At 53.3% G+C, this 122,411-nt stretch overlaps 4 protein-coding genes across 7 annotated transcripts; 2 read left to right on the forward strand and 2 right to left on the reverse strand.

Moving 5' to 3' along the window:
- Nucleotides 1-5,029: 5,029 nt before the first annotated feature.
- DLX3 (distal-less homeobox 3) lies at nucleotides 5,030-10,399 on the reverse strand. Its single transcript, XM_055337013.1, has 3 exons — nucleotides 9,844-10,399; nucleotides 8,450-8,640; nucleotides 5,030-6,903 (listed from the first exon to the last, which is right to left on the reverse strand). The coding sequence occupies exons 1-3, from the start codon at nucleotides 10,166-10,168 to the stop codon at nucleotides 6,556-6,558; spliced, it is 864 nt and encodes a 287-aa protein (XP_055192988.1). The 5' UTR covers nucleotides 10,169-10,399; the 3' UTR covers nucleotides 5,030-6,555.
- Nucleotides 10,400-52,275: 41,876 nt separating this feature from the next.
- ITGA3 (integrin subunit alpha 3) lies at nucleotides 52,276-82,332 on the forward strand. 2 transcript variants are annotated; one of them, XM_055323258.1, is made up of 26 exons: nucleotides 52,276-52,890; nucleotides 60,376-60,503; nucleotides 60,828-60,907; nucleotides 63,085-63,370; nucleotides 64,911-64,997; nucleotides 65,319-65,526; nucleotides 66,002-66,198; nucleotides 67,849-67,937; nucleotides 68,065-68,201; nucleotides 68,354-68,440; nucleotides 69,475-69,542; nucleotides 69,615-69,751; nucleotides 70,364-70,513; nucleotides 70,619-70,716; nucleotides 71,042-71,189; nucleotides 71,395-71,463; nucleotides 72,315-72,394; nucleotides 72,505-72,582; nucleotides 73,310-73,412; nucleotides 73,557-73,739; nucleotides 73,924-74,046; nucleotides 74,594-74,707; nucleotides 75,695-75,793; nucleotides 79,611-79,736; nucleotides 80,094-80,237; nucleotides 80,959-82,332. In XM_055323258.1, the coding sequence occupies exons 1-25, from the start codon at nucleotides 52,685-52,687 to the stop codon at nucleotides 80,202-80,204; spliced, it is 3,192 nt and encodes a 1,063-aa protein (XP_055179233.1). In that variant the 5' UTR covers nucleotides 52,276-52,684; the 3' UTR covers nucleotides 80,205-80,237; nucleotides 80,959-82,332. The 2 variants fall into 2 exon arrangements, with proteins under 2 accessions (XP_055179233.1, XP_055179236.1); XM_055323261.1 differs by having other exon boundaries at nucleotides 63,121-63,370.
- Nucleotides 82,333-86,928: 4,596 nt separating this feature from the next.
- On the forward strand, nucleotides 86,929-102,718 carry PDK2 (pyruvate dehydrogenase kinase 2). Of its 2 annotated transcripts, none has more exons than XM_055338092.1 (11): nucleotides 86,929-87,173; nucleotides 89,059-89,200; nucleotides 96,130-96,201; nucleotides 96,575-96,759; nucleotides 97,273-97,362; nucleotides 97,551-97,628; nucleotides 99,927-100,006; nucleotides 100,091-100,189; nucleotides 100,321-100,428; nucleotides 100,994-101,107; nucleotides 101,669-102,718. In XM_055338092.1, the coding sequence occupies exons 1-11, from the start codon at nucleotides 87,056-87,058 to the stop codon at nucleotides 101,807-101,809; spliced, it is 1,227 nt and encodes a 408-aa protein (XP_055194067.1). In that variant the 5' UTR covers nucleotides 86,929-87,055; the 3' UTR covers nucleotides 101,810-102,718. The 2 variants fall into 2 exon arrangements, with proteins under 2 accessions (XP_055194067.1, XP_055194072.1); XM_055338097.1 differs by having other exon boundaries at nucleotides 99,930-100,006.
- A 259-nt stretch (nucleotides 102,719-102,977) lies between these two features.
- On the reverse strand, nucleotides 102,978-119,106 carry SAMD14 (sterile alpha motif domain containing 14). Of its 2 annotated transcripts, XM_055319830.1 has the most exons (10): nucleotides 118,594-119,106; nucleotides 115,316-115,370; nucleotides 109,048-109,214; nucleotides 108,264-108,552; nucleotides 107,483-107,570; nucleotides 107,310-107,384; nucleotides 107,044-107,203; nucleotides 105,798-105,917; nucleotides 105,558-105,713; nucleotides 102,978-104,711 (listed from the first exon to the last, which is right to left on the reverse strand). In XM_055319830.1, the coding sequence occupies exons 2-10, from the start codon at nucleotides 115,356-115,358 to the stop codon at nucleotides 104,556-104,558; spliced, it is 1,254 nt and encodes a 417-aa protein (XP_055175805.1). In that variant the 5' UTR covers nucleotides 115,359-115,370; nucleotides 118,594-119,106; the 3' UTR covers nucleotides 102,978-104,555. The 2 variants fall into 2 exon arrangements, with proteins under 2 accessions (XP_055175805.1, XP_055175814.1); XM_055319839.1 differs by lacking the exons at nucleotides 115,316-115,370; nucleotides 118,594-119,106 and having other exon boundaries at nucleotides 109,053-109,189.
- Between the last annotated feature and the right edge of the window lie 3,305 nt (nucleotides 119,107-122,411).

Genomic DNA, 122,411 nt, shown 5'->3' on the forward strand with positions numbered 1-122,411 from the left:
CCAATTTTACACATCCCCCCTACCCTCAGCAGAAGCCTCCAAAATCACTAGGCCTGTGGACTACACCAATCGCAGACCCTGGGAGGGGGGTGTTCAGATCATTAGGTCTGACCCACTCATCATCCAGAAAACATTCTCGGATCTGCAGTCTGGAGGCCAGGGTTCCAGAGCCCACTTGGTAGTGCCTGCCCAGCTGTGGACGGCTACTAGGCAGAGGAGCCCCCACAGGCACTCATAGCACTGTCCCTCATTTACTGGGTGACCTTGGGCAAGTCACGTCATCTCTCTCCGGGGCTGCTTCCCAACAATTATAGATGAGATGATGCGCAGGGAGGGCGCAATCCCTGTTAGCTCCTGTGGTAGCTCAGGAACAGCGATTGGGTATTGGGCTTTCTTCTCCTGGTCTCATTGAACCCCCAAGAGCCGAAAGACAGGGACAGTTATCATTCCCCCCTCAGAGGGGCTCAGCCTCATCTGATGGGAGCAGGAACCAAAGCCAAGAGGGTTTGTGTGAGAGACCCAAGTGCTCTATCACCTCTTTTATTCAGTGCTCACTTAACATCCTGCTCCTGCAGCCTGTGCTGGGCATCGGAGCGGGGAGCATGTCCTGGTGAGCATGCCCAGGACCCTGCCCTCACCCCCTGTACCCCCATGTCAGATCCTTTCAAGGTGCTGTGAGCTGGGGACAAGGCAGTGAAAACGGGGATGCGGGGAGAGGCACGGATGCCTCCACAGAACTGGGGACTGGGATCTGGAAAGTCACCCTGCTGGTCATGACCACACAGCCTGCCTATTGAGAGACAAAGGAGAAAGAGGGGGCTGCCTGGGAGCTGGACTTCAGAGAAGGTGGGCCCAAGGAGCTGACTCCAGGGCTTCTGTGGGAAGGGGCTGGGCCTCTTCTTCCAAGAACTGCAGGCTGGCCTTCTGGACTCTCTGGCCCCAGCCATCTCCACCGGCTCCCACCTGCCCCCTCTGCCCCCAGCCACCGCCCCCTACCTCACCAGGTTCCCCCAATCAGCACTGCCTCCCCTTCCCTGGGGCTGCCGGGGAAACTCATCTCCAAGCACTTTCTGGCTGCTAAGTCTCTCAGTCTCAGGCTGCTGGGTGGCTGGTAAACAGCTTATTAAGGTGATTAACGCTGCAATTAAAGCTGGAAAAACAGAGGCCAGGGTGCTGGCTGCAGGCGCCCCCTTCCCCTCCCCCTGGGTTCTCCTCCCCTCTCTCTTCTCCCCTCTGCCTCCTCTCCCCTCCCCTCCTCTTCCATGCCCTCCCGGCTTGGTTGATGCAACTCCTGCAGCCTCCCTTAGCCAACCAGAGCCCTCACCTAGGGGCTGGGTCCTATCTCGGAGCATGGAACCCCTTGCCCATGGAGGTGTGGGGCCTCTCCTGGACTGAAGAGTAAGTGGTGGTGATGGTGTGTTGCTGAGGCAAATGGTGTATGCAGGCTGAATGGAGGTGAGAGCTCTAGGATCCTCTAGATCTGTCCAGGCCCCATAAGGGAAGGGCCTCGGGACAGGGAAGGGCAGGGGCTGTGTCCTCCCAGAAGGGGGGCAGGGAGCTTCCTTTGCCTGAGTTCCTGAGTTCATAGTGTCAGGGCAGCTGGCAGCACATTGAAGGGGCTGGAAACTGCCAGACTCTGCCCTTCTCTGAGCCTGGCATCCGGCATCCGGAGAAGGACTTAGGGTCCTTCTGGATCCATGCTGCCCTTCCTCCAGCAGCCCTCTAGGCAGCCTGGAGCTCTCCCATGAGCCTCCTTCCTCTCCAACCTGAGTCCTGGAAGGGGAATTATTCCATAGGTGATGCTCCAGGGAGAGTGTTCCCAGGCCCCGCTCTGCCTTCTTGCTGACATCCTTCTTTCAAGGCATAATTCAAACGCTACCTCTTCCAGGCGCCTTCCCGGGACTCCTTCCCACCCGCTGCCCCTGCCCTTTCCCTGACAGCCCCTCCAGTCTTCCATACTGTGTCGGGTCTGCCTGGCTGGGGACCTCTCTGGGACTGGCCCCGCTTCTGGCCCGGAGCACCTAGGACAGGTGTGTGCCTCCCTTCCTCAGGCTTTGGGCATCAGTTGTGCTGGCTCCTGGAACTGCTTGGCATGGAGCGGATGCTCAATGATTACTGACTGATTTACTCTTTTGGGGAGCACACTGACTCCTCTTCGAGATGGCTGGATCTAGGGCAGCCAGCAGCTTGAGTTTGAATTGGGGGTATGGAAGGGCAGGAGAGGGCAGGAAGCAAGGTGAGGAGTCAGTGCCTTCTCCCCTGCCACGATGGTCACCATCATCACAATCAGCACCATCATCACCATCATTACCATCGTCAACAGCAAGTCTGATGAACTGAGCAGTACTCACCCTGTGCTGGGTACCTAGTTAAGCATTTTACTCACATTATCCTATTTAATCCTCTCAACAACCCTATAAGGCAGGTGGCATTATCCCCACATTACGGATGGGGAAACTGAGGCTTAGAAGTTTAAAGTGACTTGTCCAAGATCACCCAGCCCTTGAAGTGGTGGAGGCAGGCTTCAGTCCAGGTCAGCTGACTCCAGTGCACACATTCCTGAAGGCAGCATTAAGCTTTTCCTAGGACCAGCCCCTCTCCCTCCTTGTCTCCTCCAGGGAAGAGCCTGGGGAGGAGGGCTGGCGGGCTGGGGTGGGTGGAGTGGCAGCGGCTGGGCTCCAGCTCTCTGACGCTCTGCCCTGGGGCTCCTTAGTAATCTGAGCGGCAGGAAAGCCCATTAAGAGCACCCATTCTCCAGACAGAGCTGGGTGCAAATCCCAGCATGGCCACATATTAGTTATGTGAGCTTGACAGAGACTGAACCTCACTGAGCCTCAATTTCCCCATCTGAAGAATGGGTCCTATATCACCCACCTCCCCGCCCACTGAGGGTCCCGTGCCAAATGCCTGACCCAAAGCAGGACTGTAGCGAACATCAGCTGTTTGGAGAGTAGTGACCAGCAACCCCCTGCAAGGCAGACTGGGGTGCCCTAGCCTCCCTCTCTTCCCCAAAGCTTGTCAGGAGACAAGGGGTGTAGTCAAGAAGCACCTGGCAGGAGATGGGCTCAGCAGCCCCACCCTGGCACCCTGCCAGGTGCCCCCCCACAAGCCTTTTCTTTGCATCCCTGGCCCAGGGCTGGTGGGGAGGGCAAGCTTCGAGGCCTGGAGGTGAGGAGAGGAGGAAGGGGAGGTCAGGGGTGGGGCTGACCCTTGCGGGAGGTCACCCGGGCAGTTAATCCAGCCTGACAGAGCAGGGATGAGCTGGGAGGAATTAGGGAGCTTACAACATCCTTTCATCCCGCAGCAGCCCGCCCGCCAGCCTGCCTGCCCAGCCTCCTCCTTCCTTCCTCTCTCTTTCTGCCCTTTTTTTCCCTCTCCCTCCCTTTGCTGGCAGCCCAGCCCTAATAAAATGCAGTGTCTCCAGCAAGTCTGCCCGGCTGCCGCCTCGCTGCTCCTGCCTGCACGCAGCCCTCAAACCAAACTGCTCAGCACAGCCCCGCCTGGCAGCTGCCACTTAACCCTTGCCAGCCCGCCCGGAGTCCGTGGGCGGGAGGCCCTCCTCCCTTCCGCCTCCCTCAGGCCCAGGGGGAGGGAAGGCTGGCCTCCTGAGAGGGAGAGGGGTGCAGTGGGGCTTGGCAGGTGGTGGTGGGGGCTCCCCACCGTTCTAGAACCCAGCCCGGAGAACCCCTGGGCCAGGTGCCCTGGAGGGCTGTCTACTGAGGTCCTCGGGGAGACCCAGAGACCTTTCCTTCTGACTTCTCACTTTGTATTCTGCTTGATGCCTCCTAACAGCTCCAGAGGCCAACAGGGCGAGGCTTGTTGTCCCCATTTGATGGATGAGGAAACTGAGGGCCTCACAGGGAGGTTTCGGGCTGAGCCAGGTGACCTGGGCTGCTGGGTGGTGTTGCTCTCAATCCAAGACTTTTTTCCAATATGAGAAGTTGCCTCTGTCTCCTGTATGTATGTGTGTGTGCACAAACCTGTGTGTAACTCTGGGGTGACTTGGGGGATGCGTGTTTGGGCACCTGTGTGTTGGGGGGCCCTGTCTCTCAGAGTGTCACGGCTTTGTACATTTGTGTGACGCTAAGGAGTCTCAGGTGTGTGTTCGTGTCTGTGTATCTGTCTACAGATGATGGCATGTTTGCTCCAAGCCGGAGTCCACAGAGGTGTGAGGAGGAAGAGATGTCACCATGTGTCTTGGTACATGTGTACAAGAGAGAGGGGTAGCTCCCCAGCACATGCACGCATTCACACTGTCCCCACCTGTGACAACATATGTCACTCACACGCCTCCCTCCACTCTACCACAGTCGGCTCCCCGGCTCAGTCCTGGAGTTGAGCAGCTAGAAGGGGAGGGTGGGAGCAGTGCTGGCCCAGGAGGTCGGTGGCAGTAGCAAGAAGGCTCTGAGTCAGGGCCTGAGCCTGAGAAGGTAAACACAGAACCTTCATCTGTTTGCTTCCATCATCCTGCTTGGATCCCTGGCCTGGGCTGGGGTCCCTGCCAGCTGTGGGAGCAGTGGTGTTCCCCCTGCCTGAGGCCCCACCCTTACCCCAAGCTGGAACAGACCAGAGAGTGAGGGACCGGGGAGTGCCTGGGCGTGGAGGCAGGGGGTTTACACGCGTGTGCAAGCATGTCTGCGTGTGAGCCCAAGATCAAAGAGCAGCCCTGAGGTGACCTGGCGGCGGCGGCGGTGGCGGCGCGGCGGCAGCAGTGGCGGAAGGCAGCTGGCTGGCAGGCAACGCCAAGCTGCCAAGCAGAGTGGAGTCAGGGAGGCCACAGCTGGGAGCCTCCCACCCACCCAGACCTGCCCGAGTTGGGGGCAGCCTCAGGGTCAGGAGCACCTGCCACCAGGGGCCAGGCCCAGCCCGGCCCTTGAGCCCAGAGTCCCAGCAGTGGATCCTCAGGGCTCTGAGTCCCCTGGGAGCCCCTGGAGGCTCCAAGGCCTCTCTGTATCCAACACCTTCCCCAACTCCCAGGCCCTCCCCAAGAGCTGTCTGCCTCCAGCCTCCAGTTCAAAGAGCTCAGTGGTTAGTTTCTTCTTTTTTATTAACGTTATATATAAAGATGGGTCCAGTAAGAAAGCAGAAATGAGAAGCCTGGGAGGGAGTGGGAGTTGGCTTCGTTCCTGCCCCCCCCCCCCCCCCCGGGGTGGGACTCTGAGATCCACCAGGTCTCTCTTTGCTCCTGCACTCCCATCCAACCCAAATCCAGCCGGAGCCCACACCCCTGTTTCTCTCTGCTCACAACGCACAGGCAGGTACGTCCAGGAGGAAAGGACCACATAAATAGGAAACCACAGTAGGGAGGAGGCTGCTTCTCTCTGTTGCTCTTAAAAAAAAAAATACATACTATATATATATATATATATAGCTAGTCTTCCACCTCCCCCTTTTCTTCAATGTTTGACCACATCAGGGTGGAGGAAGGTTAGCTCCAGGGGGGATGTCTGGGCCAAGGAGGGGCGGTGCTACTAGCCCTCCAGACAGCCACCCCCTCACCCCTAAAGGCACGGGAGCTGTCATCCTCCCCTCTCTGCCCCATGCACCTCACCCACCGTTCTCCATCTGTGGGAGCAATCTGTTTCCAAAGTCACCGGAAACGGGATGTTTGGGGGTTTGTCTTGCCTGGCATGTTTCCTTGGAGACTTGGGGTTTGGCGCCCAAACTGCCATCTTTCTGGAGGAGAGGAAGAGGTGAGTGGGGGTGGCAGAGCAGAGGCGCCCACGCAGGGGAGATTGGTCCTATCGGTTAACAATGCCCATTGTTTTCCTAGTTTTCAACAGCTTTTAAAACCAAAGTTGTGCAAAGTCCTGTACACGGAAGAAATGGGTCCTTAGGAAAGGCACCTGAGACCCACCGCCCCTCTCCCGACAGAGAGGGAGAGAGAAGAGAGATGGCTCCTTGAGTTCTTCCCTCTAAAGCCACAGATATTAAAAGATTCCCTCACTTGGGGGGGGTTCTTTGGTTTAACCCTCAAATCTGAAATGAGGGCTAGAAGCACGGGCTGGGGTCTGGTTGACATCCCCACCCTGAGTCCTGGTCATGAGGTCCAATGTCTTTTTGGCAGAGGGGATGCTCAGGACGTGGGGAGCCACAAGTGGCTTAGGAGGGACCAAGCCTAGCAGGTGCCGGGATCCACGGTGCCCGGGGGCCCCAGCCCAGGCCTGACCTGCAAATGCTCTGCAGTTTCCTTGGTCCCCAAAGTCTCCAGTCTGCAGAATGAGCACTAAATTTTAGAAGCTGGAAGGTGATGGGCCACTGAAAGCCAATCCAGGCTCCTGGAGCAGAAGGGGAGCGGCTGTCCCAGCTGGAGTGCCCCAACATTTCGAGGGGAACCCCAGTCTCTAGGCAGGGGTAGGGAGGTTCAGGGGACATCCTTGGTCCATGCAAATTTCATCTGGAAGCTCTTGGGTCCCTGGAGAAAGGGGCAAGGGAAGGGGGAAAGGGGGTGCCCTTTCCCCTGTGCTCCTCGATGATTCCTGAGTGTCGGCTAGGACGGAGGCACCTTCTGCCTGGTCCCGGGTCCTTCGTGGGAGGTTCAGGCCAGGTGGGTGCTCAGTACACAGCGCCAGGGTTGGGCGGGGGCCCAGGGGAGGCGTGATGCAGGGCAGCCGGCTGAGGCGGCTGCTGCTGTAAGTGGGGTCCACTCAGATTCTGTGCATGGTACCAGGAGTTGGTGGGGTCGTCCAGATAGCTTGGGGAGGCACTGTATGGGAGCGGTGGGGGCAGCTGACTTCGGGCAGGGGCCGGAGTGGAGTGGGAGGAGGTGTCCCAGAGGGCAGGTGACGGCGGTGAGTTGCAGGCCATGGAATCACTATTATTGGGGCTATGCTCCAGGGGCACCTCCCCATTCTTGTAGAGCTTCTTGAATTTGGAGCGGCGGTTCTGGAACCAAATTTTCACCTGCATGGGAGGGGGGGGAGGGGGAGCTAGTTAGCCTCTCAGGATGCTCCGTGAAAACCCCAAGGGGACCCAGCCAAGAGATGGCAAGTCCAGCACCCCATGTTACACACAAGATCCAGGCAAAACCCAGGTGTCCTGACTCCCAGGCCAGCATCTTTTTTCTATCTGGGATAAAATGCAGTTAGGAACATTCTACTGCCTGGGTCTACATTCCGCTCTGCCACGTACTAAGTTGTGACCTTGGGCAAGCTACTTAACCTCTCTGATTCTTGCCTTCCCCATCTGCAAAATGGGGATGTTGACAGCCCTTACTTGATGGGGTCATCACAAGGCTCAAATAAGTTGGGACAGATAAAGAGCTCAGGACCGCCTGGTATGTAGTAAGCACTCAATAAAAGGCAGCCCAGGTGGGGGATGGGCAGTTTGTGGCATTTTGGTCACATTAGAAACCCATAAGCAGAGGTGCACAGATACACAGAGACAAACACACACCCACATAAGCATCTCCATGTGCAGGAATGTACCCACTCACAGCTTCACACTCAGACACCAGATTATAAAGATACACACATGCACCCAGATAAATGCCCCACGAACGGGGGCACCCATGTTCACACACTAGGGCATGGAGACTGCGCTCTGGGGCTGGCTATTGGGGGTGACCTGGGGACTTAGGAGCAGGTGAGCCATGATTCCCCAAATTTCCCTTGGGGTATCTCCCCCCCCCCTGCTCCTCCCCACCCGATGACTGGTACAAACAATGAATCAGCTCCTCACTGGGTGACCCAGATTCCCAGCGGACTGGGCCCCACGCAGCAACCCAGGCCAGCCTGTCAACACCTGCAGGGAGCCAGGCATCCACCAGCCACTCCGCCCCTGAGCAGTGACAGGCTGCTGGGGGCTTTAGGAACAGGCTGGGGGGCAGAAAGGGGAGCTCATCTTTGAGTTCCTATCCCCCTTTGGTGGAAAATCGCCCTTCCTGGCTTGGCGCAGAGGACCAGGTGAACCATTTGGGTGCTGAGCATGAATGCAGTGTTTTGATAGAAGCATACATTTTTGTACATGCGCTCACCAGTGTGCACAGCTGTGAACACAATGACCCTTGAAAGGTCATACTTCTTATGCCACCATTCCCACAGGTACACACACCCATTAGCAAGTGTGCAAATATACATGCATATACACGTGTATATACATTTCTACACGCACATGCGTGGCCTGGGGTGGGGGAAGACATGATGTGGACTCCTCTGAAGTGAGAGACAAACACACTGAGAAGCGTGCGAGCTAGGGTGTCTGGAGTAAGGGGAGGATACCTCTCCTTGCGGCAGACAGACACAGTTGCACAGGTTCACAAATACGCACGCCTGTACACGTTTGAATGCAGAAACTTCCGACAGCAGTTGAGACTTGGCATGGGGGAGGGGTGGCCTCCCATCCACAGGCAAGGGTTTCAAGGGCCTGCAGGGCATTTCAGAGGCCAGCCAGTCCGGCGGCGCCTGGGGAGCCCCCGGGTCCCGCGCGGCCCCCCCTCCCCCGCACTGACCTGCGTCTGCGTGAGGCCCAGCTGCGCGGCCAGCTCGGCGCGCTCCGGCAGCGCCAGGTACTGGGCCTTCTGGAAGCGGCGCTGCAGGGCGGCCAGCTGATAGCTGGAGTAGATGGTGCGCGGCTTTCGAACCTTCTTGGGCTTCCCGTTCACCATGCGCACCTCGGCTTCCGGCTCCTCCTTCACGGATACTGCGGGCAACGCACCGGGTTGGGGGGCGGCTGAGCCTGGACCTGCGGCCCCTGCGCCCTCCCGGGCCCCCGCCCCCGACCCGCGCCGGGCTGCCTGGCTGTGCGCTCCACCGCCCTCGCCCCGGCCGGTCTGCCGCGGCTACGGAGCCGGAGCCGCAGCCGGAGCTCGGGACCGGCCCCGGCCGCGGCGGCCGCCCACGACGCACGCCCCCCAGCCCGCAGCTCCGCGCCCCGCTCCCCCAGAGCGCCGTCCCCGGCGCCGGCCACCCGGGCGAGGCCGGCCGCGGCTGCGCTCCGACGCCTCCCCGGCTCCTCGCCCCCCTGCTGGCCACCCCCTGCTTGCCCCGCCAGGCCCGCGATCACTTCTCTCGCCCTTTCTCCGTCCGTCCGTCCTTCCTGCCTGCCTTTTTCTGGTTTTTAAACTTTTCATTTTGGAATAGTCTTAGATTCTCAGAGGAGTTTCAAGCCCAGTACAGACTCCCTTTTCCTTCCTTTTTTTCCCTTCTTGGCCTTTCTTCTGTTCCTTTCTCTCACTTGGTCTCTCCACGTTTCTCTTTTGGTCTTTCTCCATCTTTCTTTCTTTCTTTCTTTCTTTCTTTCTTTCTTTCTTTCTTTCTTTCTTTCTTTCTTTCCTTCCTTCCTTCCTTCCTTCCTTCCTTCCTTCCTTCCTTCCTTCCTTCCTTCCTTCTTTCTTTCTTTCTTTCTTTCTTTCTTTCTTTCTTTCTTTCTTTCTTTCTTTCTTTCTCTTTCCTTTCTCTCTTTCTTTTTTCACTTTTCCACTTCTCAGTCTCTGCTTCTCAGTGTGTGTGTGTGTGTGTGTCCCTCAGTAGGTCCCCCTCACCATACCCCTCCTCTCCGCCCATATCCAGAGTGTCCCTGGAGCTTCCAGTTCCCCGCTGCCGAACCCCAAGCCCTCGGAAACCCGATGGAGAAGCTGACGTGCTGCGAAAGCACCTCGATTCGCAGGTCCTCTGACACCCCACCCTCCTCTCCTTCCTCCCCTAGCCGGCCCCATCCTCACCGGCCCCATCCTCACCGAGACCCACGCACACAGCCTCGGGACTGGAAGGTCCTCTGTCCCCTCGGGGGTCATCTAGCCCACCTTGTCTAACTTTAGACAGCAGCCCGCCCTCCGACGCTTGCCTAGATTTGAGCTTCAATCCCTCGCCTTTCTCTCCCCAGGGGAACCCTCCCAGCCCTCACCTGGGTCCTGGGCGGGCAGCGGCTGCTCCCGGTACGCCCCGTATTGCCGGTAGGAGGCTCCATAGGTATATTCCGACTTGGGCGAGTAAGCGCCCGCGCCCGCAAGCCCGTTGAGATTGAACTGGTGGTGGTAGGTGTAAGGGTTCACGGTCTGGCCGTAGGGCTGGCCCGAGTAGTAGTCGTGCTGGGGAGCGCTGTAGTAACCCAGGTCGGTGACAGAGGACTCGGGCAGGGTGGGCGAGTCCTTGGAGCCCGCATGGCAGCTCAGCGAGCTGGAGATATCGGTGAGGATGCTGCTGAGCTTGCGATCGAAGGAGCCACTCATCCTGGCGAGCGCCGCGCGTCGCGGGGCTGGCCTGGGCCGCCGAACCGAAGCGGGCAGGAGCGCGGAGGCGGCGCGGGAGACCAGGCGGGGGTGTGTGTCCGGAGGCCGGGGGGAGGGCCCGCAGGGTCTCGGGGGAGGGGAGGCCAAGGGCGCCTAGACCATTGCTGGCCTCGCGGCGGTCGCTGCGCGCCTCTCGTCGCGTCCCAAGCCACAGTCAAATGCTGCCAGCTCCGCCCGGCCAGCCGGTTATAGACTCAATAGTGGAGTCGCGGAGGGAGGCTCCAGCGCTCTGATTGGCTGCAAGTCTTGCCTTCGAGGCAAAACATGCTCTTGCGCTCTTTGGTTCTCTCTTTCTCTCCGCTCGCTCCCCCATTCTTTGTTGTTACCCAAAACACACACACACACACACACACACACACACACACACACACACACACACACCTTGTTCCTTCTACGGCCCCTGTCCCCAGTCCAGATAACTCCCCAGTGTCTCTGAAGGAAGGAGTGGGGGGAGGGTGTCTCTGCCAGGGGGGGGGGGGCCCAGGATTTGTCAGTCTGTCTGTCTCCCTGGCTGCGGCTGGGAGGTGGGCTCAGGTGCGATGGGGAAGCAGGGGAATTTGCCCATTGGGTGTTTGTGGAGGGAGGTGGTCCAAGGTGGTGTATGTGTGTACGCTATGCAAATGACAGGCAGACTAATGTGCCCAGAGTGGGAAGGACTCAGGGCTCGCGAAAATACTTTAATTTCTTTTACAATCGAAAGAGAAGGGAAAGACATTTTAGGCTGAAGGAAATGTTTGACTATATGATATTGATATATTTACAGCAATGCAGTCATAAAATGTAATCTTGAATGTCTTTACAGAGAAATGGGCCCATCACGAAAAAGTGCCTTGGGACTGTGTAAGTCATAATGGGATGGAGAAGGTCCTGTTGGAGAGACAGGGAGGGGGCTAACTGGGGTGGGGGGCAGGTTGTGTGGATTTAGGGGCTTAGGCAGAAGGCAGAGGTGGGTAACCTGTCCCGTGATGCAGTTTCAGAGATTGCCCAGGCTTGCTGGAGGAAGCAGGGGACCTGGGGTCCCCATGGGGCTGGGTAGGACACAGCCTGGCTCTCTGTGTGCCTCAGAAGTTTGGGGGGCAGATTCTGTGCACTGGGGACAACACTAGGGAAGGCAGGCATTTTTAGAGATCAGGTATATGGGACAGGTGTACTCGGGGTGTGTGGTGTAAGAGTTTCACGTATTCCACAGTATACAGAGATGCACAAGAGTGCTGGAGTGTGTGTGTGTGCGCGCACGCGCGCGTGCATGTGGGGTGGGGAGGGAGTAGAAGCAGTATGAGTGGATGCCCATGGGAGGGGGTGTCTGCGCTTGAATGTGCGGTTGTATGCAGATGTGTATGGATCTCTTAGCGCCTTTCCAGTCTCCAGCAGCTGAGAACCATGATGCTCCATTGAGTCCTGTGCCTCCGAGAAGGCCCTGGAGAGGCTCCCCTTCCCACGCTGGCAGCTCCTAAGTCCTATCTGGCCTGCAAAGCCATCCAAGTTGTCCCCGACGCCCACGGCATTTCTCCATCCCACCCCCAATTCTGCTCTCCGCCTTTCTTCGGGGGGAGGGGGAGCTTCTCCGAATCTCAGTCCCTGGCCGCGCCTGGCCTTCACACAGGGCGGCCCCAATCAATGCGGCTGTCCCCTTCCACGGCCCCGCGGCGGGGCTAACGCGACCCAGGACACGCAGTGCCAGCGCGCCACCCTGTGGTCGGTTCTGGGCACTACAGTCCCCCCAAGTCCCGCCGAGCCTGGGGGAGGGGTTTCGTTGGGAGACGCCTCCGCCAGGCAGACCAGTGTGCGGGGGCGGGGGGCTCTGTGCCCCTTTGCAAAGTCAGACTCCGCGGGCAGGCTGCCAGGGGCTCCCGGGGCTTCGGGGGGCGCACATGGCGGAGGCAGAGGGCCCCGGTCCCCGCCGAGGGGCAGGAGGCCCGCAGGTCTGAGCCGCTCCGGGGAGGCCGCGGCGTGGGAAAGGTGGGGGCGGGGGCCGGGCGAGGGGAGCGCTATCTGTCTGTCTATCTCCGCGTCCCCCCAGCGCCTATCGCGCGCCGCTCCGAGCCCGTGGCGGGGCGAGTTGCCACCCGCTCTGGATGCCCTCTGTTCTGTTGCCAAAAGGGCGCCTAGAAAGCCCGAGGCGCTGGGGGCAGCGAGGGCACTGGCCCGGCCGGCTCCCCTCCCAGGATAGGAGCGGGGGAGGCAGGCAGGACCTGTTTTGGAGACCCCAGCTCCCCACAGAAAAGGGACGGCGTGTGGCAAGCCCCTTCTCAGGGGCTCATTCATTCATTCATTCATTCACAACCGAGGCAAGGAGGCCCAGGTGATCCAGAGATGGCAGGAGCCAGCCAGTCTACCTTCCTCGTGAGGTCCTCACAGAAGCCTCGGTCCTTTATCTCCTTGCCCCCACCCCGACTCCTGAGTTCAGTGAGTGAGCACTGGACTGGGAGTCCAGAATCCTGGAATCCTGAAAGAGTGGTGGTGCTGGTGGGATGATATTAGCATAGTTTCTGAGTTCCATTCTGCTCTGAAAGTCTGAAAGAAAAGGACAAAACTGCGCGCTAAAGACTTAAGTTAGTGATTCAACAATTGTTGGGTAAAGTGAGATTAGCATCTGGTCCTCCATTGCACCGTGTGCTCCAAGACACCAGGGACTGCTTCTGGCAGTTCACTACTACCTTCCAGATACCTAGAGCAGGTCCTGACACACAAAACCTCAGTGCTCAATAGATGTTTGTTGAATGAATAACTGAGATTCTCTAGTACTGGAGAGAGACTGAATCATCTTGGCTAAGGGTGCTTGCAGAGTTAGAAAAAGGGGAGGCATGGAACAGGCACTGGCATCAAGCTACCTCACTCCAGGGTAGGAGCACTAGGACCTTCCCAGATAGGGCCATGTGTGGCCTCAGAGAGGCCTGTCAGGCCAGCACAACTGGAGCCACCAGCCCTTGGACAGGCACTTGCAAGCTCAGGGTGGCAAGGTTGCTGGAGGATGTAGTGGGATCAGTGCCACCTACTGACCCTCATCTGGGCCAACAAGATGAGCAGGTGTCAGCCAGGCCAGAGTCCTGCCCCTGTGGAAGGATGATGCAGGCAGGGCAGTCTGTTAGGGGCCTCTGGGAGGCTGGTGGAGGGAGGAGTAGTGCTGGCTGATGCCCAAGTCAGAGTCCAGTGTCCTTCTCCCTGGGCATGAGAAAAGGTACTGTTGAAGCAAGCTGTTTCCTGAAGCCCAAGCGTCATGCTCTCTGGGCATGGCCACAGCACCTGGGTTCACAGAGTGCCCGCTCCAAGGGGGGGAACTTAGCTGGCCAGCCCTGTTCTCTCCTTTGCCTGGGGAGCTGACGCCATCTAGTGGCCAATGTTAGGAGGCCAGAGTCCAGCTCCCCTGGGGAGACCCTGGAAGTGAGCTCCACGCAAAGCTCCTGCCATCACCCTCAGAAGGAATATTCTCTTCACCGATTTTAGGAGCCCTATCAGCACGAAATATTCCCTTTTCATCATCACCTTGCCTTATCCTGCAGCTGCCACCTCTCCCTCCTCCCACTCATCCTTGTACAGCCCTTAGGTTTCTCATTTGTAAATTTAAAGAAAAAAAAAGGATTATTATTTGTGTGGTTCGGTCAGTTAAACGTCCAACTCTTGATTTTTGCTCAGGTCATGGTCCTTGGGTGGTGGGATTGAACCCCATGTTGGGCTCCTTACTCAGTGGGGAGTCTGTTTACCCCTCTTCCTCTCCTTCTGCCCCTTCCCCTGCTCCTGCACACTCTCTCTCAAATAAACAAATCTTTTTTTAAAAAAAGCAGATTGCTAGATGGCCTCTGAGGTCCCTTCAAACTCTGATTCTAAATTCTTTGATTCTTGTCACTCAAAGGAGAACTTTCCTCTACCTTCTCACCAAATCCTTTGGAGATACACTACAGACCTCTAACACTTGGCAAACTTGATGTCTTCTGGAGTCATTCATCCATCCAATAAATTCCTCCTGAGCCTCTACTATACTTGCTACTGGGGATGGAATGATGAACAAGACAGATACAATGCCCCCTCCATGGAGCCCAAGGTCCAGCAGGGGAAGTGGACACATAAGCAGCCAGTTTTACTACCATGTGACATGTACTAGGACAGATGTAGCACACACTGCTGCGACATAGAGGCAGGAAGATATCTGAACTCACACCTGAAGGATGTGTGAGACTCAGCCAGGAAAAGCAGGGATAAGAAGAAGGAGGGAGTTCTGGAAAAAGTCTTTGCAAAGGCTCCTGGGACCACCTGGGGCATAGCATTGGGGGAGGGTTGGTTAAAGGTAAAGCTGGACTGGAGCCAGAGACCCAGAACACAGAACCCTTAGAACCCCAGAGCAGAAGAATGGGCTTTATCTAGCGGCAACAGAGAACCACTGCAAGATTTTAATCAGGGGAGAGACGTGGTAGGGTTTTGGTTCTAGAAGGGTTCCTCTGGCTGCTGTGTGGGGATGAATCAGAAGGAACAAGATTAGAGGCTGGGGGAACAGCCAGGAGGCCACTGAAGAAGTCCAAGCAAGAGGGTAATTGGGTCCAGGGTAAGGAGGAGGCAGTGAGGGTGGAGAGAAGCAGATGGGTTTGGGAGACAGTGAGGAGGTGGAGCACTAGTGCTTGGGAGTGGACTGGATGTGAGTGACCAGGAGAGGGGACAGTGGGGAATAGCCCCCACACTTCTGACTTGGGCAACTGAGTGGAAAGTTGGGACCATTCTCTGAGATAAAGAGAGAGAGAGAGAGAGAATACCAAGGAGAGGGGCTGCTTGATGAAGAAGAGGATGCTTCCTTTTTTGTTTTGGTTTTTTATTTTTTAAGATTTTATTTATTCATGAGAGAGAGAGAAAGAGAGAGAGAGAGAGAGAGAGAGAGAGAGAGAGAGAGAGGCAGAGACACAGGCAGAGGGAGAAGCAGGCTCCATGCAGGAAGCCCAATGTGGGACTCGATTCCTGGTCTCCAGGATCACGTCCTGGGCCAAAGGCAGGTGCTAAACCACTGCGCCACCCAGGGATCCCCCTTGTTTTGCCTTTTTAAACTTTTCTGCAGAAAAGTGCACAAATCAGGGCATTTGGGTGACTCAGTCTATTAAGCATCTGCCTTTGGCTCAGGTCATAGGATCGAGCCCCGTTTTGGGCTCCCTGCTCAGTGGGGAATCTGCTTCTCCCTCTCCCTCTGCCCTTCCTTCCCACTTGTGCTCATTCTTTCTCTCAAATAAATAAAATCTTTTTTAAAAAATGTACACATATCAGGATGCCTGAGTGGCTCAGGGGTTGGACATCTGCCTTAGGCTCAGGGCGCGATCCTGGAGTCCTGGGATCAAGTTCCACATCGGGCTCCCTGCACGGAGTCTGCTTCTCCCTCTGCCTGTGTCTCTGCCTCTCTCATGAATAAATAAAATCTTTAAAAATAAATAAATAAAATAAAAAATATTTTTAAAAAGTGCACATATCATAAACAACGGATTTATGCATACCAAATACAGCCCTGTAACTAGTACCCAGGGTGAGAAGCAACAGTTCCAGCACTCAGAAGCCCTCGCATGCTCCCTTCCAGTGACTACTCTCCAAGAGTAAAGCCACAGCTTCTAGTACTAGAGGTCAGTTTTGCATATTTTTGACTTTTAAACAAATGGAGGTACACAGTATATATTCTTTTATGTCTGACTTATTTTGTTCAATATTATGTTTGTGTGGATTTGGTATTATTGGATGTATTTATACATCATTTATTTTCATAATTGTATGCAGGTTTGTATCACATGAATATACCACCATCTATTTATCTGTTCTACTGTTGATGGGCATTTGGGTAGTTTCCAGTTTGGGGTTATCATGAGTATTGCTATACGCATTCTTGTATATGTCTTTTGGTGCACATATGTGTGTGCTGCTATTGGGTACCTAGGAGTGGACTCGTGGGCCATAGGATGTATGTTTGGCTTTAGAAGACACTACCAGGGCCCCTGTGTGGCTCAGTTGGTTGGGTGTCCAACTCTTGATTTCAGCTCGGGTCATGATCTCAGGGTTCAAGGTTGAGCCCCACCTCGGGCTTTGTGCTCAGTGTGGAGTCTGCTTGAGATTCTTTCTCTCCCTCTCCTCTGTCCTTCCCCTGACTTGCTCTCTCTCTCTCTCTCTCTCTCGTTCTCTCTTTCTCAAATAAATGAATAAATAAATAAGCAGAGAGAGAGAGAGAGAGAGAGGGAGGGAGGGAGAGGGAGAGGGAGAAAGAGAGACAGAGAGAGAGAGACAGAGAGAGAGAAGCAGACTGATGCTGGGCTCCATCCCTGGAGATCATGACCTGAGCCAAAGACAGATGCTTAACCCACTGAACTACCAGGCACTCCATAAATAAAATCTAAAAGGAGGAGGAGGAGGAGGAGGAGGAGGAGAAACTGCCAAATCATTCTTCCAAGTGGTTAGGCGCTTAGCTCAGTTCTGACCATGTTGAGTTTGAACATCTTTGCTGGAGCTGTCCAGCAGGCAGTTAGCTCCATGGGTCTGAAAAATCAATAAAGAGGTTGGGATTGGAGATGCAAATAGGGGATTGGGGGCATCTTGTGGTAAGTGAAGCGACAGGCATGGATGAGATGGTTCTGGAAGGAAGGGAGAGAAGAAAGCCAAGGAGGGTTCTAGGACAGCACCTGTGAGAGAGTGGCCAGATTGGTGTGCAAGGCAGTGCAGAGGGAAGTTGCCCTGAGTGTATGTGTATGTGGGAGCAGGGAGTGGTGTTGAGAGAGTGTTTCGAGGAGGCAGGTATGGTCAACAACAAGGTCAAATCCTGCTGTGGATGTGCAGTTCAGGCAGGATAAGACCTAAGATGTGCCCTTTGGATGACATTTCAAGGGGGCAATCAGTGATATCAGGAAGAATGGGTTCAATGGAGGGGAAGCAGGAAGGCTGTTTATAGCTGTTTGAGGGGTGAGTAGGAGGGGAGGAAGTGGAGGGAACAAGTGCAGGCAACTCTGTCGTAAAGCTTGGCTATGAAAGGCAGGAGGGAGTGGAAAGTGCGGTAGCTGGAGGGTATTTGGCATATTGGGAAGGGTGTGCGTGTGTGTGTGTGTGTGTGTGTGTGTTTTAAATGGAAGCAAGCTTGTTTAGATGTCAATTATAGCAGCCAGTAGAGAGCGGTTAATCAAGAGATCCATCCCTGAGTAGGTGGGAGGGGAAGGGTCTGGAGCCCCACCCAAGGGGTTAGCCTCACAACAGATTCTCCCTCCCATTGAGTCAAGAGGGAAGATGCAATGATAAGGGCTGGCTTTCATGGAACACTCAGTGTGACAGGCACTGTTCAAAACAGTCTACACCAGAGTTCATTTACTGCTCCACCACTCTCTGAAGAGGGCACTCCCTTTCCACCTTTCAACAGAGGGGGAAACTAAGTAAGTGGCACATTCAAGACTTGAACCCAGGGAGTCTGACTTTTAACCTCTATGGGGTGGAGCTACACTTGCAGGTTTGGAGTCAGAATAAATTTTGAAAAAATTCTTTTTTTAAGTAATCTCTACACCTGATATGGGGCTCAAACTCACAACTCTGAGATCAAGAGTTAGATGCTCTACCCACTGAGCCAGTCAGGTGCTCCTCCAAAGCTAATTTGATAGCATTTGGTACAGGACACAAGGGTGTTTGCTATGTCATTCTCTGTGCTTTTCTGGATATTTGAAACATTTCAGAGTAAAGATAATGGTTCAAGATATTTTGGGATTTCTGTATGGGTGTGTATGCAAGGTAATTGTGAAGTTAACAGCTGAGGAGAGGGGAAGTGGTGGGACCAGAGGCTTAAAGGTCCAGAAAGGTGAGCAAGTCTGAAGTGTAGCTTTCGCCATGAGGACCAGGAAAAGGACTGATCAGGGACAAGAACTTTGGGTTGTCAGAGCTCTCTCTGTGGTGGGAGACTCTGAGGTTGTAGTGACCCAGAGTGCATGATGGGGGCCATCCTAGGGGGTACGCTGCTCTCCAGTGGGACTGTAGTTGGCTGTGAGCAGACAGGTGGGCTGACCAGCATGGAGGTTTGTTGGACAGGCAAGGGTGAAGCATACATTAGAAAAATGGTTGCCCAAGTGGTTTCTAGGGGAGTTGAGCAAAGAAGGAAGTGAAGAGTGGGGTGGTGGGTAGGGAAGTGGGAGAAAGGTCCTGGTTAGAGGTCCCCACGTGAGCAGAGGGAGGCAGTAAGGGCATCATGGAGGGAGCACTCTTGGGTGCTCTCAGATAGCAGGAGACTGGAGTATGTTCAAACTGCAGAAAACAAAAGAAGAGAAAATCTTGGATGAAGCCAGAGGGGAAAATACAACCTTATTTATAAAAGAACAAATATGTGAATTATTGGAGCACCTGGCTGGCTTAGTCTGTAGAGCATGCAACTCTTGAGATCATGAGTTCAAGCCCTATGTTGGTGTTGAGCTTACTTAAAAAAATAAATGAGATAAAAAATAAAATTAAAAAATCTATTTATATACAAATTATGTTGGATGTGTCAGAAACCATGTGAGCAAGAAGAGAGTAGATTGACATCTTTAATGTTGAAAGAAAAAAAACCCATAGAATTCTGTATTGAGGGGCACCTGGTTGGCTCCGTTGAATCAGTGTCTACCTTTGGCTCAGGTCATGATCGCAGGGCCCTGGGCTCAAGTCCTGTGTTGGGCTCCCTGCTCAGCAGGGAGTCTGCTTCTCCCTCTCCCTCTGCTCCTCCCCTCACTTGTGCTTTCTTGCTCACATGCTCACTCTCTCAAATAAATAAATACAATTTAAAAAAAGAATTTGTATCTAGTGAAAATATCCTTCAAAAGTGAGGATAAATATTTTCTCAGTCAAACAAAAGCTGAGGGAATTTGTTGCCAGTAGATCTGCTTTGGAAGAAGTGTTAAAAGAAGTTCTTCAGAAAGAAGGAAAAGGGTAAAAGCAAAAAACTCAGTTCTGTGTAAAGAAACGAAGAGGATTAGGGGAGGAACAAATGAAGATAAAATAAAATATTTTATTTTTCTTATTCTTTATCTAAGAGAAACATGTTTGTATAATAAAAGCAATAATGTATTGGGTAATTATACCTTATGGATAAGTGAAATGAATTACTGCAAAGTTATAAGGGATAAAAGGGAGAAATACAGAATATTCTGTTATAAGGTACCTATACTGGCCATGAAGCAGAATAGTATCATTTGAAAATGGACCTAGATCAGGTTAAGTGTATATCATAAACTCTAGGGCAACAACTAAAAAGATTTTTAAAATAAGTATAGTGGGTATTTTAAAAAGCAGATAAAATGGAATAATATAGAATGCTCAACTAAAGCCAGAAAAGGAAAAGAGGGGACAGATTTCAAAAAGAAGGAAACAGAGGACAAGTGCAATAAATAGAAAACAGCCACCAATATAGTAGATATTAATCCAACTCTATCAATAATCATTTAAATGTGAATGATATAAGTACATCCATGAAAAGATAGATTGACAGGGTGGATAAACTAAACAAAACAAAACCCAACTATGTGTTGTCTATAAGAAACTTTCCTTAAATATAAAGATACAATTGATTAAACATAAAGGAATCAAGAAAGATATACATACTAAGACTAATCAAAAAAGGCTGGAGTAGTTACATTAGTTTCAGACAAAGCAAACTTCAGAAGGAAGAAAATAACCAGGGATAAAAAGGGGCATTATATGATGATAAAGGGATTAATTTTCCAAGAAGACATAACAATCTTTGATGTATATGCACCTAACAGGAGTGTCAAAATATATGAGGCAAAAAAAATTGAACTACAAGGAGAAAAAGACAAATTGCTATTATAGTTGGAGACTTCAACACACCTTTAGTGATTGAGTCTGAATTACCAATTGGGTTGAAGGAGGCCAAAGTGGTTGGAGAGTGAGCAAGAGTGCTAGAAGATGAAGACAGGGAGGTGATGTGACAGGGATGGAGGGATTATATATTATAGGACCTCACAGATGTTATAAGGACTTTGAATTTTACTGTAAGTGAAATGCGGTGCCACTGCAGAATTGTGAGCTGAGGAGTGACATAGTCTGACTTTTTTTTTGTAAGATTTTGTTTATTTGAGAGGCAGAGAGCACAAGCAAGGGGAGGCAGAGAGAGAAGGACATGCAGACTCCCTGCTGAGCAGGGAGCTCAATACAATGTGGGGCTCCATCCCAGGACCCTGGGATCATCACCTGAGCCAAAGACAGATACTTAATCACTAAGTCACCCAGGAATCCCCTGACTTTTTTTGTTTTTAATTTGAATGTGTCTCAGTGTGGATCTTTTCAAATTTTTCCTACTCTGAATATGTTGAGATTCTTGGATGTGTAGATTTATGTCTTTCATCAAATTTGGGCCATTTTTGGCCATCTTTTCTTTAAAAAAAAAAAGATCTTATTTGTTTGAGAGAGAGTGAGAGAGATCACAAAGGGAGAGGAAGTTGAGGAAGCAGACTCATTAAGGAGGGAGCCCAGGGGATCCCTGGGTGGCGCAGTGGTTTGGCGCCTGCCTTTGGCCCAGGGCGCGATCCTGGAGACCCGGGATTGAATCCCACATCGGGCTTCCGGTGCATGGAGCCCGCTTCTCCCTCTGCCTGTGTCTCTGCCTCTCTCTCTCTCTCTGTGACTATCATAAATAAATAAAAATTAAAAAAAAAAAAAGGAGGGAGCCCAATGTGGGGCTCAGTCCCAGGACCCTGAGACCATGACCTGAGGCAAAGGCAGACACTTAACTGACTGAGCCACCTGGGTGCTGTGGCAATTGTTTTCTTCAAATATTCTTTCTGTCCCCCTTCTCCATCTAGGCCTTCCATAATGCATATGCTGGTATACCTGATGGTGTCCCACAGTTCTCTTAGGGTCTGCACTTTTTTTTTCATCTTTTTTTCTTTCTGTCCATCAGGCTGAATGATTTCAATGGACTTTCTTTCCATCATTGACTCTTCTCTTTGTTCAAATCTACTGCTGAATCCCTCTAGGGAATTTTTCATTTCAGATATTGTACTTTTAAGTTCCAGAATTTCTACTTAGTTTCATTTTATAATTTCTATCTCTTCATTGATATTCTCCATTAATTCAGACATTGTTCTTTCAGTTTCCTTTCATTATTTGTTCATGCTTTTCTTTAGCTCTTTGGGCATATTTTATTTTATTTGGGGGGGCATATTTTGGAAATAGTAAAGTCTTTGTCTAGTAAGTCCAAATCTTTGTTTATGTTTTTGTTTTTTAGTAAGTCCAATGCCTATGCTTTCTTTCTGTTAGTTTCTTTTCCTGTGAATGGGCTATATTTTCTGTTTCTTTTTAGGCCTTGTCATTTTGTTGTTAAAACTAGGTATTTTGAATTTTGTAATGTGGTACCTTTGGAAATCAGATTTTTCTTTCTATCTAGGATTTGTTGTTGTCATTTGCTATGGGAAACAGTCCTCCATTTGGTGACTTTATCAAAGGACTACATTTTTGCAAGGACTATATTCCTTGTCGTGTGTGCTCAGTGAAGCTTCTGTGCTGATATTTTAGCAAATACCATTCAGTCTATAAACTTTTTTTTTTGAGATTTTATTTATTTATTCATGAGAGACACAAAGAGATACACAGAGAGAGGCAGAGACACAGGCAGAGGGAGAAGCAAGCTCCATATAGGAAGCCCAATGTGGGACTTGACCCAGGGACTCCAGGATCACACCCTGAGCTGAAGGCAGGCACTTAACCACTGAGCCACCCAGGCATCCCGAGTCTATAAACTTCTTACCAAAAAATAGAAAATATGTCACCTGTGAAATGTCCTGCACATCCTGTGCACAATGCTGCTAAAAGGGGGAATAATGTACTTACTTACAATACTGAGGCTTTCATAGCAAACATTTTTAGTCATGCTTCAGTTTCTTCAAAATGTGCAGAAGTGCTTACTGAGATCACTGACCTTATACACATGGAAAGAGATTCTCCTAAGACATCTGCCTACAAGGTGACTATCAGTATTGCTATCCATGGCAGAGATGTTAGCATGTTGATCTGTAAAGTCATTTTTAAAGGGTAAAAGAAGAAGAATCCCCTTCTCTAATTTGGAAGCATATGAAAGATAAAAAGAAAGAAAGAAGGGGGGCCCCAGGGGCTCAGTGGGTTAAGTGCTGACTTCAGTTCAGATCATGATCTCAGGGTCCCAGGATCAGGCCTGTGGTAGGTGCCATGCTCAGTGGGGTGTCCACTTCTCCCTTTCCCTCTGCCTCTTCCCCTGCTCTCTCTCATATAAATAAATAAAATCTTTTAAAAAATAAAGAAAGGGAGCATCCCCGGTGGCCCAGTGGTTTAGCACCACCTTCAGCCTGGGGTGTAATCCTGGAGACCCGGGATTGAGTCCCATATCAGGCTCCCTGCATGGTGCCTGCTTCTCCCTCTGCCGGTGTCTCTGCCTCTCTCTCTCTCTCTCTCTCTCTCTCTCTCTCTGTCATGAATAAATAAATAAAATCTTAAAAAAATAAATAAAAATGAAGAAAGTTATCACAGTAAAATGGAAATATATGTGCTATTTCTCCAAAACTGTTTGATGATCTTTGGAGCCTACGGAAGGATGAACTGACTGCATTTGAGTTGTTCAATATCATGTGTAGGTTGTGACAAAAACTTATACAGGAAAAAAAAAGATTCATATTTAGGAAAAAAGACTGCTTCAGAACTAAAAAAAAAAAAAAAAAGGAGGTTACCACAAAAAGGCAGCCAGGTTAAATAAGACATTGTTAATTTTAAATTAAATTTAATTTTTAAAAAGATTTTATTTATTTATGCATGAGAGACATGCAGAGGTAGAGACAGAGAGGCAGAGGGAGAAGCAGACTTCCTGTGTGGACTCCAATGTGAGATTCGATTCCAGGACCCCGGGATCACAACCTGAGACTCGATTCCAGGACCCCGGGATCACAACCTGAGCCAAAGGCAGATGATCAACCATTGAGCCACCCAGGTGTCCTTCTTAATTTTTAAAATAAGAACTGTAACTTATACTTATTTGAAATCTGCATTAGTCTGGGTTCTCCAGAGAACAGAACCAACATGATATCTATCTATCTATCTATCTATCTATCTATCACCTGTCTTTTTTTTTAAGATTTTATTTATTTATTCAGAGAGAGAGAGAGAGAGGCAGAGACACAGGCAGAGGGAGAAGCAGGCATCATACAGAGATCCTGACATGGGACTTGATCCAGAGTCTCCAGGATCATGCCCTGGGCTGCAGGCGGCGCTAAACCGCTGTGCCACCAGGGCTGCCCTCACCTATCTATCTATCATCTATCATCTGACTGTTTTAGGGAATTGGCTTATGTGGTTATAGAGGTTGGAATCTCAAGATCTGCAGTTAGCGTGCTGAAGACAGACCCATGAGAGCTGATAGTATAGTTCTAGCCTGAGTTCTAAGACCTGAGTTCTAAGACCTGAGTTCCAAGGCCTGAGTTCCAATGCCTGATGATATGTTTCAGTGTGAAGGCAGGCAAAGACTGAAAACGTGAAAACACCAGAAGATACGGTGTTTTCTCCCTTACTCAGCCTGTTATTCTACGTAGGACTTCAAGAGATTGTATGCGGGGGCGGGATGTGTGTGTGTGTGTGTGTGTGTGTGTGTGTGTGTGTGTGTGTGGAGTCTCCCCACCTCCCGTCTCCCACAAACTACCACAATGGTGAAGGTAATCTGCTTTACTCAGTCTATTGATTCAAATGTTAATCTCATTCGGAAACACTCTCATGGACACACTAGAATGATCTTTATTTTTTTTAATTTTCTTTATTTATTCATGAGAGGCGCAGAGAGAGACAGAGACACAGGCAGAGGGAGAAGCAGGCTCCATGCAGGGAGTCTGACGGGGGACTCCATCCAGGGTCTCCAGGATCACGCCCTGGGCTGAAGGCGGCGCTAAACCGCTGACCCACCTGGGCTGCCCTAGAATGATGTTTAACTGAACACCTGGGTACTCCATGACCTAATTTAGCTGACATAAAACTGATCATCACAGAATCCAACTTGGATTTCACAAGCCAGATCACCTCTCTGTGTTTTCTTTTTAAGATTTATTTATTTATTTGAGAGAGTGAGCGAGATAGAGCATGCATTTGAGCTCACAAGAAGAAGGCAGGGACAGAGGGAAAGAATCTCAAGCAGACTTCCTACTGAGCATGGAGCCCCATGCAGGGCTTGATCTCAAGACCCTGAGATCATGACCTGAACCCAAATCAAGAGTCAGATGATTAACTCACTGAGCCACCCAGGTGCCCCCAGATCACCACTGTGTTTTAAAACCATTTTCCCCAAGAAAGAAGTCAACTTTTTGATGACATTCGAGTATTTAAAAATGATGTTTTAGACATGGCTAGTCTATACGATAAATTCATAGACACAAAGGACCAATTTGATAAGCAACTGGTCTACTAAAACAAGTCCATAGATACAAAGTAGATGGACATTTTTGAGGAGCTGTAATGGATTCCCACAAATCTACAAACCTGCTCTACAAGTTAGTAAAATCCTAAGTATTCCAAGCTCACATGTTTTTGTCAAGGGCAGAGTTAGTTGGACGTTACCACACTGGACAGACACAAAGAATCAGTATGATGTGGGCTTGATCAGTGCAGAGCTGTGGATCCTGGTAGATTTTACATTTGACTGTGTGAAGTTCCAGCACTACATAAGGGAGATGGAGGCTGTCCTAAATAAAGGCTGCAGGCAGTTCAGAGAAGTATTATTAAAATAAAACACTGAGAGTCACATTACCCTACTATGTCATGGGTCAGATAAAAATATTTCATTGTATTATTATTATTATTATTATTATTACTAAATCTAAGCAATATCTGCTTAATTTTTCCTGTTATATATATTTTTTAAGATTTTATTTATACATTTGAGAGAGAGAGAGCACGTGCATGATCAGGGGGAGAGGAAGAGGAAGGAGAAGCAGACTCCACAATGAGCCAGGAGCTTGATGTGGGGCTTGATCCCAAGACCCCTAGATCATGACCTGAGCCAAAGGCAAACACTTAACCTATCTGGTCCACCCAGACGCCCCTGTCCTATTATATTTATGATCCCCCTTTTTAAAATCTTACAACATGGGCAACCTAGGTGGCTCAGCGGTTTAACGCTGCCTTCAGCCCAGGGCCTGATCCTGGAGACCTGGGATCGAGTCCCACGTCAGGCTCCCTGCATGGAGCCTGCTTCTCCCTCTGCCTGTGTCTGTGCCTCTGTGTGTGTGTGTGCGTGCGTGCGTGTGTGTGTGTGTCTCATGAATAAATAAATAAAATCTTTAAAAAAAATTAAATCTTACAACATGTGTTGTAAGAATACACAACTGGGGTGCCTGTCTGGCTCAGCTGGAAGGGTGTGCAACTCTTGATCTTGAGGTCATGAGTTGGAGCCCTACTCTGGGCATAGAGATTACTTAAATAAATAAATGAATAAACTTAAAAAATTAAAATTACTTATTATTTTTAAAAACATTTTAATTTATTTATTAGAGAGAGAGAGCATACACATGTGAGTGGGGGAGGGTGGCAGAGGCAGAGGGGGAAGCAGACTTCCTGCTGAGCAGGGAGCCCGATGTGGAGCTCAATCCCAGGATCCTGAGATCATGACCTGAGTGATGGCAGATGCCTAACCACTGAGCCACCCAGGCATGCCCTAAAAAAATTTTTTTTTAAAGAATAAGGTCATATATATAGTCCACAGAATTTAAATGTTCAGCAGAGTTCTAAAGAGTTCAAATAAATTTTCCTACATCAGACAAAAAGAGGTGTCCTAAAAATATTGTTATATTTTTCTCACAGTTATTATTTATGTATTTATTTTTAAATAATTTTATTTTTTCATGACAGACACAGAGAGAGAGGCAGAGACACAGGCAGGGAGAGAAGCAGGCTCCATGCAGGGAGCCCAGTGTGGGACTCAATCCCAGGACCCCAGGATCACGCCCTGGGCCGAAGGCAGATGCTCAACCACTGAGCCACCCAGGTGTCCCTCTCACAGATATTTAACTGGTCCTATTATCATTCAGCACTGATTGTCTTTTTTAACTAGTCCTATTGTTTTATCTAAATAACAGCATTTATGGAGCAGAAAAGAAAATAACAAGGGAATAACATAATTTCAAATAAATATTTTCATACTTTTATGTTAAAGTCATAAAACATGCCATAGATGATATATTATCAAGGTTTCTTTTCTTTTTTTTTTTTTTCTTCTGGTATGATGGCTGTGTCCCTCTAAAAAGATTGGCCCTCTGAAAAGCTAGTCACCGTGGCTGAGGGACTTCACTGCCTTCTGGAAGCCCAGAGCTTCACAGAGCTCAAAGGATGTCACCAGGTCTCCCTGTCTCGCCATCGGCTTTCCCTAACAATCCTCGCCAGGAAAGCGCTTCTGCAGACACAGTCTGGGGTTGAGTCTCAGTGGCTGCCCTTAGCTCACAGGCCTGTCCCTGAACCACTTACTGTGTCCAAAGGAAGTGGTGGAGCCTGGGTTATCAGCTCTCCCCAGAGAGGGAGGGAGGCTGGAGGGAGCCAGCTGCCTCCAAGACAACAGGAGGGAGAAGTGGGAAAGGGAAACCCGGGCCTCTTCCCAGAAGAGGGGATAGATGCTGTGCAGGCGAAAGCAACCTTAGCCATCCATTACTCTGTCAGTGGCCAGCAGAGTGCTTTCTGCGAAGTTGTTTTGGGCCAGCTCCCCGGGGCCAAACAAACATGCATCCATTTTATCACTTACCGTATATTGTACTGAGATGGTCTGTCGCTGTGTCTCTCTTACTGATTGGACAGTGAGTTTCTCGGGACAGGAGCCACGTCTGATTCCTGCTCTGTCCCCTGCACCTTGTACTCAGCCAAGCACATAACGGATGCCCTGGGATCCTCAGTTCATTGTTCCTTGCACAACCTCTTCTGCTCCTATGGCTTCCAACGACAGCTCCCGTGCAGGTCTTCCCTTTGAGTCTGGAGCCAAGTATCCTACTGTCCCCTGGATGCTCTGACTTGGATGTCACCCACAGGCCACTCAAACTATGTTGGTAATTGAGTCTCCCATCTTCATCCCTAAACACTACACATTCTCCTCCTCCCTTGCTCCCTTTCTCAGTGCCCATCAGTCACTTAGTTTACTTTGCTCTCATCTGCCCTAATCAGTCTACTCCCAAGTGGTTTTTGATCCTGCCTCCCAGACAACTCTTGATGCTTGATGTTCCCTTTCTCCTCATCCCACTGCCCGGCATCAGCACCCCTTCCCTGATGGTACAGTAGGCATCCTGCACCAGGCTTCCCTCAGCCTGTCCCTCGGTACTTCTCATCACTTGGCACCTTCGCCTTCCAGCCACACTGGCAGCACCTGCAGGCTCTGACCTGCTGCTCTGTGCAGGCTCCACGGCCCCAGCCCTGCCAAGGGCCTTTCTTGGTGTCTGCCCTCCTTCTTCAGATGGCTAACTCCTTCTTGTCCTGGGAGACCAGCTTATCTTCAAGGAGAAGCCCTCTATGAGGACTCAGTGCCCAGCTGAGAACCCTGTGCTTTGCTTTTCCCTGCCTATCACCCTATCACCCTCATTCATCCAATCCTTTTTCTTTCTTTCTTTCTTTCTTTCTTTCTTTCTTTCTTTCTTTCTTTCTTTCTTTCTTTCTTTTTCTTCCTTTCTTTCTCTCTCTTTCTTTTTTTTCCTTTTTAAAGATTTTATTTATTTATTCATGAGAGACACACAGATACGGGCAGAGACATAGGCAGAGGGAGAAGCAGGCTCCATGCAGGGAGCCCGATGTGGGACTCGATCCTGGGACTCCGGGATCACACCCTGAACAGAAAGCAGATGTTCAACCACTGAGCCACTCAAGGGGTCCCCGTTCAGTCCTCTTTTCAGGGGCATATTTCTGTGGCCACTGTTGTACTTGACAGCAATTTGAGTTCCTGTGGTAAAGCCTCTGGTTCGACAGGTGGTCTCTTTACATATTGGCTTCTCCCTGTAGACTGTGAGTACCAAGGGAGCAGGTGCCATGTACCTTATCTCTGTGACTCTAGCCAGACTTTGTCCCGGTACTGCCAAACAGTAGGTGCTTATCAATTGTTCAATGAGTGAATCAGCAGAGCAGCTACCACAGAGGCTGACAAACTTTGGAAATGGAGAGTATTTTAGCCTTTGTAGGCAGTGTGTTCTCCATTACAACAAAAAAGCAGCTCCACACAATACGCAAATAACACTGTATTTGCAAAATCAGGTGGCCCTTCCTCACCAATCCGGGTGAAGGGAGGGGAGCCCTCTGATTCTTTCTCTGCCTTGAGGACAAGAAGGAAACAGGGAAAACATGGTCAGACCATAGATAGGATTTTCTAAGGAGCAAAGGTTAGGGAGGAATCTCGTTCCTTGGAGGTTTCGTATGTATGTATGTATGTATGTATGTATTTTAAAGATTTTATTTATTCAATTGAGAGAGACATAGTGAGAGAGGGTGTGAGCAGTGGGGAGAGGGAGAAGCAGGCTCCTCACTGAGCAGGGAGCCAGCAGGAAGCCAACACGGACCTCAATCCCAGAACCCTGGGATCATGACCTGAGCTGAAGGCAGACGCCTAACCGATTGAGTCACCCAGGAGCTCCTCCCTGGAGATTTAAAAAATTAGAGAAAACTGCCCCAGTGTGCTGAAAAACAAAGTGGTGTGGCCTGGAGGCAGGAGGAGGTGCGAGGAAGTTGTTATAATCCAGGGTTCTGTGCTTGGCCGGAGGCGCGGCGCCCCATCACAGGCTGCAGTTAGCGCAACCGCCGCCAGGTGGCAGGCCTGCCCATTTCTCAACGCTGCGGACTCTGGCCGCTGGGAACTCCAGCCGAGGCCAGATAGGTTTATCCAGCCATCATTTATTCATTCATTTGTATTTGTATTCCCCAAGCACTTTGGGCTCCTCAAATGTGCCAGCAGGCATTGTGCTAAGTGTGGGGAGGAAGCGAGTGGCCAAGACTAAGTCTGTGTTTTAGGCATCTGGCCTACCTCCTCCCTACCCAGCAGTGGGACAAATGCCCAGAGGACGGTCGATGGTGGTGGTTAGGTGTCTGTGGGGCAGACCTGCTGCCTGGGTCTGTTCCCACTGAAGCCTCGTGGCGTGGTGCCCCTTGCCCTCCGTTCTCATTCAGCGAGAGTCAATGGGCAGCGGGCCCTGAGCAAGGTTTGGATTGCCTCCCGCCCCAACCTCAGGTCACCCACAGTGGGTCTCAGGTGCAGCCACACACTGGTCCCTGGGGCTGAGGCTTTCTCCATCTCTGTTCCTCTTCCAACGAGGCCCAACCTCAAACCACCATTTCCTCCCCTCCTCCGTTCCTCGTCCTCCTTTCCTTTGCTCTGTTCTGGCAGCTTTTCTCAGAAATGTCCATCCAGAGAGCAGGAAGTGGGCAGGCCCAAGTTCTGGGGGTATTGGGGTCGCTGTGCCTGGCTGGCTTCCTCAACTTTTGCTCTTACTCCCCCGCGCCGCACTCCCCCATCCCCTGGGTTCCCAGTGCCAGTGTTCACCACCAGTGCCCATGTGCTATGTGCTGGAAGCATCCCTTTCTTGGCTATTTACTCCATCTCCCTGGGGTATAGTATCAGGAAGGCAGGGACCCCTTGTTCACTGTCAAAGCTCCAGGACCTGCACAATACCTGACACGTGCCGGTTTCAACCAATGTGGGCTGAGTCACCTGGCGGAGGTATGTGAATGCAGCTTTGCAAAAGTGTTGAGGTCTTCTGAGGGAGCCCCATGGATCCACAGAAAGGCAGGGTGGGCTGGGGTCAGCTGGAGGCTGAGTATGCACCTGAGAGTAACTGCCCTGAATTGAATCGGAGGACCCCCTGCACCTGCTTCAGGAACGTGAGGCTTCTCCTTCTGCACTGGGACTCCAGACCCAGCAGGGATGGGGGAGCACCTACTGGAGTTACTTTTTGAACAGGGACCCCAGATGGCTTCCTCAGCCATCATCCATGGAGCCCCATCCTCTGGAAGAGTGCCAGCCACTGCCCTGTCTTATTTCCTTCTCTCCCCTCCTCCTGCCCCAGCTTCCCTGGCGACTGGGAACCCCCTCCCTCAGCCCAGGCCCCGTGCCTTCTGACTCACTGAGCAGCTCAGCTGGAAAGCATCTGGCCATGCCCATGGCCCTGGCATCTGGCCTATTGTCCCTGCATGAGAGCCACCCTTTCTTCAGACCTTCCACAAAGTGCCTCCAGTAGGATTATGTCCATTGAAAACTTCCCTACCCTGTCCCCAAGAAGAAAATCCCCTCTGATAAGTGGGGGTGGCAAAGCACCCCACACCCAGTACCCTGTGCCAGGTGGAGTGGGAGTCCCAATCTTATCAGCTCATCACATTCCAAACATTCCTTGTGGGCGGGGGGGGGGGGGGGGGGGGGGGGGGGGGGGGGGGGGGGGGGGGGGGGGGGGGGCAGAAGAGGAGAATGCTGCTGCTTGACTCCAATATGCCAGATCCCCCCTATGCTCCTGTGTCGTGTCCCCCACCCCCCCCCCCCCCCCCCCCCGGGCTCAGGTGCCTCTTAGCCCCTTGCACCTTGGTCTCTGTGTCTAGCTCTCCATCTTCTGGTCTGTTCTGTTCTTCCTTTCCCTTCATTTTCTCTTCCCTGTCATCTCAGGAATTTGCAGCAGAAAGCAGGGAGACCAGGCTGGGGTTCTCTGCAGGGCCTTTGTTCCTGTTCTAGGCAATCAAGAACTCAGGGTTTGATCTGGCCCCAGCTCAGCACCACTTCCCTGTGGGTCTTGGGTCCAGGACTTGCCCTCTCTGACCATGGGCTCATCCTACCCCTTGAGTGGTTCTGGGATCTGAGTCTTTGATCTCTAAGGCCTTTTCAGAATGATAGTTCAGGTCTGTCCTGGAGAGAGTTCCCCAAAGCGTCCTCCCAAACCGCACAGGACCAGAAGCGAAGGTTAGCTCCTCCACCTGCATCCCACCTCCACCCAACCCAGGTCCCCTCCCTCTCTTTCTGCCTCTCAGCTTCTTTATACAGCATCCATGGGTATGGGTCCAGTACTCAGACAAAGTTATTCTATTCCCAAAACCACTTACACACACATCCTCTACCTTCTAGACACCTCACAACTTCTGACCAGAGTGGTGGTTAAAGCGGGGGCTGGAATCCAGCAACTGAGTTCCAATTCTGGGTCTGCCACCAACTTACTGTGTGATCTGAGGTTAGTCACTACCCTACTCTGGACTTTGGTTACCTGAGAAATGATGAGAGTAGACTGGTCATCTCATGTTCCACAGCCAAAGGGAAACCCCCAGAGACCTAGACTAGACTGAAGTTTAGGTAGAGGACATGAAGGGGAGTCATCATGGAGATGTCACCCTTTTGGAGACAGCTTCTTCTTCTTCTTCTTCTTCTTCTTCTTCTTCTTCTTTTAGATTATTTATTTATTTAATTCATGAGAGACACAGAGAAAGGCAGAGACAGGCAGAGGGAGAAGCAGGCTCCCTGCAGGGAGCCTGATGCGGGACTCGATCCCAGGACGCTGGGATCACACCCTGAGCCAAAGGCAGACGATCAACCACTGAGCCACCCAGGTGCCCTGGCTCCCTTTTTTTTTAAATTGTTTTTTGTTTTAAAGATTTTATTTATTTATTCATGAGACACACACACACACACACACACACACAGAGAGAGAGAGACAAAGACACAGGCAGAGGGAGAAGCAGGCTCCATGCAGGGAGCCTGGCGTAGGACTCGATGCCGGGTCTCCAGGATCACACCTGGGCTGAAGGCAGCGCTAAACTGCTGAGCCACCTGGGGTACCCCTTTTTGTTTTTTGAGTGTGGAGCAAGCTACTCCCAGGGGCTCCCCTCCCGCACAGTGTTCCCTACCCCAAGCCCTTAGACCATTCACTTATCTGAAAGTGTCCAAAAGAGCAGTACTATGAAGAATATCGCCAAATATGCACAGCCAAAATCAAGCATAATGGTGAAATATTGAAAGCTTTTCCTTTTCTTTTTAAGATTTTATTTATTTATTCATGAAAGACACACACACCCAGAGAGGCAGAGACACAGGCAGAGGGAGAAGCAGACTCCTTGAGGGGAGCCCCATTTGGGACTCCATCCTGGGACTCCAGGACCACACCCTGAGCCGAACTGAGCCACCCAGGCACCCCTGAATGCTTTTCTACTGAGATTGGAAACCAAACAAGGATCTCACTATCCCCACTTCTGTCCAGCAGTATGCTTAGAAATCCCAGACAGGACTTCTATCAAGAGAAAGAAGTTATGAGAATTGTAAAGGAAAAAATAAAACTGCCAATATTTATTTTTAATTTTTTTAAAATTTTATTTATTTATTCATGAAAGACACAGGGAGAGAGAGGCTCCATACAGGGAGGCTGACATGGGACTCGATCCCGGGTCTCCAAGATCCGGCCCTAGGCTGAAGGTGGCGCTAAACCGCTGAGCCACCAAGGCTGCCCAAAACTGCCAATATTTACATGACATAATAGCACACAGAGAAAATTAAAAAAGCATACAAACCGATAGAATAAATAAGTGAATTTAGCAAGGTCACTGGACACAAGTTCAGTATAATCAAATGTTTTTCAATATACTACCCAGTGCACAATCTGAGAAAAGAATTCAAAAGGCAACATCATTTATACATCATAAAAATCAAAATTTTATTGAGAAATAAATCTAATCAGAAAAGTAAAATATCACTCAATACACAGAAAGCCATAAAACATCACTGAGAAATACTATAAAATATCTACATTAACAGAGGGGTATACCGTGTTCATGGATTGGAAGACTCAATATTGTAAAAGTATTAATTCTCCACAAATTAATCTAGCAGAAATCCCAATAAGACCCTAGCAGAAATGTGTGTTTGTACCAAAAAGTTGATTCTAAAATTTATAGAGTAATGCAAAAGAACAAGAATAGCCAAGACATTCTTTTTTTAGAGAGGGGTGGGGAAGGGGCAGAGGGAAATAAAGAATCTTAAGCAGGATGCCCAGTGGCAGTGTGGAGCCTGACATGGGGCTCAATCTCACAACCCTGAGATCATGACCTGAGCCAGAATCAAGAGTTGGATGCTGGGATCCCTGGGTGGCGCAGCAGTTTAGCGCCTGCCTTTGGCCCAGGGTGCGATCCTGGAGACCCGGGATCAAATCCCACGTCGGGCTCCCAGTGCATGGAGCCTGCTTCTCCCTCTGCCTGTGTCTCTGCCTCTCTCTCTGTGTGTGTGACTATCATAAATAAATAAAAATTAAAAAAAAAAGAGTTGGATGCTTAAGCAACTGAGCTATCCAGGTGTGCCAAGACACTCTTGAAGAAGAGAAAAGTTGGGGAACTCCTAGCACCAGATATTAAGACAGTGTGGTATTAGTGCAAGGATAGACCAGTAAAACAAAATAGGGAGCCCTGAAACACGTCCACACAAAAACGGCCACTTGATTTTTGACACAGATTTTGCTTCTTTGCTATACAGAGAAAAGCATGATCTTCTTGATAAATGGTGCTGGGCTTATTGGATACTCAGATGGAAAAAAGCTATCTTGATCCTTCTTCACATCAGATACAGAAAAAAAATTCAAATAGAATAGAGATCTAAATACAAAAATGTAAAACAACAGAAGAAAACATTAAAATAGCTTCATAAGTTTGAAATTGGCCAAGTTTTATTTTCTTTAAAAGATTGTTTATTTGAGGAAGAGAGAGCTCAAGAGAGAGTACAAGCAAGGTGGGGGGACAGAGGGAGAAGGAGGCTCCCCACTGAGCAGGGAGCCTGATGTGCATTCATGACCTGAGCTGAAGGCAGATGCTTAACCAACTGAGCCACTCAGGTGCCTGCAAAGTTTTCTTAAATAGGACACAAAAATCACTAACCATAATGGAAAACCTTGATAAATTATTCTCCATTAAAATGAAGAACTTCTGTTTATTAAAAGTCACCATTAAGAAAGAGAAAAGGAGGGCAACCCGGGTGGCTCAGCAGTTTAGTGCCGCCTTCAGCCCAGGGCCTGATCCTGGAGACCCAGGATTGAGTCCCATGTGGGGCTCCCTGCATGGAGCCTGCTTCTCCCTCTGCCTGTGTCTCTGCCTCTCTCTCTCCCTCTCTGTGTTTCGAATGAATAAATAAATAAATAAAAATCTTAAAAAAAAAGAGAGAAAAGGAAAGCTACAGAGTTGGAGAAGATATTTGGAACACATAGGGATTATATCCAGAATATACAAAGATCTCTTACAGATCAATAGAAGATGGACAACTCAATAGAAAATGAGTGAGAGACTTGAACAGGCACTTCACAAATGAGGCTTTCAAATGGCCTGTGAACATAAGGGAAGGTGCTTGCCTTCATGTCAGTAGGAAAATGCAAAAATCACAATGAGCAAAATGAAAAGACCAATGAGATATGGCATGGATATGAAGTATATAGCACTTTCATACCTGGCTGAGGGAGTGTAAGTTGGCAAAAACACTTTGGAAAACTTTATGACAGCATCAGCTAAAGCTGAACAGGGGATCCCTGGGTGGCTCAGTGGTTTAGTGCCTGCCTTTGGCCCAGGGCGCGATCCTGGAGTCCCGGGATCGAGTCCCACGTCGGGCTCCCGGCATGGAGCCTGCTTCTCCCTCTGCCTGTGTCTCTGCTTCTCTCTCTCTCTCTCTCTCTCTCTCTCTCTCTCTCTCTGTCTATCATGAATAAATAAATAAATAAATCTTTAAAAAAAATTAAAGCTGAACCTATTCAGCCCCTGTGGTCTAGCATTTCCACCTCTGGGCATGGGTCCAACATGAAAAACATACATTTTGTTCCAAAAGGTACGCACAATTGCCAGCAGCCTTGAACTAAAACACCCAGATGTCCATCAGCAATAGACTAGGTCAATAACAGGTGGTCTATTTATATGGCGGCACACTACACAATGCAAAGGAACAAAATACACCTGTAAGGAACAAGGCAGATGAATCTTGGGCATTGTGGGTGGGAGGAGACAGAGACAGACAAAGCAGAGGACAGAAAACCGACAAGAACACAAGATGATAGGCAATCAGAGTGAGATGGATGATGGCCATGGGAGAAGAGGCAGCCAGGTGCTTGGAGACCAGTGGTGTCTGGTAGTCAGAGGTGGGTAGAAACATAAGCCACTGCCCTCCTCCTTCACCCCCATCCCTGGTGAATGACACCCTCCCTCACTGCTCAGTGAGCAGTACTTAGGGAGGAATTAAAGAGGGAGGGCCTGACCTAATGCAGAGCCAAGAGCCTGCAGGTGAGGGGCAGAGAGGACACAGAGAGGTTGGAAATCAGCAGAAGTCAGAGGGAGAGGGGAGCGCCCAGGATCCTCAGGGTGAGGGCTGAGGTTTAAAACCCCAGCATGGATTTTCACATGAGAGGGGAAGACTGAATCTGGAAATCCTAGAGAGCTCATAAAACTGGGTGACCAACCACGGGTTTTCAGGAGAGTGAGCAGGGAAGATTCAATGTGGTGTAGGGCCATCCGCTCTGCGAATTCCCCCCAAGCCCTTTCCTGCACTGGTGCAGGGCTGTAGAAGGTCAGCCCCTGTCAGCTGGACATGACACAGACATATGCAGAATGTTAGTGGCCAAAGGCCAAGATGGCTGGAGGAGACCACAGAGATTCACCTCAGTGATCCAGAGGCTTGAAGGAAAGACTCCCTCCCTACCCCCAACCCACCCCCCAAGTCTTTGGATGGAAAGACTCTGACCCCTAAAGAGCCAAGGAGAGTCAGCAAGTCTTGGGGAGCTGGGAACAAGGGACCTGCTGCTTGCAAGTCAGGGGCTAGTCTGGGGAAGCTGAGGCTAAGGGACACAGGTTTCTGCTCCCCCAAGAGCCAGTGGAGGAGGAGGACAATGGTCTCATTTGTCTCTCATAGTTTGGAGATCCCAATCCTCTGCAGCCTTTGCTTATGCTGCTTCCCTATGGGTCTGGTTTCTCCAGAGGCACATGGTACACAAGACCTTGCCTCCAAGGAGCCATCAAGAGCATGACCCCAGGAGAGCATCAGGAAAACCATGGGAGGCAATGTCTCAGTATCTTTATTGCACAAATGAAGCTTCATCACAGGCCCCAAGTGCACAGCTGGGAAGCAATGGGGGTAGGGGTCCTTGGGGGTGGGGGGCTGTAGAGAAGAGGCAGAACCTTGGGTGAGTTGGCAAGAAGACAGGGAGCATGCTGTGCTCCTATGGTTGGGGAGGCTCCAGTTTGGTGTGGGGGTGAGGAGGCAGCTGGGGAGGACATAGCCCCCAAGAGGGATAAGACCCTCCTCATCAAGTCTCATCTCCAAAAGTCACCTCCAGCAAGCCTTCCCAGAGGCTGTCCCTATTCTCATCTCCTTCCTCCAACCTCCCAAAATATAGATCCCACCAACCCCTCAACCCACGTGGGGCACCTGCTCTGCCTGTATCCCCACATAACTCTCTGACATCTATGTAGCAGGGGCCGGGGTCCTCTGGGTAGGCACAGGGTAGGTGCTCACCAGCACTTTCTGAGTCACCCTGAGAAGGGTCAGCACCACCTGGAAGACTTCCTGAGGGAGGGTCCTTGGAGCTTGGGAGAGGCCAGAGGATCTTCCAGATGTCGAGGGGAAAGAGAAAGAAGAGACCTTAGTGCTGGGAGGGAGTGCTCACACCTCCTGTGACAGCCACATTTCCCACCAAACACCTCAAGTCTAGGGCGGACCTGCCTTTGCTGCCCTGGCTAGGAACCCCCAAAACATGTGGAAGGACCAGCCTATTCCCCTGACCAGTCTCAGCCAAGGAAGCCCAGGTCTGGGGAAGGAGAGGCCATGGCTGGGCAGAAGGCTTGTCATTTACTGGTGCCCTACATCCCACGGGACCCGAGTCTCTCAGGACCAAAGGCTGACAGTCCCTCCCAGCACTGACGAGGAACAGAGGGAGGCTCCCCAGGGGGAGGTGGGGGACTTCTCTTGCTGTCTTCAGGGGTGTTGGTGGGGAACAGGTGGCCTGATGGGAAAGGGAAGCAGGTGTTTACCTGGTCAGTAGAGACTTGGCTGAAGTTCAGATTTAGCCACTTCAAGCATACCATGAGGAGAGAGAGTTCTTTTCTGTGCTGCTGCCCCAAACTTCCCAGGCAAGGGCAGGGACAGGCAGGGACAGAGAAGGCTGAGGGGCTGGGCCCCCCGACACTTCTGGAAAACCCACAACCACTTTTCCTGGCCTAGCCCAGCTCCTACAGCGAAGTCTTTTAGGTGGGCGGCACCTGGGTTCCTGTCCCAGCCTGTTTGTGCAGAGATGAGAGATGAGGGCTAGGGGGACAGAGACACGGAAGGAGCTGGGACAAGAGGGCGGAAAAGTAGGGTGTTGGAGTTGAAGGAGGCGGTGAGAGAGAAGGCTCTAGAAGGCCCATGGGCAAGGGCCCGGGAAGTGGGGCAGAGCTGTCCCATCATCCTGGCCCAGAGGTGGGGAGCTGCACGTCGCTGGCCCCTGTACCCTGCCCACAACCTGTGTCTTCACTTTCTGGGGGCCTACCCCACATTTGCTGGTAGTTCTGGGTATGCGTCCGGGGGCTGTCCTCGGGGGATGTGACCTTACAGGGAGGTGACTGCTTGTCGGCCCAGGGCAGCACCCCCCCCACAGTCACTCCTGATTATCTTTCCCGTCAGCTCTGCCTGGAGGGACAGCCTTCCTCTGCCAGAGATGGAAGGCAGGCTGCAGCTTATCTGACCCAGTCTGGCCATGGGGGAGCCCCTGCTCTTGGGGGCCTGGATCATGTGAGTCAGGGAGACCAGAGAGATTGCTTCCCCCCGCCCCCCATCCTGGGAGCCAGGAGGCCCCCTTCCTGTCCCAGTTTCCCAGTCTCTCCTCTGAGAGCAGGCCTGAGGCTCCTGGGCAGCAGCCAGATTCCTGCTGGGAGGGTGGGCTGTGGGGGGATGGGCAGGCAGCAGCTACTGTTCTGCAGGTCCCATCCCCCACGTGGAGTGAGCCAGGCTCCTGCCTCCTCCAGCTTCCAGAGTCGGTTCACCCGCGTGAGACAAGAGTAATGGACCCAGCCAGGGCCTGACCCAAGAGCCTTGGCTCCGAGCCCAGCACTAAGAACACTGTCCGTAAATATTTGGGGAGTGAATGGTGCCCGCCCCTCTGCACACAGCCGACTCTTTCCTGCAGCCCTAGAAGGCTTGTGGGAGCAGGAGGCCATGGTGTGCATCCCTCTGCCTCCGAGCTGGGATGGGATCGGCACCAAGGATCGGCCTAGACCATCTTCCTCTTTACCCACAGTGGCCCCACTTCGGCCATCCCCCTGCCTCCAGGCTGGACAAAGCCTGCTCCAGCTGGGAGACCCCAAGCCTTCTCTCTTGGGTGCAGGATCCTTTGCTAATGGGTGTTCCTGTGCTCGCTTTGGTAGCACATATGCTAATGGGTGTTCTTTCTGAAATCTAGCTTCTGCTCATTTTATTATTATTATTATTATTATTATTATTATTATTATTATTATTCATGAAAGACACAGAGAAAGAGAGAGGCAGAGACACAGGCAGAGGGAGAAGCAGTATTCATGCAGGGAGCCTGATGTGGGACTCGATCCCAGGACTCCCGAATGCAGGCACTAAACCTCTGAGCCATCCAGGCGTCCCAAGCTTCTGCTCTTCTGAGAGCCCTGGAGTTGTTATTGGAATGGAAATGAACCCCATCTGGCCTTTGAAAAATAACCTATGGTCCTCACTTTGCTCTACTGTGCCCTTCTGGAGAGTCTGCTCTTTGTCACCTGGCCTAGAAGGGCTGAGCCCTGGGCAGAACCCCCAAAACTCCTTGGGGGTCCCCTTCCCTGACCCACCACGAGCCTGGAGAGGGACACCTTTCCACTTCCCTGTGGCCTCAGATTAGGACAAGGAGAATGTCTTTGGAAGGACATGTCTGGACGATTCCCACACCAGGCAGCTGAGAATGCACCTGCTGCATGGGCATGGCTTAAGTGGTCTCGGGGTGCTCCCTGCCTGCACCCCCAGGGATCTGGGAGAGGCTGTGGATGCAGGGCTGCGCTGGGCTGGGCTGTGGGACAGGAAAGCTGGAGTCAGGGCTGGGAAGAAGGCAGCTGTGTCTGCTTTTCCAACCTTGCTCCTTTGCCTAGAGCTCAATATCTAACCTCATTTCATGAGACTGCCTTGGCCCACTGTCTTGTTGTGTAATACCGGGCAAGTTATTGCAAAGCTCTAGAGCTCAGTTTCCTCATCTGTAAATGGGGATAATAATAGTGCCTGCTTCCTAAGATTGCTTTAAGGATCAGATGAGAGCACGTATGCAAGGCACTTAGCATGGGAGAGAGTACAGACTAAGTATGCAATAAATGTTAACCATTATGACTGAGGGTTTTAAGACAGAAGGTCAAGTTCCCCAAGTTCTCTCAGCCCTGAGCTCTGGGTGTGCTTCTCATGGCCTGGGGGAGGGGGGTTATGTGGGAAATAAGGTCTTCTGGGACCAGACAGACTCCTGGCTCTAATCAAACCAACCTCCTCCTACCATGATCAGGGGTGGGGGTGGGGATAGGTCTCTGGCTCTTGCAGGTCTCTAAATCTGGTGCCTTCTCCCAACCCCCTCCAGCCTTGCCAGGCTGTTGCCCATCCCACTTCCAGGAAAAGAGACATAAACACAGCCAGGATGAATGAGAGCCCCAGCATCCTCTCCGGAAGCACCAGGGTGGTGAGGAGCTCTTGTCTGGAACAGGGAAGGTCTGGGAATTCCTAAGGCTTGGGTGGGGGAGCCCGGGGAGGAGGGAAATACCCCTTCCAGGAGCCAAAGACAGGTGAGGCAGGATAGTTCCCCACCCGTATCCCCCCCCACACACAACAAAGGTCATGTTCAGACCCCTGCCACCCTGTCTGTACACCCATCGAGTGTGAAGTGGTATCTCACTGTGGTTTTGATTGATTTGCACTTCCCAGATGACTAATAATGTTGAACATCTTCTTAAGTGCTTATTGGTCATTTGTGTATCTTCTTTGGAGAAGTCTATTCAGATGCTTTTAAACCACCTCACCGGCACCAAGTCACTAGGCTGTCCTTCCTCCTTCCATTCTCCCCACTGCTCTCTGTTCTCCCTCAAAGCCCAGCTCTAGCCAGACCCTCCCCTCTGCTTGAACCTTCAAGGGCTCCCCATTGCTTGTAGCCAAACCTGCCAAACTGTTCTGTGAAACGTGTTTAGGAAAAAGAAAGAGACGTTCCTCTGAAAATGGTGCCACAGTAAACTACAGTCATCATCTTGGGAAATGCTGCAAACTCAAACGCTCTCCATGTTTGTCAACGCGTATTGGCTCAGAGCATTCCCAAAGCAAAAACCCCCTTCCCAGACCCAGAATTTCCCAAATGAACATAACGATAGACACACATGCTGCCTTGTATTTTCTTTTTAACAGCTTTATTGAAATACAATTCACATGTCGTACCACTTGCTCAAAGTGTACAATTCAGTGGGTTTTAGAATACTCAGTCATGGGATGCCTGGGTAGCTCAGGGGTTGAGCGTCTGCCTTTGGCTCAGGGTGTGATCCCGGAGTCCTGGGATCGAGTCCCACATCAGGCTTCCTACAGGGAGTCTGCTTCTTTCTCTACCTCTCTCTCTGTCTCTGTCTCTCATGAATAAATAAATAAAATCTTTAAAAAAAAAAGAATAGTCATGTAACTCCCACTATAATCAATTTTGGAACATTTTTATTACCCCAGAAAGAAACCCCATACATGTTGTTTAGCCATCATCCCCAACCTGCCCCTGTTTCTCCTTCTGTACCCTAAGCAACTACTAATGTGCTTTCTGTCTCCATATTTGCCTGTTCTGGACATTTCATATAAATGGAATCATACTACATACAGTGTCTTGTGACTGGCTTCTTTGACTCAGCAAAATGTCTTTAAGTTTCGACCATACTGTAATGTGTATCTGTGCTTCATTCCTCTTTATGGCCAAGTCCATTGTGTGGATGTGATACTTTTTTTTTTAAGATTTATTTATTTATTATTTATTTATTCATTCATTCATTCATTCGAGACAGAGAGAGAGAGAGAGAGAGAGAGAGAGAGAGAGAGAGAGAGAAAGAAAGAGGTAGAGACATAGGCAGAGGGAGAAGCAGGCTCCATGCAGGAAGCCTGATATGGGACTTGATCCCAGGACTCCAGGATCCCACCCTGAGCCACCCAGGCGTCCCTGGATGTGATACTTTTTATTTCAAGTGAGTTTTACTTTGGGGCTATTATGAATAATGATGGTGCTATGAACATTTGTGTTACAAGCTTTTGTGTAGACACGTGTTTGTTACTCTTGGGTGTAAACCAGGGAGTGGAATTGCTGAGCCAAATGGTCACTCTATATTTAACTCTTTGAGGAAATGCCAGACTATTTATTTTTTATTGTTTATTTTTTGCCAGACTATTTTTTGAAGCAATCCCAACATTTAACATTCCCACAAACCTTGCACGAGGGTTCCAATTTCTCTGCGTCCTTACCAAAACCTATCTGACTTTTTGGTTCTAGTCATCCTTGTGAGTGCTGAGTGGTATCCCACTGTGGCTTTGACTTGGATTTCTCTAATGACTAGTGATGTTGAGCACCTTCTTACAGGCTTGTTGGCTGTTCCCAGGTCTCGTTTGGCGAAATATCCATTCAGATCCTTTGCCTATTTTAAGCTGAATTACTCGTCTTTTTATTATGGAGTTGTAAGCGTACCTTATATATTCTAGATACCAATCTTATCAGATATATGATTTAGAAATATTTTATTCCATTCTGTAAGTCATATTTTGTTTTCAGGAAGGTGTCCTTTGAAGCACAGAGGTTTTAAATTGTGAAGTGCAGTGTCTTAGTCCACTTGGGTTGTTTTGACAAAATACCACCAACTGGGTAGATTTTAAACAATAGACATTTGTGGCTCACATTTCTGGAGGCTGGAAGTCAAAGTCAGGGCATAAGCACAATGGGGTCAGGGCCCTCTTCTGGTTGCAGACTTCTCCCTGTATCCTCACATGAGGCTAAGGAGCTCTGTGGAGCCTCTTTTATAAGGGCACTAATCCCAATTATGAAGCTCTGCGCTCTCCATCTAGTCACTTCCCAAAGGCTCCACCTCCTAATATCTCCACTTTGGGGATTAGCATTTTAGCATATGAATGTTGAGGCCAGGAACACAAACATTCAGATCTTGGCATTCACTTTACTTATATTTCCTTTTGTTGCTTGTGCTTTTGGTATTGCATCTGAGAATCCATTGCCAAATCCAGGATCACAAAGATTTACCTCTGTGTTGTCTTCTAAGAGTTTTACAGGTTTGGTTCTCTCATTTAAATCTTTGATGGATTTTGAGTTAATTTATGTATATGATCTGAGGTAGGGGTCCAACTTCATTCTTTTTTTTTTTATTCATGAGAGACACAGAGAGAGAGGCAGAAACACAGGCAGAGAGAGAAGCAGGCTCCTCCGTACAGGGAGTCCAATGTGGGACTCGATCCCGGAATCCCGGGATCACGCCTGAGCCAAAGGCAGACACTCAACCACTGAGCCACCCAGGCTCCCCTCCAACTTCATTCTTTTGCATGTAGATATCCAGTCCTCACTGACATTTCCCTTCGTATATTTATAAAACGTCCAGTCGCAGCTCATGGAACTCTGGGTGAGTTCTTGTTGGGAAATGCCAATCTACCAGATTGGATCCAAGTTTCTTAGCCTGATCAAAGCTCCTCACCATCTGCATCCAACTTCTCTCTTTCTACCTTGTCTGGGCTGGCCTCTTACTGCTCCCTAGACTCCTAGTGGGTTTTCCTGCCTCTATATCTGAGGATATACTGTTTCGATGCTTCCCTCTACCCCCAGCCCTGCATGCACACACATCACCCATCTTTGCCTGCTGAAATACACTCATCTTTAAGGAATAATAATAGCCAACATTTATTGGGCACTTGCTATATGCCATTTTCCCAAGTAATCTGTTTCTATGATCTCATTTAATTTTTACGGTAACCTTCTGAAGTATATATTCCTATTATCTCCATCTTACAGATAAAGAAGTTGAAGTTCAACATGAGTAAGTCACTTGCCCAAGGTTACTCAGTTAGCAGGTGATGGAGGGAGAATTTGAACCCAGGCCATCCGACTTGAGCCCTCTGCTCTTAACAAATCACCTTCCAACAACCTTTGCTTATCACTGCCACTCTGCCCACCACCTCATTAGTACCAAAATATATTTACTCAGCTCTGTGATGCATTTCACTGAAATAAAAAATTAGTGAGTGAGTAAAAGAATTAATAGAACTGCATTGTCAGAGCTGGAAGGAACCCAAGCCATGATGGACATTCCAGGATAACAACTTGATCTGACAGGGAGGTTCTGAGACTCATCCAGGGTCACAAGGTGGGGGCAGAAACCATGTCAGGACCAGGTCTCTTCACCACCAGCCTTGTAGTTTTGACAGCACACCTGCCATGCCTCCTTTCAACACACGTTTATTGGGTGCCTTCTCTGCACCGGGCCCCAGTCTGAGTGAGCTCTATCTGAGGCAAACAGGACAAGACTCCTAGGATCCTGTTCTGTCTCTCTTCCCGGGACTGGGAGACTTAGGTCTCTTAGGGCTTCCCCAGGCTTCAAGACCCTCCAGGGCATCTGTGGACTCCCGGCCAGCTTTCTCTATTCTCTTGCAGGGAGCACCGGGAATGGGAGGCAGCAGTTGGCCAGGGGCACAGGGCGGGCCGGGAGGAAGGACCCTGGGTCCAGTTCATTTCCTGGCACCCTTGTTTGCCGCGTGCCCCTGGCTTCTGGTGGCTGTTTCCGCCCGCCCACAGCCTCCCTGAATGCGTGGGCAGCTGGCCTGAGCTGGAAGTCTCCCACCATTCTCAGTTTTGACTGCCTCTGAGCTGGGCCCTCCCCTCAGAACCCAGCAGATCGGGGTTAGAATCCTGCTCCCTTTACCAGTGGTGTGGCCGTGGGCATGTCACTTTGCCAGTCTGGGCCTTTGTTTCCTTCTGGAAAAGGGGACAATAGGACTGACCTCACAGGCTTGTCATGAATAAAGGTTGCAATCCACATAAGGGCTTAGCACTGTGAGACTCCAAATAAAAACTACTGTGCCTTTTCTCAGCCCGGTTCTCCCCATTTTCCTCCTCCAGGAAGTCTTCTAGGATGCCAACTTTCTGCTGTCTCCCCATCCTTGTGTTAGAGTTCCACTCTGAACCCTGGGGAAGGCCAACCAGGCTCCTCTGTGATGGGGGTATTGTGATGGGGTTCCCCAGGTGCTGATACCTCTACTAGCTCTTAGGGATCCATTTCCTGGACACAGAAATGTCCATGTCCCACATGAATGGAGCCAAGGGGAACCCACAAAAAACACTGTGAGTTGTCTGATGGACCAGAGAAGATTCAATTTGATGCATATCATTGACCTCCACTCCAAGCAGAGCACTGCAGTAGGAGCTATTGGTAGGATGGATGGAGAGAGAGGGTCTGAGCATGCTTTTCCTGGGAGTCAGGGTTGTTGGGAGACAGACAGCCACTGTCACCCCCACTGCCACCATCGCAATAAAAAATAACATTTATTGACCTATTTACTATGTGGCAGGGACTGTGCAAATTCTCATTTACTCTCTACGGCGACTCTATGGTGAGAGTGCAGTTATTCACTCCAGTGTGCAGATGGAGAGACTGAGTCACAGTCATATGTCACTTATTGCCCAAGCTAATAAATGACATGTGGCCCAATGTGACAAGTGCTCTTGTCCTAGGGAAAAACAGTTATCCTGGAGCAAAAAGCATCTGTGGAGGCCAAAGGAGCCAGGAAGATGGTGGATTTCACTTGACCTTGATGGGAGCTGTCAATGGGCAGGCAGATGCTGGGGTGTGGCTTGCAGATGGAGGGAATGCCCTGGGCAAAGGTCTTGAGAAAGAAATGAGCAGGATTTGGGGGATGAAGATCCTCCTGCCCCCACCCCCGCACCCCCACCCTTGCTTGGAGCCATGGGGAAAGGATGAGAGTGTGGAGTGCAAGGACCAAAGGTAAGCAGGCGGTCATGGAGGACCTCAAGCCCCAGACTGAGCAGCTGGGTATTCTAAGCTTGGTTCTGCAAGTTGTCCAAAGTTGATGTTTTTTGTTTGTTTGTTTGTTTGTTTTTAAGATTTTATTTATTTATTTGAGAAAGAGAGAGGGAGCAAGCATGAGCAGGGGTGGGGGTGGGAGGGTGGGGTGGAGAGGCAGAGGGACAAACTCCCCCTGAGCAGGGAGTCCAGCACAGGACTCAATCCTAGGACCCTGAGATCATGACCTGAGCCCAAGGCAGTTGCTTAACTGACTGAGCCACCCAGGCACCCCCAAGATTGATTTTGAATACAGTCATGGTAGGAAATCCTCTGCACCCAGATAATGATTGTCTAAGAGAAGAGAGCAGAAAGGGCACAGTGTGTGTCCCCATGCCAGGTGCTCCCCAGGTATGATCTTGGTCACTCTCCCAGCTGTCCCCAGAGCAGGGCACGATCGTCACCTCTTTGCAAAGAAACTGAGGCTGAGATGACCAAAAGTGAGTTGGGGCTGACGTGCATTGGGGTAGCAGATCCCACTGCCTGGCACCCTGTCAGCAAGTGTGGCTGTACAGTGTTCTGAAGTCTATGGGAGCAGAGAGGAGGGTAGGCATGAAATGAATGAAGTGGGGACCCCAAGACAGCAAGAACAACAAGAGAGGTAGATGGCAAAAAGGACAGAACGGGGGGCCTGGAGTGCCAGGTATACGTGGTGAGTGGCCTATGGGAATATCACCCATAGGGGTGACTATGGGGACTATCATGGGGACTATCTCAGGGGAGCTTGCTGTGGGCCCAGCCTGACCACAAGGATCTAGGCTGCCATGGCCAGGTTGATGTCAGGTTGAGGCTAGTGCTTCTGGGGAAAGACCTCCAAACACGGGTTTGGAGTGCACCCCTTTGGGGTTCCTTGTGGGCTCTGGCCTCTTTGTCTCTCTCCACCTCCATCCTGGGGCCTCTGGCAGATTCCCCGGAGGCCGTGCACATCCACTTAAGAGACCCTAGAGGTCTTGCAGACTCACGAGCAATCCCTGCTACTGACCTCTCCTTGTGTCCCCTGCACCCGCTGGCCACCAGATCCTGCCCCCATCCTCACCCAAATATCTCTCAAATGAAATTGAGAGATAATTCCATGTCCACCGCTGCAATAGGGCAGGTCCTCATCCTTTCTCATGTCCCTTCCTGCATTAGCCCCTGATCAGTCTTTCAAATCTTTCATCTGGCTCTTAGCTCAGGGCCAGATGTAAAGCCATCCATTCCCTTCAGTTCTAAGGCCAGCAGGCTTTCCTGATCATGTCCCTTACAGCCTCTGTGCTTGCGATCGCTGCCCTGCTGCCCTGCCCATGGCAGCTCACTGGGCCCGTGCCCCTGTGTGCATCTGCTTGTCCTCCCCCATCTGTACCCCCGGGCACTGTCTTGCTCAGCAGTCAAGGCGGGCTGTGTCCTGTGTCCACGCTCCTCCTCCAAGCCACTGTCAGGAGTGCTGCCCAGAGCAGGTCTGCCACTGAGGGTTTGGCCTCAACACAACTCTTCCCTTCAGAGGAGTCCGGGACACAGTGGGGAAGGAGACCTCCAGAGGGCAAAGGCCAAGACTTTGGGCATCGTTTTGCAGGAAAATGAAATCCCTTCCTCATTGCCCCATCATGCTAACAGTTAACCAGAGAGGGCAGCCCAGGGGCCTGTCGGGAACCCCTGCCCGCCCCTCCCACCCCCATGAAATCATTCTTTGTCCCAGCTCTGGACTTTTCCTTCCCTCCCCCTACCTTCATGCCGCCTGAATCATTTATCCCCCAGGGCCCTGGTTTCTGTGGGCGAAGCTGTAACATCCTGCCCCGTCCCTGCCAGGGAGCCCACGTGCTACCCTGCCAGGTAGAGCTCTTTGCCTTTTTTTTTTTTTAATTATTTATTTATGATAGTCATCACAGAGAGAGAGAGGGGGGCAGAGACAAGGCAGAGACATAGGCAGAGGGAGAAGCAGGCTCCATGCACCGGGAGCCCGACGTGGGATTCGATCCCGGGTCTCCAGGATCGCGCCCTGGGCCAAAGGCAGGCGCCAAACCGCTGCGCCACCCAAGGATCCCAGCTCTTTGCCTTTTAATAGGAACATTCAGGAACAAGGCCTTAGGCCACAGGAAGGTTGCCTCATGGTTAGAACTTCTGTGATCCTGGCAGGAAAGGAGAGGGCCCTTAATGATGAAGGGAATTTCTGCTACCTCCTAGATCAAACTCCAGAGGGTGCACTGCCTCATCCATCAGATTCAGGGACCTGAGAGCAGGTCTAGTGCCCTCCCCCTGCTGCACCCACCACCCCAATCCTCCCCCCTTCCCTGGTCCTGGCTGCCCTGTTCTCTGCTCCTTAGCTCCCTGAAAGTTACAAGCAAATTTCCAATCTGGGGTAGCTGGTTTCACTGCCCTGCTTCACTGGCCAGTTCACTGGTGAGGTCCACAGTGAGGCCGTAGGGAGGTGGGTGCTGGGACGAGGAACATGGGCAGGGAGGAGGCTCCAACCTGTTACTCAGGGCCCAGCTGGGTCCGGAGTGGGTGGGGTGGAGGAAGTGAGTCAGTGGGCACAGCGATTCATGCCTCAGAATTCTGACTTTCCTTTTCAACCCACTGAGCCAAGACATTTGTCCCAACAGGATCCCAGGCCTGGGGAGGGGACGGGGGGCAAGAGGATATTTATGAGACAGAGTTGGCCTCTCATTCACCTCTATGGAGTTCTCTGTTTTAGGGCCATAAAGAGAATGTGGCGAAGTGGATTCGGCTGGACATGTGGTAAGCGAAGACCTCCCATGTCTGAGGGACTGTCATGAGTGCTAGAAATGCAGGTGTACTCAACAGTGAGCATAATTACCACACAGTGAGGGACTTCTGGGCCCCAGTTGTGCTGTGTTCCCACAAACCTGTGAGTCTGGTATCCATAATCACACTGCAAGCCCAGACTAGAAGTCATTGTAAAGGCTGGAAGATTCGAGAATGACTGCGTGTCACCCCCACTGCGCCCCCCTCCCGTTGCCCCACAAGCCCCAGCCCTAAGATACAACACGGTGCATGTTTAGGTTGTTTACATGTGAGAGCTCTCCGAATGTGGGGTCAAGATGAGAGCTCGGCCTCCCCGAAAAATGTCCCACTTCATCTTGGACACCCCTGGGGGTCCTCAGCTCTGTGCCTGTATGTAGTAGGGTGTCAGTGAATGTTTGAGGCTGACGGATTCTGAGCTAGGGACTAGGCGCCTGCCCTGTGGTATCTAGGTCACAGGAGAAAGGAAATCTGATAAACCCATTCATGCTTCATTGCTCCTCCTTCCCTCCTCAGTAATTTGCATTTGCGGATCAGAGATAGAGACCTGAGTCTTAATTCAATAGCAAAGATTTGGTCCACTTAGTTCAACAAATCTTCAGAGCCCTGGGACACACGGGATGCCGGCTAGGGAATAATGAGAACTCACATCCAGCCCTTTCATTGCACAGACGGAGAAATCGAGTTTTGGAGGAGGAAAGTAACTTGATGAAGGTGAGAGGGCCGAAGAGAGCCTGCACTCAATCCACGAGGCACGCCGATTCTGCTCCATGTTTCTTCTCCAGCTGCCTGTGCACAGCCCATCTGCACTCCGATCTTCCTGTGAGAAGTGAGGGAGCAAGCAGTGTAGTTCAGGGCTCCTGGAGACTGAGATGTGGGTGGCGGTTACTGAGACCAAGGCTGATGCAAACCTAGCAAGCCCTGAATAAACCGAGGCACCTTTACAGAATCTTGACGTTACCATCGTTGTGACTGAGAAAACTTCACCCCAAACCAGGTCCCAACTCTTCTGCTTTCTTCTCTCCCTCCGTTCTGATATTCTCTCTCCATCTTGCTAGTCCTTTCCTGCTCCCTTGTCTGGATACTCCTTCTCCAAGAAGCCTCCCTGCCTCCACAACAGAACCCACAGTTGGCTTGTTGTCACAGTCTCCTCCAGAAGCAGATGGACCCCACCCAGGGTTTTGCTTGATGTCAAGACTGATGACGCCACACACGCCAGGAGGGTATGAAAAAGTTTACTATTTACATAATTGAGGTCTCTGAGGAGAGCAGGGCTGGCCTTTTGAGCAAGGTCTGAAATGGTGTGAGAGAGCAAGAAGAGATTGCTTCACTGTGGCTAGGGACTAAGCAAGGTGAGCCTTTATGCAGGAAAGGGGTTTGAATCCCCTTGGATGCCAAAGGAGGGAACATGGCCCCAGGCTCTGTTATCAGCTGATCCAGGTGTGGGGCCTAGAGGGAGAGGAAGAGGTGGGGCTTACAGCTATCAGCAGTAAACATAAAAAAAATGGACTCTGGGGATCCCTGGGTGGCTCAGCGGTTTGGCGCCTGCCTTTGGCCCAGGGCGCGATCCTGGAGACCCGGGATCGAATCCCACGTCGGGCTCCCGGTGCATGGAGCCTGCTTCTCCCTCTGCCTGTGTCTCTGCCTCTCTCTCCCTCTCTGTGACTATCATAAATAAATAAAAATTAAAAAAAAAACAAATTCTTTAAAAAAATGGACTCTGATTCCTTCACACATGTTATTCGTGTGCCCTTGTTTCTCTCTACCTTTCTAGGTGAGGCTCTTCTCCATGGAGAAGAGTTGACACGATAAAGTCAGCTGATGGATGAGATGAGGCTATGGATGATTTGTCACTGGAACCAAGGGACTTCAGACCCTTGTCATGAACTTTGAGGTTTCTCCTGCATCTCTTCAGCTCAGAGACCCTTCCAGGGTCCACATCTCCCAACATCCCTCCTCCAGCTTTGTCTTGCCCCACCCCATCTATCTGACACTCCTCCACATTCCTTACCTCGAGCCCTCCCCCACTCCCAGGCGCCCTGCTCCCACTCCACATTCCCTCAGGATACTCCCCTGGAGTGGAAAAACCATCCCTCATCCCTTTCCTGCTCCCAGCCCTGGGATCGGACATGCTGGTCATTCCTGTTTGGGATGGCCCAAGAGATAATGGCTGGCATACAGCCCATCTGTCATCACAGGATTCTCAAAGCTGTTTCAGGTAGGACCCCTTGCCCACACTGAGCATCCACCCTGGCCCCTGCTTTCCTTGGCCCCGGCTGTCTCCCCTTCTCCAGAAACAAGGTGGAGGACCTGGCAGCCAGCCCAAAGGAGAATAAGGTAACTTCAGGTCAGCTTTCTATGCCTTGCCCCCAGATGTCTCCTAACCCCTGCACACCCTGGGCCACAAGGCAGACCACGGGGAGAGGTTGGGTGGCTCTGGGAGTCACAACTCAGGAACGTATGCTGTCCTAAGGGCAGATAGGGATGAACACCATAGACCACGCTGTTATGCAGTTGCTTTTGTTCAGATGCATCTGGCTATCTAACCAACATCTGCTCGGGACTCGTCTCTTACAGACACAGGTGTGGTCAGTAGCTTCCAGTGCTAGCTCTGCCTGCCTCGAGCTGCCTGACCTTGGACATCCAGGTTTCCTCATAAGTCAAATGAAGATGATAATACTGACCTCGCAGGGAGGACAGGAGGATGAAATGAGTCTTCACATGAAACAATTCATACACTATAATGTTCAAGTCCCCCTCCAGGTTCTCAATCTAATTCTGTACTCCAGAACTCCTTTTTCTTTTCCTTAGGGAGGGTGCCAAATTGTACAAGTTTAGGTTCCCCCCCCCAAACTTAGACCTGCCCTGAGTAGTGTACAAATGTTAATGATTAGCACAAGTGGTCAAGAAGGACTCTGAGGTCAGATAATACAGGATGAAAATCCAAGCTGTGTGGTCTTAACCAAGTTGCTTAGCCTTTCTGAGTCTCAGGTTCCTCATGAAGCAGATAATCCTCAAAGATTATTGTGAGGTTTGATCTAATAATCCTCGTAAAGTACTTAGCATAGTTCCTGCTGCATTAGCACTTTTTCCTTTTTTTTTTTTTGAGCATTTTCTACATAGAAGTTTTCATTTTATTATTATAAACTTCCAGAAACAGGGACTCTAAATCAAACTGCAAGAGAGTGAGGGCTGAGGGCTGAATTTCTGGGCCAAAAGAAGAAAGTTCCTTCAGCCTGGAGAAAACAATGTTCAGGGGAAGTGGTTCTTTGTACTTGCAATATGAAAAATCTGAGTTAGATTCAAGAAAGTACATAGTGACCTCTTGAAGTTCCCTTTCAATTAGATTCTTCTGAGGATGACCGGGCCTTTGGGCCCTGCCCACCTACCTCCACCTGGTGCCACTCACTACACACCCACGGAGGCTGGCGTCCCCGCCCCATCTCCAAACACTCAGGCTGAGCCCAGGTAGGAGGAGGAGACATTTGGGATTCTGCTGGGCCGGGCCCTGAAGGCAGGAGCGGATGAGATATGGGTGCAGTCTGGGCCCAGTTCCCTGGCCACACAGTGCATTCTAAGGAGAAGGGACTCATTTACACCCCGGAGGGTGTATGAGGGATACCAGAAGGCGGAGCCCTGTGGGGGAAGTGCTGTCTTGCTGCTCATTACAATTAGCAGCGCTTGGTTAGTACCACTGCTAAATGTCTGTCCGGCTTTGCCGAGGGAACATATCCAGCCCGGATCAGGGTGGGTGGGTGCGGGCGGGCAAGAGAAACACATCTGGACAAGGACAGCGAAGGGCCTGGGTGCGAGGAAGAAGGCCCAGAGACCGCCAAGCGCCTCTCAGGGATTCACGGCGCTGCGGAGGCGAGGCCGGCATTGCCCCCAGGGGCGCGCAGATGTGGGCTCCCAGATGCGCCAACGCCGGGGCTCCCCAGCCGGCCCGCAGAGGTGGCCGCGCCGGGAACGGCCTTGCCAGCAGCAGTGGCAGCCGGAGCAAAGCCTCCAGACAAATCCCACCCCCGGCCCCGCCCGTCCAATCCATCTTGCTCGGGAGGTGACGCTTCCTAGGAGAAGCAAGGGGCGGAGAGGGGAAATCCAAGCCTTTGGGGGCTCCCGACAGGTGTTTGGGGGAGAGGGCGGAGCCTGGTTAGGGAGGATGAGGAGGGAGGGGCGGCGCTGCCCCTTTAAGAGGCGGTGGCGGAGCCGGGACCTTTTCTCTTTCCCCGGAAGGAAAGCGGAGCCCCGGCTGGGCGCGCAAGGTGGGGAGGTGCGGGGCTGGGCGTGGGGAGGCGGGGCGCGCGCGCAGAGGACCGCTCCCTCCCGTCTTCCTCGCGATCCACCGGTCTGCGTTCCCAGATCCGCCGCGGAGCCGAGGGCGAAGGGGGCGCGGCCGGGACGAACCGGGGGCAGGGTGCCCGGGGCGGGGGGGCCGTGACCCGGCGGCTGGGCAGGCGGGAGGGTAGACCGGCGAGCCTCGGAGAGGAATCGGGGCGCGCAGACCCTGGGCGGACGTGACACTGACGGGGCTGAGGGCCAGAAACTTCGCAGCGCTGCGGGGCTCCGGGACGCGCCCGCCGGAGCGGTCCCCGCGGTCCCCCGCCGTGCGCGCGGCAGGTGGACAGGTCCTGGCTCCCAGCGCCAGGCGCCCCCGCCCCCGCCCCCGCCGCGGCCCCCGCCCCCGCCCCCGCCCCTGCAGCCATGGGCCCGCGCGCCCGCCGCGCCGCCTGCGTCCCGCGCCCGGTGCTCTGCGCGCTCGCCTTGATGGTGGCCGCCGGCGGCCGCGTCGCCTCCGCCTTCAACCTGGACACCCGATTCCTGGTGGTGAAAGAGGCCAGGAACCCGGGCAGCCTCTTCGGCTACTCGGTCGCCCTCCATCGGCAGACGGAGCGGCAGCGGCGCTACCTGTAAGTGAGGCGGGCGGGGGCGACCGTGCGTGTGCAGGCTGCGGATCCGGAGCCTTAGCCGCAGCCTGGCTTCCAGGCCCGCGGGCCGCCGGCTCTAGTGAACCGGGATTAAGGGGGCGGGGACCTGGGCAGCCCTTCTGCGGCCGAGGTCTGGCGGGAAGTGGAGGGATTGGGTGTGGGATGGGGTCAGCAGTCATTAGCAAGTGCTGACCGGCCGGAACCTGCCTAAAGTCAGCCCCTCAACCCTCTAAACCTCTCTTGAAAGTGGAAGTGGGATCCCCGTTTCCCAAGCCCCCTCCCACTCTGTCGACCTAGTATGTAATCTACGAATACTTCTCTCCAGGGCTGGGACCTGGGGAAAACTGCAAGGTAAACACTCAGTGGATCCCTCTATCCCCTTTCCTGGGAAGAACCTGTGGGCATATATGTGTTTAACAACCCCCCCTCCCGCCCGCCGGCCTTTACACCTTGCGTTTAGTCTGCCGGCCATGCCAGCCACACCCTCTGCAGAGCCAGACTGGAGGGCCTTCTAAGGGACTTGGCGCTTGGCGGTTGCAGGGTGAGGTGATGGGCGAGTCTGGGCATTTGGAGCTGTCCGGGAGCTCCCTCTGACCCCTTGAAGATGGGGAAGTGGAGGGAGCTGTCCCGACTCCTGCTTGGTCTCCTGCCCCCACCGCACCCCCAGCAGGGACGCCCTCCCACCAGACATCTTCCCCACATTCCACAGATTCATGTTGAATCTTCAACCCTGAGTGTGTTTGTTTTGGTTTGAAGAGGGAAATGGTGTTTTTCTCTTCTGTTAGACTTCCCCCCCCCCCCCCCCCCGACAGCTGTAAGGAGAAGGAGGGGGGGAGAACTACCCACTGGAGAGAGGAGAGAAGGAGATTGCATCCAGCTGTTTGTTTCCTACCCTGCTTCCTGCTACCCGCTGCCACCGACACTCTCCTGCCTAGAGTCCAGGTTTCAGGGATTTTTCTTCTGTAGGCTCAGGTGCTGAGGTTGACAGCCAGGGGAAGAAGGCCGCTGGGGGAGGGCAGGCTACCCCAGGAGGGAAGGTGTTAGGAAAGGTCGGGCAGGCCCCACCTAAGTCTCTGGGCTGGGGGACCTACCAGACAGCTATCCCTACCTGGTGTCTCACTCCACTGAGCAAGAGGACATGGTCTGATACAGGGTGTATTGTAACCTTTCTCAACTCTGGCTGAAGCCTGCAGAAACTTGAGGAAGCTTGGAATGTCCAAAGTCCAAACTCTGCCCCAGCCTTGGCCTCTGCCCTGTCGGCCCAGCCCCTGCCCAGTCTACCTATCTACCTGGGCCTCCATCTAGCTTCTGCAGAGGCTAAGGCCACCACATCCTTCCCAGCGCAGCACCATGCCCTCGGCCAGCCTTTCATCTTTTGCAGACCTTAAAAGTGACCATCAGCACAAGTTTCTGTATTGGTGCTTTTTCTGCCCCAGCCCAGAAAAAGATTTTCTGACTTTCCAGACTGACTCTGCATGATATAAAGCAATGCAGTGTAAAAAGAAGATCAGGAAAGCAAGAGTAAATAATGAAAAGCTGGAGTAGATAATGGGCTCTGTAAACCCCGCTCCCCATCCCCCCTACCCGCCATGTGACCTTGAGCAAGACATTTCCCTTCTCTGGGCCAGTTTTCTCCAAAAAGGGGTTGGACCTGGATCTATAGCCTCCTTCCTGCCTCTGTTGGCCTATAAGAGGCAGCTTGCGATTGGAGAGAGAAGAGGCGAGGCGCCCGAGTCCCACTGCCACATTCCAGTCTCGGAACTGTCACTAATACCTGAGTCTTAACGTCTCTACATGTTGGTGGAGGGAGGCGGGGCAGCATGCCTTCTTCATGAGGTGCCAGTGGGGCTCTCTAGTCAGACAGCGTGTGTAAAAGGCTCTGTACATGCCTGTGTCTCCGGGGAGCAGTTAGTGCTCTTGTGCCGAAGCCAGGCTCTTACTACCCATGTGCCTCACCCAAGATGGCTGAGCAGAGGGGCTCTACCTTTCTTGCTGGGCGGCTAGAGATGGCATTAGACCTGCTAAGAGCCCAGGAGGTTCTAAAGCTAATGACCCTTGGAGAGGCAGGAAGTTCTAAACAGAGGTCTGGGCCATTCTCTTGGGTATCCTGTCTTTCCCCAGGGTAGTTCTATATCTTGGTTCATCTCCTCTTCTTGCTGAATTCTGCCCCTTGGCCCTTTGGGAGAGCCAGCTGGGCCATCTGGGCTTAGTTGCAGCCAGCTGTATAGCCAGATGTGAACAGCTGCCTGAGTGCACAGCTTAGGGCAACCAACAAGTCAAGTCTTATATTCTGTTAGTCTACGAGTCCTTTTGGAAGAGGGGAGAGGTTTCATGGTGATGAATAAAAACTCTTAGCCTGGGGTTCATAGAAGGTTTGCAGGAGGTGCAGGGACCCCTGAAAGTACATGTAAAATCATGCATCTGTGCATTGTTCTGCGAGCAGGAGGAGGGGAAGAGCACAGCTTTCATCATATTCTCAAAGATGGCCTTATTCTAGAAACGGTTAGAAACCCAGGTGTGGACCCTCTTTGTTCCCTATCTTTTTTGTCTCTGAGCTGGAGTTCACCCCAACCCAGGCCCCAGCTCCCCTGGCTCTGGAAGCAAGAAGTGAGGAGCAGGCCCAAGGCCCCAAGAGCTTTGGGCTTCTGTGAGAGGCGTGAAGAGCCCTGGGGAAGCAGAGGGACTGTTCCTCTGGGCAATGGTCCCTACCCCCAGCCCCTAGCCCCTGCTCTGTAGCTCCCTCCTGAGAATCCAGTTGTCCTGGTTTGGTCTGACGCTGTGGGCTAGGGAAGATACCACTGGAGCTTTCTCTCCCCTTTGCCCTAGCCTGGAAATGAGGGTGTCTGCCGAGCCTGGGGCGGGGTGGCTGTGGCTCCCGGCAGATGAGGTCATATCTAAGGTAGGTAGGAACTGGGCTCTCCTAAAACATGTTTCCCTGGGCAGGGCAGGCGCCTGGCAGCCTCCAAGGCTCGTGCTGGAGGAAACAGACAGAGCAGCTGTGGCTGCAGGCAGAAGGCCTGCACCCCGAGTGCCCTTCTCCGTTCCCTCCGGTGACCAGCCCAGGCCAGGGAGCTTTAAATTGGGGAGAAGGCAGGGGAAGACTCACCTAGTAGAAAAAGAAGTGAAAGGGGGTTGGCCAGAACTGAACAAAGGAGGAAGATGTCTGTTGCAGCATGAGGGATTGAGGCTAGATAACATGAAGAATGCCCCAAGGGATCAAATATGGAAAAGATACTAAGGAGCCAGCAAGAGGGAGAAGAAATGAGAAAAACAGCCTTCTTTGGGGACATGGCCTCTTTCTCCTGTCCTCTCTCATTCTCTCGCTTCCTCCAGCCTGTTGCTCTGGTTCTAGGGCTGAGTCACCAGTGGGGAGAGGGGGCTGGGTGGGCAGAGTAAGGGCGATGTGGGGGGAGGATGGAGAGGGCTGCGGCTCAGCTCACTGGAGCAAGCAGCCTCTGGGGAGTTGGCTAATTCGGGCAGCAGGATGGGCACAGAGCTGGGATCCAGCATCTGAGAGCTGCCCCCACCCCCACCCCTGGAGTCAAACTGTAGCAGTGCCCTGCGCCACTGCCCCCCCGCCCCCGCCCGGCCTGAGGAGAAAGGCATGGGGCCTGTGGTCTGAATGCTCGCCCCTCTGGCCCCCCCACGTTAACTAAAAGCTTCCCAGGCACCTCCCTGATGAGGATCCTGGGAAGTTGAATCTTACAGGCAATTTCTCTGAGCATCACCCCACCCCAGTGTCCCCCAGGGAGCCTTCTTCTCTGCAAGGAGAGCCAACCTGGTGTCTTGAATGCTCCTTAGCTCCATTCCCCAGCCTCCTCCCATACTGCTGTTTTCAGCTTGGCTGTTGCATTAGCTTTGAACACCAACCCCCACAGCCCCCCACCCAAGGAAGAGTGATGGAACCCAGTTGAGGAAGTGCTTTTATGGAACTTGGAGTTCAAGGGGCTCCCCAGAGGCCAGGATGGGCTGTCTGGCTGGAGCCAAAGAAGAGGCTGTCAGAAAGCCCTTGAGAGGTCATTTCATCCATCCCCCTAGCTCCTGGAGGGGTCCAACCCGGCTCCAGGAGAGGGGAGGTCAGATCTCCTTTCTTCTGTGCTTCAAGAGCTGGGCAAAGCATCCTACTAGCCTCCCTTCTGACCGCAGCCTGGAGGTTGGACTCCGTGGCGGTCTGGGAGGGGTCAGCTTCTGGACTCACTTATCTGGACCAGACCCAACGGCAGGCAGCAGAGGTGCTCCTTTGCATATTGTTTTACATTTCACTTACATGCCAGCAAGGTCTCTCCCACACCTGGCTGCAGCTTAAGGAAGCTGGACCTGACCCTCTGCACATGCCTTTCTCCATCTAACTCCCGGTCCTCTGGCTGTAGACCCATTGGATCCCGGGCTGGGAGCCAGAGGGCCTTAAAGGGCCTCTGAGCAGGCCAAGTAGAAGCTAAAAATACTCCAGGGGGGCTGGAGGAGGGGGGCTCCTTTGGAATCTCTGGGGAGGGAGGGGCCTGGGATGTGGGGCTGGAATTAGGGCACTCGCCCTGCCCCATAACCCATCAGTGGGCACAAAGCTGGTGCAGGGTGAGGGCTGAGTGGGTATAGATGGTAAAGGGGTTTATTTCTTTTTTTTTAAGATTTTATTTATTGATTTATTCATGAGAGACAGACAGAGAGAGAGAGAGAGAGAGAGAGAGAGAGAGAGAGAGAGGGGCAGAGACACAGGCAGAGGGAGAAGCAGGCTCTATGCAGGGAGCCCTACGTAGGGCTCGATCCTGGGTCTCCAGGATCACACCCTGGGCTGAAGGTGGCGCTAAACCGCTGAGCCACCCGGGCTGCCCAAAGGGGTTTATTTCAACCCCAGTTGCCATTCTTGTTTGGCTTTGCCTGCTCGGTACCCCAGGAGGCTAAGAGGAGGGGTCCCTCAGTCCACTCCCCCTGAGATGAGCAAAGCTGAGAGGTCATGGCCACCCTGCTCCTGAGCTGTCTCATGCCCCAACAGCTTGGTCAGGGCTGCATCTGGGGCAAAGCCATACTTGCACTGCATTTCACACCCTGGAAAGCAACCAGGGCTCCCCTGGGACTCCTTGCCGCCCCCCCCCCCCAGGCCTGGACCTGTCCCTTCAAATTCATGATAGCCAACACTCAGCTTCTACCTCCAGCCAGATCGGGACAATGACGCTAGAACACACCCCGCCTCAGTGATTCCACCGCCACGAAGGACTGCTTAGGTCCCCTCCTCTGCTCCCTGTAAATAGCTGAACCAGTCTGCTGTTTGCCCTCTGTTCTAGACTCACTAACCTGATGGGGCAAAGATTCCTGGGTGCTTGGAGGAACACCTGGGGGTGAGCCAGGGCCAGTCCCTGATGCCACCAGAAACTGGACAGACAGTGCTCACGTTGGCCATGACTTCGGAGTCAGAAAGCTCTTGTGAAGAATGAACCTGTTTGTTCCCCTCAACAGCCCTGGAGGTTGATGGGACAGCTGCTGTTCCCATTTCACAGATGAGGCACTTACAGCTCAGAGACGGAAAAAATTGCCCCAGGAGGCAGAACAAAGCCGAGAACCAGGCCCTTAGGTTCCTTTCCCACAGGCTCTTCCTTCCCTCTCTCACTTGTCAGTGGCGCCGGGGCAGATGTCCATGGGTGGTCAGGCAGCGGACTCACCGAGCACCCTCTCCAGCCGGGCAGAGGGTGACTAATGGGGCCTGGCTGCCACCCTGGTGCCCTGCCAGCTTTCCCCCAGCCCCTCCTAGCACTGCTCTGCTTGGAGAAGCTGCACCCTTGCCCCCAGGGATGCTTCCCAGGGCGAGCTCTGAGCTGAGATGTGAGGTGCAGGCAGAGATCCCACCCCTTCCCAGCACCCCAGGCAGTGCATTCCTCACAGCCAGTGGGCGGAGGCACCCCAGGTCCCGGCATGCCCAGGCCCTGCCCTGCCCACTCCCTGGAGCCCTCACTCACAGGTCCCAGGCAGGAGTTGCAGGCGGGGCCGTTGCTATGTACCTCCAGACTCTGGCAGGAAGCCCAGAGCCTCGGGGTGATAGTGTTGCTGGAGCTTGATTGAGGGGTACCTAGGAGGTACCTGCCACCCAGGAGGCTGTGTCCATCAGGATCTGGCTGGCAATCCTAGCAGAATGTCCAGAGGCTACCAGGAGGTGATATCCCGAGAGCAAAGGGTGGTAGAGCTGTCTTCTCAAACTGAGGAGCACAGTATTTGGGATACATGTTAAATATGCAGGTTCTAGGGCCCTACCCCCAGATGCAATGCAGATGGTCTGTGGCAGGCTGAGGAATTTGCTGTTTTTTAACAAATATGCTGGGGATTTCTCATACTGGTGGGCCAAGGACCTTGTCTTCTGAGATACTGCTTCCAGGCTGATCTGCCTTCCTCTCCTCTAGCCACCTGTCTGGGATGGGGTGGGTGGCGAGGGCCCTAAGCACCCTTGTAGGAACTTGTTTTGCAGTCATTGTCCCCAAAGATGGGTGCTGGGCAGGCTGGGGCCAATCCCCACTCTCATGCCCACCTGCCAAGAATGTGGCCCTGTGGCCCCACTGTCCAAAGGGCCAGGTACCCAGCACTCCCAGCCCTTGTATGCCTGTCTCAGGGTAGTGGCAGTGACGTGCTGGGGAGAGTAGACCTCACGCAGGTCATTCAGGGGCCCTGCTGGCTGCAGCTCATGCAGCTCCAGTTTTGGGGACACCCACTGCATTCAGTTGTCATCTCCTGCTGCCATTCTTCAGTGCTAGCCCCTAGACCTAGGAGGGACCCAGGCCTCCAGCACTGCCCCTACGCCCTTCACGTGTTCTCAGGCCGCCCTGGAAGTTGATCCCTGTGCGGGGATTCCCCTGGTCATTCTCTCTTCCCGTCTACCTTCACCTCAGAGGCCAAAGCATTCCTTTCAAAACCCAGATCTGACCATGTCATTCAGATGCCAAACATTCCTTTCAAACCCCAGATCTGATCATGTCACTCCCTTGCTTAAAAATCCCTTCCCAACCTGCCCTTCTGGGCTCCCCTTCCACCACCAACCCCCAGGTCCCCCTGCCCCCTGGGTCCCTCCTCCATGTTCCCAGCTCCTGCTGTATAAAGAGCCTTGCAAATCCTGAGTCACCCTGCTTGCTCATGCTTCCTGCCCTTGCACATGTCATACCTTTGCCTGAAGTACCCTTCCTCCTTTTCTCCTGGTGAGCCCTGGTCATCATCCTCAGACTCTGACCAGGTTCCCGTCTTACGTGAGCCTCTCCCGAGGCACTCACTGCAGATATCTGTTTTCTTGCCTGCCTCTCCTGCATTGGCCACTCCTGGAGGGCAGGGGCCAGGATCCATTCATCTCCTGACACCAGAGCCTGGCACACAGCCTGGCACCAGGGACGCAGCAGACACTCAGCAAACATATTGAACAGAAAGTTGTTTGCAGCAGGCTTTGGGAAGTCTGAGCCCAGGCCCACCAGCCTCATTGCCCCCCACCCCCCACCCCAGGCTCCTGGCTGGTGCTCCCCAGGACCTCGCTGTGCCTGATGGCTATACCAACCGGACCGGTGCCGTGTACCTGTGCCCACTCACTGCCCACAAGAACGACTGTGAGCGGATGGACATCTCAGAGAAAAGTGAGGGAAAAGGCGCTGAGGATCAGCGTGGGGACAGGAGCCTGGTGGGGGAGGGGGCCAGGTAGCACAGAGGGTGACCTGGAGGAGCTATCAGGCTTACCTGGGCAGTTTCTAGTCCCTTCTTGTCCAGCTGGGGGGAGGGAGCTCTAGAGGAAAGTGGGACCACATGGGATTTGTAGAGCTGAGATTCCTGGTGAGCTGGAGGAGGGCAAGGGAGGGCTGCCTGCAGTAGTGGAAAGCCAGGAAGACCAACTCCTGCCCTCTGGAGGCTCCAAGCACCAGGAACATGGGTGCCCTGGCTCATGATCCCTCCCATGCCCACAGGTGACCCTGACCATCACATTATTGAGGACATGTGGCTCGGGGTGACTGTGGCCAGCCAGGGCCCTGCGGGCAGAGTCCTGGTAAGTGGGCACTTACTGTCCGCTCCCCCCCCCCCCCCCCCCCCCCCCCCCCCCCCCCCCGCTCCGCCCTCCATTTCCCAGGAGCTGGGGAGGGAAGCAGAGGATGGGAGAGGGGTGTTTAGTGAGTGAGCTGGGACCTTGGAAATGTCCATTTATATGACTGTATGTCTCCATGGGCTCAAGTGTCCCCTTGATCCTTCACTTATGGCATGCTTCCAGGGCCTGGCATGGCTTGGGTCCTGTCTGAATCACCCACTTCCTTTCCCCTCCTAGGGTGCTCACCCTTCGTGGGAATGAGCTGAGGGAACTGTGAGGAGAAAAGGGCAGAGAGAGCCCGGGGCAGTGTGGCCTGGGCCTGCTCCTTCCTGACAGGCTGGCCCGTGGAAGAGACACAGCCCTGCTGACCCCAGCTCACCCGCTGGGCTTTGGGGGCCACTCCCTGCTGTCACTTGTCACTTCCTGGCTACATTCTTCAGTGTCAGCCCCTGGAGTCTCAATTTCTGAATCCCAGATAGGCAATTCTCCTTTTTTTTTTTCTCCACTTAAAAAAAAAAGTGTGATGTGAAATTTACAGATAGCAAAATGTACAGATATTGAGTTTTAATGAGGTTTGACAAATGAAACACCTGTGTAATTGACACTCATTAAAGAAATATTTACATCACTCCAGAAAGTGTGCCCCCCTTCCAATCAATCGCCACCCCCATGGTCATCTCTGTTGCAATTTCTTTCACCTTTGAACAGTTTTAAGCTCCAGGGGTTTGCATCAGTTCACTGAAATGCCATTTTTAGAACCATGTTATGGACAGCAGGTGGTCTAGCATTCCATTTAAGGCAATTGTAGGTCCCAGGCCCTTCAGCAGTTGTCTGCTTACCCGTTCAGCAAATGTCCAGGGCACCCTGGGTGGCTCCGTGGTTTGGCTCCGTGGTTTAGCGCCGCCTTCGGCCCAGGGCGTGATCCTGGAGACCTGGGATCGAGCCCCATGTCAGGCTCCCTGTATGGAGCCTGCTTCTCCCTCTGCCTGTGTCTCTGCCTCTCTCTCATAAATAAATAAATAAAATCTAAAACAAAATAAAACAAAACAAAAAAACAAAAAACAAATGTCCAGTGAGCCCCTACTGTGTGTCACGCATCTGCTAACACTGGAAGCTTAGTAGTGACTCAGAACCGCTGCTGCTGGAGCTCACAGCTGGCAGGAGACACAGAGAGCAAGCAAGCAAGACCCAGGCCCAGTTCTGGGTTTCGCCTGCCCCTGCTGTTTTACAAATGCTCTGTTCTGCCTGATTTGTCCTGCAGCTGTTTGTTGAACACCTCCAATATGTGGGGAGAAGCTACCAGAGAGGCGGAGCAGCCTAGCGCTTAGGAGCTCAGACTCAGGAGCCTGACAGCCTTGGTTTGAGTATTCTCCGCTTCTCTCTAGATGTGAGATCTTAGAGACTTAGTTCTCTGTGCCTCAGTTTTCTTATCTAAAATGGGGTGGGGGTGGTAGAAATTGTCTCTACTCCCCAGGGATATTGGGAGGCATCCTGGAGGCAATATGAGAGGAGTTTAGACTTCTGTCCAGCATACAGTAAGGACTCAGTAGGTGTTAGCTGTTATTACTGCTGTCATTGCTATTATTTTAATAATGGCCCATCCATGAAGAGGGCACAGCAGAGAAGTAAGTTCCTTAATCTGCTTTGTGTCTATGTTTGTTTGTTTGTTTGTTTATTTATTTATTGAAAATATTTTATTCATTCATGAGAGACACAGAGAGAGAGAGGCAGAAACATAGGCAGAGGGAGAAGCAGGCTTCCTATGGGGAGTCTGATGTGGGACTCCATCTCGGGACTCCGGGACCACACCCTGAGCCGAAGGCAGACACTCAACCACTGAGCCACCCAGGCGTGCCCCTAACTAGCTCCTTTTAGACCCAAGAGCCTGGACCCACATTCCTTCATCCTTTCCCCTTTTCCTTTTGCCAAGATCTGTAAGGCTCTCAAATCCAGGACCTCCTGGCCTTCCCCAAAAGTGTTCCCAGCCTTCAGCGCAGATTTCTGAATCCTGGAAAGGAGACACAGGTCCAGGTGTCACTGTGGGAAGAAAGAAAAGCCCAGAGACCTTTTCCAGCTCCTCTCCAGCAAAGCCAGAGGTGCAAAGGGCCAAGGAAACAACTGGCCTTTGGTCCTTGTCACAGGCTCAGGCTGTGTGTGTTGGGGGTGTGTGTCCCCAGGTCTGCGCCCACCGCTACACCCAGGTGCTATGGTCAGGATCGGAGGACCAGCGGCGCATGGTGGGCAAGTGCTATGTGCGGGGCAATGACCTCGAGCTGGACCCCACTGATGATTGGCAGACCTACCACAATGAGATGTGTAATAGCAACACTGACTACCTGGCAACAGGCATGTGCCAGCTGGGCACCAGCGGTGGCTTCACCCAGAATACCGTGTACTTCGGGGCTCCCGGTGCCTACAACTGGAAAGGTAGGGGCCGTGGGGGATGGGGGAAGGAGGATGGGGAGGGTGGAGGAGGAGCAGAGACCACCCACTCCCAGTTAGCTACAGGGACATCTGGCTCAGACCCTCCACACTAGAGGGCAGAAGAGACCTCTTTGCCCACATCGCTTCAAGCGCTTATTATGTCTATTAATCTTAAAAGACTTTTATGAGGCAAGTGTCCTTGCACCCGTTTTATAGAAGACTGAGCCTCCGAGAAGTGAAGTCAATTGTCCAAGGCTGACAGTAAGTTACCAGACCTGAACTGAAACACACGTCCATCTGACTCCACCTCAAGCACCTAAAACCTTATTAAAGTAAAACATGCTCCTGGTACAACTACTAACTGGGACAGTAGGACTTGGAGAAACAAAGAGTAAAAGTGCCCCTCTTCTCCCACCCACCTCCCTTGTCCTGTTTCCCTGTGCAGACTGCCAAGTATCTTGCGGAGCCTCTATTTTAGAATATATAGATATCTTTAAAACCACACACATACCCAGAATCACATTAAACATGCTGTCCTGCTACTTTCTCTTCCCACTTATCAACAAGTTGGGGCATTTGTTCTCATCAATACATACAGGCCAATCTTTGGGGGGACCCATGGAGTATTTCTTTGTATCAAGAGCCGTGCTTGTAGCTGCATGGCCACACTACCACTCGGGGGGGTCTGGGGCTCACCCTGCCATCTCTGCCTTTCTCCACCACACAGGTTATAGCTACATTTGAGCCTTCTCTCCTTACTGCGTCCTTTTTTTTTTCTATTTTTTAAAAATATTTTATTTATTTACTCATGAGATACACAGAGAGACAGAGAGACACAGGCAGAGAAAGAAGCAGGCTCCATGCAGGGAGCCCGATGCGGGACTTGATCCCCGGACTCCAGGATCACGCCCTGGGCCAAAGCCAGGCGCCAAACCGCTGAGCCACCCAGGGATCCCCTGCATCCTTCTTAATTGCAGAATCAACAGGCAGAGGGAGCCCTGAATCATCTCCTCTTGACCAACAGGTAGCCCAGGGCATAGTTGTAGCTCCAGACTCACTGGAGGCGGAGGCCTCTGCTCAGTCCTCTGATCCTGCCTCCCCTACTCCTGGTCCTTTAGAATCTCGGCAGGGCAGGGCAGGGCAGCAGGTACTCTCCAGCAGCAGCCCCAGAGCACAGGGGCAGGTATGCAGCACAAGCATAGGGGCAGGATCAGGAGATAACAGCATGGAGTCTGGCCTCAGTGTCTTGAGTGAGGGAAGTGTCACTTAGTAACCAGGAGCCTGGATGACCAGATTCCAGCCCTGGCTCAGCAACTATCCCCTGTCCCTGAGCCTTGCTTTCTTCATCTGCAAAATGGGCATTATCATTCTACTTCACAGAATGACTAAGATAAAGCGGATGTGATTTGCCAAAGGCAAAGTGCTCACAAATAAAAGGTGTTATTATATTTTTCTTGGGTGGGGGTAGCAGGGGGACCTGGATGTGGTGGTTGAAGGGAGTGATTTCAGCTCCTCCCTTTCCCCTCCTGCAATTCTTGTGAAGGAAACAGCTACATGATTCAGCGGAAGGACTGGGATTTATCCGAATTTAGTTATAAGGACCCAGAGGACCAAGGAAACCTCTATATTGGTGAGTCCAGCTGTGGTGGCTCATTGGGTGGTGGAGGAAGAAGGGGATTCCATTCCCAGCACACTGGCCTCTCACCTTCAGTGCCTGGTGGAAGAGTGACACCATGGCGTATGTGTGACTAGTGGCATTTAGTTCAACTAGCACACACTTGTTGAGCACCGCCTGTATGCCGGGCCTGTTCTGAGCACCCAAAATGCATCCAGAGTCCACTTTCTTGTCCAACTTGGAATAGAAGATATTTGGGGAGTCTGAGGGGCTGGATCCAGAATGGAAGGGGCAAAGTTCACTGGGCCTTGATTGACCACCTTTCCCCCATCCCAGGATACACGGTGCAGGTGGGCAGTGCCATCCTGCATCCCACGGACATCACCATTGTGACAGGTGCTCCCCGACACCAACATATGGGTGCTGTCTTCTTGTTGAGCCAGGAGGCAGGTGGAGACCTGCGGAGGAGGCAGGTGCTGGAGGGTACGCAGGTGGGCGCCTATTTTGGCAGCGCCATTGCCCTGGCAGACCTGAACAATGATGGGTGAGACTCCAGGGACATTCGCTGGGACCAGGGAGAATGGGTAGGGGGGCAGGCTTGCCCAATAGGAATGCATTTTTTTCCCAGAGAAATGCAAGGTTGTGATTGTTCATTTGTTTGCATGCTGTTTACAGGGATTTGCAAGTCTAATTTGCATATTGATTTGCAATGAGACTTGATGCGGTTATGGGTATTTACATGTCAATTGCATGACACCTGCATCTCCTTTTGTCATTTTATGGTTCTAGGGGATATGGGTTGTTTGGGTGTGATCTGCCCTCCATGGCTTCTCCATGACCTGTGTTTCCTATTAGATGGGTCATGTTAGCATTTCCATGTCCTTCCCGTGAACCATGGCCAGAGATGCCATTTGTATAGCCTTGTGCCCTGGCACAACTGTGTCTGCTAAACAAGAGTTATGTTGTATATTGGAGGCTGACCCCACACTCCTATTTCTCCCTCCTTCTCTCCTTTGCAGGTGGCAGGACATCCTGGTGGGAGCCCCATACTACTTTGAGCGGAAAGAAGAGGTAGGGGGTGCCATCTATGTCTTCATGAACCAGGCAGGCACCTCCTTCCCTGCCCACCCCTCCCTCCTTCTTCATGGCCCGAGTCGTTCCGCCTTTGGCTTCTCCGTGGCCAGCATTGGTGACATCAACCAGGATGGATTCCAGGGTACGAGCCAGCACTCCTGCCCCAGCATACCCACTAATGGAGTGCCAGCTGCATACCAGGCTTGACAGGACCCGAAAAGGAGACGGGATGGGGTCCGGGTCCAAGGAGCTCACAGCAGTAATAGAGAGAGGCTGTGCAAGGGAGCCATGAGTGGCGAGCTCGGTGGGCCTCCCAGAGGACAGGATATACCACTCCTCCCGGCATCAGGGGCTGGGCTGAGTGTGCACAATGAGGGGCACAACATGAGTGTGGGATACTTGTCTGATCTACCCAAATTTAGTAGATGTAGGGTGTTCACATTAGAGATGCATGAGGCTGGAGGGGCAGTGTGGAGATGGAGTGGATGCTTTGAAAGCCAGGCAGAGGAACTGGGGCTTTACATTTGAAAAATGGTGGAGGGGCGTCCAGAAAAGGTTTTGCGCAGGGATGTGATATCATAGCTTGGTACCTTGAAAGCTGATCCTGGAGGGTGACATGGGATGGCTGGGGACAGCAAGGCTGGAGGTGTTAATATCAAGAATGTATTATATCAAGTATGGGATTTAAGGGCTGGGATAAAGTGGGAACCCCAGATATAGAGGATGTCCAGTGCTCTGCAGGACTTGGGGACCAGTCAGACCTGGGGTATCAAGGAAAGAAATTTAGGAAGAGCCTGGTTGCCATGGGAGCACCTGACTTATCTGGAAACCACTTTTTTCACCACCTCAATTTCCCAGAACATACCTGAGCCAAAAGGAAGGCAGAGGAGTCTCTAAAGAGCCAAAGTAGGTGCTAGAAAGTTCAAAGTTCAGTTAGCAAAGCCTAAGCATTTACTGATAGAAGAGGCATCCGGTTTCGACTCAGGACCTGCTTACTCTTTCCTTTACATACTTTTCTAACAAGCTTGGCTTTCTGGTTACCTAGGCCCTATCAGATCAAAAGCAGTGAACTAGCAAGAGTTTAGTAAAGTTTAAGAAGATAATAAAACATTTGGGGTTTATTTGTAGCAATGATGGTTAGAATTTTTAGAAGTCTAAAGTCTAAAGAGTTTTAACATGGAAAGTTATAGTGTGATTAAAATTCCAGCCCCTGGTGTTAGATATGGACTCAACTATCCTCTTTTCTACTCATTAGCTGTGTGACTTTGGTTTCTGACTCTGCTTCCTCACCTTTAAAATGGGACGGCAGTACCTACCCCCAGCAATCTTGTCAGGATTAAGTGAGATGAGTGCTTGATAACTGCCTGGCAAAGTCACCAGTGGGGAACACTTCCTTTTGTGGCTCTTCTGGTAAATGTCATTAGAAGAACTGGGTGTCTGAAGGGGAGGTTGGTGGTGGGGATGGAAGGTACCATAGTAAGGGAAAACAAACACTAGGCCAGTGAGCAGGCATCTGGAGTTTAGGCCTGCTTGTGATATTAACTGGCTGTGTGACTTTAGGTAAATCACTTGCCTCTCCTAGACCTACCTTCTCACATAGAAAAGGAGGCAACTGGGCTCACAGTGGTCCCAGTTTTAATCTTGAGCCGCAGAGCTCTGTTCCCTGATGTTCTGAGCACTGTCTGGCAGTGTGAGGTTAATTTCCTGCTGGACCCCATGACCTGGAGTGCAAGGTCCGGGGGACTTGGGGCCCATCATACTCAGGGTGACCTGTCCTGCCTCTCTTCCCCAGACATTGCTGTGGGAGCCCCGTTCGAGGGCTTGGGCAAAGTGTACATCTACCACAGCAGCTCCAGGGGGCTCCTCAGAGAGCCGCAGCAGGTATGAATGGACAGGAACAAAGGGAGCTTTGCCTCCTTCCCCTCACCCGCCCTCTCCCTGTTACCACTAGGCCCCACTCCCCAGGGCTCACCCTGAGCCTGCCCTCACTGTTTCCCCCTTTTCCCAGGTAATCCATGGGGAGGAGCTGGGACTGCCTGGCTTGGCCACCTTTGGCTACTCACTGAGTGGGCAAATGGATGTGGATGAGAACTTGTACCCAGACCTGCTAGTGGGGAGCCTGTCAGACCGCATTGTCCTGCTGCGGTAAGCCAGGGACCTTTCTCTCTTCCAGCCCTGTCTGCATGCAGTCCCATCTCTGCCCACCTTCAACACCAGGCCCATGCAAGCCTGAGCCACAGTCCTGTCCTGGCAGGGGGCAGGCAGGGGGCACTGGTATATGTGTGTTTTCTATGTAGGGCACGGCCTGTCATCAACATCCTCCACAAGACACTGGTGGCCAGGCCATCCGTGCTGGATCCTGCACTCTGCACAGCCACCTCCTGGTGAGACTCTCAGCCCCTGTTCTGTCCACGCACCCCTCCTTATGTATGGGCACGCCAGGAAGGACCTTGGCTCCCAGCCCCCTCCTGATATGAGATGAGTGCTGGGGTAAGCATTGCCCCTCCTACCCAACCTTATTAAAAAAGCCAACTTCCTTGCAGGAGGTCATGGGCAAACTGGAGGGTAAATATTAGAGCATGATGGTTAGGAGTAGGGGTTCTAGACCACCTTGTTCAATCCCAGCAATTCCCATTGCAGTGGTAGAGGTGGACTCTGGGGAGTGAGGTCCTGGAGGAGGAGGGAAGAGGGAGATAGGTGGGTGGGAGAGAGAGCCACCTTGAGCAAATTGTTAATCTGAGTCTCAGATTCTTGCCTATAAGACAACGTTAATAATAATAATGAATTTATAGGATTGTTGTAATAATTTAATTAGATAATGTACAAAAAGACCTTCACGTGGCACCTTATACACCCAAAGTGCTCAGAATATATTAGTTGCTAAGATAGTGTCAGTAATGAGGGTGATGACCCTGAGGCCTTTGTGTGAATGAGGCCTGATCAGAAAGCAAAGGGACCCAGAACAGAAAGCAGGGGTGAGTGGGAGAAGGAGATCTAGACAGTGCATCCTGTACAAGACTGTGCAGGGCACCAAACAACTGATGACTTCAGGCAACTCCTTCTGAAGGAGGGAGCTTCAGTTTCCCATTGGTGACCTCTCACCCCGCTGAGCGCAGAGCCCAGTGAGGGGCTAGATTTCATGATCCTGAGCCTATGACCCAAGCCAAAACCAAGAGTCCAGCACTTAACCAACTGAACAACCCAGGAGCTCCTCTAACCTGTTTTCTATGGCTTTAGTGGGAGTGGGGAGGGAAGAGGCCCAGTACACCCCCAAACCAGCTGTGTGGACTCCCCAGGTTTGCCCCTGCCTTTCTGCCTAAGGGCCCTGGTTTTCCCTTGCCCAGTGCAGGGGTGAAGGCCAGGGCCTGGATGACTGGGTTCCCCTGTGACCTCCTATGTGTCTTCTGATTCCCAACAGTGTGCAGGTGGAGCTGTGCTTTGCTTACAACCAGAGTGCTGGGAACCCCAACTACAGGCGAAACATCAGTGAGTGTGGGGGTATGGAGCAGGGAGGGGCATGCTTACCTGACCACTGGATAACACCCCATTCATTTCTAGCTCTGGCCTACACACTGGAGGCCGACCGGGACCGCCGCCCCCCTAGGCTTCGCTTTGCACGCAGCCAGTCAGCTATCTTCCACGGCTTCTTCTCCATGCCAGATATGCACTGCCAGAAGCTGGAACTGCTCCTGATGGTGAGAGAGGGGCAAGGGACAGGACACCTGCTCCAAGTTCTCTGGAGGAGGTATCCAGAGTCTGTGCAGGGCAGGGGTGAGGGACTGGAGTTTCCCCAAAGACAGATGTGGGGGAGGTTGGCCTGGAAGACCATAGGGTTGCAGGAAGTATAGGGCACAGTATGTGGTAGGAAGAGATAGAGAGCCTTGGAGTGGGGATGGGCGCCATAGGACTCATCACCTCTGAGAAAAGTGAGGGGTGTGAGACTCTTGATTTAGTTGATGTCTGGGGGGGAAAGAGGTTCGTGAGTGGGGGACCAGCTCAGCCCCTCTCTAGGATATCATGGTTGAAAGAGCTGATCCTGGGGGCCACAGGGATAAAGGGAGGCTCAACAATCCCCCCTTTCACCCCCACCCCCATATCTGGGGAGGAGTCCCATCACCTCGCTTGTGGATCAAAGTTGTAGGAAGGGGGTCAATTTGATGACAGGACCAGAGGGGGTTCAGTCTTACTGGGGTTTTTCAGGGTGGGGGGGACCTCATCTCTTTGAGGGTCAGGGCAGTGTGAAGAGTTAACCTGTGTGGCGGGGGATGGGAACGCAGTGCTGGGTTCAGCTCCTCCTCATTTCCCAGGACAACCTCCGTGACAAACTCCGTCCCATCGTCATCTCCATGAACTACTCTCTGCCTTTGAGGATGCCTGAGCGCCCCCGGCTGGGGCTGAAGTCCCTGGACCCCTATCCGGTCCTGAATCAGGCGCAGGCTCTGGAGAACCACACCGAGGTGGGTGGGGCCGGAGCCGGGAGGGCGGGGGGCCGGGAAGGCTGTGGGGCGAGAGGGCTGTGTGTGTGTATGTGGGGGGGTCCTCACGCCTCTGGCCACCCCCAGGTCCACTTCCAGAAAGAGTGCGGCCAGGACAACAAATGCGACAGTAACTTGCAGATGCAGGCGGCCTTCGTGTCCGAGCTGGGGCAGCCGCTGAGCAGGTGAGCTCTGGGCCGCGCTGATTGGCCAAGGGCAGGGCGGGGCGGGCCTTCATTGGCCAACAGGAGGTGAGGGGCGGGGCCCTGGACGATCTGAGGGGCGGGGCCGCAGGGAGAGGCCAGTTGGGGGCAGGGACATTGACTGGCGGGGTGGATGCTCCCGGCGGCCTGTGCTGGCCAGGAAAGGGGCTTTCTTCTCCGGGGGAGGCTAGAGGGCCGGGCCTGGCTGTCCCAAGAACGGACTTTCTTCACTCAGTAGACCTGAGGGGCGGGGCCTAACTGACCCGGGGCGGGGCTCTGGGCTCAGGCCTGGGGTCCTTCCCCTCAGGCTGCAGTACAGCAGAGACGGCCGGAAACTGTTCCTGAGCATCGACGTGACCAACACCCCGAGCAGGGAGCGCGCTGGGGAAGATGCCCACGAGGCGCTGCTCACCCTGGCGGTGCCTCCCGCCCTGCTGCTGTCCTCAGTGCGCCCCGTGAGTACCTGCCCCCGCACCCCATTTGTCCTGTGTCCACCCCCCCCCCCACTTCCTCTTGGCTGGGCTTCCTCAGGCGTCTGCAGTATCTCTAATGCTCTGAGCACCCAGTGCTCGAGCCTCTAGGGCATCAGATTCAGTGCCACAGGAAAGGGGCGGGAGATGCCCTACTCTGACCACTCAGACCTGATTCTTCTTTCCTCAGGCTGGGATGTGCCAGGCCAATGAGACCATTGTCTGTGAACTGGGGAACCCCTTCAAACGGAACCAGAGGGTGAGTGCTGGCCACACCTTCCCAGCCCTGTGGATCCCAGGCTCCTACTCTGATGAGCCCCTTAACCTTGGGTCTGCCTGCCTGCTTCCCAGGCTTCCTTGAAGCAAAGAGTCAGGGTTGGGGACAGGGAGATACAGGAGGACATGGGGAGAGACCCGGAGACTAAGAAAAATGGGGCCACTAGGGAGCACAAAGCTAGAGCAGGAGGAGGTGAAGAACTGGATTTTGCTGATCACCTGCTATGTGCCAGGCCCTGAGTCCAATGCTCACGCTTTTTTTTTTATGCTGTTATTCTCACAACCTTATGAGGAAGTAGATGATTTTCATAGAAAGAAAACATAGATTTAAAAAGTTGGAGTAACCAGGACACCTGAATGGCTCAGTCAGTTAAGTGCTTCACTCTTGATTTCAGCCCAGGTCACGATCTCAGGGTGGTGAGATCAAGCTCTGCTTGGGGCTCTGCATTCAGCAGGGAATCTGCTTGAGATTCTCTGCCTCTCTCTCTCTCTCTCTCCCCTTTTGTCCCTCCCCCTAGCCTCTTACACACTCTCACTCACATATTAATAAATAATTTTTTTTTTAAAAAGAAAAGTGTAGTAACTTGCTCAATGCCATGTAGTTGAAAGCAGAGAGGGCATGGACAGAGAAGAAGGGGACAGGGAAGCAAGAAGAGGCTAACAAGGTGAAAGAGTGGACACAGGTGGGCAGGTGGAGACTCTTTGCCCAGAATGGGGTGGGAGGAGGAAGCTGGAGAACCAACTCCAGCATAACGTTCAGCCCCTCTCTCCCCCATGGCATCACCTCTGCCTGGCCCCAAATGCCTCTCTCTGCCTCCCTGGACCTCATGGCAGGTGGAGCTGCTCATTGCCTTCGAGGTCATCGGAGTGACCCTGCACACAAGGGAGCTCCAGGCGCAGCTGCAGCTCTCTACGTGAGTGACCTCAAGAAGCCAGTCTGCGGCAGGAGGGAGGCACCCTGGGACCTCCTCCAGCCCAGGCCTCAGCTGATACCTCTCCCCTACTTCCCGCGTTCCCTCCCCAGGTCGAGTCACCAGGACAACCTATGGCCCATGACCCTGACTCTGCTGGTGGACTACACACTCCAGGCCTCACTCAGCATGTGGGTACCACCCCTACCCCAGCCTGCGTGTCTGTGCTATGGCCTCTCTGTCCCCGTGGCTCCCAAGCTCCTCGGACACCTCTCTCTAGACCTGGTATCCTCAGGCCTCTGCTTCCCCTGGGTTACACTTTCCCTTAACAACAAGCACTATCATAATTGTTGTTACTATTATTCCCCTTGCGAGGGAGGTAGCAGTGGAGGAATCAGCCACCCTGGGGCCAAGATGTTGGTGTGGCCCTACATTTCTTGAGAGCTCATGGTGCTAGGAATTTAAAAATATATATATTTTTTCTATTTATTTGAAAGAGAACAAAAGCATAGGGAGGAACAGAGGGAAGAGGTAGAAGCAGACCCCCTTGCTGGGCAAGGAGCCCAACATGGGACCCAAGATCATGACCTGAGCTGAAGGCAGATGCTCTACCAACTGAGCCACCCAGGTGCCCCACTAGGAATTTTATATACAGCAGTCCACTGACTTCCCACAGCAGCCCCATGCTATGTATGGCAACTGCTATGAACTCCATTTTATAGATAGAAAAACTGAGGATCTGGGGGGATAAATAATTTGCTTGAGCAATAACTAGCACACAGATAGTCAATGCAAAGCAAGGATTTATCTCAGATCTTCCTGATGTAAGAAGAGCTGGAGTTGGCCTGCCTTGATGTCCACCCCTTCTGGCCCGGCCCCTCCCACCTCCTTAAACTTCAGCATCTTTGTTACCCTTAGAGTGAATCACCGGCTACAAAGTTTCTTTGGGGGGACAGTGATGGGTGAATCTGGCATGAAAACTGTGGAGGACGTGGGAAGCCCCCTCAAGTATGAGTTCCAGGTAAGGGGGCTATGGGGACCCTGGCTGGAGACTCCTGGGAAGGTGGGGATGCGTCTGGGGTCTGAGGGTGTGAGGGTTGGGGATGGGTGAGATGGAGGGTGTTTTCCAGGAGGCTGTGGCCATGACACCCCCTTGTGCCCACAGGTGGGCCCAGTAGGAGAAGGGCTGGCAGCCCTGGGGACCCTGGTCCTAGGGCTGGAGTGGCCCTACGAAGTCATCAATGGCAAGTGGCTGCTGTACCCCACAGAGATCACCATCCACGGCAATGGGTCCTGGCCCTGCCGACCACCTGGAGACCTTGTCAACCCTTTGAATCTGACTCTCTCTGTAAGGACACCATTTCGGGTTGAAATACATTTACATCTCATTTGCATTATATCTCATTTGCATGCTGCAGGGCAGACCAGCCAGTGTCTTGCCCTCCCTCTCCTCATATACCTTTAGGAGCCTGCCTCTCCACTGACTCTGCTCCCACTCATTCCTCCCAGCCAACATCTTCTTCCTTTCTCAGGTCCCTGAGGACAGACCCCCATCTCCACAGCGGAGGCGGAGACAGCTGGACCCAGGGGGAGACCAGGGCCCCCCACCAGTCACTCTGGCTGCTGCCAAAAAAGCCCAGTCTGAGCAAAAGCTGGTGAGTGGCCAGGGCAAGGTTGGAAGGGATTATCACTACCAGCATAGGGTGTGTGGGCACCAGGGGGCACTGAAGGAAGGGAGATTGTGTTCTAGTCACCAGGAGACCCTGGTTTGATGAGATGATGTGACCTCTGTGCCTTTAGGAGCCCCTAGTCAGAGGGAAGAAGACTCATCTCCTACCTCGGTGGGCATCCCCACTGCTCTTGCCCTTGGGGAGCAGTCCACACATTGGGCCAAAGGAAGAGATGCTGGCTTATTCCTGAGAGCCCCATCCTGTTGGGGGTGATATAGCTGCTCAAAGTCTTGGACATTAGGGCTGGAAAATGGGGAGGCAGGGAGACGTGGGAGGTGTAGGAAGCCCCTGTGGAGAATGAGAAAGGAACAGGCCCGGGAAGCAAGTTGAGGCCTAGCTGGGTGGAGAGGTAGGAGGTGGTGTCCCAGATGGCAGGAGCTGGCATGAGCAAAGGCTCAGTGTGAGGGGTGTGAGGTGCTGGGCCCCATTTATACCAGACTGTCTCATATCCTATATTCCCTGCCCCCCTCAGACCTGTGGCAGTGACCACACGCGCTGCGTGTGGCTGGAGTGTCCCATTCCTGATACCCCTGTCATCACCAATGTGACAGTGCAGGCGCGAGTCTGGAATAGCACCTTCATTGAGGTCAGTGCCTGGGTCTAGAGGCCTCCATTGCCCCACCTTCCCGCCAGGGTGGGGAGACCAACAGGGAGAGGGTGGAGCCTGGGTCACCCCAAGGCCTCACATGTGTACATGTGCCTCTGTGCGCATGCGGGTGTCGGGGACAGCATCGTGTTTTACACGGGAAGTATTGTATACCTGTCACAGTATGCCCGTCCGCGTTAGATTGTGTGCCTGGGTGCCGACGTGACGTAATGCTCATCTCCAGCCAAACGACCTTCTCTCCTGTGTCCATTATTTCTTCATCATCTGTTTCTTTCCCACCTCCATGTCTTTGCAGTGCTGTTTCTTCCCCCGGAATGCCAGCTCCCCTCCTGTTATCTCTGCATGTAAACTCCTAATCAGCCTTCAAGCTCTCCCCAGCCGCTTCACCTCCAGTGAGGTCTTTTCTGAGATTTCCAGCTGCAAGCACCCTCTCCAGACACGGAACTTTCTCAGAAGCCGCGCATACCACCTATCATGCTCTGCTCTGGGTTGCACTTAACTCACGTGCCAGCCTTCTCATGCCACCTAGACCAAATTTTTCTGTAAATGACTAGATAATAAATCTTCTCAGCTTTTGTGGGGCATATGCTGCCAAATCCCCAGTCCTGCGATTAAGCACAAGCTACCATAAACAGTATAGAAACAAATGGGCGTGGCTGTGTGCCAAAAATATCTTATTTACAAAAGCATGGGACAGGCCAGATTTAGCCCAGAGACCTGACCCTAGACCGTGACCTTCCTTGTCTCTGCTGTCCCCAACATCCGGCCTAGAACCTGATGCATGAATGATGTGCATTTGTGTGTGGAGATGCCTGGCTCTTGGATCCCTTGGGGTGCTGCTTAAAGATGCTATGTGGTGGGAGGGTGCCCTGGGCGGGGATGCTCAGGGTCAAGAGGGAGGCTCAAAGGGGTTCACCTGCTTCTTTTGACCCTTTCCCCCCTTTTCCACCGCTTACTGTAATCCAGGATTACAGAGACTTGGATAGAGTCAGTGTAGCCAGCTGGGCTACCTTGTTCCTCCGAACCAGCATTCCCACCATCAACATGGAGAACAAGACCGTGTGGGTGAGTAAGTGTATTAAGGAGCAGCAGCACCTGGCCAGGGCATGGGAGCGCAGGGCATGTTTTCAGAGCACTCTCATAGGCTTTAGCGATATGGTTCTCAATCTTGGCAGCACATGGGAATCCTCTGGAGGACTTCCAGTGTCTGGACCATACCCCTAATCGATTCGATCTGAGTCTGTGGAGGGTGGGACCCAACCAGGTTGGGTATTTTTACAAGTCCCCCTGGTGATTCTAAGGTGTAACCAGGACTGAGAGCCTCTGCTTGAGCTTTTTTGTTTTTGTTTGTTTTTTGCTTGAGCTTATTTGATCCCCACAACTTCTCTGTGAAGTTGTTCCATCTCCGTGGAAACTTGAAAACAAAGTTCTCAAAATTGATTCTGAGTTACATCAGAGAGGAAATAAAAATGATAAAACTGTTCATCATTTTTTGTGAAAAGGTAGTGGAAATATGGAGGACATAATACAGGAGACGAAGGGAGGGTTGCTTAAATATATTGTGGCACAGCTCCTAAAATAAATGAAGGTAGTGGAGGAAGGGCCAGAAAGACCAAGGGAAGAGAATAGAAATTTATTATATGGATGGCATTTAAAAAAAAATTATTTATTTATTCATGAGAGACACAGAGAAGCAGAGACACAGGCAGAGGGAGAAGCAGACTCCCTGCAGGGAGCCCAGTGTGGGACTTGATCCCAGGACCTGGGGATCACGACCTGAGCCAAAGGCAGACGCTCAACCACTGAGCCACCTAGGCATCCCTACAGATGGCATTTTTAAGCAAAGGGGAAAATTAGATTATGAAGTGGTTTTTGGGAGAACCCATTTGAAAAGTAAAGACAGACCTTTACCTCCCATGATAACCAAAACTACAGTGGAGTTGGATTAAATATTTAAATAGAGGAAATAAAACAATATACCAGAAGAAAATTCAGAAAATAACTTAATAGTCTTTAATTACGGGAAGAGGGAGTTATTTTACTAAACCCAGAAGTTCCAAAGGGAACATTTGACCAATTAGATGGGATGAAATTTTAAATCTGTATATATAGCAGAAGAAATGATCAACTAGAAGGGCAAATGAAAGATTGCTTTTAAAAATGTTTCTAGGGCACCTGGGTGGCTCAGCGGTTTAGTACCTGCCTTCAGCCCAGGGTGTGATCCTGGAGTCCCAGGATCGAATCCGACATCAGGCTCCCTGTATGGAGCCTGCTTCTCCCTCTGACTGTGTCTCTTCCTCTCTCTGTGTCTCTCATGAATAAATTTAAAAATCTTAAAAAAAAAAAAAAAAGATCGGGCAGCCCTGGTGGCGCAGCGGTTTAGCGCCACCTGCAGCCTGGGATGTGATCCTGGGGACCCTGAATCGAGTCCCAGGTCAGGCTCCCTGCATGGAGCCTGCTTCTCCCTCTGCCTGTGCCTCTGCCCCTCTCTCTTTCTCTCTCTGTTTCTATGAATAAATAAATAAAATCTTAAATAAATAAATAAATAAAAAGATCTGTCTTTGCTTTAAAAAAAATAAATAATAAAAATAAAAATGTTTCTAGCTTATATGATGAAAGATTGATATATATTTTTAGTATGTCAAGGTAAACGACAGGGATCTCTGGGTGGTGCAGCGGTTTGGCGCCTGCCTTTGGCCCAGGGCGCGATCCTGGAGACCCAGGATCGAATCCCACATCGGGCTGCCAGTGCATGGAGCCTGCTTCTCCCTCTGCCTGTGTCTCTGCCTCTCTCTCTCTCTCTGTGACTATCATAAATAAATAAAAATTTTTAAAAAAAGGTAAACGACAACATAAACATAAACAGGCAGTTACAAGACAAACTAGAAACAGTCACCTCAATAGTAAGGACAAAAATAACAGCCACAAGATTTTTTTTTTCCTATCAGATTGGAAAAGATTAAAAACAATAATGCCGCATGGTGCTGATGAGGCAGAAGGAAATGCTATTGGCTAGAGTATAAGTGGATGGATTCTTTTCGGAAATGAATTTATCAATATCTATTAGGGTTTAAAATGCACACTTCCTTTGATCCAGCCCATGATAATATATCTTAAGGAGCTAATAGGACAAATAATGTGAATATAAATATATGGAGATATTTTAAAGTGTGGTTTATAATGGCATGAAATATGAAACACTCCACGTGTCTTTCGGTAGGAGATAGGTTCAGTAAATTGTGGTACATTTTCTAGAATGACTATGCAGTCATCAGAGGACATTAGGTTGATCTTCCTTAATTGACATCAAGAGATGATGATTATTATAGATGAAAGAAGAAGCAGGTTGCAGGAGGGTTTGTGTAGCACACAGGGACCCTGTTTATGTGGAAGAAGAAAGGATGTGTTACATATGCATTAAAAAATATGGAATGAGATTCACTGAAATGCTGAAGAGTTATATCTAGGGAGTAAAATTACTGGAACCTTTCATTTTCTTGATCTTATTTATTTATTTAGATTTTTTATTTATTCATGAGAGACACAGAGAGAGGCAGAGACCACAGGCAGAGGGAGAAGCAGGCTCCATGCAGGGAGCCCAACGTGGGACTCGATCCCCAGACTCTAGGATCACGCCCTGGGCTGAAGGCAGGCGCTAAACCGCTGAGTCACCCAGGGATTCCCCCATATCATCTTATTTAAACAAAAATAATAGTCAAAATATTTAAAGAGGGATGCCTGGGTGGTTCAGTGGTTGAGCATCTGCCTTCAGCTCGGTGTAATCCCAGAGTCCCATGTTGAGCTTCCTGCATGAAGCCTGCTTCTCCTCCCTCTGCCTGTGTTTCTGCCTCTCTCTCTCTCTCTCTGTCTCTCATGAATAAATAAAACCTTAAAAATGTTTAAAGAAATAATCACATATAATCATAAAAATTTTTTTCTCTCAATATATATAAAATACACTATATGTAATATAATCTTGTTATAATAATACACATGATTAAAAAACTACATATGATATATAACATATACTATGTATGTTACACATTATATTATAATAGTATATAATAGACAATATTGTATAATATATATCATAATTATATTAATAATATATTATTATATGTATTTTACATTGTATATATTATAATGTATGATTATATATGTTGTAGTGTATGTATTATAATTTTATAATGTGTGTGTGTGTGTGTGTGTGTCCATTGTAGGGAAGAAAAATAATGGTACTATATGCTCTGCATTCTTTGTTTTTATGTAAATATTTATGGAGTGCTGCTTATGTACCAGGTATTGCTCAAAGGAGTTTACTGACATTAAACACATTTAATCTTTACCAGCAACCTATGAAGTAGGTATCATTCTGATAATCCCCATTTTACAGGTGAATAACAGAGAGGTTAAGTGACTTGCCCAAGGTCACACAGCTGTGAATAGCACAATGGAGGCTTGAACCCAGGTAGTCTAGCTCCAGAACCCATGCTCTTGACCACTTTGCTATACCATGAGGTAGGCATTATAATCTCCTTATCAGAGAGCATGAAATGGAGATTCAGAGAGGTGACCTTACTTGTTCAGGGCCAAAAAGCTCATCAAGGATGGAGCTGGTACTCAAGCCCAGGTGTGTGGGTTTCAAGGCTGCATCCCAGATCTGAAGCTGGTCCTTTGGAGTCAGGTCTGCACCTAGGGAAAAGCAGAGGTTGGAGGAATCTGCTGCTGTCTGGTGGCAGACAGGGGCTTTTTCTGGTCCCTGAGTGCCCCCTGCTGGTCATAGGTCAAACAGCAGCAGGGTCCTGGGCCCTGCTGGGACAGGATGGATGAGCTTGGGGTCTAGGGGTGGATACAGGGCTGATCCTCTCCTTACTCCTGCCAGTTCTCCGTGGACATTGACTCTGACCTGGTGGAGGAGCTGCCAGCGGAGATCGAGCTGTGGCTGGTGCTTGTGGCTGTGGGTGCCGGGTTGCTGCTCCTGGGGCTGATCATCCTCCTGCTGTGGAAGGTTAGGACCCCCCCAGACCACCACTGAGACTTCCACTCTAGGACCTCTTGCCAGTGGACCCTCACCAGCTCTCCCTTCATCCCATTCCTCACTTCCACCCCACCCCCACCCATCTCCCATGTTGACTGTACCTTCTCCCGAGCTTCCAGTGTCCTGCCCCCCACCTTCCATCCTCACCTCACCCACCAGGACATTCCTGCTTGGTTAATGGGGGGACCTGCAAAGCTGAAAGGGAAGCCAGGAGCTCTGGCTGCTGGCCACACCACCAAGCAGGGCTGGGACCCAGGCATCCAGGCTCCCCAGCCCTCAGCCCCAGCACCCCCCTGATGGCCCATCCCCACCTCCTCCCCTCCGTAGTGCGGCTTCTTCAAGCGAGCCCGCACTCGCGCCCTGTATGAAGCTAAGAGGCAGAAGGCGGAGATGAAGAGCCAGCCGTCAGAGACAGAGAGGCTGACCGACGACTACTGACGGGGGGCAGCCCCCTGCCCCCAGCCCACCCGGGTAACGCGGCCTCCGGACCCTCTCCCCTGAGCCGCGCAGCTGGCTGGGGCCTCTGACTCTGTCCTATCTGCTCTTCTTCCTTGTGGGCCCTCTCTGCACCTCACTCTACCCTGCCACCTCCCCAAAGAGCAGGCCACAGTCTCCTTCTATGCCCTGGCAGAGTTCAAGATGTCTCAAAACTGCCTCCCTTGGAGAGATCTGGAGCCCAAGAGGGAGCCATAAAATGCTCCCCATGCCCCCCTTGCTTTTTGGGGATCGGAAAAGAAGCAAAGCCCAAGCTAGGCCCCATCTCTAGGCCACACAGCAAATTTCCAGTGATTCTGTGCTTCCATTTCCACCTCCAGAGATGGAGGCCTTCTCCTGGAACTAGCACCTTTGCTCCTCGGAGCCCCTCCAGGGTGACACACTGATCCCCCTGACCCCCACAGTGTGGTCAGGTCAGCCACCACGCTCCCTAGCCATCCTGTCCACAACCTCAGTGACTGCCCCTTTGTGTCCAGCTACCTCCCTTTCTCTGCCTTCCTCAGCTCCTCCTTCCTCTGGGGCCGAGGGTGGGCAACCTGGCCCTCCCTGTCACAGTGCAGGGAGATGGCACATGCTTGGGTCAGGGGTCCTGGCTCTGGCCTCTGGGTGGGAGAGGAAGGGGCTAGGCACGTCTTCCCATAACCTCCAGAGCTGGATACTGATGCCCCTTCCTCGTCTCCCCCTACCCCCACTCCAGTGTGACTTCTTTAAACGGACCCGCTATTACCGGATCATGCCCAAGTACCACGCAGTGCGGATCCGGGAGGAGGAGCGCTACCCACCTCCAAGGAGCACCCTGCCTACCAAGAAGCACTGGGTGACGAGCTGGCAGACTCGGGACCGATACTACTGACGTCCTTCCTGATTTCACCCCTGCTCCCCCCATGCCCCTTCTATTTATCATAAGTTATGCCCCTGACAGTCCACAGGGGCCACTGCCTTTGGCTGGCACCATCAGGTGCGGGCACACACAGCTCTTCAAGCACGTGCGTGTGCTGTTTGGCCACAGGCTTCTCCCCACAGGAGGGCTAGGGCCATGGCCCCACAGTGCTGAGCATACCGAAGCCCTGTGCCCTGGACACATGGGGGTCCCGTCACTTGTGGCCTATGCTGTGCACTGTGGATGGTGCATGGACGTGTGTCTCTGCCTCTGCCTGTGCCAAAATCAAGCCAGAGGCCTCCACCAGAGCCAGGAGGAAAAGGCCTGCACTGTGGTGACACCCTCCCCTGATTCACACTGGACCCATCTTGAGCCATAGTCACTGGATTGACTCTGCTATTAAGACTAAAACTACTGACAGGGAACAGGGCACCAGGCCCCCAGTCGAAGCTCCCGGTAGTTGTGCCAGAGTGGGCCCGCCTCAGGTTTGCTCACGGTGGCGTTTGCAGGACCTGGCATGCTCAGACCCATGAGCAGAGTGAACTAGAAGGAAGGTCCTGGGATGGCTTTCCTTCTCTGTGAAGCTTCTCCTTGGAGGAGACTGCATTCTGGCAAGGAACGCAGTCTGAAGGAAGAAATACAGACAAGCCACCGGACAGCCTGGCAGACTGCAGCGGGACTTCCCTGGGAGCACAGTGGAATGCTCAACAGAGGAGAGGACCAGTCCTGGACCAAGGAGCTGTTGGAAGGCTAGAGGAGATACCACTTCTCACTGACCACTACCATCCAGGCCCCTGAAGGCCCGGAGGGACCACCCTCACCCCCACCCAGACAAGATCGTGGAGGGAGCGACGCTTGAATGTAGAACAGGGAGGGAGCCCTGTCCCTGCGCCATCGGCTGGAACCTATTCTGCCCTCACTGACCATGGGTAGGGGACCTAGAAGTGGAGTTCTTGGCTGTCCTTGGCTTTCAGAGCCAACTTAGCTCTGCCTCCTCCCCCACTGGCTAAGTTCTAAGGCCCATTCTAGAACTTGAGGCTGGTTCCAGGAAACCTCTCCTGACCCCTGCCTTTTGGCAGTCCCCCTTTCCAGTCCTTCCATGGTACTGTAGCAGGGAGCTCCCTCCCCCTCCTTGTGCCTTCTTTGTATATAGGCTTCTCACAGCAACCAATAAACAGCTCCCGGTTTGTATACTCTGCATCGGCCTCCACTCACTGCCCCCACTTTGTCCCAACCCCACTTCAGTCTGTTGGATAGTGATGCCATCCACCTGACCCTAGGTGGACAAAGCCGGGTGCAGGGATCTTAGAGATGGGGAAAGTAACGATGTATACAGGACATACCCATCCCTGCTTTCAGATCAGATGTCCTGATATACGGGGTGGTTGTGGACATATACCTGAGATCCAGAACATAAAGTCAGGAACGAGACCTGAGTAGATTGGATAGAATCCAAAAGGCCTCCTTGGTGGACAAGGAGGTGATATGCAGGATCCAGAAGAGGCAGGAAACTACTTTGCTATAGAAGTGGGTAGTCCTGGATAGTGGTGGAGGGAGGCTGGGTGCAAGGGTGGAGAGCCAAGAGCCCTTATCCAGTGGCTCCAGTCAGATAAGAGCCTGTTTTTCAATGGCTCAATTCCACCCCCATCCCTGGACACCACGATGAGTGGATCCAAGGGTAAACCAGTGACCTAAGACTGGAAAGATTGAAACATCATGGTATCCCCCAGTGTCTGGGAAGGAGTACCTGGAGTCCTAGTCTTGTGGCCTTTCCTCTGGGAGTGCTTCAGTACCTAGCCTCCATAGCCCACTGCACTGCACCAAACCCTCCACTTCCTAAGGTCACCCTTCCACACAGGCCTGGGAGGATGGAGCAAGGCTGCTGTCCCCATGACTTCTTTGACCTAATTGTGACATAGGTCCTTCTGTTAGTTGTCCTCAAAGCTATGACCTTTGGAAGACTTCACTGAAGGCTGAAAATTACTACTCAGAGAGAAGCCAAGGCTCAGATCCTCAATTCAGCTGCTCTGAAAGTCCATGGACCCAGGCTCTTCTCCCAGGAGTCCCTCCTGATGTCTGCCTGGGTGTCCTCCAACCTGCCTCTTAGTGGCAGTGTCTGCCCTCTGCTGCCCCTCACTTTCTATGCTGGGACTGTCCTTTCCAGGGTTGATTAATGGTGGAAGGTCCCATTCCTCCAGGAAAACCCCAGCCTCTACCTGGAGCTCTCAGAACCAGTAATGGAAACCCCCAATTCCTGCCTAAGAAAGATGGGATCTAAGGGATCTGCACATCCCTCTGGCCAGCTTCACAGGCTCAGCCCCTAGTCATTTTTTTTTAAAGATTATATTCATTTATTTATTCATGAGAAGCAGAGACATAGGCAGAGGGAGAACCAGGCTCCCTGTGGGGACCCTGAAGCAGGGACCCCAGGATCCCAGGATCATAACCTGAGCCAAAGGCAGATACTCAACCACTGAGCCACCCAGGTGCCCCACAGCCCCTAGTCTTCTGTGTGTGCGTGAGTGTATGGGTGTGTGACAGTTTATGCTTGGATAAGAACAGTCTCTCCCCCCCCCACCCCCCCAGTATAAGTAGTTGTTTCCAGGACTGGTGTTACACTTTTATGAAAGAAACATAATGGCAGAGATGCAGCAATACCCACTTACATAAAAGGGTCCTCAATAATGTCAAGCTTCTAGAGCTCCTTGGAGCTGTAGGACCTCCAAACTGTTCCCAAAGAGGGTCTTGGCTTTTGTGTCACTAAAAGGACCCATAAGGTGATTCTCCCCCTCTAGACACAGAGCTGGAATGCACTTCCTGGGCCCTCCTAGTTGGGTAAGGTCATGTGACTAAATTCTAGCCAATGAGTTGTGAGCAGGAGAGAAGTGGCTTAATTCTGGGCTGATACTGTTAATTGCTGGGTGGGAGTCTCCCAGTTCTGTTTTCTCCCTTCTGCCACTGTAGAACCCTGCCTTGAGATAAAACGTCTGCCAATCTGAGTCCTTCCCCCGCCCCAATCTGAGTCCTTGAGAGCAACCCCCAACATTCCTTGTACATGTAGTGGGAAATTAGGGCATGGTGGGGTGTGGGATGGGAGGTTGGTGGGAGTTTAACCTCAGCTTCATCTAACCTAGCTGGACCACCCCATACCACTCCCATTATCACACTGCAGCAATCTCTGCAGAAGGAATTTTGATCCAAGCAGAGGCCACAATATAAAAGTCCAGCACTAAGGAGAGGATCAGAAGAAATCTCTCTCTCTCCTCTACCTTGCCTCAGAGTTTGCTGCCTTTTCCTCGTTACTTAAAAATTTTTAAGATTAATTTTTAAAATTTATTTATTCATGAGATACACAGAGAGAGGGAGAGACACAGGCAGAGAGAGAAGCAGGCTCCATTCAGGGAGCTCAGTGTGATACTCGATCCCAGGATCATGACCCGATCCAAAGACAGATGCTCAACCGCTAAGCCACCCAGGCGCCCCATATTTATTTATCTTTTTATTTATTTTTTTGAAAGACCGAGAGAGAGGGAGAGAGAGCATGCACACGGAGAGGGGCAGAGGGATAAAATCCTCAAACAGATACCTTTATGAGCTCAACATGGGGCTCAATCTCATGACCCTGAGAACATGACCTGAGGTAAAACCAGGAGTCCAATGCTCAACCGACTGAGGTGCCCCTCCTTGCTTAAATTTGGACAACAGTAATAGCTGTTATTGATTGATTATTTACTATGTGCCAGGCACAGGACTGGGCTTTTTCACACAAGCATCCTGTATGCTCCTCTGGGCAACTTGAAGACTGACTCACCAACATAGTCGATGATTTAATTGCTTGCTGGAAGGATATTCGGTGGTCCTCCCTGATGACTCTGTGGCATGCCTCCCTGGTGGTCCCAATTCTTTATTCATGCTCTTTTCCCTTCTATGTGCCTGGTGCTGGAGATAGAGCAGTGAATTACACAGACACAGACAGCCCTGCCCTCCTGGAGCTTAAAGTCTAGTGGAGGAGACAGATGAGTCGGGCAAACGATTTCCAGATTTGATAAGAGCTAAATGGTGTTAAGTTTGGGGAGGTCTGGGACACCTGGGTGGCTCAGCTGTTGAGCGTCTGCCTTTGGCTCAAGGAGTGATCCTGGGATCTGGGATTGAGCCCCACATTGGGCTCCTTGCATGGAGCCTCCTTCTCCCTCTGCCTGATCTCTCTCTCTCTCTCTCCTTCTGTGTCTCATGAATAAATAAATAAAATCTTTAAAGAAAAGTTTGGGGAGGTCTAAGAAGCCTTTAGAGGGAGCCCATAACCCAGCCTGGTAGGGTCAGAGCCTTGAAGAATGGATAGGCAGTGAGGAGAAAGAATTATCCAGACAGAAGAGACAGCATTTGCAACGGTTTGGAGCCTGGAGGTTGCTCAAGGCAGTAGATAAGTGTGGCTGGGAGTCAAGCAGGGCAACGTGGAAAGAGGAGGCTGGAGACTTAAGCCAAAGCAGATCGTGCAAGAGCTGGAAAGCCTCCAGTAAGAAAGCCCCTGAAAAAGTCTGTAAACAAGTTCAGATTTGCTTTTGAGAATGATCCCTGAGCCTCAGTTTCCTTATCTATATAATGGGGATAATGAAGCACAAGAGAGACACCTGGAGAATTAAAGGAGATAATGTATGCAAACAGTGCCTGGTACATAGGCTGTTATTCAGTTAAGAGTCCCTTCCGTGGCAAAGCCTTGGGCACAGCTCGGTGTTGACCGTAATCACATTCTGTTACACAGTAACGACTTATTTACTTAGGCAGCTACCTCCCAAACTGAGAAAACAAATGGCTGAGGGAAAAAACTACTTCCTTATCCTTTGTGGTTTTCCTGTTCTCAGCACAAAGCCCAGCACATATCGGGCACTTGGTCAGTGCGGCCCAGGGAGTGAACAGTGAAGAAGGGGGCACATCAAAGGGAAAGGCGGGGGTCAGGACGTACCACGTTCCACCGCAAGAACCCGAGCTCCTTTCCTGCGAGACAGCGCAGGACGCTGGCGCAGGAATGGCTCCCAGGTCCCCAGCGCAGATCACCTGCCAGGGCCTTTCCCTAAGGAACCCCAGTGCGAAGATGGTCGCTTTCTAAGGTCAAATGATTAGAGAATAATTAAAGTGTGGAGAACTGCACTCCCAGCGCCGATGTGAAAGACTGCCCCACCGCCGCCAGGCCTGCGTTGGGGTTTCGACTCTGGGCGCCGTGTTTTCCGGAGCCGCTTGGATCTTTGTGGAAGTGCTGGGGTGCATGTCTACACGGAGGGTTAGCACGGGCGTGCATCCTGACCCCGACTTGGCAAACTTTCCCAGTCTGGATGACAGGGACCCGTCCCCCCAGGGAGCGCAAGCGGGGAAGAACAGCTGGAACAGGTCCCTTCGGGAGGGAAGGGATTCGTTGAAAGCTGCCCAGACGATCTCAGGGAAGGCGAGGCCCGGAGATTTGGGGGCGGGGGGCGCGGGAGAGGACGTGGACAGGGAGAACGACCGTCCGAAGAGCCTGGGGTGGAGCGGGGCTCGGCCGGGAGGGGGGAAGGGCGGAGCGAGCGCGCGGGAGGCGGACTCTCCGCGCGGCCTCCCGAAAACAACAGGCCGCCCCGGGCGAGGACGGGGTTAAGGGGGCGGGCCCAGGGGAAGCCACGTGCCGGGGCGAGAGGCGATTGGCTCGGCCCGGGTTGTTTGTGAGCGCCCATTGGCGCCGCCGGGGCGCCGCGGCAAGCCGATTGGCCGGGGCGGGGAGGACCGCCCGGGCCGGGGCGGGGAGGAGGCGGCGGGTCCCGTGTGCCGGCCGGGCTGGGCCGAGCCGAGCCAAGCGGCCGCGCCGCTCCCGGGGAGGGGGACCGGACCCCGAGCCGGAGCCCGAGCCGGAGCCGGAGCCCGAGCCGCCGCCGCCGCCGCCGCCGCCATGCGCTGGGTCCGCGCGCTGCTGAAGAATGCGTCCCTCGCAGGGGCGCCCAAGTACATCGAGCACTTCAGCAAGTTCTCCCCGTCCCCGCTGTCCATAAAGCAGTTTCTGGACTTCGGTAGGGAGTGGGCGGGGGGTGGGGTGGGGTGGCGGCTGGACTTGGGGGCCAGCGGGGCGCAGGGGGGCGGTGAGTGAGGGAGACCCTGGTCTTGAAGGATCAGCGCGGAGAAGAGAGGCCCTGCGTGACTGGGAAGGGTTGCTGGGAGGGGTCCAGGCAGGGAAGGGTTAAGGCGTGGGGTGGGGCAGGGGCCGGCCCTGAAAGGGTTAAGGTACCCTGGGGGAGAGCTCTCTACCGGGCTGTCAGTGGGAAGTGGGGGCCCTGAGAAGGAGGGGTCCCAGTGTCTTGCTGGACTGTGCAGAGGTCTTGCAGAGTAAGGGACAGCCAGGCAAGGTGGTGATGTTAGGGCCAGAAGGGAGTGGGGTATATCCAGACAAAAAGGGTTAATGGTGGCTGTCCTAGTGACTCAAAGAGTCTGGAGATGGAGAGGAAATGAGGTGGGGATGCTGGTGGGAGTAACAAGGCAAGATTAGTAGATGCAGACATCTGGAAGGAGATCTGGGCTGGGCTGGGCACCCCGGGGTCAGGTGGGGACCCCGCTCTTTCAGAAAATGTCAGCAGGAAGGTCGATGATCAGTATACCTCCACCCACTGAAGGAGCTGGCCCCCAGCTGTCCCAGTAGGCAAGGACACTTGAAGAGCAAATCTGTTTGGGCCTGGCTTCCTGTCCCCAACTGGGCGCAGGCCTGGAGCACCATGAGGTGGAGTCAGGAGGCTGGCAGCCTTGGCTGCCCCTAGCTTCCTGGGCCAGGATCACCCACCAGCAACGCTCTGGGGGTGCCTCTGGAGCAGAAGCAAAGCTGTGCCAATGTAGCCACTGAAACAGGCATTGTGTGGGCCCTGTCTGTCTACGCGGTATTTCCACGGTGCCAGCTGGGGATTAGGAGGGGGTGCCCAGGTCTCTTAGGAGTTGAAGAGACAGTGCCTGGCTCAAGTTACAGCTGCGTCACTGATGGGAGGGGGTGGGGAAGTGACAGTAGGACAGAGGGCCCCTGTTCCCCAGGACTTGTCTGCCTGTCCCCCTGCCCTACTTGAGCTGTTCCAGAGTAGGAAAGCCCCCAGGGCCCATTCCTAGCCACCAGTAGCTGTCTGGTTTAAACTGGACCCTGCTTATATAAATGGGCCAGGTGGGGTTCACAGTAGAGTTTGGTCCACTTGTAGTGCAGTGGGGGAAAGAGATCTTCAGAAGGGTAGTCACATGCCCTAGGTGGCAGGCTCAGAAGCAGAACTTAGACTAGCATCTAGGTCTTCTAACTCTAGGCCATGGCCTCAGTCTACCACCCCATCTTCATCTTGAAGCCAGACCAAGGACCAAGGTACTTGGGTTCTCATTCTTGGGCCCTGTGTGCCTCACACATGAGCAATAACGTAAGGACAACTCTACAGTGGTCATCAAGACCAGCCTGGGTGAAGATGGACTGGGCCAGAAATGACACTGGGCCCCTGTAGCTGCTGTGGTCGAGGCATAGCATCCCTTAGCCAGGCCCAGACCTGGGAAAGGATGGTTTTCCCAGGCTCCTCTGCCCACCCGGATCCACCTCTCCCCTTCCACTCCACAAAGCAAGTATTTGCTAAAAGAGACAGAAAGTGAAGAAGTGAGGTAACTGAGGCCAGAGGTGGCTCCAGGTAGGCCTGGAAGTGGCCCTGTCCCCTGCAGTTGAAGGCCAGCAGGGGGTAGGGGAGGGGACACAAGGCCAGGCCTGGTTAGGCAGGGTGGTGTGGAGGTGGGAGCACTGCAGGGGATTAGGAGAGCTGCCTGGCTCTGTGCCCTGATCACTTCTCTGAACCCTCAGGAAATGAAAGATTTAATTGTCCTGATCCCTGAGATGACCTCTGGCTCCAGTGGTTTGCAGCTCCGTTGGCTCACTTCTCTCTCTCCCTCCAGGGTCCAGCAATGCCTGTGAGAAAACCTCATTCACCTTCCTCAGGCAGGAGCTGCCTGTGCGCCTGGCCAACATCATGAAGGAGATCAACCTGCTTCCCGACCGAGTGCTGAGCACACCCTCGGTGCAGCTGGTCCAAAGCTGGTGAGACCCCTGGCCAGGTCCCTGCACCTCCTTTCATTTCACTGCTAGATGCCGCTAGGCTCCCAGAATCTCTGTGCTCCTGGCAGCCTTGAGGGAGGTGGGCACAGAGGGGAGGCACAGGGGCTCTAAAAGGCTGAAGAGTTACCCAAGGTCAAGTGGAATGCTAAGCCAGAGCAGGGACTGAGATAAAGTTCCTAGCCTCCATGCCTGTGGGCTAGCCCTATACTTACCAGTCTTCTTTCTCCTGAAACCCAGGATCCCAGCCAAAACAAGGCAACATTGTAGACAAACAGAAACAGGGAGAAATGAATTTTCAAATTATATGATCCAAGCTACCAGTCATGTTGGAAAACAGACACAAAGATGGCACAGTACCTGCCCCCGAGAACTTTGGAGGGGCAAAGACCAAAAATCACAGCAGTAGCAGCAGAAAATCCTCTGTAAAGGTCACTCTAGAACTCTGTCCCAGGTTAGGTAACTAGATGACATTAACCAATGGCTGGTCACATGAAGAACAAAGAGGAGTTTGCTGTGTGACTGGCATGCAAATGGTTAATCTGGTTGGCCTTTGGTGGCACCTGTGCAGAAACCCTTTGCTAGTTCTTCTGGCAATGGTGTGGTATAGCTATGGTTCCCTATGGATTCAGGAGCAGGGGCCAACACCTGCCATGAGCCCAGCTCCACGCTGGGAACAGTAAAGCAGTAGCAGTGGCTACCCTCGGGGAGCCTGTGATCTTGTGGGGAGCAGAAGGGTGGGTAAACGGAGAGCCCAGGATGGTGGATGGTGGTAGGAGCAGTGAGCTGCTAAAGAGCTACTTTGACTTAAGAGTCAAACTAGTATTTAAAAGTAACAAAATTGGGGTTCTTTTCCTCCTCATTGTGGAAGTGTAACATGTCCCCTTTGATACTTGGAAAACATAGAAAAACAGAAGAGAATGCCAACCACTGCCTTCCACCCCATGACCAAACACTTAGAGTTTGGTAAGATTTTATTGGTGACCTTCCAGCGTTGTTTCTATGCATGAATATGCATATGCAGGACTTACTCTGACTTAATGAGACACGATAAGAAAAGTGTTTTGTGCGGGAGGTCAGGCACATAGTAGGCGCACAGTGAATGTTAGTTGAATCAGAGAGTTGTAGGGAAGTTGAAATGGATGCATGGAGGAGGTGGCATGTCTCTGGGCCTTACAGGGTGCCTGAGTGAGCCTAGACCTAGAAGGAAGGGATGGGCATTCCAGGCCTTGGAACTGCTTGTGCCAGGGTGTGGAGGCAGGTAAGGGCCCAGTGAGGGCCTCCACAACCTCACTCTGTGCCTGTAGCGATTTTGGTGCGAGCTGTGAAGGGGATGGGGTAGCGGGCAGGGCCTGGCATTCCTATAGCTCAACCAGGTCACCCCCCGCTGGGCCCTGGCCCTCAGAGGTCCGGGATATCTGAGCCAACCAGCATTTCCCACTGCAGGGTGGTAGGGAAGTCACTGGGAGGAGACAGAAGGTGCCATCTGTTTGCCCACTCCTCCTCCAGCTCTGCTTGGCTGACTGGCCTGGCTGCCTCTCCAGCAGGCCCCTGACTCCAGAACAGGCCCTCTCAGGCCCCTCCCTGGACGCTGTGTTCCTAGGAGAGCCAGGGGATATGTGTTGGGGTGTGGGGGAGCAGGGAGCTGCCTAACTGCCCATGAACCCCCAGGCCCCTGCAGAGGCCATTCCTGGAAATCAGTTACATGTGTGTGGGATTGTGCTGGTCATTACTTCCAAGCTTCGAGGGAGGAAAAGTCCAGCAACAGCAGGATGGAGTGAAGTTACACAAGAGAAAACACTTCCCAGTGGATTCAGCTTAGTGGAGAACAGGCCGTGGAATTGCTGGAGTGTCCTGATGCACTGACCAAAGCCTGCTGAAGTTGTTTCCAGAGAATGGGCATCGTGGGCTGCAGCAAGAGAGTGAGGTCTGAGGGGAGGAGGGACTTTCTGATGGGGACAAGGTGGCCACCTGTGAGAGAGTGCAGACCTCCTCCAGGAGAGCCCATTGCCAGCTTGGATGTAGAGGTGGTACAGGTGGGTAGGGTTTGCATGAGAGGAGGGGGGACACCGCACCAAGGAGCCCAGCAAGAGGGCCACTACCCTCAGAGTCTGATGAGTAAATAGCAAATGCTCCCCTTTGGAAAATGGAAAAGTCTGGTACAAATGCTATTTGCAGTAGTAGTGATAAGATGTGCTGATGGCTAATGGAGTTTTTCCTCAGCTGCAGAGAGGCTCTAGGCAAGACTCACTGTGGACAAGTTGAGCATTCCTGGTTAAATAAACCTGATAAATTGTTTCAACCAGACAGACCTGGTGTGGAGGGAGCCTGTTTTGGAAGTGACTGGAAGATAGTAGGAAGCCCTGGCCATTGGTGGCAGTGTCCACATGCTTGATTTTGAGGCTCAACTTTGCTGCTTGCTGGACACTTAATCCTTAGCAAACCCTCTGGCCTCCCTGAGCCTTGGCTTCTTCACCTGTAAAATGGGGCTCCATTCTGTTTCTAAGGGCAAACACCACAGTTAGTGCATGGAACTGTCAATACAAGCGGATGGCAGTGCCTCCAGGCCACAGATCTGTGACTGTGGCCAAGGTTCTCTTAGACAGTGTGGTCATCATAGTGATGGCAATGGTGAAAGCAAACAGACCTGGAGGGCCTGCTGTCCTCCAGGAACTCTTCTTGCCATGTTCCTCTATTAACTCAATTGCTGTACCGACAGCCTTCTGACGTAAGCCTTGTCATTACCTCCATTTCATAGATGAACAGACTGAGGTTCAGAGAAGTTAGAACATGTGTCTGAGATCACTCATGCAGCAGGTGGGCAAGCTGAGACTCCAGCCTAGGCTGTGTGATCTGATGACTGCGTTTGTGAGGGGAGAGTAGTGCTGTGTTCTGGGGCAGTGACCTGGATCAGAGATTGCCAGGCTCCCCCAGCAAGTGCTCAAGGCAGTAGGGTTCACCTTACTGGAACGTGCTTGCTGGCTAGGGATGCTGGAGCACAGAGCAGGGTAAACAGCTAGCCTGAGGAGGGCCTGGAGCCAGTAGGAGCGTGTTTCCAGAAAGCATGTGTGAGGAGGTGTTAAGTGAGAGCTGCAGAGTAGAATCAGATGACAGTGAGTCACTCCTCTCACTAAGAGTCTTTCAGGGGTTGTAGGGAAAGGGGCAGGAGGCAGTATGGCTAGCACTTCCTGTTGGTGAGGAGTGTGGACCCCAAATGCAGCCTATGGGGGACCCACATCCCCACCCTCTGGGAACCACAGACTTTGAAGAGAACCACCACCATGGTAGAGGCTCTAGGCACCCAGGGCTTGAGCCACACCAGGCACAGGACCAGGGCTGGAGTCAAATCTTCACCAAACCCCTTGGCCTCTCCTTCCATAATCAGAGTTGACACTGAGGATGTGCTTTGAACCCCATTTTAGAGCCAGAGACCTGAGCACTTCAGTGGCCTCTTGGCCACCGGACCCAAGTCTGCCTGGCTCAGAGCCTGCACTCAGCACCCCTCCAAAGAGCAGCTTCCAGGTGCAGGACAGATCTGTCACCTCCCCTCAGATGGCCATTGCCTTGTTCATACTCTTTATTCCCAATGGCTGTGGACAGTAGTGCAAGGTACACACACACACACACACACACACACACACACACACACACACTACCAAGCACACACCCCCTCCACCTCTCTACACTTTCCACCCCCTGCCTCCCAAATCCAGGGCTCTGGGCAGACTAGAAAGCCCTAGAAGGCAGGAGTCCTGTGTGGTCTGATTTGCTGCTGAGGTCAGCAGGCCCAGGCATTCCCAAGGGCAGCCTATGCTGGGGGCAGTTGGGCCCCCACTGCCTGCTGGGCCTGCTCTGTCCAGCCGAGGGGGGAAGTAAACCCCGCATCTCTCACTGTACTGCCATTTCGGGCCTCCCAAGTCCAAGCCCAGTTCTTTTCTGTCCCTTGCGGCAGTGGGCAGCCGACGAGCCAATGTCACTCCTTCCCCAGTATCTCTCCCTTTAGGACCAGATTTTGCCTGCAGATAACATCAGGGGTGCCAAGCCTCCGCAGGCTTCAGGCCAGGGTCAGGGTCCTCTGGGAAGATCCTTCCTGTCTTCTCTCCCTCCCAAGAGCAGAGCTGGGACCACTCTCCAGAAGGAATGGCCCTGCGAGGGACGCGGGCAGGGGTTCTAAACTAACCCTGCTTCATAGTCCAGGAAACCGGGGCCTGAGGCTGGCCGCTCTCCCCGTACCCATGGACCTGTTGCCAGTCCATCTTGGCACCCTACTCTACTTCACTGGGCGTGTGACCAGGCCCCACTGCTGTTCCCTAGGGTCCATTAGGCAGCCTTGGAGGGGTGGTGCCAGTAGCTACAGCACTGGCCTTACCCCTGCGTTGGGACTCTGCCCACCCCTTCACCTCCTGGCCCAGCAGGCAGGGCCTCCCAGCTCCTACCCCCTCCCTCCCTGCCTCCCCCTCCACCCCCACCCCCCATCTTTGGAAGGAGTTCTGGGCCCCACTCTCCAGTTGGCTTCTTCCCCTTGCTCTATCTTCCCCAGCCTTACACACTTGCAGGTTTTCTCCCCAAACCCCCTCTCCTTCCCAGAATCATGAGCCTGAAGCTTAATCCTGGGCGTGGGTGTGTGATGGGCAGGGATTTGGAGGCGCATGGCCTGTGGGCGAGAAGCCCAGCTCTGTACAGTAACTGCCTTATCTGTAGAATGGGGCCAGCAGGAACACCCACCTCACTGGGTATTAGGGGAGCAGGCAAGCACAGAACTGAGCCCTGTCCAAGGCTGGCGACAGCCATCACATTGGGCGCAGCACCGTTAGGACCAGTGTAGATGGTGAGTGAGCAGTTGGCCATGGAGTCAGATAGACGTGGGTTTGAATACCGGCGCAGCCCTTTACTGTGTGGCCTGGGCCATGTCACCTGCTTTCTCTGGGCTGGTTTCCTTGTCTACACAAAAGGGAAATACTGCAGGTTCCTCAAGCCTGCTGGGGGATGGGAGACCCTGTGTAGACCCTGGGCACAGGCAGGCACTGGCAGTCACTCCTTAAGAGTGACTTAAGCCTGACTGTTATTCCTCTCCAGGGAGCCTGAGGCAAGGCCTTTGGAGTGCTTCTCTGATTATCTGCTGGGGCTACAGGGATGGGGTGGGGTGGGGGGTGGGGTGGGAAGCTGGCTGAGTGGGGAGGGCTGGTAGGGAGCACCAGGCCTGGGACACCCCATTCCTGCCATCCAGAGCATGGTGGCTGTCCAGAGCTTAATTAAAACGAGACTCAGAACCAATGCTCAGTACGACCAGAGGGAGGGTGTCAGATGTCTCATGGGGGCTCAGAGGATGCGCTCAACTGGGACCGATGTTCAAACCACCGTTCATAACTAGGGCATACATCTAGAGAGTGCGCACTGCATGCTGGGCACCGTGCTAATTATCACCTTTGACCCTCACTGAAGGGCAGTGATAGTGGTAGGTACGAAACCCTCTACTTTCCTGAGGAGGAAACTCAGGCCCAGAGAAGCTCCGTGACCTACCCAGGCCACACAGCCCCTGAGTGGGACTCAACAGAACCAGCACCCCAGCCAGCACTCCCACCCTCTCCTCTAATGTCCGAAGCGAGAAAGGGAAGAGCAGCGGTTCGTGGGGGAGGTATTTTGGGCGGAGGGACCCTAAGGGACATGGAGATGAGCATTCTGAGCAGACCCAGTGCTTCGTGGCAGCAGGAGTGCTGGAGGATTGAGTCTTCAGTACTCCCCCTCCCAGCCACATGTAGGACTGCTCTGGGCTTCCGTTGAGGGGCCTGTAAAATGGGGCTAATCGCTGTCCTTCTTACCTGTCAAGGTCAAAGCACCTTGACACAGGGATGCTCCTGCCCTGGAGGGGCCTTTTCCAAAGAGACTGTTAGGCCACAGAGCCCTCTGCCCCAGGGCTCTTGGCACCCCCTCCTTCCTGCTGGCTCGAAGTGTTTCTACCAGAGACGGGCTCAGCTTTGTGGCCTTCCCCAGGAGAACAACCTGTGGACCTGGGCATGTTAGCAGGGAAACCGTGGGGGTCCTGGCTTATGGGGGCAGGGGGACAGTGGCTCTAAGTTGGTACCGTCTGCTGCCACAGGTGAGCCTGACCCCCTTGGACAGGCTGGCCCCCTGCTGCCCCAAGTTTAGAGTTTCCCAGCACCACTCCACTGGTTACCCAGGTTCTGGGGAAATCAGCCTGCCAACCAGGCCTGCAGGTGGGGCATGCAGAGGAGGGCCACACACTCCTGCTGGGCCTTGGAGTGGCAGGAGCTGTCCTGGTTCTCCGTGGGCTCCAGCCCCACCCGTAGTCAGAGCTGGGCATGCCTGCCCCAGTCCTGTGTCCTTCCCACCTGCCATTTAAAATCCAGTTCCCTGGGCAGATTGCACAGCTCCTGGTACCCAGCCCAGAGTGTCAGGCTACAGTGATCACTAAACCCCTCATCTGTGACAGGCCCTAGGCCAGCCACTCTGCTAGCCGTGCCCCAGGGGATGCAACAGTAACCTTACAGGACAAATATTAGGATCTGTTTCCATGAAGGGGTTCATGGAGGTTAAGTGACTTGCCCCAGCTTCTCTCACTGTGAACTCTTGGTCAGTAATCCACGAGCCCCTGGGGATGGGATGATCTCCAGGGCCCTCCTAAGGCTGCTATTCTTAGATTCCAAAGCAAAGGTGCCATGAGGGGGACCAGCAAATGAGAGATGTTCTTACATAACTCACTGTGTTGTCAGGGAGACTTGCATACAGATGAAATGAATTGAGAAAAAGTGTGGCGTAGCCTGTCAAGCAGGGCAGCTCTGTGTGCTGCTGCCCAGGGTAGGGGCAGGGCAGGTGCGGGGGTGGCTGAGTCAGGTGGGAAGAGGGCCGAGCTTGGCCTGGAGCTGAGGTGATGTCCCCTTCTCCCCTGCGCACAGGTATGTCCAGAGTCTCCTGGACATCATGGAGTTCCTGGACAAGGACCCCGAGGACCATCGTACCCTGAGCCAGTGAGTGAGGGCCCCAGTTGGGGGCAGAAGGGCAGGTGCAGACAAGGGGCACTGGGTCACAGCCCAGGGGCAGAAATGCCAGGAAGATGAAAGAAACGATCCCTAGCCTCAAGGATATCTAATCTGAGGAGGAAGTTAGCCCCTGGCCTCGATGTCCCTGAGTCTGATTGAGAGTTCCAAGCTCCTGCTCCTTCAGAGCTCCCAGCTGTCGGTTTGGCAGTGGGAGACTCAGGGTGGGCTCTGGAAACAGTGGGGAGGGCACTTGTGTCCGTCAGATTGGGAAGGGTGGAGTGAATGAATGCCTGTGGAGGAGGTCAGAAGTGGGGATGCATCTGAGGGGCCCCAGGGACCCAACAGCTGCCATGTCCTGCAGGTTCACTGATGCCCTGGTCACCATCCGGAACCGCCACAATGACGTGGTGCCCACCATGGCGCAGGGCGTGCTGGAGTACAAGGACACCTATGGCGACGACCCAGTCTCCAATCAGAACATCCAGTACTTTCTGGACCGCTTCTACCTCAGCCGCATTTCCATCCGCATGCTCATCAACCAGCACAGTGAGCGGGGCTGAGGGGGCTCCGGACCTGAAGGGGCATCCCTGGTTCCATGGGGGGAGGAAGCAGGCAGCAGGGTTGAGGTGTATTGGTGTAAACGCTTACAGAATGCGACATTCTGTCGCCTCTTACCAAGTGTTCGATGTGGTATTCGTCAGAACTCTCTTGTATTCAGAAATAGTTTGTTGTTTTGAGTTTCCTCATCCCGGAGTATTCACTGTGATTGTTGAGAAATTACAACCAATTGAAAATTATACAAGTTCCTCACTCTCACATAATTTCAGATGCAGGATGGTAAAATTATTTTTAAATGGTGGAGCAAAAGGAAGTAGAAATGGAATGTGGGCTGTGTGGGGGACGAGGCCCTCTGAGAGGAGCACTTCAGGTCTGCAAACAGCCCAGACATGGCCCGAGTCTGGGATGGAGGGGCCCTAGTGGTGGGAAGGGAGGTGGAGTTGGAGAGCTCTGAGGGCAGGGGATGAGCCCCACCAACAGCACCCTTCCTTCCCCCCACAGCCCTGATTTTTGACGGCAGCACCAACCCAGCCCACCCCAAACACATCGGCAGCATTGACCCCAACTGCAATGTCTCTGAGGTGGTGAAAGGTAAGCCGTCCCCACCATGCTGGCCCACGGATGAGCTCCAGAGACTTCCTCCAAGCTGCCTGGCCAGAGGATGAGCTATTCCCCACTCGTCCACTTGGGTTTAATATTGGTGATGCCCCGTGCCAATACCAAGAGGACTGCTGCTGGGTGGACAGCCCCATTCCCTGAATGTCCCTCTCTTTTCTCAGATGCTTATGATATGGCCAAGCTCCTGTGTGACAAGTATTACATGGCCTCTCCTGACTTGGAGATCCAGGAGATCAATAGTGAGTGAGCAAGGCTCTGTGTGTGTGTGTGTGTGTGTGTGTGTGTGTGTGTCTGTGTAAGGGGCTTCAGAGAGGAAGGTGAGATGAGGAGTCAGGAAAAGAATTGGATGGGACAGAAGCAGAGCTATTATTGACTTATTATTAGCAGTATTATTACTAACTTATTTGCTAAGTATTTATTAAGCAGTAAACACACAAGGGAAGGTTCCTGTTCTCATGGAGGTTACATTCCTGATGCCAGGGAGGTTGGGGAATGCTTCAGTTAGCCAGTGAACAAAGAATAAACAAATTGACTTCAGAAGGTGACAAGTGACAGGGAGGAAACAAGACAAGGTCACATGACAGGGATGGGGCATGTATTTGATAGGGTTTATTATATTATTATATATTATTATTTATTAATATTAATATAATTATTATAATATTTATTAATTATTATATATTATTATTTATATTTGGCTGCCTTTTCAGAATCCAGATAACAGTGGCTTAATGAAAAGAGAGGCTTCCCTCTTTGCAGCCCCTAGGGTGGAATAGTCAAAGCTGGCTACCCACCCTCCTGTCTCAGATACAGCTAGAGAAGGGGAAGAAGATGTAGAAGGCAGGGCCCAGGGGTGGGACAGTCACTCCCCTGTCACCTGGCCATGCCTAGCTGCCAGGGAGGCTGGGCATTCAGTCTCTAGCTGGGCGGCCACGTGCCTGTTGGAAGTTTGGGGAAGGGGGTATCTATTACAAAAGAGGAGGGGAAGAATGGATAGGAGAGGATGGCTGCGGCGGTCCTACTTTGGGTGGGCTGGGTGGTCAGGGACCAGCAGGACCTGGTGAGGGGTCTGGGAGATGGGTGGGGAGGGGTTGGAGACAGGGGCCGAGGCATGCAGGGCCCGTGGGCCATAGACAGGAGCTGGGATTTTGTGTGCAGCAGGAAGCCCATTGAAGGATTCTAAGCCCAGTGATGCCAGGGTCTGACTTACGTTCTAAAAATATTTAGAGGAAAAAAAAGAAAATAAAAAAATAAAAAATAAAAATATTTAGAGGTTGGAGGGGGTGGGCGAGACCTCAGGAAGGCCAGTTAGGAGATCACTGGAGGAATCCAGGGGAGGGGCAGTCAGCAGAGATGGAAAGAAGGGGGTAGATTTGATAAATATCTTGGAGGTAGAGAGGTCAGGACCTACTGATAAGCCAGGAGCATAGGGAAGAGGAGGATCAGGGATCTGAAAGTTTCTCTACCCTTCCCTTCCCCCTACCTGCTACTCGGCCATCCCCAGCCTGTGCGCCAGAAACCTGAGGTGATTCATGCCTGGAAGTCACGATGCCCACGTCCTTAAGGCCCAGTTCAAGTCCAGGTCCTCCAAAAAGCCTTCCCAGATTTCCCAGAAAACACAGTTAAGCACCCAGCTTCCTGGGTGTGCCTCTGTAATGCACTGTCTAAATTACGTGGGGGCAGAGACAGGCCACTTTACCTCAGTATCCCTAGGGTCAAGCGTGGAGCCTGGCATGCACTCTGGGTACAACATACAACATAAAAGTCAGTTGTGCGTTTGTCTAGACACTAATTTCTGAGAGGGTAGGGTGGAATTTTAGTCCTCTTCATGCCCCACTCCCAGTATAGGCCCTGAGATTCCTTCACTCATTAATCCGTTGCAGTTATTGAGCTCCCGCTACAAAGCCTTGTGCTAGGCAACGGGAAATGACATGCAGGCCCTAACACCAAGAAGCTCTCCAGGCTAGAGTGATCCTTGAGAGGCAGAGTGCTGGTGTCGGGATCATGTGCAGCACCCCTCCCCTCTCCCTACTGTCTTAAAAAGCTCTCCAGGGGATTCTGGTGTCCAGGTGAATGCTAGTAGGCTGCATATAGGCTGGATAGGTGCTTTTTGAATGGATGAAGGGGCTAGGTAAACAGCGGATGGATGGAAGGCTGGATCTGTACTCTGTGAATCAATGGGTCGATGGGAAGGATAGATGTTTGAACAGATACATAGTTGAGGGACAGTTGGATGGTTGAATGGACCCTGGATGGGTAGATAGAAGACTTAGTGGATGTTGAATGGATACAGTGGTTGGATGGATGGATGAACAGATGGATGGACGGACATTGTATAATGGATGAATACTTATGGATAGATGGTTGAACGGACACCGAATGCATGGATAGCTAGATGAGCAAATGCCAGATGAATGGCCCAGCAGATGGTTGGAGGATAAATGGGTGGTTGAGTGCTAGGTGCTAGGTGCTGAGTCAATGAATGCTGAATGGTGACCTCTTGACAACTTCCTAATCCTTGGTCTTGACTTCCACAGCAGCATCCAACTCCAAACAGCCAATTCACATGGTCTATGTCCCCTCTCACCTCTACCACATGCTTTTTGAACTCTTCAAGGTAAGGGGAATGGTTCTCGGCGGTGTTGGGGGGTGGTTAGGGCCAGGCTACTCTCACTCGTCTCTTCTGCCTTTCCCTCCACAGAATGCCATGCGCGCAACTGTGGAAAGCCACGAGTCCAGCCTTGTCCTCCCACCTATCAAGGTCATGGTGGCCTTGGGTGAGGAAGATCTGTCCATCAAAGTATGTGACCCTTTGATTCAGGAGCCAGAGAGCAGTGGGGTGGGGACTTGCCAGGAGATGGGCTCAGAGAAGACCCTGGGGTGTCAGAGGGTAGGGGGCATGAGCACTGAGGCCATGTCTGTCTCTCACAGATGAGTGACCGAGGTGGGGGAGTCCCCCTGAGGAAGATTGAGCGACTCTTCAGCTACATGTACTCCACAGCACCCACCCCCCAGCCAGGCACTGGAGGGACCCCACTGGTGAGATGGCTTTCCTCCAGTGCCCCCCACCTCATATAGGATGCATGTCTTCTCAGCTCCTCATAACAAACCGTCACCGCCCTCCCCTCTCACCTCACCTTCCATGGTCTTCGTTCTTGTGTGACCATATGTGGTGTCCAATCACCTATTCTGGTCCAGGCCCCCTGCATCTGCCACCCACACACACACACCTGTGGGTCTGTCACCTTTCCTCAGCTCTCTCTCTCCCCCTAGTGCCTACAGATGCCACTCATGAGCACCTCTCTCTCATTCCCAGCAGAGCAGGTGGTGCCGGGCTTGGGAACTTGAGACCCACAAGCCCCAGGACCCTTCCAGACCCACTGGCTCCCAGGGCTGAGCTCCTCTGCCATCCCCGCTTCCTGCCACCCCCCAGCTGAGACTGTTCAGCCTTTCTGGCTCCATCTGACTGGTTTCCCTCACCCCTGGAAGATTCTAGGACTCCCCTGGTCGGACCCCAGCTCAGCACGTTGGTCCCTTTGTTTTAGGAGGCTCAGCACCAGCCTCCTCATGACGCTCCCTTCCTGCCCCCTCCCCCACCCTGTAGGCTGGCTTTGGGTATGGGCTCCCCATTTCCCGCCTCTATGCCAAGTACTTCCAGGGAGACCTGCAGCTCTTCTCCATGGAGGGCTTTGGGACCGACGCCGTCATCTATCTCAAGGTGAGTGTCCTGGTGCAGGGCCTGGCTTGCAGGAGGTGCTGGCAGGTTAGCCTGCTATTAGGTTTCTTCTCCAGCCCTCCACTCCTCTCCTGACTCCAGATGGAGAATCAAAGCAAAACTACTGTTCCCCAACCTGTAGACATTTCCCAACTTGGCAGGCAGTTTAAGGAAGTCTGTGGCCCATGGCTAAGCCCCCTGTTCTGGGGGCCTTGGACTCCTTAGACCCAGAAGGAGGGGGGATGCCATAGAGAACCTATCATTCAGCTCAGGGTGAGACTGAGGCCCCCAACTTGGTGACCCTGTTCAAGGTCATGGCCCACCTTCCATCGAACTCCCTGACCTCGTGAGTGGGTAGCTTTCCAGAAGGTGCAGGAGCAAGACACGGAAAGGACGGGTCCCCCCATGGGTCCTTCTGGGCCGGGGCTGGTTGTCTCAGCCAGTGGCTGGCACCAAGCTGGGCTGACTGGTCAGATACCACCACAACTCACCCTGGGCAAAGGTTTGATCAAGAAGTAGGTAAGGCCCTGGGCAGCAGGACAGGCTGACCCTGGTGCTCTCTAGGCCCTATCCACGGATTCAGTGGAACGCCTGCCCGTCTACAACAAGTCAGCCTGGCGCCACTACCAGACCATCCAGGAGGCCGGTGACTGGTGTGTGCCCAGCACAGAGCCGAAGAACACATCCACGTACCGCATCAGCTAGGGGCCGCCCCAGCCCCCTGCACTGGATAGGATGGACTGCTGCCTCTGGAACCGGCCACCATGGTGACCCTCCCCGCCCCCCCCAGGTTGGGGGAGGGCTCTCCTTGATGACCAGCTTCTGTCTCTATGGAAAGCGCTGCGGTAACCAGTCTGTGGCGGCCCCTAAGTGCCAATCTCTGTCTCCATGGAGACCCCTAGGTGGTCTCCCTGGTGTTCAGTCTCTGTGGGCGAGGCCTACAGATGGGGGGATGTCTCCAACCCGATGGGGTATCCCAGACCTATGTTTCCATGGCAGTCCTCCTGAGACCAGAGCTGCCACTTTTCTGCCAGGGGTCCTGGGTCTCCTTCCCAGCCCTCCACAGCCTGGGCCTTCCAAGTGGACACCCTGCTGGCCTTACCCCCTGTCCCAGCCCGTGCAGGCACCCCAGACCTGGTCCAGCGTCAGCGTTAGGAAGGGGCTGGCTATTCCTGGGTAGAGAAAGGGGCTGCACCCTTGGGCCCCTGGGTGTGTACCTGGTCCTGCAGCTTCTCCCTCCACCCAAAGCTTGAAGGTCAAGGTTAGGAGGAGCCCTTTCTCACCCCAGTCTCTTAAAGTGGAGGAACCTGGGAGGACCCAGAGACCAGCTGTCTCCCAAGCCCTTCCCTGGCACGTCCTCACATGCACAATGCCCACCTGCCTGCCCCACACCAACATAGTCCCACCTGGGCTCCAGACCCCCACCCCCACCGTGCCTGCACATGCACGTGCTTGGGGTGGCTTTCTCCTGGAATGCTCTGTGTACATAGCTAGTTTTATAGCCCCAAAGGCCCCCACCCTTCCCCTCGGTACACAGGGGTTAAAGTTGTGTGCCCCTCCACGTGGCTGTGATGATGACCGTGACATCCACAGTAAAGAGGAGATTGAATGAGACCGTGGCCTGGCTGCTTTCCTGGTGGGCAGGGAGATCCAGAGGCCAGGCACACACACAGACCACAATCCCTGTGACTACCGTGTGACTCACTTGGGACGCCCAGCCCCAGGCATGACTCAGTGCACCACACGCACACCATTGGGCAGAGCCGTCCATTCAGAACACCTGACAGTACAGCCCCTGGTGACAGACATGTCACCTCTCTGTACTCAGGGCACAGCACAGCCTCCCCCCCCCCCCGGCTGGGGCAGACAGAGGTCACTGGCACATCATAAGTGTTTATTGAAATAAGTTGAGTACTGCCCGCCCTTCACATGCAGGTGGGCACCCATATAGCTCCTGATAGTTTCAAAGGCCCAGGTGCCTTCTAGCCTCCTCACCAGCTCCTCCAGCAGGCCCAGATGGTGCTGGTGCCCCATTATCTCAGTTTCCTCTGAAGCTCTTCTCCCCACACAGCAGAGGGGAGTAAAGGACCAAGTCCCAGGGACAGGGCCCTGATCACAGCAGGGGTGGCCTTGAAGCCACAGCCCCTGAGCGGGAATGAGGGAGGTTGGCATGCATTGGGTCCTGTCCACCACTCCAGACAGGTGGAGGGGGAGGGGGACTTCTAAGTAGAGGGTCCCCAGCCACACTGATAACTGGCCCATCCTCCAGAAGCTAGGCCAGCTGGCTGGCCAGTCCGCACCTGAACACTCCCTCCTCATAAGGATAGATGTCATCCCTGGGCTCCTGGGATAGATGCGTCCCCCACCCAGGGGCCTGGCCTCACCCTTCCTTGTGGCCCAGGGAACCACACCTGCACTGTCTGTCAGTTCTGGAACCCACTGAGGCCCCAACAGGGACCAGAGCCGATGGGGGAAGGCTGATGAACCCTTCCAGGAAATTCCAGGGGAATTCCCAGATTTTGCCCCTCTACCAGGCAGGGGGTGAGAATTCACCCATTCAGTGCCACCTAGGTATTGGTGGGGGTGTCCTCTGTCACCCCCAGCTCCCGAGTTTGCTCTGTCCCCAGAGAGGGCTCTCAGCTGTCCTCTGAGGGTGAACAGAAGTGGGTCCTGTGTTAGAATGCAGGTCAAAGACCAGGCCTTGGGCGGATCCCAGGAGTGGCAGACCTGTATGGATGTCATCTCGCCATTGGGACCCACAGGACAGGGAAGGGGAAGGAGGCAGTTTTAATCCGCCCTTCCTGCTCCTCAAGTCCTGGCAAAGATTTCATGGGATGACCGTGCCGCCCTCTCTGCTCTCCTGCTGAGTGCAGGCCAGAGTCTACCCTGAGTGCAAGTTGCCGTGGTGCCTGCCAGCCTCCCTTGGGAGCACAAGAGCGCTGTCTCAGCACGCAGCCACCTTGGAGAGCCAGAGAGAAACCACTCCATCCACCCACCCTTGCTGAGAGGCTTCCTATCTCTCTAGGCCCTGGGACCCTGCCCCATCTCAGGACCTCTGGAAGGCAGGCAGGCAGGTGTCCTACTCCTTGCCGGCCAGCGCCGCGGTGGCCTGAGGGTAGAGGGTCAGACTGACCCAGGTGCCTCAGGGTTCCCGGACTTGCTTCAGCCCTGGCCTCTCCATCCTCTGCCCATCACCTGCCAGTTCCCCTAGGAACTCTGTGCCAAACAAGTCCTTAAAACTGGATTTATTACTGGGCCTCTCCTGGGGTCTCCCTTTCTGGGGGATCTGGGCCCAGACAGAGCGACAGGGTGAGAGAGGGCATGTCCCCCCTGAGTGGGGCCTGGCTAGCCCAAGCTTGGTGCCCAGGCCCTGCCTCCCCGCTGAGGCCTTTGCCCACCGAGCCCGGCGGCCACCAGCGCCTGGGTGCCAGTGCCTGCCCCCCGCCCTCCCCTAGCTCTTCTTGGCCTCCTGCTCCCTGCGCCGGAGCTTCTCACGCTGCCGTGCAGCCTTCTCCTGGGCCTTGCGCTCCTTCTCAGCGGCGGCTGCCAGCTCCTTCACCTTCCGCTTCACTAGCGCCCGGTCATGCGAGTTGCTGAGCCCCAGGCTCTGGGGAGGAATTCGAGGGTGAGGGCAAGAGCCCCAGAATCACTCGGGCCCTGGCCAACCCAAGCCCTGGGTTCTCTGTGCCCAGGTGGATGCTGCCTGGCGCTCTGCCAAGTCCTCCCGGAAATGTGGCCTCCACCTCCCAGATTGGCCCGTGGATCGGAACCCTCAGGGCAAGAATTCTGAATGGGAGCATTTGGGAAAGATGCTGACGAAGGGTACCAGACCTTATGCCCCCTGGCCCCACCCCTGGTTTTCCTCAGCTCCTGTTCTTCATTCAGGATTTCAGCCTTGGCACCATCCTGCCCATCCCCTGAGGCCCCACAGATAGACAGTGACTTGCCCAAGGTCACACTGCTAGTGAGTGGCTGAGGCCCCTCCCTGCTCCAGAGACTTCCTGGGGGATTCTCCTCACCACCTCTTGCCTAAGCAATGTAGTGGAGGGTGGGGAACGGGCCAGGAGCCTCCCAGCACAGAGATCCAGGGCCCCCACTCCTGGTCTCCCCTGACTACCAGCAGCCTCTAAACCTGAGAATCAGGCAAGGTGATCAGGGAGGGACCTGGTTTCTTGTGACAGCAGGAGACTCAGAATTAAGAGTCAGGTGATAGGACCATCCTAGAGGTCAATGTTAACCCGGGCTGGGGCTTGAAGGTCAAACTGAAGAACCAGGCTCAACTTTCAAGTCAGATGGGGACCCATGCTAGAGTAGAAAGTTTAGGCCAAGGACCTTGCCCAGAGGTCAGTGGTCAGGGCAGCGGCCTTAAAGGAAGTGATCAGGGTGGGGGGACCACAGTCCTGGAAGGTGGTTCGGGCTCAGGCTGGCTCACGGCTCTCCCCCTCTGACCCACCTTCAGTTTGCTCCCATCCAGCTGCAGGAGCTGGGGCCCGTCCACCTGCCGCGCAGCAAACTCTGCGGCATACTGCTCCAGGTTGAGGCTATGCAGCCACTGGCCCACCTGCTGGCTGGTCCAGTGGTGGACAGTGGGGAGAGGTTCATCCAGGAACTGGGGTACAGACCAAGGACAGTGAGGGGGAGGACATGGCCTGCAGCCTGCACACCCAACACCCAGAGGTCAGGGCTTACTTACCTCATCTGAAGACTGGGACAGCGTGTGGTAGGGGTAGGAACACTTGGTCTCCTGCCGGGGACCACTTGGGATCTTGGGGCTGCTGCTAGGGGGTGTGGAGTCATCACTCAGGGTGGATTCCTAGAAAGGAGGGGTACGTGCCACTGAAGAGAGCTCGCCCTCTAAGCTCAAGGGAGTCCCCCCACCCAACCCACCACTCCCCTTTGGATGGGGCTGAAGTTGGGGGCTGGGTACCAGCAGTTGCTCAGTGACTCATGGGAGGTATCAGGATGTAAGGCTCCTAGGAGGACATGGGGCTAGAACAGAGGCAGGGAGTTGGCAGGGATGGACTAGGTGTCACTTCCTGCAGGCAACTGGCCAGGATTCCCCCATGCTAGGTCAGGGGTCCCCCCCTTTGTGTCTCCCCATTATACCCTGTAGCACCCTGGCTTATAAGTGCCTGGGTAGAGATCAGAAGCTCTATGAACCCCAGCCTATCTGTTCACCATATTATCCCAGGGTCCAGCACAAGGGAAGCAAGAGAGGGGAAGAGAGGAAATAAGGAAGTCTCAAGTCAAGAATTCTTTCTCCCCTGAATTCCCAGCTTTCTGATCTCCTCAGCCCCAGCAGCACATAAGGAACAACCACAGAACAGGCATGGAGCCTGGCAACTAACCCACGCAGCAAGTTCCTTCTCTCCGGCCTTCATTCATTCATCTCTACAACTGGGGTACGCGCGCCTGTGCTTTGTGTGTAAAGCAGAAGCACGCAGTAGGAGCCTTGTCCACGGTAGAGTGCAGCAGGAGCAGGAACAGACCCTCAGGACTGCCTCTGATCCCCGTCTCACTTCTCCCACAGGGCTGTAAGCTTCCTGAGCACTAGCTGAGCACCCCAGTATGGGTCCCCTTCATCCCAATTTCCTCCAAGCCCCACCCCACCACAAGGTAGCCCCACTCCTATGACAGGACATCGGGAGCCAGGCAGAAGAGCCAGCACGAATGGAGGTGGCCTTGGGCTGGGTGGGTAACACCTCATGATCAGTGACGTGAGTTGAATGGAATGAAGGAGTCCATGGAGCTACTCAGAGTATGAGTGAGTGAGCAGTGAATGAATGAATGAGCTCAGAGAATGTGAGCTCAGTGAACTAACGAATCACTGAATGACTCCATGGATAGAGGCCTGGATCCCAGCCCGAGCCAGGGGGAAGTGCGCCCTCACATCACCTGAGTCTGGGGCCAGTACAGGGGCAGGAAGGCCATGGACTCACCTGAGAAGCTGACTTCTTAGGGCTGAAGCCCTCGTGTTTTGGGGAGCATGTGGGGGAGGTGGTGCTGCCAGAGGATGCCGAGCCCTTGCCGCTGTCTGTGAACCAGGAAAAGGGCAGGAACGGGGAGCCCCCTGACCTGCCGGACCCCTCCACTGACTCCCTGTAGAGAGAGCACCCTGCATGGGTGTGGGCACCGAGGGGGAGGGCCGGGCTCACAGGGAACTATGCGCAGAAGCTGTGGGTGAGGCGTGGTGGGGACCACTCACCTGCTGCCCATGGATAAACGGTTGCTGCCCTTGTCCTTCCGGCTCTTGCTAGTGGATGCTCGGCGTAAGGTGACCCTGTGAGGGAGGGCAGGGGGGAGAGGGGCAGTGCTGCCCACTGGGCTACCCTGCACCCCAAAGCTCCGAGCCTTTGCTTCTGCGCCTCCTCTACTCACCCCAGGTCCAGGAACTTTCGGCGAGTCTTCTTATCCAGGCCGATGGTGGGGCTGGCAGGCTCCGGTGGGCTGGCATCCCGGCTGTCATCTTTTGGAGAAGAGAGGGAAGGAAATGGCCCTGCCTCCTTCAGCTGCCGTGTTAGGTGGTAGAAACTCTTCTGACTTAGAATCATGCAAGTTGGCTCTGGTGCCCTTAACTGGCTGTTGGACCAATCACTCTACCTCTCTGAGCTTTCCTTCGTCTCAAATATAGGGGTAACACCTGACCTACAGTAACACCTCCTTTTTCTATTCTTTTCCTTTTTTAAGATTTTATTTGTTTATTCACGAGAGACAGAGAGAGGCAGAGACATAGGCAGAGGGAGAAGCAGGCTCCCCGTGGGGATCCCGATGCAGGACTCAACCCCAGGACCCCGGGGTCACGACCTGAGCCAAAGGCAGGCCCTCCACCACTGCGCCACCCAGGCGTCCCAACAGCTGCCTATTTCACGGATAGTTATGAAAGCCTTACACAAACCATGAAAAAGTAGGGACCGCTACAATTCACTGTTCATCTTATCCCGACCATTTTAACCAGCCTTCCGATCTTGGCTTCCGATCTTGGTTCACACGTCACCTCCTCAGAGAAGCCTTACAGGATGCTCCCAATTAGGTCCTTTCATCCCGCTGTGGGTCCCCCTCCCCGCCCGTCGCCCCTCGCGCCCCGCCCCACTGGGTCCTGCAGGGGTCGCTGCAGTCCCGGCGCTCGCCAGCAGGGGGCGCCGCGCCGCCCGCCGCTCACCTTCGCTGTGCGGCTCCGCTCGCGGGTGGCGGCGCACGAAGCTGGGCGAGCTGTCGGAGGAGGGCGCGGAGCGCGGGGGCGAGCAGGAGGCGGCGGCCAGGCCCTCGTGCGAGGCGGCGTTGTGCAGGGGCCGGTAGCGTGTGAGCGGCGACGGCGGGGGCTCGTCCTCGTCCAGGCTGCGCCGCAAGCCCGGAGGCTCCAGGCAGAAGGAGCCCCCGGCCGGAGACCCGGGGCCGGAGTGCAGAGGCGAGCGCAGCCGGTGCAGGGGGCTCCCGCAGCCGTCGGTCACCTGGCGGAGGGGGCGGCCGCTCACTGCCAACCCTCCTTCCCGCTTCCCCGAGGGGCTGGGAGCTGGTTTCACCCCGCAAACTGCGAGGGAGCCTCCGGCGCGAGGAGGAGCCACCAGGGCTCGGGTCCTTCCAGGACCTGGAAGCGGGGTTCTCCTCCTGCCCGGGGCCCAAGGGGGGCTGGGCAGTGAGAGGCGGGAGACGGGGCGGAGGGCCTTCAGTCACGTAGGCTGGGCTTGAATCCCACTTCCCTCATTTCCTAACTGTGTGGACTTGTTACTGAACCTCTCGCATCCTCAGTTTCCCCACATGTAAGATGGGAATGATAATACCTTCCTTAAAAGTTTGACAGGAGCCAGAAGTGAATGCAGGTGGTCCTTGTTGGCATTACTATGTCAGAAGCCTGGGAGTGTGGTTTCCCTGGAAAAGGGTTTGGAGGGATTGTCTGGGGGCAAGAGGGTGAGTAGGGTAGGTGTGATTGCCTGGGTTGCCCCCACCTTGCCTCCGGGCCCATCGGAGCCTTCGCCGTCCTCTGCAGAGCTGGCACTGTCCCGAAGTCTGGAGCGGGAGGGCCGGTGTCTCCGGCCCTTGGCTAGGAGTTGGGCTCGGGCCTTATGTAAACTGCTGTCCAGTCTGACGGTCTCTGGCACAGCCAAGTCCAGGTCTGGGAACCAGGTGAAGGGGGCAGAGACCAGACCGTGAGTACAGCAAGTGAGAGGCCGAGCTCAGGCAGCCGCCAGCACTCACACCCCAGACATTCGACAGATGTTTCTGAGTGCTGGGGGCTAGGGGTACAAGTGAGATGGAGAACGAGGTCTCTCACAGTCCCGCAGAAAGCTAGACATGTCAGCACAGAAACACGGCAGCATGGTGGGACCTCTCACAGGCGCAGAGGACAGGACAGGATGGTCCCGTTTGGATGTGTCGAGGAGGAAGCACCAAAGCTGTCTAAGTTCTGGGTGGGAGTTTACAAGAGAAGGGGGGGGGGCGTTGGGGAGCTGGTATATGCAATGCTGCTAAGTAGGGAAGCGTGGGGGGAGGGCAGTATTGTGGGGGGGGATTGTTGGGAGGGAGGCCTCCAGGGCACTTAGAGGGTAGGTCTGTGGACAGGAGGGCTAGGGAGGACCAGATGGATCATAGTAATAAGAGCTACCATTTAAGAAGCACCTACTATGTGCCAGAATGTTCATACAACACCTCATCCACTCAAAACAACCCAGTGAGTTAGGACAGCTGGTATGCACATTTTACTCTTTTTTATAGCTGAGCCAACTAAGGCTCCGAGAGGTTCAGTCTCTTGACTGAAGCCCCCAGCTAGCCAGGGTCCGGGAGCTGAGCCTGACTAGTCTGGCTCCAGAGACTGGCTAAGCTGGACACTGGCTTGCTGGGCCATGCTCAGGGCTGCTCTCAGATACAGATACTGCTGAGCTGGAACATAGCAGCGGTATCAAGGAAGACGCGTTCCCCAGGAGGCCCGTCTCCCATCCTGGGGTCAGTGGTGTGGGACTGGGTCCTGGATGAAGACATGAAGAGAAGGCAAACCCAATGGATCATGCATAAACCCAACTGCTCCTAGTTTCTTTTCTTTTTTGCTCCAGCCAGGAATGAAGCCTTCACTCTGCAGCATCCCCAAGCTTGGGGTCTCTAAGCAGAAGAGGTTTTTCCCAGACCTCAGAATGGGTTTCCCAGACCTTTCTTCCCCACTCCCCTGCCCCATGATCTTGGGGCTCCCCCATCCCATCACCCATGCCTGCCCTCCCTTGCCTGCTCCTCGTTCCCTTGTCAGCAGATACCCCCTAAGCCACCCCAGGTGCTGGCCTGGCTTCACTACCACCTACCAGCTCAGCCCTGACCCCTCCCTGAATCCCAAGCCCAGGCACTTCAGTACCTGCCAGGGAACTTGTCAAAGGCTCCCAGGCTCCTCAAATAATCCATCAAAATGAATCCACCACCTTAGCCTCAGCCTGGCTTCCCCTTTGCTCCTCGGTTCCGTGAAAGGCCCCATCATCCACCCAGCTACCCAATTCAGGCAGCCCTAAGCTACCCTCTGCCCTCAGCCCCAGCCGGCAGTTCACGTGTCCAGCTGCCTCCTGGATGTCCTGCAGCTAGCTTCAGCATCATGTCAAGCTGTGACTGGCAGCTCCAGCTCTCCAGCTGCTCAGGCCAAGCCCTGGAGTCACCCTTGGCTCTCTTTCCCTCCCACTCTACCAACTGATCTAGCCACAATTCCTGTTAGCTCTCCTTTTGAAATACATCTGGACATACTGAAATATTTATGGTGAAATGATGTTTTGGATTAGGTTCAAAATAATCCAGGGGGATAGGAGTGGATAGAGATGGAAGGCTGGCCACGAGCTAATGATCGTTGAGGTCGGGTGACAGTACAAGAAGAATGCATGATGGAATACATGATGCTCCTCCACATGCTTCTCGTTTCCCACAGGAAAATTGTTATCTCTATGTGTCTGTGTGTGCACACATGCACATACGTGCATACACATGGAGAGGAAAAGGAGAGAGAGCGGAGGAGGGAGGGAGGGAGAGGAGGGGAGAGAAGCGTGGGATGCATAGCCTCCCTGGTCTAGGTCACTATCACCTCCTGCCTCAATTATTACAAAAGCCTCCCAGCTGGTCTTCCCCTTTCCTCCCTTTCCCACTTAGAGTCTATTTTCAACACAGCAGCAGCCAGAGTGATCCTGATAAAACATGTCAGCCCTTGTCACTACTCTGCTCAGAACCCTCTGGGGACTTCCAGCTCACACAGAGTAAGTGCCAAGTTCTCCCAGTAGCCTTCCAGACTCAGTCTGGGCTCCCCTTACCTCTCTGAACTTCTACTTCTCTCCCCTCTGCTCCCTCCACTCTGGCCGTCCTAGCCTGCTGGCTCTTCCTCACCCAAGCCTCACTGTACCTCACTCAGGGCCTTTGCACTTCCTCTCCCTGCAAGGCTCTTGCCATAGATTTCTGCAGGGTTCTCTCCTTCACGGCCTTCAGGTCTTTGCTTAAACGCTTTCTATCACTGAGGGCTTTACTGACCACTCAATGTATAACTTCCCCCAGAACCCCAACATGTTATTTCCTTATGTCATGAGTCATTCTTTCACATGCTGTATATTTTACTTAGTTTACTGTCTCTCCACTCAGAATGTCAGCTCCATGAGGGCAAATGTTCCTCTATTTTGTTCACTTCTCTAACCCAGAATGGGGTCTGGCATATAGTAGGTGCTTAGTAAATACTATTTTAATGGAAAAAGCAAACAAACAAACAGATACCACACAGTTCTGCAGATTTGCCTTTATCACACCCCTGGAGTCTGGCCTCTTCCCTCCCTCGGGACTGAACCGCCTGACTCAGGTCTTCACAGCCCTTCGCCCAATTCCTGCTTTGAGCCTCTGGTCTGCCTCCCTCCCCATGTCCTACCGGTTAGAAGAAACTTTCTAGAACACATTTCTAACTGTTTCCCATAATTGCTTGCTTTTGAAACCCAGGGCAAGGCTGAGGTGGGGGTGTAGGTCAGAGCACGGGGAGTGGGTCCCAAAGCCATTAACATAAAGTCCATGCCCCTCAGCCCTCCAGTCAAGGCTGGCTGGTGCCACTCACCCTTTCTGTGTTCCCCACTTCCCTCCTCTGCACAGCAAGCTCTTATATGGACCCTGGTTAGGAGCCGGCTGGCTCAGGGCTGAATCCAGTTCTGCCATTTGCTGGCTGGATGACTCTGGGTAAGTTACTGACATTTAGGGATTGGCTTCCTTATCAGTAAAATGGGGTCATTGGAGGGTTGTGTGTGCATTAACTGAGATAGCCATATAAAGTGCTGCACCAGAATGCCCATGGCTAAGTGCTCAGCAAGCACGAGCTGCTAGTGGCGGTGGTGAGAACGGTGCCAACTTGCTGACCACACCTCGATCCGTCTCCACCTTCCCTTCCTGCCTCTGACCCTGCACTCTGGCACCTCTCTCTGCTCCATCGCCCCCCACCCCTTCTTCATCTGGCTGCCACTCAAATCCCTTGTTCCACCTGCCCCGAGGGACAGCCACACCTCTCGAGGCCTGGCTCAAGGCTCTGGTCAGAAATGACAGTCCTGTGCCACACTGCGCGCTGTGGAGAGCAAGGCTTCCTCATCCTCTGTGTCCCATGAGAGCCTGGTGCCAGGCCTGGCAGAGAGCAGGGGCTCAGTGGGTGTTTGACGAACTGAACCCAGGTCCCACTTCAAGGGCCAGCGCACAGCGAGAGACGGCCTCAAGGTCCAGGGGAGATGCTGGTGCTTGCCCTCCGCCACACTGGGCACTTACATCGTCTGCGGAGCCCTCCTCCCCGTGACTTGTTCCTCCTCGTCATGGGTGCTCTGGTGTCAGTCCCCCGCTGGCCCCTGTATGGGAACTCAGACTCTCTGGAGGTGGTGACTTTGGCTTGTTTAGTGCTGCCTCCCTGGGGCCTAGAGCAGAACCTGTCACCCAGGAGGGGCTCAGTGGTATTTGTGGAGGGGATGAAAGAGACAGGCAGGGGCTGGGGGCTCTATTTTAGAGTAGGTAGTCAGGCTGTGGGCTGGGTGACAGTAAAACAGCCAAGGTTGTAGGAAGAAAAGGAGCTTTCGAAGGAGAAGGAGTGGGTGGGCCAGTGGAGCCCAGCAAGGCCTGGCCCCAGGGGAGGGTGGATCTCCAGGCCTGCTACCGTTGTCCAGGGGCAGTGGTGGGGGCTTGGCGAGGGAAAAGGTCCTGTCACAGGCCTGCTATCTGGGACCCCAGCCTTGACACCACTCCTCTGGCTCCTTCCCTGCCCCTGGGCTGAGCTGGGGGACAGAGCCCTCCGACCCCTGCTCCATGATGACACAGAACCTCAGCATTATCTGCAAGCAGCAAGGATTGAGGGTGGAGCCACAGAACAATAATTGCTAATACTTACTGTGCTCTCACTGGGCTAGGCACCAGTTCTAAGTGCTTTACAATTACTAGCTCATTTAAACTCCCCACAACCCCACTAGGAAGAGATTCCAGGAATCCCCAGGGCAGCCTTAATTTGCCTGAGGGCATCTGGGGTGCTGGAGAGAGGGGCCAGGGTCACAGGCAGTCTGCCTCCCAAAGCTTAGTGTGGAACTACCAAGCCTGTATACATCCTCTGAGGAAGAGATGAGAGCGACCTGTGAGTCCAACCCCTAATTTTACAGGTGGGTAAACTGAGGCTCAGAGAGGAAGGGTTTGGCCAGAGGTGGAAAGGGACTTAAGGACAGCATCCAGGCCTTACAGCCGTCAGAATCTTGCTGTTCTGGGCAGGGCAGGGAGCTGCCACCGGACATCCTCTCCATCTCCAGTGCTCACCTGGTGCCCAGGCCCCCAAGGGCCCCTCGCCCCTGACTACGGCCACATCAGGACTGCAGAGTGGCTTACCTTGGAGAGAGCAAAGGAACTCCTAGGGGGCTGAAGTGTTGAGGCAAGTTGGGGCCTGCCTCACCTCTGGTCCCTGCTCTACCTGGCCTCCTGCCTCCCCCACCATCTCCATGTGGGTCTGTCTCTCAGTCTTTCTCTCCCCAGCCCTGGGCAGTGGGGAGTCATGAATATTTAATCACCTTTCACATCAGGAAGCAGGCAAGGCAGGCCAGCTACCTCAGCAGGTCTGGGAGAAGAAAAACAGGAAGACGTGGGGTTGAGGGGGTAGTGGAGGCCCAGAAGCCTAGGAAAGGGGGAGCTCACTTCCATCAGGCCGGGGCTGGGTACAGAGGGTGAGACCCAAGAGTCTGAGGCCCAGAGGCAGCTGGAGGCTGGAGGAGTCCCAGAGGCAAACCCTCCATTCTAGGGGCCCCTGGGAGGCCAGGAAAGCAGTGTTCCCAGGAGCCGGGAGGCAGCAGTTCCTGGCATTGCCAGGGCATGTGCCCACGCAGGGGAGAAGAGGGTGAGCTGGGGAGGGGAGGGAAGATAGAGATGAGGAGAAGGCTGGGGAAGAGAAGCTGGGAGCCCCCCTAATGCTGTGCACACCAACCTGAGAGTCCCAAGGGCCGTGCACATGCTGCAGGCTTCAGGGGCCACCTGTCTCCCCCTCTCCCTCCATGCTCCCTATGATCCTCCCGGTCCCTTACTCCCTGACTCCTCCACCAGAAGGAGGGGACTCCTTTCCCCAGCTGGGAAACAGCCTTCCCACCCAGTGCATGCTGGGAACTCTGCCCTTTCAGGTCATCTTTCCCCAAACCCTCAAGAGAAAGACTGCAGGGGGCAAATGATGGTGCCAGCAGGTGTGTGCCTGCACCCCACCCCAGTATGTAAAGAGGGGGCCAGCCTGGAGGTACTGAGGTTGTATGTTCTATGCATTTGATTTGCATGCACATCCTGCGGCCCGAGGTCCCCCACCACGCGATGTGGAGGTAATGGGTGTCACCTGTGCTGGGGATCCAAGTGTATAGCAGCACAGTGACGCAGAGCAGGGATTAGGCAGTCCAGGCTTCTAGTCCCAGCTCTGCCACTAACCTGCCCTGCAATCTTTAAAGCGAGTCACTTTAGCACCCTGTGCTCTAGGCTCCTTGTCGGTACAATGGGCACGCCTCTTGGCATTATTGTGGGGATTAAGTGATATTGCGAGATGGGGGTGTTAGCCTAGTACCTGGCATGAGACAGCACTTCATAAATGGAGACCCTTATTGTTGTTGTAATTGGCAGAGAGTATTATGACAAAGACTCAGGCTGCCAGGCCACAGTACACACACACACACACACACACACACAAGTCCCAGAGAGAATCCCCCCTCCCAAGTGCTGGTGGTCTTGGCAAATAGAACTTACCAAAAACCTCATCCGCAGGTTCTCGTAGCTTTGAAGAAGCCATGACTCAAGAGAGCTGAGGAGAAGGGAGGGAGGGAGAGAGAGAAAGAGAAAGACTGTAAGAGGTTCAGGTTGGTGGAGACAAAGGAGCTGCCACTGGCTGCCTGCTCCTGGCCTTCTGGCCCTTCACCTTCCCTTAGAACTCTTTCTCCAGCCCCTTGGAAAAGAAGTTGTCTGAAGCATCCCCCAGATGGTGGGAGGTGGGGCAGGAGGCAGAAGTAGAAGAGTAAGGGCAGAAGGAAATCCAGGGTGTAGACACAGGCTGAGTCCTTTGGTTTTGGTCCAAGCTGATTTGCTGTGAGCTTTCACATGGTTCACTGAACTCCCCCCCCTCCCTTTCAGTGTCTTGGTCTTTCCATCAGCAGCACTCCCTCAAAACGTTTGATCGTCATAAACTGTCCAACATCAAACCTGGGAGAAATCTTGGGAGATTATTAAATCCAATCCTCTCATTTTCCAAATAAAGAAACAGAGGGGAGAATGTGACTGGCTTAAGGTCAATGGCAAAGTCAGGAGCAGAATCCAGGTCCTTCCATCCATCCATCTACCTACCCACCTACTTAGCCATCCATCTACTTGTCCATCAATCCACAAATCCATCCATTATTCCATCCATCCATCCACCCATCCATCATCCAGTCCTGCCTGTCCCCCCCCCCCCCCAGCACTGGTGTGCTCACCACCTGCCTTCCTGAACATGAGTTGTTCAGGAAGCTGGCACCATCAACAGGGCCCCTGTTCTTGACAAACTCGCAGTTCTCACAGTTCCAGACAGACTCACAGATGCAGAAGGGTATGAGGAGTACTCACAACAGAACAGTGGACAGCCAAATCTCTGAGATTCAAGTATGTTCTGGGAGGAAGTGGGTTGGGTAGGGGTTTGGTTTAGTTTTGCTTTTTTGGTGGGAAGCAAGAAGGGAGGCAGGTGGGAAGGCAGGATGTACACCGCTGAAACAATTCGGACAGGCTTCCTAGCAGATGTAGGATGGCAGCATCCCTAATCCAAGGCCTGGGTGTTAGAGGGGAAGGGGAATACTGAACAAGGGGATGGGGTGGGGAGGGGATGCTCAGTGGCAGGGGCACACTGTGTGGATGGGACATGATCTCCAATTACTGCTAACACTCAGGTGTCCATGAGTGAGGCAGGGCACTGGGATGGAAATGCGTTTGACAGGCATGGGAAGGCTAGGCCTCATGCTTGCTGGCGTCTTTTCCAACATTCCTCTCCTGTTATTACATACACACCATCTCGTGGTGAGCTGTCCAGGTTTGAGATTCTTAGCATCCCCACTTTACAGATGGGAAAACTGAGATACAGGAGACAAGAGACAGAATTCAACCTCCGCCTATCTCCTGCCCTCCTGCCCTCCAGCCCTATCCTGGGGGATGATCTGCAGTTTTGGAGGGTGCACATGAGAAGAGGACCCTGCAGAGAGAAAGGAAAAACACAGAGGAAAGGGAGCTGGCCCACACTGTCTGGGACTGGGAGAAACTTCTAAACCACCTCCACCCCAAGTTCCATTGGATGCTTGGGGCTGAAAGCAGGAAATGAGGTAGGAGAAGGGGCCAGGGGACATGGGTCCTCCAAGAACTCCCTTGCTATTCTTCAACTCTAGGTGCCAGTAGCAAAGAAATTCTAGAACCTCTCTTCCTGCCTGAAGGGCCATCTTGGAAGGGAGGCTGCCCCTTAGAATAACCAAAATTCCCTCATTCAATCACACAGCCTCATCTGACCAGGATTGGCCTGCCCCTAAAAAAAACCCCTCCTCCACCCATTTGTCCACACAATTTCTAAATTCCCCCTTCCCCAACCACTGGGAATTAGGGGTTTTTCATACTTCACTGATTCCCTAAATGGGTCATATCTCCCCTGCATCAGATGGGAGCTCCCTGAGGAAAGGAGAGGGTATTCCCCATCCGATTAGGGACTCTCTGAAGATAAGAACTGCCTCTCCCATCAGAATGGAGGCTCTCTGAGGTCAATAGTGGTGTCTCCTCTTCGATTAGCTGAGAATAGAGATCTCGTGCATTCTTTATTCAAAGTCCCAGTCCAGGGTGAAGATGTCCATAGGGATAGAGTCCTCTTTCAGGGGTCCTCTGGGGCAGGCTGGGCCTTCCAGCTCACACCTGTGCCTAATCCAACCTGATTCAGCACAAATGGCTTTCTTTCCCTTCCTTCAACAACTAACTCCTTGGTGTGTGTGGGGGGACAAAGTCCCATGGGCAACTCTGGGAAACAGGCCATTCAAGAGGTCACCAGGCCTCCCTCACCACAACTGAGCTTTGGAAAACAATCCCCCCCCCCCCCCCCCGCCCCCAGACTTCTACACACACACACACACACCCATATGCACACATTTAACCAGGAACTGCCACAAGATGGAAATGAACCTGTCCCTCTGGGAACTGGAGCTACCAGGTCACTCCTTCCTTCCAAAGCTTCCAATTCCCAGAGAAGTAGCACTTATGACCTCTGACTCTTCTCTGGGAGTAAGGGAGGCTTCCGGGGAGCCAGAGAAGGAGAAAGAGAAAGGGTGCACAAGCCCCAGAGGGGAGTGGGAAGTAGGGACAGGGACAGACAGGTTGGTGGAGACTGTCCACAGAGCTGCGGAAAGAAGGAAGAAAGAGCAGGAAAGGGATGAGTGGGGCGGGGGAAGCAGTGGTGGAGGCCGGGTGCCCTGGCCCCGAGCGAGGCCCCTAGGAGGGCTGCCAGGAGAGATCAAGGGGGGCTGTAGAGAGAGGGGCGGGACCCAGCGAGGCAGGCAAGAGGGAAGGAGCCCGGGAAGAGGAGAAAGAGACCAAGACAGAAGTGCCACCGAGAAGGACCGGGGAGAAAAGGCCTGGAGGGGAGGCTGGGGGCAAGGGGGCAGTGGGGGGCTGGAGAAAGCGGCGGCCCCTCCCCTAGGCCCCGGCGCCCCCAGCGCCGCGGAGGCCACGGCACCTACCGCACTCCAGGTCGCGGCCGGCGGCTAGTTTCTCTCCGCTCCAGCCGTCCAACTCCGCGCCGGGTAGGAAGGAGTTAAGCCCTCTCCCCCTCCCCCCACGCCAGTTTTTTTTTTTTAAATTAATTTCTCCGGGAGGGAGAGGATTAGGGGCACAAATCCTACCTCCGCCCCCCTCCCCCGGCAGCCCAGCACCCCAGGGATGGGGAAGAAAGGCCCTATCCGACCCCACTCAGGGTCCCGCCGCGAGTCCCCGGTGACCCCGGCTCTGCTCCCGGTCCACGTCGGGGTCCTCACCTCCAGCATCAGTCATCTTCAGCGTCGGGCGCCGCGGGAGCCCCTCGGGCCCATGGTGCTCGGGGCGCGGGCCAGGCGGGGAGGGGCGGGGGGCCGTCACCCCGGCCGCGGCGGGCTGTGGGCGGGCTCGAGCCGCTCCATCCCGGGAGCGGGGCGGGCGCGGGCGCGGAGGGTCCGGGAGCCGGAGGGGATGAGAGCGGGGGAGGAGGAGAGGGTTTGCGGGCACCGGGAGGCGCGGGCGGGGCTGGACCAGAGCCCTGACGGGAGGATGCTCCGTGCGCGCGCGTGTGCGCGTGTGTGTGCGCGTGTGTGTGCGCGTGTGAGCGGGGGAGGAGGGAGAAGGGAGGGAGAGGGGGAGAGGGAGGGAACTACCTCCCCGCCCCGCCGCCCTCCGGCCCGCGGGACGCAGGCCCCCAGCCGGGCAGGCAGACACGCGTCGCGTCGCGTCCGCGGGGATCCGCGGGGTCTCCCGGGAAGGGGCGGCGCGGGGGGCGCGTGGCGGGGACGCCGGCGCCGGGAGACAAAGAGCGGGAGGGAGGGAGGGAGGGAGGGAGGGAGAGAGAGGGGCGGAGGCGGCAGGACGCGAGGGAGGAGGCGGCCCCGCGCGGCGGCCCGGCGAGGGGATTCCGAGTTGCAAGCTACTACTCGGGCCGCGGAAGTCCGGGGGAGGGGCGCTCTGGGGGGAGCGGCCCCGCCTCTGCACCCACGGGGCCTCCGCCTCCACTGCGAGGTCCGTGAGGGCTCCGGATTCATCCCGTCTCCGGACGTCCACCGAGCCCTCGGTGCGCCAAGGCCTGAGGGCACCGCGGGGAACGGAACCACCGGGCCAAGCCGTCGGGGCTCGCCGGGATGTGTCGGGGGAGGGAGACAGACCAGTGGGGGGCCCCAAATAGCCCAGGTGCCCCGAGCCCCGGTTCACAGAGCACCGGAGGACGCCGGCGCAGCCTAGGGACGCGGGGGGTGGGGGTGGGGGGTGGGGGTGGAGGTGATCCTGGGGGCTTCCAGGTAGAGGTGGTGTGTTGGCTACCCCAGCCGGCCAGGGCTGGGTAGAAGTGCTAGTGGGGCTGCGTGGGGGTGGCGGGCTAGAGTGGAAGAGGAAGCTGCGAAGGTGCAGGCGTGGAAGAAGTGCTTGCAGTTTATCCTGGAAGCCATAGGGGAAAGGAGTGAGGGGCTCATATTTGCTTTGAACCCTTTGGCTCCTCTGTGGAGAGTGGACTGGAGAGGGCAGCCCGAGGCTGGAAGAGCCCTGGTGAGGCTGATGAGATGGAGGCAGTAGGCATGAAGATCACAGATCAAGCGGAGGGCTGTCCGGGATATGGAATGGAAGGAATTGACCAGATTTGGGGATCGCTGGCCACTGAGAGAGAAGGAGGCCTTGGCTGGAGTCCTGGAGGGGGGTCTGGGATGAGATCACACTTGGAGCGGTGAGCCTGAGGTGGTGGCAGGCCAGGGCAGATAGTGTAATAATCAACAACTAGTGGCCATACTGTGATGGCATAGGAGCCAGGCACTGTACATTCCCCTGATTGTTAATGTCACCTCACAATAAACCTAGTTGTTTGTATTACCCCCATTTTAAGAGAGGAAAACAGAGACCTCGAAGAATGAAAGTTTCGTTCAAGAGCAAATGGTGAGGTTGGATAGAAGGATCCAGACCTGAGGGGTGGGGTGGGCGGAGAGGTATGCCACCTTGGGATAGAGTTCCCTAAGGGCTGGCTGGAGTCTCTGTAGTCGTGGGTCTCCAAGGAGCTGTGGGAGGTGGTATGTTGAGCCAGGATGGTCTTGGGACTGTGGATGAAGACCAAATTAATAGGCTTTGAGGGCTGAAGGTATTCTAGGAAATCTGTGGGAGCTTTGGGGTCTCTATGTGTCTTTAGAATCTGCTGGCAGGGGATCCCTGGGTGGCGCAGCGGTTTGGCGCCTGCCTTTGGCCCAGGGCGCCATCCTGGAGACCCGGAATCGAATCCCACATCGGGCTCCCGGTGCATGGAGCCTGCTTCTCCCTCTGCCTGTGTCTCTGCCTCTCTCTCTCTCTCTCTCTCTCTGTGACTATCATAAATAAATAAATAAAAATTAAAAAAAAAAAAAGAATCTGCTGGCAGCCATGGAATGCTGGCTAGATTGTGGAGATCTGGGGACCCAGTTGGGAGTCTGGGTGATGTCCTACAGGGCTGAGTCTGGGGTCTTTAGAGAAGACATGGTTTTCAGGCATCTGGTGAGGTCTGAGTAGGGACCAAGAGGGTTGATTATATAGGCCCTGTCAGTGCTGGGTGCTGGGTGCAGGGGGCAGGTTCCGTGGGAGGGTGTCTGCTAGGCTACAGGACCGGGGAGGACCCCTGTTTCTAGTGATGCCTAAGCTTCTGAGAGTTCAGAAAATGCCCTTCATTTGATTTCTCTCCCCTAAGGCAAGTGTTGGGGTTGTGGCAAACCTGCTCAAGCTCCTAAGAATGGTGCAGGTGACAGGGCAGGGCTGAGGTAACAAGCCTCACACAGACCTCCCCATAGCCACTTGACATAGCCCCAAATATGGACATGGCTCATGGTCATGTCACCTCTTCGGCCTGAGAAACTCAAAGCAATGCCACACATAACACCTCCCACCATACAATGTACTCAGGCTTAGGCATGGGGAACCACCTGGCCCACATTTTGGAACATACTATGTATAGGCCCCTCACATAATACACAGGAAGATGGGGGAAAGGCAGCAGGACCTCACCCTAGAATCAGCCCCAGTGAGACCAGCAGAAGTTGCCACAGCCCCTATATCTGCCTTCCCACTCAGATTGGTCTGGCCACTTCACTTAGAATTTCTTGGCTCGGTTTCCTGAGCAGGGTCCCAGTGACCATGACTTATGGCCTTGTGTTTTGGTAGTCTCTGATCTTGGGATTCAGCCACCTGGATCTTTCTTCCCAGAAGTGTCCCAAGGATGATCCCCCTGGAAAAAATGACTTTCTCAGCAATGGTCACCATCCCAAGGTTTCCAGGTGACCCCCAAGTGAGCAGCAGGCTGGATGGGTCGAGACTAGTCATCTCAGATGTTGTCAGAATGACCTTGAAGGGCCCAGATTCCTTTGGGCAAAGGGGAACATGAGAATACCCTTGGGGGGCTAGGCCACTGAGCTTGTGCTTCTGTGCTCTCACACCTAAACACACCAGCACCCAGAGCAGGGCAAGGCTGGTGTTGGGGACTGCCCCAGTACCCACCCACCCCCCGCACTCTCTCTGCTCTCTGGGGCTTCACAAAATATTGTTCTTAGGACCCTGGCATCTGGACTGCCAGACCCATTCTTTTCTTTTTAAAAAAAAAAAAAAAAGATTTTACTTATTTATTCATGACAGACACAGAGAGAGAGGCAGAGACACAGGCAGAGGGCGAAGCAGGGTCCCGAAGCAGGATCTGTGCAGGGAGCCCATGCAGGACTCCATCCTGGGACTCCAGATCATGCCCTGAGCCTAAGGCAGATGCTTAACTTCTGAGCCACCCAGGGATCCCTACCAGACCCATCCTATTAGGGCTGGTGAGTTTGCAACCAGACATGCTGGAGCAGAGCAGGGGGCTAGAGCTATTTAAATTTTCTAGGGCAGAAAGATTCTCAGGACCCTGGTCACAAAACTGCTCTGACAGGTCACTTCCCACCCCCGGGAGACCTTTGATCCTTCGGGGACCTCAGGTAGGGTGCCTCCTGAGAGGAGAGGCTGGCTATTCTCCCTGAGGTTAGACTTCTCAGGGGAGGGGCGCGGTTCTCCTCATCCGATCCTACCGAATCCATTCTCTGAATTCTGCCAGAGGCCTCCTAAAGAGGAAACGCGATGG

The sequence above is a fragment of the Nyctereutes procyonoides genome, unplaced genomic scaffold (genome assembly GCF_905146905.1).
Source record: "Nyctereutes procyonoides isolate TBG_1078 unplaced genomic scaffold, NYPRO_anot_genome, whole genome shotgun sequence".
Lineage (NCBI taxonomy): Eukaryota > Metazoa > Chordata > Mammalia > Carnivora > Canidae > Nyctereutes > Nyctereutes procyonoides.

Coding starts and splice junctions, on each gene's coding strand:
- DLX3 (XM_055337013.1), bottom strand. CDS start 10,168: ATGAGTGGCTCCTTCGATCGCAAGCTCAGCAGCATCCTCACCGATATC. Junction 8,641..9,843: donor GCTGCCCGCCCAGGACCCAG/GTGAGGGCTGGG, acceptor CGTTGCCCGCAG/TATCCGTGAAGGAGGAGCCG. Junction 6,904..8,449: donor TGGGCCTCACGCAGACGCAG/GTCAGTGCGGGG, acceptor CCTCCCATGCAG/GTGAAAATTTGGTTCCAGAA.
- ITGA3 (XM_055323258.1), top strand. CDS start 52,685: ATGGGCCCGCGCGCCCGCCGCGCCGCCTGCGTCCCGCGCCCGGTGCTC. Junction 65,527..66,001: donor GCAGACCTGAACAATGATGG/GTGAGACTCCAG, acceptor TCTCCTTTGCAG/GTGGCAGGACATCCTGGTGG. Junction 68,202..68,353: donor GACCGCATTGTCCTGCTGCG/GTAAGCCAGGGA, acceptor TTTTCTATGTAG/GGCACGGCCTGTCATCAACA.
- PDK2 (XM_055338092.1), top strand. CDS start 87,056: ATGCGCTGGGTCCGCGCGCTGCTGAAGAATGCGTCCCTCGCAGGGGCG. Junction 96,760..97,272: donor CATGCTCATCAACCAGCACA/GTGAGCGGGGCT, acceptor TTCCCCCCACAG/CCCTGATTTTTGACGGCAGC. Junction 100,429..100,993: donor GCACTGGAGGGACCCCACTG/GTGAGATGGCTT, acceptor CCCACCCTGTAG/GCTGGCTTTGGGTATGGGCT.
- SAMD14 (XM_055319830.1), bottom strand. CDS start 115,358: ATGGCTTCTTCAAAGCTACGAGAACCTGCGGATGAGGTTTTTG. Junction 105,714..105,797: donor TGTCCCAGTCTTCAGATGAG/GTAAGTAAGCCC, acceptor TCTGTACCCCAG/TTCCTGGATGAACCTCTCCC. Junction 104,712..105,557: donor TGGATGGGAGCAAACTGAAG/GTGGGTCAGAGG, acceptor ATTCCTCCCCAG/AGCCTGGGGCTCAGCAACTC.